General features: G+C 39.1%; 3 protein-coding genes across 5 annotated transcripts; all 3 read left to right on the forward strand.

Moving 5' to 3' along the window:
- Window positions 1-3,651: 3,651 nt before the first annotated feature.
- On the forward strand, window positions 3,652-21,711 carry chmp7 (charged multivesicular body protein 7). Of its 2 annotated transcripts, none has more exons than XM_067413021.1 (11): window positions 3,652-3,858; window positions 5,581-5,856; window positions 7,284-7,455; window positions 7,640-7,825; window positions 8,706-8,839; window positions 13,408-13,456; window positions 13,557-13,676; window positions 16,550-16,648; window positions 16,754-16,811; window positions 17,058-17,288; window positions 21,412-21,711. In XM_067413021.1, the coding sequence occupies exons 2-11, from the start codon at window positions 5,585-5,587 to the stop codon at window positions 21,462-21,464; spliced, it is 1,374 nt and encodes a 457-aa protein (XP_067269122.1). In that variant the 5' UTR covers window positions 3,652-3,858; window positions 5,581-5,584; the 3' UTR covers window positions 21,465-21,711. The 2 variants fall into 2 exon arrangements, with proteins under 2 accessions (XP_067269122.1, XP_067269121.1); XM_067413020.1 differs by having other exon boundaries at window positions 3,653-3,863.
- A 978-nt stretch (window positions 21,712-22,689) lies between these two features.
- Window positions 22,690-48,880, forward strand: entpd4 (ectonucleoside triphosphate diphosphohydrolase 4). 2 transcript variants are annotated; one of them, XM_067413023.1, is made up of 13 exons: window positions 22,690-22,923; window positions 23,312-23,491; window positions 28,783-28,980; window positions 29,567-29,772; window positions 32,640-32,790; window positions 32,870-32,973; window positions 34,756-34,815; window positions 34,932-35,086; window positions 36,738-36,904; window positions 37,696-38,020; window positions 41,748-41,833; window positions 41,959-42,120; window positions 46,067-48,880. In XM_067413023.1, the coding sequence occupies exons 2-13, from the start codon at window positions 23,484-23,486 to the stop codon at window positions 46,302-46,304; spliced, it is 1,860 nt and encodes a 619-aa protein (XP_067269124.1). In that variant the 5' UTR covers window positions 22,690-22,923; window positions 23,312-23,483; the 3' UTR covers window positions 46,305-48,880. The 2 variants fall into 2 exon arrangements, with proteins under 2 accessions (XP_067269124.1, XP_067269125.1); XM_067413024.1 differs by having other exon boundaries at window positions 34,932-35,062.
- Window positions 48,881-59,519: 10,639 nt separating this feature from the next.
- Window positions 59,520-87,065, forward strand: slc25a37 (solute carrier family 25 member 37). Its single transcript, XM_067413025.1, has 4 exons — window positions 59,520-59,831; window positions 82,984-83,212; window positions 83,433-83,489; window positions 84,282-87,065. The coding sequence occupies exons 1-4, from the start codon at window positions 59,643-59,645 to the stop codon at window positions 84,827-84,829; spliced, it is 1,023 nt and encodes a 340-aa protein (XP_067269126.1). The 5' UTR covers window positions 59,520-59,642; the 3' UTR covers window positions 84,830-87,065.
- The last annotated feature ends 22,935 nt before the right edge of the window (window positions 87,066-110,000 follow it).

A 110,000-nucleotide genomic window follows, 5' to 3' on the forward strand; every position in this document is an offset into this window, starting at 1 on the left:
CGATGTAGCCTATTGTGAAAAGCGCAAATTGAGTTAAATTGAATAACGTGCGTTCAGAAGTGTCGTAAACCAAACGTGACATGTTTACTTTTAAAGATAAGCTCGAGTTCGCGCAGATGCTTTGACTAAAGCATTTCCAACAAGCGTCTGCCCGCTCCGCGATGATAAACGTGACAGGAACACACGCTCCTCCTCGTCGACACAACTGCCGAAAATGAAGAGAAATAGCTCCGACGTCAGAAAGCAGTGGACGCATCTGAACACGATGTTCTCTTATTCTTTCTGCGGTCCGGCTGAGGTCAGGGGTGTTGCGTCCAGTCTCTGGTCCAGCGAATCCTGCGCCAACAGGGGTGCCCGAGTTAAAGAAGACGGTAAGAATGAGCTTGCCAAAAGGGGAACAAATGTAAGAGCCCACCTGCGAGCACATCTAGGTGTGTCCCAGAACCAGCCAACACAGAAGTTCCTTCACAAGAATGCTTCTTCTGTAAAAGCGCTCCATAAGAACAACACAGGGAGGAGTGTGCCTTCAGAGGAGCTTGCGTGTGAACTTAAAAGAAAGGAACATGGCGAGAAAGCCTTGCTTCCAAGAAACATGCCCCAGAGACAGAAAAATGCCTTTTCCACAGAGAAGGCAAAGGGGAACCCACTGACCGATGACTGGTCTCTGTCTCCATGGGTGGAGAACGCCAGCGAAGACGAGTGGTTTGAGGAGTGGTTCCAGGACTTCACATGTCAAGTAGAACAACAGAAAGATAACAACTTTCAAGGCTGTACAAGACAAAATGCAGCCGAGTCTTCCCAAACCGTAGCGCATGCACTGCCAAAGACCGAGTCCTCCGTGAAGCAGTTCAGCTCATCTGTGCTGCCGTTTCCTCTGCCGTGTGACCCGAGGCCTGGTCCGGATAAAGCATCAGCAGAATCACTGTCTCAGAGAGCTCCCGAAAACACCAACCTGACAGCTGTAAAGCTAGCGTGCGCAGCTCAAGAATGATTAAAGAAACTAAATTCACCTGCACGAGGAAGATATTTATTTTAGCAGACACTATTAGGCCTATTTTTAAATTTCTGCCATAACAATTTTTTAACTTGTGCAACCCATCATCATTACAATCATTACATTTACATTACATCACACATATCATTACATTTTTTTCATCACAGCTGTTTACTGCATGCTCAGAGAATTATGAAAGCTTTTTTCCGCCACAGAATAAAACAATTTAAAAGATAATTGCAACTCTTTATCTCACAGTTGTGAGTTTATATCGCACAGTTCTGAGAATAAGTCTGAATTACGAGACAAAAGGTAGCAATTACATTTTAAAATTATTTTTTAAAATTAACTTAAGTTTTTGCACTCATTTTTAAGTAGTATTTTATTTTTTATTTTATTTTTTGAGTATCAATGTGTCACTTTGAGTAGAAAATTAACTCCAAATGTCACAAAATGGCAAATTAATAAACCCAATATTAAAAACAATGATAAAACATTGTAAATACGGGCTGGAAAACCGCAAAAAAAAAACAAAAAAACTCAACCGTATTAATTATTGAAGGCCCAGCGCATAATGGGAACACCAGTATCAGAAAACATTGCTGATATATACTCTTTAATTTCTGCAAGCTTGAAGTATGAAATTTACTTAACTCTGGCCTAATGATTTTTATACTTCACCATAGGATAATTCCATAGAGAATTGTGGTAAAAATGCATTAAATAAGGCTAAATAGGCTACTTGATGTTGTGCCTTTCTCATAAAACTGCTGAACAATGAGGAATAACATAATCACGATGCATATGGTAATTGTTAATTTAGCCTTTATTGGACTGGGCTATTGAAACCGGAGCCCATCATCAAACTAAATATTATTAGACCAACACCTGAGAGATGAAGCAGGGCCATGCAGACATTTTAAAGGGGCAGTAGCCCAAACCAAGATATTTTGTATTTACTTAAATGGATAGTTCAATCTAAATGAACATTAAATCATTATTTACTTGCCCTGTTGTTCTAATGCATTATGTCTTTCTTTATTTTTGGGTCATAAAAGAGGATTTTTTTTTTTTTAAAGTCCCACTTGCGTTTCATATGACAGTGTATAGCAACAAGCATCAAGCTTTAAAAAAAAGATGCAAAAGTATCACAGAATGATCCCATGTGACATGTGGTGTATATTACAAGTGTTCTGAGGTGTGTAAGGTTTGGTGAAAAAAAACAACACCACCACCAAAAGTAGGCCTAAACTAGATCAATATTAGGCATGGTAAAACATGGTGCTCGTGGTAAATCAAGACAACCAGATTCAAACAATAAGACTGTGGTAAGCTGGAGAACAATGATTGGTTTTCTGTCGATGAATCCTCCAAACAATCGCTCACCGCTCTAATAAAACACATCAGATATTAAAGTATTAGTTCACCCAAAAATGAAAATGATCCCCCTATTTACTCTCCCTAAAGTCATAGGTGTATGACATTCTTCTTTTAGATGAATACAATCAGAGTTATAGAAGTCCATAAAAGTGCATATATCCAATATATAACTCCACATGGATCCGGGAGGTTAACAAGGCCTTCTGAAGCAACACGATGCATTTGTGTAAGAAAAATATTCATATTTAAAACTTTACAAACTGTAATCTCTAACTTCCGCTAACTGTTGCACCCGTGTTCACGAGAGACTGCCGTTCCAGAACGCTCTGGGGAGAATATGCTTATTCTTGTGAGAAGCAAGTTTGTTGACATGAAAGGACATCCATTTGAAGATTTGAATCATTTGATACATATACTTTTTATTTTAATTAATTATCTCAAAATTTTTGTTTAAACACCCTCGTTTTAGACTTCTAATTCACAAACAGTGTTTTGTTTTACTCTATCCTCTGCACTTCTGCGTTCGTCACACTGGTTCTCTAATAAAGGCCTTCTGAAGCAAAGCGATGTGTTTATAAAGTTTTAAATGTGGATGTTTTTCTAACACAAAATAACGTTAAAGTTCAAAATGCTTACGCTATGTCTGACGAAATTGCACACCAGTTGCTCACCATGATGAAGCTTAAGCATTTCGAGTTTTAAATATAAAAATATTTTTGGATATTTTTCTAACACAAACGCGCTTTGCTTCAGAAGGCCTTTATTAACCTAATGTGTGGAGCAGTTTTATGATGGAAAGATGCACTTTTATGGATTTCAAAAAGGACCCAACAGTCACATTATAAAGCTGGGAACTCACAGAGATAGTATTCGTCTGAAAGAAGAATGTCATATACAGATAGGATGACAAGTTGAGGGTGAGTAGCCTAAATCATAGGCTAAGTTTCATTTTTGGGTGAACTATCCCTTTAAAGCGTCTTTGGTGTTTCCCTGGTTTCTACAAAATAAAACCAACAGAAAGACAACGCACAGTGACAGACGGTCTGTGTCCTGGTTAAAATTGCTTATTTTTCTTGATTTAAACATTCTTGGACACATTTGAGATAGTACACAAGTTAATAAAATATATAATAGCAGCATAATAGTGTTTTGTGAAGATTTTGCCTTCAAACTCTCGATGTCCTTGCAGTGACACATGTTTTCTGTTAGCCGGTTTCGACCGCGAGGTGGCAGTAAGTTTCCATCGGCGGTGTTACGATGACAGAGAGAGAGAGAGCGAGAAGAGAAGAGTTGTTGTCTTCCGGGTGAGGTGTTGTTGTTGGTTGTTGTCATCTCATCATTAGTGAAACGGTGAAGACGAAGCCTTTCGTGTCTCTCTCTCTCTTCCCCGCCGGTAATTTCAGCAGTATGTGGACTCCCGCCGATGGATGTCACGACAAACACTGAGGAGATTTTAGCTGAGAGCTTTATCCAGCTGCTTGAACGTGAGGTCTGAGATTGAATCTTAAATCACAGAATCAGTGTCTTATATTACATCACAGGGCATTATATATGACCGACAAAACGCTGTCAGTCATTTGGTTTGGATGTTTGGACTTTGCCAGCAAACCTGACCGCGAGAATGTGCTGAGCGCCTGGAAATACAAGCATATTTACGAGATAAACTGCTACAAGCTTGCTGACAACAATGCCTTACTTGCTATTATTCATCCAAAACGATTCTTGTATTTTAAAATTATTTAAAAGTAGAATATGCGTGATATTTTATATGTTTATATTATCTGGGATAAATTGAATAGTTGTACTGTTAAAGGAATAGTTCACCCAAAAATAAAAATTGTCCCATGATTTAAAGTTAACGTTACTCACCCTCAAGTCATCTTAGGTGTATATGACATTCTTCTTTCAGACGAATACAAGTTATATTAAAAACCGACCTGGCTCTTCCAAGTCTATAAAAGTGCATCTTTCCATCATATACTCCGGGAGGTTAATAAACTCCCAAAATGTCAGGTGGTGCAACTGTCCGAAACACAAACAGACTAAGAACACTATTTGAAAGTGTCTTAAAGGCACACTATGTAAGTTTTTTGTGTAATAAAATACCCCAAAACCATTAGGACAATGTTATATATTTCGTTGACTTGTGTACGTTATCCCAAATGTTTCCAAGAACTTTTAAATCCAGAGAAATCAGAGATTTTAACCGGGACACGGACAGTGTCACCTTTCAGTGACATATACTCGTGATTACCCTCGATGGACAGATGCACTTTTTTGGACTTCAAAAATGACCCAACAGTCACTGGCATTATAAAGCTCGGAAGAGCCAGGACATTTTTAATATAACTCTTGATTGTGTTCGTCTGAAAGAAGAATGTCATATACACCTGGGAGGACTTTAGGGTGAGTAAATACATTTTTGGGTGATCTATCCCTTTAATATCTGATGTGTTTTATTAGACAGGTGAGCGAATGTTTGGATCATTGATAGAGAGAAACTAATCACTGTTCTCCAGCTCAACACAGTTAGTCTTATTGTTTAAATCTGGTGTTCTTGATTTACCACACAGAGTACCATGTTTTACCATGCCTGATATGATCTCGCTTACTGCAGTGTGAACAAGTGCCACAGAGTAGCATTATTTCATCACTTTAACACACTCAAGTGTATCTAATATGATAAAACAGTGCTGCGTTACCACACACACATGAGTGGAAGAAGCGGAAGCGCTCGTCTGTGAGACCTTTCATATAAACACATTTTCATAAATATCAGTAGTTTTAAAGCTGTTAAGATCATTGGAAAAGTTTTGTCCAGCAATTTGTATATTCTCAAATGTCAGGGTGGCACAACTGCAAACATGGCTCTTTATGAATTGACAAGGTATTAACAGTAAAAATGATCATTTGGCAGTACACTTCAACCATATTTCAAAGACAATAGAAATAATCAGTAAATAAAAAAAAGATGTTCTTTAGTCTTTAATGTTAAAAAACACTATAAATTGAATTATAAATTGCATTTTCATTCAATTGTAAATAACATGCAGTTAAGTGTCTGAAAACATTACATGTATTTCACTCCGAAGTATATTATTTTAAAAGCCATTATTCACACTATAAGTACTGTTTTTAAAAGTATGCTAAAGTGTACTTCTTTTTCACATGGTGGTCAGTGATTATTTAAACTCTTTCATTTGCAGCACAATGTCAGTTTCAGTGCAGAAGAGGGAGGCGTGGTTTCCTCCAGACTGGGAGGATGACGAGCGGATGTCTTTCCTGTTCTCTGCCTTTAAAGAGAACCGGGATGTTGACTGTTCAGACTGGGATGGGAAGATAGACTTCTGGAGCCCTCTGATCGTTGATCACTGCCGGCGCCGCGGGTCGGTGTGTGTGAGTCTGCAGGACTTGAATGAGAGTTTCAGAAGGAAGGGCACTGTTCCTCTGGGCTTGAGTACTGTAATTCAGAGCATGATTCGGTAAGTCACTGTCACCTCAAGAACACGGGCTGCGTCCGAAAGCTTAGGCTGCTGACTTTTTGCCTCACTTTTTGCATCCTTATCAGGCAATGACTTCACAGGCAGTGTATGTACACAAAGACGCCTCCATTTTTTTCCTTCTGAGACATCGTAACATTGAACTACAGCAAAATAGACTGTGCTTTGGGGATAAATAAGTGAATTATTATTTAATTACTAAAATTTCTTCCTTGAAATTACATCAAAAGTGTAAAACGTTAAAGAAAAACATACATTTACACACAAAATTACCACCAATCGCAACGTTCAGATGCTGTCTTTATGTTTTAGCTCAGCTGTCACAAAATGGAAAGCACAGGATTGTGGGATATCAAAGGAAGTAAAGGGTACAAAACTGCTGCTTTGAAAAATCGATCAAATGAAGGTATTTCAGCAGACAGGAAGTGATGCTAACATGGGACATGCCTTGATGCCTTCCAACCTTGGAATGCCCCCTCTGAAGGCAACATTTTTAAGCTTTTGGACACTGCCAGTGTATCATAGATCATTACATGCAGGGTCTGACATTAACTTTTTTGCTCAGCAGTCAGCAGCCACTGTTAGATAGTGGTTTTCCAAAGTTACTAGCCACTGAGCATTTTCACTGATATCAATACCATGGGGAAAAACTGGCATTTAGATATTTTTTAGTCATCACATATTTTGTCAGCAGGTTTATTAGGCTGCTGTCACTTAAAGAGCTGATGCATGGATCCGTTATACTGTTACACATGGGTGTTCTTTCTCAAATGTTTATGTTCACTCAAAAAAACATGAATACCCACCAAAACCAGCATTTTGCCATTATTTGGTGTGTATTTAAGTGCAATAAGCAGCGGAAAATAACTCAATTTAGTACTGAGAGGTAGCTTTGTGCACACACTTTTTTTGAGTACAAAATTTGTGGGAATGAGTAAAATTATGCCCAATATGTGCAATCCCACGGCAAAATTCAAGACCTTTAACACCAACAATATTCACCCGGTGCAAATAAAGCGAGTGAGTGAGAGGAGGGGGGGGTGTGTGTCACTCGCTGTAGGAGAGATGAGAGAGAGAAAGAGACGTTGGTATCTTGACGTGTCTATTCTGACGAAAATGAGTATTGGAGGCATTTAAAATATTACAGTATCGATATATATCCAAAAAACTATATTTCTGACAACAGATTGCACTTAGTTTATTATTTGAGATGCCTTTGTAAAAGACTGCAATTGAAAAATGTATATATTACATATAGAATTCAGCCTGCCAAAGTGGCTAGTAGGAGTGACTGCGTTAAACGCCACTGCTGAAATACACACATTTGGTGAGTTGGCGGATGTTCATTTCAAGCCCTGGTTACATGTATTTACGGCAAGTAATTCAGATTGGTTTTATTGTCCTTCTAGGGGTGGGAAGGTGCAGAAAGAATCAGATTTTGCTGCAAACGTAGACTCCGGCTGGTTGTCGTGGGGTGTTGGGCTCCTGTTAGTCCGGCCTCTGAAATGGACTCTGTCGGCTCTGCTGGGAAGCGGGAGGGTCCCGCTGGAGGAGATGTTCGTTGTGATAGAACTGGTTAAGGTAAGAGTCTTGAGTCGAAATGTGAATTGAATATTCACATTCAATTCAATTAAAATAAGAAATGGTGTTATTTAACAGAAAAAATGATTTACCCATTAATACCATTTACATTTATACACCTCAAAAGTTTGGGGTGACTAAGATTAATTTTTTTTTTTTACGACATTAACGTTTTCTCTTGCAGGAAAAGGCTGCAGCACTTTTGGCAGCGTATCGAGGTTCCCCTTTAGCGATGCGGACTCTGCTGTCTTTCCAAGAGCTGCGTGCTCTGTCCTCTCACATCTGTGCGGATGAAAGCACGCTCTGCTTGGCTCTGCTTCAGCTTCAGAGAGAAAAACATGTCACCGTCTCACTCCATGAAGGCGAGAAGGTGAGTTTGTGTACAAGAGGGACACGTGATGTGAACTTTAGGATAGAAAGTTTATGTATTTTGGACATTCTGTAGATGCACAATGCAGATTAACCATTTTCAGTGAGTCCTCAATATAGAATCCTAGAATAAATGCTATAATCAATATAGAATAAGTCGTTCAAATGTCTGGGCTCAGTAAGATTTTTTTCTTTTTTTAAGAAATTAATACTTTTATTCAGCAAAAACACATTAAATGAATCAGAAGTGACAGTAAAGACAATTACAATGCTGTTCTTTTAAAATGTCTATTCATTAACCCTTGTGCGTCAATTAAAAAGTTACACATAGTAGGTCCATAGTCATACAAATTTAAATCTTGGGAGCACAGATTTAAGTTTTGCCATGTGTATGCCCATAAGTACCTTGCCCATAAGGTCACACAAGGGTTTAAACAAATCCTGGAAAAATAATATATTATGTTTTCCACAAAAAACAGTTTTTAACATATTATTCTGATAATAATCAAAAATGTTTCTTGAGCATCAAATCCTCATATCAGAATTTGTGAAGGATCACGTGACACTGAAGACCGGAGTAATGATGATAAATTCAGCTTTGATCACTGGAATAAATTACATTTTACAACATATTCACATAGAAAACAGTTATTATATATTATAATAATATATATCACAATATTACTGTTTTGATTAAATAAATGCATTCTTGGTTAGAAGACTTATTTTTAAAAAACGTAAAAAAAGTGTGTATGGTGTGTATGTATCCAACATTTCTTTCAAATTTAAAGTGCTCTTATTATTTGTCTCGGTCCTTTTAGCACATGTTTGGGTTCTGTTTGCTCTGCTCTGATGAAACTTTTGATCTCGTCTGTGTATAGCTGGTGAAATTTAGTCAGGCTGGACAGGGCCGTGTGTCTCCTGTCAGCGAGGTGGACCTGGGCATCTATCAGCTCCAGCGCAGCGAGAAGCTTCTGGAAGAGAGGGTGGAGGTGCTGGGACAGGAAGCAGAAAAGTGAGCCAGTTCATCCACAAAATGTATTAACATTGGCTACGTCCGAAAGCTAAAGAATGCAGCATGTCCGAATCCTACATCTACACCTATCACCTATCTACTGAGATGCCATCATCTGGTCGATCTTTGAAGGCAGTACCCAGTACACGCTGTATGATTTTGGGCTGTCTCAGACGAAAGATGACCAGTCATGGCGATTTCTGTGGTTGTGGCTCCTAAACACTGGTCCACCGCGTAGAGTACCGTGAGAGAGGTTCAAAGACCAAAGATAGCCTGCGATAATTTAGCATGATCATCTCACAGTGTGTTTGCTGCTAGCTATTCCCTAGCTATTACTGCATCCATATTCTCTTCTTTCTCTTCCTCAAGAGAAAAAAAAGCCACAATCGACAGTGCGATTCATCTTGCTCTATTTGTTCACCACTAACACATGCTGATGTCGTTTAATTCTTCTATACTAACTTGCGTTGTAGACTACGATTCAATAGGTGTCATCATCATACAGTTTACACACGTCGCACCCAGGTTTGTTAGATCCAGATTTATTAGATTTATAATGATCTTATTGGTTTTCCAAAATCGCATATTGTCTGTAGCAGGCATAAGTCCACTTTTGATTTAATTTCTAGCAAGAAATTGGTATTGCAGACGTAGTAATGAAAGTAGGAATGAAATGCACACTTAGTTTCTCATCCATCCATCCATCCATCCATCCATCCATCCATCCATCCATCCATCCATCCATCCAATTTCGAAATCATCCAACATTTTTCTTTAAAAATCCTTGTTTTAAACTTCTAATTTGTGGCCTACATTTTGTTTTGCTCCCTCCTCTGCACCTCCATGTTCCACAAAAACACATTGTTTTGCTTCAGAAGGCATTTACTAACCCATTTGAGTCGTATTGATTATAATAATAATAATAATAATAAATTTTATTTATAATGCACTTTATATTAAACAAAATCTCAAAGTGCTACAGAATTTAAAAACAAAAACAAAACAATCAACAACAATAAATAAATAAAACCGAAAAATAAAATAAAATAAATTAAACAAGTAGCAAGTCAATTAAAAGTCAATTAAAAGCTCTGCTAAAAAGGTGGGTTTTAAGACCACGCTTAAAAGTATCTATAGTCTGTGGAGTCCGCAGGTGGTCAGGGAGAGCATTCCACAGACTGGGGGCTGAAGAGCAGAATGCCCGATCCCCCATAGTACGGAGATTGGCTGTGGGAGTTTTGAGGCGATACAGGGAAACAGAGCGGAGGTTACGAGTGGCTGTTTGTGTGGTGAGGAGTTCCTTGAGATAGGAGGGAGCATCACCATGGATGCACTGGTGGGTAAGGAGAGAGATCTTGTACTCGATCCTGAACGACACAGGAAGCCAGTGGAGTGATTTTAGAATGGGGGTGATATGGTCGTATTTGCGCACCCTCATGAGGATCCTAGCAGCGCTGTTCTGAATACACTGCAGCCTCTGGAGATTTTTGCTAGGGATGCCAATAAGGAGCGCATTGCAGTAGTCCAGCCTGGAGGAGATAAAGGCATGGACAAGCTTCTCCGCATCAGCCAGTGATAGAATGGGACGAAGTTTGGCAATGTTTCTGAGGTGGAAGAAGGAGGTCTTACACAGGTGTTTGATGTGCGCTTCAAAAGTAAGCTGTGATTCCATTCTGACCCCCAGATTCGTGACTGAAGTGGAAAGAGGAATGACCTGATCAGAGAAAGCAATGCTGGTGATAACGGACTTCTGGACCTGAAGTGGAGTGCCGACTAGGATAGCTTCAGTTTTGGAGCTGTTTAGCTGCAGAAAGTTTTGCTTCATCCACGCCTTTATCTCATCCAGGCAAGTGATCAAAGTGGATGGTGTGAGGTCAGCAGAGGGAGATGAACTTGTCCTAAAGTAAAGTTGAGTGTCATCAGCATAGCAGTGAAAAGAAATCCCATGCCGGTTGATGAGACGGCCAAGGGGGAGCATGTAGAGTATGAACAGGGTGGGTCCGAGCACAGAGCCTTGAGGGACACCGCAGGTGACATTGTGTGACAGGGATGTAGCTTCTCCTAACGCAACATATTCAGTTCTCCCAGTGAGATAAGAAGAAAACCAGTTGTGGACCGAGTCAGAGAGACCAATGGTGGAATGTAAACGGTGAAGGAGGATGTTATGGTCAACTGTATCGAAAGCTGCAGTTAAGTCCAGGAGGATGAGAAGGGATGGGGAACCAGCATCTGCCGCCATCAAAAGATCGTTTGTGACCCTGACCAAAGCTGTTTCTGTGCTGTGTCCTGAGCGGAAACCAGACTGAAATTTCTCATAAAGATGGTTATGCTCCAAATGGACCTGAAGCTGTGCAGCAACAACTTTTTCCAGCACCTTAGAGAGGTATGGGAGGTTGGAGATGGGCCTGTAGTTGTCATTAACATCTGGGTCTAAAGTAGGTTTTTTCAGAAGTGGTCTGATGATAGCAGTTTTAAGAGATGAAGGAACATGGCCAGCCTGGAGGGAATTATTAATAATCTTGGTAATGAATGGACTTAAGACACTGAGGTTAGATTTTACCAAGGCTGTAGGAAAAGGATCCAGTGCACAGGTGGATGGTTTCATTTTTCTGATGATGTCCTCAACCTCGAGCTGTGTGATGATGGAGAAGCAGCAGAGATGTTGGAAGGTCCCTGGCTGTGGATCAACAGACGGGACAGGCAGAGCGGAGGTGCTAGATAGGAGCAAGTGGATGTTGTCTACTTTGTTCCTAAAAAAGGTCATGAACTTATTGCACCTCTCTTCTGTGGCTTCTGAAAAAGAGTGAGTTTGCGGTTTGAGGATGTGATTAATAGTGGAGAAAAGCTTCTTGGAGTTTCCAGGGTTATTGTTGATGATGCTAGAGTAGAACTGTGACTGAGCATCTCTTAAACACCTTGCGTAGGCCTTCTGATGATCTCTATAGGCTTGCCTATGAACAGTGAGTCCTGAGAGCTTGAGACGCCTCTCAAGTACGCGCCCAACCGTCTTCATCTTCCGCAGTTCGCTGGTGTACCAGGGTGCTGAGCGCGAGAAGGTGACCATTCTAGTTATGACAGGTGCGTGAAGATCTAGAAGGCTGCTCAGAGACTTGTTGTAGAAGTCAACCGACTCAGAGACTGAGGAGAGATCAACAGAGGAGAATAGCTGAAGGACTGTAGTTAAAGAGTCTTGGTTAATCTTTTTCAGGTTCCTGAAGCAAATTTGACGGGAATCTTTGGTAAGGGAAGAGGGGCGTGGCAGCTCCAATGAGATGGCCTGGTGGTCAGACACACCCAGATCATACACCAAGAGGTTTCTAATATGAGGAGAGTTGGAAATGACCAAGTCCAGAGTGTGCCCCCTAGAATGAGTTAGAATGATTATATGATGGATGGATCCTTTTTGTTTTTTTGGAGCGTCGGAAACTATTCACTGCCATTTCTAAAGCTGGGAAGAACCTGGATATTTTTGAAATATAACTCTGATTGTGTTCACCTGAAGTCATAAGCGCTATTTGCACGGGACAAGTATTATCTGGGGACCTCTGGTGATTTGTTATTATTGTAGAGGATGTCGGTGATCTTAATCCCCGTGCAAATTGGCCATGTCTGTAATTTGTAAAGTAAAATTTTCCCACAAATTACCTATCATATTTCGCTGAACACGAGGTCCTGTGAGTATAGTAGTCCCGTGTGAATCGTCATCTCTGTGATTTGTCCAGGATTAGGCAGATCGTATATAAAATTTTAACAAGGTTTTTATTTCCTGTGCGCGTTTCTACTTTTATCTTCCACGAAGAATGGAGGCTGCATTCATAATGAGCACCATTATGAATTCTCGTGTGGATTACTTTCACTTTAGAATAAGTACCAATTTGGGAGCAAACGTATTGAATGGTGTGTTTAATATTAATATTAATACTATTCTTAATGAATAACATAACAACAAAACAGTAAAATGACAAGCTCGCTTAAATGGCCGCTTTTACATTTAGCTTTGAAACTGCCGCTGGTCTGAGCTCAGTTCAGTTTTTTTAACTAAACTAAATAATTGTTATTACTATAAAACAATCAAAACCATATTGATGCATATCACTGTTTATAATTTCAAACAGCTATATCTACAACGAAAAAACATTTGCAAGTCTTGATATCATATCCGGGAGATAAGTCAGTAAATTTCAGTAAAATCACAAGCTTTGCTTGTCCCGTGCAAATGTGCCACGCAAAATTCAGATGTGGGGGAGTAATATCTAAATCACAGAGGTCTCCAGATAAGACTAATCCCATGCAAATAGTGCTATATACACTTAAGATGGCTTGAGGGTGGGTATTTTATGGGATAATTTGTATTTTTTGGGTGAGCTATCCCTTTAAACCATTATGCTGCCTCAGAGGTCTGTGTTTCGTGAAGTGCCTGTTTTCTGCAGAGTCATTCGCTGATAGACATAAAGTCAGCTGCCTAAGCTTTCGGACGCAGCTGTTATTCCGGTCAGGTGTCGCTTCTGTGCCATGATGGGTAATTTTCAATGGCCCTGCAAATAAATGATGTGTTGTCTAACGTGCAGGTGTAAGCAGCAGGCAAAATCACTGCTCAAAGAGGGGAAGAAATCACAGGTAAAAGCACGCTTTGTATTATACTTTTTGTGTTTCACGCCCTCTTATTGTAATAGGCAGGAAAAGTGATTTAACAAATTCCCACTTTGTCCTGCCACAGGCCCTGAGGTGTTTACGTGGTAGCAAGCGGGTGGAGAAGAAAGCGGATCGTCTGTTTGCTCAGCTCGAGACAGTGAAGGGGATCCTGGACAGGATAGCAAACTCCCAAACCGACCGCCTGGTGAGAAACACACATACACACGCACACACGCACACAGATGCATGGACAACTCGGTGTGAGTGACAGCACATGCTGTTGGCCGACACCAGTGAACACACACTCCTACCAGCCAGCACTGTATTGTACTTTTTTGCGAATACCATATTTTCCAGAATATATATACAGTCTTGTTCAAAATAATAGCAGTACAATGTGACTAACCAGAATAATCAAGGTTTTTAGTATATTTTTTATTGCTACGTGGCAAACAAGTTACCAGTAGGTTCAGTAGATTCTCAGAAAACAAACAAGACCCAGCATTCATGATATGCACGCTCTTAAGGCTGTGCAATTGGGCAATTAGTTGAAAGGGGTGTGTTCAAAAAAATAGCAGTGTCTACCTTTGACTGTACAAACTCAAAACTATTTGTACAAACATTTTTTTTTTCTGGGATTTAGCAATCCTGTGAATCACTAAACTAATATTTAGTTGTATGACCACAGAAACTGCTTGACATCTGTGTGGCATGGAGTCAACCAACTTGTGGCACCTCTCAGCTGTTATTCCACTCCATGATTCTTTAACAACATTCCACAATTCATTCACATTTCTTGGTTTTGCTTCAGAAACAGCATTTTTGATATCACCCCACAAGTTCTCAATTGGATTAAGGTCTGGAGATTGGGCTGGCCACTCCATAACATTAATTTTGTTGGTTTGGAACCAAGACTTTGCCCGTTTACTAGTGTGTTTTGGGTCATTGTCTTGTTGAAACAACCGTTTCAAGGGCATGTCCTCTTCAGCATAGGGCAACATGACCTCTTCAAGTATTTTAACATATGCAAACTGATCCATGATCCCTGGTATGCGATAAATAGGCCCAACACCATAGTAGGAGAAACATGCCCATATCATGATGCTTGCACCTCCATGCTTCACTGTCTTCACTGTGTACTGTGGCTTGAATTCAGAGTTTGGGGGTCGTCTCACAAACTGCCTGTGGCCCTTGGACCCAAAAAGAACAATTTTACTCTCATCAGTCCACAAAATGTTCCTCCATTTCTCTTTAGGCCAGTTGATGTGTTCTTTGGCAAATTGTAACCTCTTCTGCACATGCCTTTTTTTTAACAGAGGGACTTTGCGGGGGATTCTTGAAAATAGATTAGCTTCACACAGACGTCTTCTAACTGTCACAGTACTTACAGGTAACTCCAGACTGTCTTTGATCATCCTGGAGGTGATCATTGGCTGAGCCTTTGCCATTCTGGTTATTCTTCTATCCATTTTGATGGTTGTCTTCCGTTTTCTTCCACGTCTCTCTGGTTTTGCTCTCCATTTTAAGGCATTGGAGATCATTTTAGCTGAACAGCCTATCATTTTTTGCACCTCTTTATAGGTTTTCCCCTCTCTAATCAACTTTTTAATCAAAGTACGCTGTTCTTCTGAACAATGTCTTGAACGACCCATTTTCCTCAGCTTTCAAATGCATGTTCAACAAGTGTTGGCTTCATCCTTAAATAGGGGCCACCTGATTCACACCTGTTTCTTCACAAAATTGATGACCTCAGTGATTGAATGCCACACTGCTATTTTTTTGAACACACCCCTTTCAACTAATTCAACTAATTGCCCAATTGCACAGCCTTAAGAGCGTGCATATCATGAATGCTGGGTCTTGTTTGTTTTCTGAGAATCTACTGAACCTACTGGTAACTTGTTTGCCACGTAGCAATAAAAAATATACTAAAACCCTTGATTATTCTGGTTAGTCACATTGTACTGCTATTATTTTGAACAAGACTGTATATCCGATGCAGTTGACGCTAAGCACACAAAACACATACAAAGCTCAAACATTTCGATTTATGTCGAATAAGTGTGTTGCAGTTTATTTGTATAACGTATTTTTCACACACTGGTGGTATCAGTTTCGAACAAACTAAATGTGTTTAGGCCTGGTGTTTAGAATAAATGCCATTATAATGTATGTTTTATGCTTACCGGTAGATTTGTTCAATCGTTAAATGTCAAGGGTTTGTTGTGGAGTGAGGGGAACTAAACTTTTTTATAGTGTTTATAATGTTTGCAAAAGCTTATTGTTATTTACTGGTATTTAAAGTGCCCCTATTATGCTTTTTCAATGATATCTTCTACTGTGTTCAACAGAAGAAAGAATCTAATGCAGGTTTGGAACAACTTGAGGGCAAATAAATGATGACAGAATGTTAATTTTTGGGTGAACTATCCCTTTAAGGAAAATATAACTAGTTTTGTTGTTGATGCACACCACACATGTCAGAAGCATATTGATTATGCTAGTCTTAAAGGGGTGGTTCTGTGTTTTTTTTCTAGGCTTGGTTGTGTTTATGGAGCACAGTATAACATGTCTTAATACTTTTTTTTTTTTTAAACGCTTTATTTTTCTTATATTTGACCTTTATTCCCCACCGCTGTCTCCACTGTCCTTTGAACGACTCGTTTGCTTCCTGCTTCTGTGAAGCCCATCCCTCTGAAAAATGTAATGGTCTTAGATTGGTTAGATGGCCAAATGTAGTTTCCTGTATTTTTATTGGCTGAAGTGCCAAGCACAGGTTATCCGGATACGCCACGCCCCTTCCGATTACAGGCAGAAGTCACATCTGCGGAGACTAACAAGGGTTTATGATGTCACCAACCCAGGAAGAAGCTCGTTGTAGTCCAAACCGGCCGTTTTTGTAGGCAATAAACTGCCATAACTTTTAAAGACAATATCTCTGTTTGCATTGAACTTTCAGCGCTGTAACTTTGCAGATACTGTTTATGCTCAAGCAGCGACATTACACTTAGACTACAGTTAAAAAAGTCAAATCGCATGCAACCACCCCTTTAATGAAGTGTTTTTGTGTGTGTGCAGGTGATGCAGGCATACCAGGCAGGTGTTGCGGCTCTGAGAATCTCCCTGAAGGGTGTGACTGTGGAGCGAGCAGAGAACCTGGTGGATCAGATACAGGAGGTGATGTGTGGAAATGTTTGCGCTATGCGTGGCTGTAATAGTTTGAATATAGTTGTACGTCTATTGAATGAAGTTCTTTATTTTGCGTTTATGCTTTTTGCACAGTTATGCGACACTCAGGATGAAGTCAACCAGACTCTTGCCGGTGGGGTGCTGGATTCTGGTATGCAAGATTCACTTCGTGCATTTCACTGTGTTAATAGATACATTTACAGCTTAAAGGGCATTTCTGTATATCAGCCATCTCCAGAACGTGAGAACATTTCATGGGTGTGGAGTGTGTTTTGCTCTGATGGACATTTCTGCCTTGAAGGCTTCTACTATTCATTCATCAATGACAATACCAACAACTGAGCGTCTTCAGCATGAAGTTGGCTAAACAAGTAAATAACGCTTCATGTTTTCATAGGTGATGATTCAGAGGAGTTGGAGGAGGAGTTGAAGTCATTATTAGAGAACACGATCCTAGATAACAACGTGCTCCCAGTGGCCCCCACGCACCCCCTCTCTCCTCCCAGGAAAACGGGTCTCCCGGATGCTGATTTTCTCCAGTCTCTGCCCTCCGTGCCTGATTCCAGCCTGGGAATCACAGATGAAGAGTTGGACAGAGAACTAAGTCGACTCACAGTCTCTGACACAGGTTTTACTCTCTTCTTTTAGCTCTATATAGTTTCTATTTTTGAAATGTCACTAATTTGTGGTGTGTGGGTACATGATCCATTCCACCTGCACGATCCGTTTCACGCATGCGCGTAATTACGTAGTAGAAAACGTCACAGTTTTCCTACACTATCGGTACCTAATGAAACACTTGACGGCAAGGCGGCACAACTTGTGTCAACTAAAAACAAGTGTGTGGAAAACGTTATAGAGTATTTCAAACTGACAATGGAAATGACTTGAAAGAAGCATGTGTCCACACAGAAGTTTTATTTATGAGTAAAAATTCACACACACACACACACACACACACACTCCTTCCCTCACACACATACACAATCTCTCTCTCACACACACACACACAATCTCTCTCTCACACACACACACTCACACACACACACACACACACACACACACACACACACACACACACACACACACACACACACACACACACACACACACACACACACACACAATCTCTCTCTCTCTCTCCCTCACAAACACACCAGACACCATACACCCGGACTCTTATTCATGCATATGCTTTTAAACCATTAATGTGCAACTAGACACATAAGAGAACGCAGTGCACTACTGGCGCGCGTCTGTCAATCTCCTGTTTGTGTGTGACACGCACACTAGTTCACGAAGAGAGGCGCCTCAGACAGCACTTGAATGGACAAAATACAAAGTTGTTGAGTATCCTTGCAAGCACAGTTAAATGAGTTAAATGAACATAAAGAGTTGTGAGAAAATGGAATGCATGTCAGATCTCTGTCATGTGCGTCAGCTCTTAAATAGGGCTGGGACAACGCGTCGATGTCATCGATGACGTCGACGCAAAATATGCGCGTCCATTCGTCAGACTCAAAATAAAGATGGTGGCGCCGGAGAGTAGTAGCAACCATAGATATACATAATAAAGTATATTATGTAATTAAGTATATTATTTATTATGTATATCTATGGTAGCAACACGAGTGGCTCCTCAGACTTTCAGAAGTGCAAGGCTTGCGGGTTGGCACGCGGCGCGCACGGAGCAAGCGCTCTTATACACAGGTGCGCATGCACGCGTTTTGTTGTCACTGCTACATAAACAAATTTCTGCACACAGGAAGACAGATGTTTAAATTAAGTTACGGTACCGACATCCAGTTATGGTGTCCCGCCTTTGTTTTACTGTCTATTAAAGTCTGCCGCGTTTAAGTTACGGTGTAGCCTGTGCACTGTCATACATGTTTTCATAATGCAGAATATTCACTCAGCGCGCTGTCAGGCAGTTTGGGGCTGCCCACTGCACGAGTGTGTGCACTCGAATGCCGTGACAGCGTGAGCTCACGCATACAATCAGTAGTAACAGTTCGCAATTATATCCATATATCCTACCTTTTCTAGTAAACCCGATAAAATCCATGGCAATGAACGTCATCGGGGATGTTTAATCCACAAGCATTCTGAGAATTATTCCTACTTGTCGTTCACATCAATCTAAAAGTTGTCCTTTTAGGCTAGGCGATTTTCATTCAAAGATTTAAAAGTAATTAAGCTATGTAGCCTATTGTATCATTTTTTTTACTAGATAAAAACATTAAAAACATATTGCAATAAATAATTACTCTGTTTAGCGTATGAATGGGCAATCCGATCCAGTCAGTGCTGTCATTAGAGTGTGATAGCCAAACTTAACCCTTGATTAACCAGCGGCACTATTTGCTATTTATCTTATTCCAATCACATGCATTTTTACATGATTTGTTATTTGTTCTATTTTTTATATCTTTGCATTATATATGCAAATGTTTACTCATTAGAAATAATCTTATCTTGTTCATATAATTCAGTGTCAACTATCAACCTGTAAGTTTTGCTGCACAGCAATGAAGATACTCTTTACAAGACGTATTGTGTCCTTAATAATGGCATCAGAATGCAACCAAAGCACATGATGGTAATAAGAAGATGGCTATAATTAATTGTAAATCATCCAAAAATAAATGCCATGATCATTAGATTTTATACAGGTGTTACTATATTGATTTTGTAAAAGGTGATCAGCAACCAAATATTGATAATATGGAAGTTACTGCCTTTTGCCTTGGCATGACTCCACATTTTTTGCAGACAATACAAAGGCAGAGTGCAGTAACTTTAAAATAGGGTGTGTGTGTGTGTGTGTGTGTGTGTGTGTGTGTGTGTGCGTGTGTGTGTGTGTGCGTGTGTGTGTGTGTGTGTGTGTGTGTGTGTGTGTGTGTGTGTATTTTGTTATGATTTTATTGAATGCATTGTTCTTGTATAGTCTTTTACTTTGGAAATTTAAGAGCAATAAACATATATTGCAATGGTAAGGAATTAGTTTTTTTCATTCAGATAATTAAATCAACATATATAAATTGCTATTAGGCAATTAATGGGGAGATAATCGATAATCGAATCCGAATCGGACAGGAAAAATTAATCGTTAGATTAATCGATGCATCGAAAAAATAATCGCTAGATTAATCGTTTAAAAAATAATCGTTTATCCCAGCCCTACTCTTAAAGTGACAGCAGCCTAATAAACCTGCTGATTGATGTTTGTCATTAATGATAATCAAACAATAACAGACAAAGAGAAAATCACTCATTGCTCTTGAATGAATAACTTTTGTTCAGAACTAAAAATGTATACATGTAAATGTACGATAATTTATGTTTTAAATCAATTGACAGCACTAATATATATATATATATATATATATATATATATATATATATATATATATATATATTAGTGCTGTCAATTGATTTAAAATATAATATAAGGGATGGGTAACAGTGGCCGAGTACTCGAACGTGACAGTGACGATCAATCATGAAAACGATGATCGCCCTGACTTAAAAAAATATATTTGTATATTTCTCGGATTGGTTATTGCGGCATTTTGGACGGTAACTGAGGTCTGATTGGTTAGCGTTAGACAGCACACCTTCCAGACCGCAAAATAAAGTGAAACGGAAGCGCTGATGCCTGGAAGCACTGTGAATGATCATGAAATGTGCAAGATGTGCAGCGTTATGTCGTTGGACACCCGTAAGACCTCCGTTGAAATCCGATGGCTCAGAAAGGCCTTCATTGACACCAATGTCATTTCCTCTCTCAAGGCCCATAAAGGCACTAAAGATGTCGATACAAAGCCCATCTCACTACAGCGGCTCTACAATCATTTTATGAAGCGATGAGAATAGATTTTGTGTGCAAAAAAACTAAATAGCGACTTTTATAGTGATGGCCGATTTCAAAACACCGCCTCCTGAAGCTTCGGAGCGTTATGAATCAGCGTATCAATTTATGATTCAGATCGCATGTCTAACCGCCAAACTGTTGAAATCATGTGACTTTGGTGATGAATTGATTCACTGATTCATAACGCTCCGACGCATCAGAAAGCGGTGTTTTGAAATCGGCCATCACTATACAAGTCGTTATTTAGGGGTTTTTTTGCGCAAAAAAACTCTCGTATTCATAAAATGATTGTAGTGAGATGGGCTTTGTAACGACGTCTTTAGTGCCTTTATGGGTCTTGAGAGAGGAAATGACATTGGTGTCAATGAAGGCCTTTCTGAACCATCGGATTTCAACACTAATAAATTCCTTTGTGTTCTGAAGATGAACGGAGGTCTGACGGGAGTCGAACGACATGAGGGTGAGTAATTAATGACAGAATGTTTATTTTTGGGTGAACTAACCCTTTAATAAAATATTAATGCACCACCATAAATACATGCGGTTTATTATGATGGTGTTGATGTAAAACAATCTGAATCTGGTACGTCAAGTGTTCAGTTTGGTTTGACATCTTCAAAGTCAAGCTTGTGAGAAAATCCATCCATTGATTGAGTCAATCAGGTTAATTTTTGATTAAAGTGCATATTTATAGTTTCAGTTTAGTTTTTGGTCTTGTTTTTTATTACCTAAAAATAAGAGAAAATCATCAAAAAGAAAATATTTTCACTGCTCTTTTCCTCGTAATGTTAAGTGATTTATAAGGAAGAACACAAACGGTAAAATTCTCTTTCTTGCGAGTTGTTTTTCGTACTGTTTTCTTCTCTCTGCTTCGCAGCTGTGGCGAGAGGAAGCGTTTCCGCTCCGAGGAGGCTGGAGTCGGCACAGTGAGCGCCTCGGCACAAGCACAAGATAAAATGGGTTCATCGCTGTCTGCTAAAGAAAGCCATCAGATACAGTACATGTGTGTCCTTGCATTGTAAAAGCCCCACAGCGTGTTTATGCGAAGCCCTTATTCATGTTTGTAATAGCACGTTTATTTTTTAAAGAGAGTTTTAAGAGTGGCCTTCTTGAGTTTGTAAAGTCTGTACAATGTATTATTCTAATAAAACTACAAATTATGATGCCAAATAAACAATATTCTGTGTGCATGTTTTTTTGAGAAGCAAGATGCTCACTCAAATGTGTCTACATTATTTATTTTTGAAGAATATAGTGTGTTTTTTTAGGAACATATTATTATGTGAATATTAATATACAGTATACCTCTGTATAAAAGTTCTTCTGGGTCAAGTCTCTTATTTTAACCAAGGCTGCATTCTTTAGTAATATTGTGAATATTATTAATATTACAATTTAAGATAACGCATTTGTTTGATGGCGAATGTGAATCTGATCCTTCAAAAATCAGTAATATGCTGCTCAAGAAACATTTATTATCAATGTTGAAAACAAGTGCTTCATATTTTTTTTTGTGGAAATCAATATACTTTTTTTAAAGAATTAATTTATGAATAGTGTTTAAAAAGATATATATTTGTAATATTAATCCTTTGTAACATTTACTGTGCCTCAATTTAATGCACAATACAAGTTTTATGTTTTGTTTTAAATGTCATAGCTTTTGAACATTTGTGTACATCAGTCCAATTTAACGATATGTTTTTACATTTCTAAAACAATAAGATTGGACTTCATTTAAAATTATAAATGTGAGTGAGGTATCTATGATGGTTACATTATACTAAATAATAATACAAAATAGATTAGATCAATTTGATGGACTGTAATATTGGCTCTGATATAGTTGATAACACATTAAAGGTAATCAATTTTGGGAATTGTAAATAATGTATATAACTATATTTTATGATTCCTTGAATTAAATTACAAGGGGGGGGGAAATAAGCATCTCGTACTAAAAGTAATTTGTTGAATTTAATGGTTTAACGTGTACTATGGATGAATCGTGTATCCTGCAATATCTGTTTTGGCTTTCGTTTGATGTTTATGTATTTCTGAAAGTTGAATAAAAAAATGCGAGTGACGAATTGGAAACGCAAAATGACGTCAGAGTAGCGCTGTACACGCAAACGCAAGTTTCCGGCGTCGACGCGGACGCGCATGCGCACCAACCGTCTATACTACTGAGCTGAACTGTTGATCGGTTACTGCCGGGAATTAGAGCCTTTTCTCGGCCAAATTTGAACTATCATCGCTCACCACCACAGGAATTAAACTGCCATTTTTATGCGCTCCTCGAGAGGATTTCAAGTCTTGGACTCTTGAATTCATAAATCTCAGAGGATGGCTGTGCTATTGACGCATCCGTCCCAGATGTAGCCGAACGGTGAGAACATTTTGCTGCGTTCATACAGATATTTAAACACATCTGACAGCTTTTAATCCCTCCAGTCTGTCTCCACAACCGTACAGCCCTACTTTTAAGTATCAGACATCATTATATCATTAAAGCTGTTCTCGGCCTGGGAAACGCGCAGCTTGTGATTAGACGTTATCTGTGGTTGTGTTCAAAATCTAGTTGGCTCCCTACCTAGTTAGCATTAAGGTTGTGCTCGAATATGGGGTTCATAGGCCCATTTGAACGATCTTCTGCTGTCTGTCTATGTAGGGACAAATTAAATTACCTAGATCATAAGCCAAAGATAATAATTGTGATCTCGAGCCAGACTACAAGTGAACTTGAAGCGGTTATTTTACTTCCTGCTGTCTGTCAGGGCATGCCACGTCTCCTCTCCTCAGCACACCTGCACACGTGTGAAAGCCCCTGATGGTGATGATGATGATGATGATGATGACGACGACGACTTGAAGTATGACGTCATGGAGGAATACACCTGTATAGAGAGAGTTTGATTCGTCCATCTCACCTGTTCATTCACTCCAGCAATGGGAAGGCAAGTACAAAACAAGTCATTTGGGTTAAGGGGTTGATATCTGATGTATGTTGTCAAGTGGGTTGTTTAAGTTACGTGATATGGGATTTTCACTGTCACGAGATTAAAATAATATTACAAAGTAATTTTATCAGTATTGTCGTCATTTAAAATGCAGTAAATTATATGTCTGTCTTACATGGACCTGTTGTTATAAAAACTGCTTTGCCTTTAGAATTTAAAATCTCAAAGTTGTCTTATAGTGCGACTGTCTCAATCATGGTTCAATAAATGGCAACTTTTTTTAAATTAAAAAGAAAAGCATTCATGTTAATACATACCACAGGGATACTTTTGCTAGTGTCTATTTTAGTAAACATTTATTTTTTTTCATCCGTATATTTCTATAAGTGTAGGAACTTTATACATTTTGTCGTCCTCCGGTGTGACACCGTATCCTGATATTAAATCGGGCAATTCTTCTGTCAACTTTATTTAGTTGAAGGACCCCATTTTCAGGGTCATGTTACTGAGCCTATGACACGTCCTCATGCTTAGTTTTTGCCTCAGAATTGTTCAAATATTTTACCTTTTTTTGGATCTGGTGATTTCTGTTGTTCTGTTCAGTTCTGTTGTTGCGACACTCCTGTATTCTTCATTCTTTCTGTCACACCACAGGACACATTTCAGTAAAAATGTTCAATAAAAACAGTGAAAGAATTGATTTTTTTGAATTGAAGTTAGTGACACCTTATATTTTGTCAAACATCAGGCTTCACACTACACAAAACAACATGCAGTTTTTCTTCAAAAGGGATGTTCTGTTTGACCAAAATATGTTTTACTGCTTATTTTTCAACTACCCAAAAACATGATTGCCTTATTGTTATTAATGAAGTTTCTCCTGCTTGGAAAAAAACAACAACTTTAAATTGACTTGAAATAAGAATAGATGCTTTTTACTTTCTAAGTGCTCTATCCAGGAAGGGTCTTATATGATTCGTCAGTGCACCCTGTAGAAAACTCAATGAATCTCTTAATTTTAAACAAACATTTTTAGTTTGTCACAGCAATGATATTGGCATAAATAATGAATAAATGAAACAAAAAAACACCACCACCGTAGTCATGTGTATGTAACCATTATACATACTAACCACAAGCTGTAATCTTCAGTACAATGGTAACCAAAAAAAAAACCTCGGAAACCCGCCATGCAGATTTCACAACGGGTTCAAGTTGTTTACTCAAATTCGCTGCCTTGACCAACAGAAAGCTGCTTGGTTTGAAAGCTCTGTGAGCTGATCTTCACTCGTTGTTATACTGTTGACAATAGACAATGGACATTTTTTGCCTGTGAAGTTGTCCTCGCATCTTAAAGTCGGCATGAAACAGAAGTTGCGATTGTCTTTTCGTCCCAATTGTGACGTACAGCTTGTAGAGCGGGACTTGATTTTGATCCATTAGGAATTGATTGGATGGTTTTGGTTTGCTACTGGTTGATCCCATGTGAGTGACAGGTTGCCCCGCCCTCATCATCAGAGAAAATGTGATGTCTATCTGCTTACCCCCAGTGTATCCCAGATTGAGATTAGTTTGTTTCTTCAGTAGAACACAAATGAAGATTTTTAACTCAACGGTTGCCGTATAATGCACGTCAATGGGGTGTATTTCTATGAGAGTGAAAAACACAGACATACGAATCCATATTAAACCCTGCGGCTCGTGGAGACACATTGAGACACAATATTTATTTTTTTACCTCATATCAGACGAATCTCATCAAGTATTCCCAATGCCATTACTTCTGTCCAATAAGGTCAAAATCCCGGCGTGATGTGCCACTTTTTAGTGCCTACACGGATGAGTCGAATGGGGCATCTACGTAAATATATAATTGCGCCGCCCGGTACTTTGACCTTACTTGATGGAAGTAATGGCACTGGGGAACACTAGATGAGATTCGTATGATATGAGGTAAAAAAATAACAAATACTGTTCTCCGAAGTAGTAGGTCAGTGGTATGGACTTTTTGCAAACTGTTTTTCAAATCATATTTATTTGGATGTAGTACTCCATTGATTTTGGACAGCATCAAGGCCTGTACACACGGGGACGATTATTATCGGCAGCGTTTTTCGGCACGTCCGTGTGTTCACACCCAAGCGATTTTCACTGGCAATGCAGCGAGTGAGCGTGCAAATTCAGTAGATGGCGCTCCCGGTGCACAACACTATGCACCCACAGTGACAGGCGTTAGCAGCTCATCTTCTTCTTTGTCTACTTAGTTCCTCTTCATCGTATCAGTGTGTGCTTGGCAAGACCGTTTTGTACTTGAGCGCCACCAAATTGTGTTTTACTGTAACTTCAGCAGCTCCAGGCATGTGAACAAAAGCACCAATCTCATTGGTTAGACACCATGTCAAATCAAAACAAAAACTAAGCCAAGGCTTTTTAAAAATTATGCTTTTACGCCTGCCATTTTTCACGTTTGTGTGTGCGCACTCACATTGGCGCCCTTTTAGTCATGAGGCGTTAAACATTCCCAATTCAGTCCTAATGCAAAGCACGCTGAGTGAGGATTAAAAATAAATTTATGCGGTTTTAGTTAATGCAACAATGATTCATATCCTGTAACTTTAATTAAACACATTACAGTGGACTGGACACACTGTTTTAGCTTGTTTTAATTTAAAGCAGCACTAGGTAACTTTTCAACCTTCATAATATATTTTCAAGACTCTTGTGATAATACATCGACTTACAATAGGTTGAATGACACGTCTGCCATAGCTTGATGGGGTCTGTATCGTTTTTAATCGTACTTTTAAACTTCGGGTTTCGGGTAGTAACCCGAGAACAAAAAGAACTACAAAATTCGACTGCTTTACGGCATATACGTCACTTCCACCAACACACACACTTCCTTACATTCGGACGTGCGAGCCCAACTTTGTTCGTCGGATAATATAGTCATGTCCGAAGCAGCACAGACTAGGGATGCGCGATATACCGGTACTGGAAAAATACCGGTATATGTTTTATTTAAAACGGTACGATATTATGATTTGGCACATTTCGGTATATGCTGCTTTTCCGAAGTTCACCGCTAGATGGCAGCGCGCTACCCAAACTCACCCGAAACAACCGGCAAATGTGACAACAACAGATGAACAAAATGGATAAAGCAGTCGAATCTCACTCAAGATGCCCAAAACGAATGAATAAAGAGAGGAGTAGAAGTGACATTTGTAATGACTTTGCTTATAAAACTGATGAAGAACCATCAAACCTAGCCAAGAAGCATCTGTCACTATCCTGACTTTAGGACTTCTTAAGAGATCGACAGGTCAGTGGATCATTCAAACCTTCTCATTTAGACATTTTTGTTTTTTTAACACTGATCAACGCACACACAGCCTAACATAAGATCAAATATCACAATCTCCAATCTTCGTTTCAACCAATGACATTTAGATCTCATTATATTTGCACGCATACTATTGCACTATTTACATCCGCGTTAGACACAACCGACTGTGTTTAGGTGAATACTCACTAAAGACGGACATTTGTACATAATTCTGTGCATTTGACTGTTCAAGGAAACTTAATGTGTAATGTGCGAGCGTGACTAAGTGACAGGCGTGTGTGTGTGTGTGTGTGTGTGTGTGTGTGTGTGTCGTTGTTATAAGCTCATGTCTCCTGTAACTGTTATTACGAAATGCTATAAAATCTCTTGCGTGTTCAAATGATTTCCGTTCTCCATCCCGAGACGAGCGTGAAATGTTGAATCGGATTATGCAGATTGCTTAAGTGTAGTGCGATGTCTTTTGAAACCAGAAGCAATTAGCTAATTTTGAGAGATTTTTGCTGAAATTATTTCTCACAAGAAAGTTTTCAAATGACTGATTTGATGTGATAAGCTTCGCTGATTAATTTACTAATAAACATTTGTGGTAATTTCCCACTTTATAAACTCAAAACTTGCATAATTGTTCTCATTCGCGTGCAATATACCCGCGCTAATATCAGACCTTGTGGTATCGATTTAATATCGGTACTTCGGTATTAGATTGTGGTACCGTACCGAAGCCAAAATTGTGGTATCGAGCCATCCCTAGCACAGACAAATAAGAAAGAAAAGGTTTTGTTGGAGGAAGCAATAAGAGGAAACGAAAAAGTGATGTGATTAAAGGCAGGACGAGGATCAACATGTGACCAGCGTTTGCTCGTCGGCGTGAGCTGAAGGAGGCGTGCCCGACCGATGCTGTCCTGCTTGTTATGGTGATTACCTACCACTCAAACATTGAACTGAAGTATCATATAGATTCTGTAAAACAGTAACCAATAGACTACTATAATGACGCTGGCTTGTAAACGTGAGCATCGCGATTATTTGGCGTTTGAAAAAAATAAAACCCATGAAATTATATTCATATGACATGCTGAAACATAAGCCACTGACTGTACCTGGGATGAAGACATTTCACACGCGCCGCCAGAAGAACACCTGCATGTGAACTCCTCCTGCAGTGTTCAGGGGAACTGTTAGTGCTGCACCAACCCGCGGGGCGCTTTTATGAAGTTATCTGGCCCGCCCCGCACCACTGTATACGGGGTCCAACACTAGTTCAGGGTTATCAGGGTAGTCATGTCAACAAATGCAAGCGATGGCATCCCCTGTTGTAGGATGACAGAGCTTACGACAGTAGTTGAGGACATTATTTTTTCCCCAACTGTAGGGGGACCCCGAGAGCAAAAGTTACCAAGTGCTGCTTTAAGGGTTAGTTCATCAAAAAAATGAAAATTCTGTCATTAATTACTCACACTCATGTATTTCCAAACCTGAAATCAGAGCGAGATTTCTGTCAGTCCATTGAATGTCTATTTACCCAAAACTCTTGATGGTTCAAAACGTTCATAAAGAGATTGTAAAAGAAATCCGCATGAATTGAGCGGGGTTATTTGAAGTCTTATAAATGAAATCTGTTCATCATATAAAGTGAGTGTGTCTCTTGAGAAGATTTGGATTAACTGCTCAATTAATATGGATCTATTTTTACAATGTCTGATGAACTGTCAGAGTTTTGGGTGAATATACTTTCAATGGAAAGACAGAAACATCTCAGGTTTGTTCAAAAAATATCCTGATGAATGAGAGTATAATGGGTTTGGAACGACTTGAGAGTGAGTTATTATTGACCACATTTTTATGTGTGGGTGAACTATCCTTTAAGTAAATAGAGCAAGCTAAGAGGATCCAGTAACCATAGTGATACATTGCTCATCATGATTTCTTTCCCCTGCAGGATTAGTATTTCCTGCCTGTTTCCAGCATCCTGGCACTTCAGCCTGTCTCCGGTGGTGCTGCCCCGGTTCCTGCTGCCTTCATTCAGGCAGTTGCTGCTGCTGGGTCTGTTGGCCGGAGTGACGGGCCTGCTGTACCTGCTGCTGGTCACGGAGAAGGGCCAGTACAGCTGGCTAAGAGAGGACAGGCACATCCACACGTAAAGCGCCTATCAGTTCTGATCCCTTCTCTTTAGTGTTGTCAAGAGTACCGGCAGCGATACCAAATTAGTACTGAAGTTTTTAAAATGTGCGGATTTGAGCGCTGTTGAGCTGTAATCGTAAACACCTCTGACTGGCCATTGGGCTCACGCGCTCATCGTACGTGCCTGTGATTGGCTACAAGGATTAGCAGCGTTTTGAAAGAACACTGAAGTGTTTGAAAGCCAGAGCGTTTGAAGGCACAAGCAGAAGTCAACCAGTGGACCGGTAGGCTGATAGACACCTGCATTTAAACGTTCCTATCTGTGAAAGCGCTCTGTGAAAAGCGTCACTGATGTATTTTTTACAACATGCTTGTGCAGCGGTGATCGTAGTAGCCAATCACAGCCGTATTTGATGAGCGCGTGAGCACAATGGCCAGTCAGTGCTGTTTACGATTCCGCTCAACAGCGCTCAGTGCCTCATTTTTAAAATTTCAGTGCCTATTTGGTATCACGGTCGGTACTTTTGACAACACTACTCCTCTTACTTCTGTTACGGATCTCTCAGCAAAGCTAATCGTTGTGACCAATGTGTCTCCTTTAGACGTTTGGGTCGGGTGCCGGACATGGAGGCCACGGACACTAATAACCCCAATCTGAACTACGGGCTGGTGGTGGACTGTGGAAGTAGTGGCTCCCGCGTGTTCGTGTACACATGGCCCCGGCACAACGGCAACCTGCACGAACTCCTAGACATCAAGCAGATGCGAGACAAGCACAGGAAGCCTGTAGTGATGAAGATCAAGCCAGGTCAGTAAGGGAATGAATAGCTGCTTTTCCACTCTCTGGACAGTGCGAGCCAGGGCTTTCAACGGTCAGGGCTGGGCTAATAGCCTTGGGCCTGTAGCACTGAGCCCAAAACCACACTGTGTTTCACTAAAGTCCACCCATAACACCCCTCTCGAGCAATGTCACACAAACCCAACATCTCACCAACAAATGGAAGATTTATTTTTCTCTCTCTCTCTGCCTTAAGACACCAATGTTTTGCTGACCTTTTAAAGATGGTGCGGAAAGCAAAAGCTTGTATTATCATTTTGTCTGCGTCCCTGGCAAATCATGCCATTTATTATTTCTGGGTCTGTGCATCTACCTTGGGTAGTTTTGCCAAGTGCATAGTGTAAATGCAGGTATTGGATATTGTCAACAAATTGGAATTGGGCATCAAGACCTGCAGTGTAAATGCGGCCAGGGAGCAGGCGCCTTAATTGCTTTCAGATTGCAAAATAAAGTTAAAATCAAAGTTAATCTTTGTCATATCGGTAAAACAGAAAACCGTGTCAGCCTATGCCAATGATTGAATCGTTTTTTGTTTTTGTTTTCTTCTTGATTTTAATGTATTCTTCGTTTTAATTTGATAAACAGATATTAATTCTTAAATCCTATGATTTCGTCAGTTTAGTCTGCTGACTGTTTTCTGTTTTCTGTTTACTGTTTTCTCTTTAATATGGCCAGACAGATCATATCAGCCTCAGTTTAAGTGGCATGTGAAGTTGTAAACTGATCATCTCTTCCTCTTTACTGCTGTTTATTAAACATGAATGGACATCAGACTGACGGTAATACACCGTATGTTAAATGACAACTTCATAAAATGTGTCATGTCTCATGTAATTGCTGTGATTCAAACAGAAAGGCATCAATATAACAGCTTGTAAACAATAAGTCTGGCATGCACTATATTATTCATTATATCTTTTTAAACGTTTTTAAAGTAGAAACATAATTATATCATAAAGGTATTATAAAAAATATAAGTGTTAATTTTTTAATTAAAATAGCAATTGTCTCCTGCCAATTTTTACCTTTAATATTATTGTACTGACTGACAGGATTCCATGTGTGGATTACAGCTTTAGTTAAGAGATTTTATTTCCTTTGAGAAAAAATTGACATGTACTTTACCTGAAATACAGCTCTGGAAAAAATTGAGACCACTGTAATTTTTTCTTAAATCAGCATCTCTACAAGTACGGAAGCCCTTCCATTCCAATGTCTGTTGAATTCCAACACAGGCACAGGTGAATGAGGTGCTGATTAGGTGATCACCTGAACCAAATCTTATTTAAAAGGAAAAGTATAAAAAAAAACACTTCTTGTGGTCATCACTATCCTCTTGCAGTAGGACCAACTGGATGGCAAAAACAGTGATAGTAGTACCTCAAAAGTAATTGGAATCAGAAAATAACTATTGACCATGCCAAAAAAGTTGAAAAGGAAAGTTTTGAGTGAGGAAAAGAAGGGTTCAATTCTGGCTTTACTGGCAGAGGGCTACAGTGAGCATCAGGTTGAATCCATGCTTAAAATTTCAAAGACGACGGTTCATAAGAACAAGGTCAAGCAGCAGACATTGGGGACAATAAAGATACAGACCGGCAGAGGGCGAAACCAACTCCCTACTGACCAGAATGACCACCAAACCATTCGAATGTCACTCAACAACCATAGGATGACATCAAGTGACCGACAAAAAGAATGGCAAAAGGCAGCTAGGGTGAAGTGCACGGCGAGGACAGGTCGAAACAAGCACCTAGGGGCAGGGCTGAAGTCATGCTAGAAAAAAGCCCTTCATCAATGAGAAGCAAAGAAGATCCAGGCTGAGGTTTGCAAGAGACCATAAGGATTGGACTGTAGAGGACTGGAGTAAGGTCATCTTCTCTGTTTAGTCCAATTTTCAGCTTTGTCCAACACCTGATCATCTAATGGTTAGGCGGAGGCCTGGAGAGGCCTACAAGCAACAGTGTCTCGCACCCACTGTGAAATTTGGTGAAGGATCGGTGACGATCTGGGGGTGCTTCAGCAAGGCTGGAATCGGGCAGATTTGTCTTGTGAAGGACACATGAATCAAGCCACGCACAAGGTTGTCCTCAAAGAAAACTGCTTCCTTCTGCTTTGGCAATGTTCCCCAACTCTGAGGACTGTTTTTACCTGCAGGACAATGCTCCATGCCACACAGCCAGGTCAATCAAGCTGTGGATGGAGGACCACCAGATAAAGACCCTGTCATGGCCAGCCCAATCTCCAGACCTGAACCCCATTGAAAACCTCTGGAATGTGATAAAGAGGAAGATGGATGGTCACAAGCCAAAAAACAAATCCGAGCTGCGTGAATTTTTCCACCAGGAGTGGCATAAAGTCACCCAACATCAAAGTGAAAGACTGGGGATTCAAAATCAGGATTATTAGACACCAAATATTTATTTCTGAACTCTTCCTAAGTTAAAACATTAGTATTGTGTTGTTTTTAAAAATTAATGTGAACTTAATTTCTTTCCATTATTTGAGGTCGGACTTTATTGTTATTTTGACCAGTTGTTGCTTTCCGCAAATAAATGCTCTAAATTGCAGTATTTTTATTTGGAATTTGGGAAAAATGTTGTCAATAGTTTATAGAATAAAACAAAAATGTTAATTTTACCCAAACAAATACCTATAAATAGCAAAACCAGAGAAACTGATAATTTTGCAGTGGTCTCTTAATTTTTTTCAGAGATTTATATCCAAATGAATCTGTATTATATCGAAACGAAACTAAGAGCTTGTGAATTGAAAGGTGAAGTTATATATTGTTTGTAATATATTAGTATACAGTAATATATTATTTGCTGTCTTTTCAGGTATCTCCGAGTATGCATCCACACCAGACAAGGCCAGCGACTACATCAGCCCTCTGCTGAGCTTTGCTGCTCAGCACATCCCTAAAAACAAGCACCAGGAAACGCCTCTCTACATCCTGTGCACTGCAGGAATGAGAGTCCTGCCTGAAAGGTGTCTAATCACACACTCACTTCAGATGCGTGCTGTGGGAAAGCCGCCACCTGTGCTAAGAGATTGTGTTTGTTTGCAGTCAGCAGGAGGCCCTGCTGGAGGATTTGAGGACTGACATTCCTGTGAATTTCAACTTCCTGTTCTCCGACTCGCATGTGGAAGTTATCTCAGGCAAACAGGAAGGTAAGACCCACCTATGGAGTCATCAGTTCATAAATGCAAGGAATAAAAAAGATGTTGCACAAATCTCAACTACTGTGTAAAAGTTTGGGGTCGGGAAGATTTGTTAAAAAATGCAGTACAAATGCTGTGAAATGTTATTAAAATGTAAAATAACTTTTCTATTTTAACATATTAGAATAGTTTTTTTTCTGTGATCAAAGCTGAATTTTCAACATCATCCCTCCAGTCTTCATTTGCTGCTTAATTTCTGATTATCAATGTTGAAAACAGTTGTGCTGCTTAATATTTTCATGAAATCTTTGGTAGTTGTTTTTAGATTTCTTTAAAGCTACACTGTATAACTTTTTTAGTTTATTCTTAGCTAAAATCACTTAGTTCTTTCAAAAATATATGTGCTCATTAATGTATATTTACTTCTTTCAAGTAATAATGCATTCTCGTAATTTTATAATATACCATTGAAAATACATACGGGTGAGGGGTTCGGATGGCGGTCGCCATGTTGCCCCTCCATCTTGAAAGTACATTTGCCAAAGAGGGACATACCCGTAAATTCAAGCTTCGCTTTTCGCGTTTTAACACTCGATGGCACTGTGTCGAATGTGAAGAGGAGGATTGCTTGAGGCTCCTATATGATGATGGAGGATCACTCTTAAGCCCCTTTCACACTGCACGTCGGACCCGCAATATTCCCGGAACATTGCCGGGTCGCCTTCTGTGTGAAAGCAACCACGTCCCGGAATTGATTACCGAATTCGACCCGGGGCGGGGACCTAGTAACATTGCGGGATATGTATCAGAGTCGCCAAGGAAGCGGAAAAGAGAATTAAGACGGCAACGCGACAGGCAAATCAACAAGACAAAAGTAAATATTGGAGTGGCCTTTCCAAGATGGAAAGAGCTCATGAGGAGCAACGATTTTAAAAAGAACGCCGACATTTCCTGCTTTCTTCTCGACAGGTAATATTAATTCAGCCTATTTGTGTATATTGGAAGTTTTATTGTTGCTTGGCTAATTATATCATGGTGTGCTGTGCATAACGTTAACACTAGAACGACGTCTAGGATAGTTTTCCTCGCGTCAATGATGAAAAAGTATTGCTTACCTTATAACATAAATCCGTGTTCTATGACGGATAACATGAGATTAATATTTTAATTGCATTATAATTTGTTTGCCTTACGCTAGTGGTGTTGTACAATATACAGAATAACGATAGCACTGATAAAAGTTACTTTACTAAGAGCTTGCATTCGTCTGGGAACCTGATAGCTGATGTTAGCAATGAACTGGTTAAAAATAACGAAAACGTAAAACTATTATTCATTTTACATAGATTAATTTGATCATAGATCATTTGGTAAATTAAATAACTGCAAATTATAATAGTTTTCAAAAATTACCTCATCACTTGAGTTGACGCAACACTCACCGAAGAGGTCGAACTGGAAGCCATGACTAAATCGGCCACCGTAGGAGTTGAAACGAAATCGAAATTGAGAGGAGCAGAAACTATTATTCACTGGATGGTCATATACCTTTTCACCACTAGATGGGGAAAATATCACACAGTGTAGCTTTAAAGAATAGAACAGATTTAATTTGAAATGGGAATCTTTTGTAACATTATAAATGTATTTTAATGTCACTTTTGATTCATTTAATTTAAATTCCTTGCTGAATATATGAATTTATTGAAGAAAAAATCTCACTGGTGGCATTTTTTGTGCTGAATGAAAATCTGAATTCTCTGGAATTGAATGTATTTTCTATTTCTGCAGGGGTATATGCATGGATAGGTATCAACTTTGTTCTGGGACGATTCAATCATGTTGAGGATGGTAAGAGATATTGTGCCACTTTCTTCCCTTATAACATTAGCGTCCTACAAAATATTTTTTTCAGCTATACTTGTCTCCTTTCTCTTGTTTTTATATGTTCTTCTCTTGTTTCCCAGAACATGAGGCAGTGGTGGAGGTGCAGGTTCCTGGCAGTGACCAGCAGGAGACGCTGGTGCGCAAACGTACGGCTGGCGTATTGGACATGGGCGGCGTCTCCACTCAGATCGCATACGAAGTGCCCAAAACTGTAAGCTTTGCTTCTCCACAACAGGTTATTATCTGACAATTTCCCATATATTTGAAAGCTAAGTTTGGCTTTGTCATTCTCATTCTCTCATTCTTGTTCTCTTGTTACTCTGTGGTCCTTGACCCAGTCAGTGAAATACAAGGCCATGGTGAATTTTGCCGAACTGCCTTGGACTGAGATGAGCCTGCTGCATGCTCATATAGCAGCATGGTGCTTAAGCTCTGAGACGATACTAACCACTCCTCAGCATATTCATCACTTCAATACATTTGACCCCCCTCCCCCTCCTTAAGTTTTTTGTTTAATAAATAATTTTTAAAAAATTGTTCAGGACACGTGTGGAAATTTGCAACTTTTTAAATTCTAGCAAATAATTCATACGAATTTGTAGAATCTCATTCAGAGTAATGAATAGGATCCTGTTCGGAGTATCGCATTCTGAGTAATTCCGTTTAGAGAGATTTATAGGATCCTGTTCAGAGTAATTTGTAGGATCGCATTTGGAGTAATCCGTATGATCGCGTTCGGAGTAATTCATAGGATCCCATTCAAAATAGTTTGCATGACCGCATTTGGTGTAATTCGTAGGATCGTGTTCTGAGTAATTTGTACTTTCGGTCCAATGAACGTTAGCTTTAGGGGTGGACTTTCATGCCTAGTGTTTGTGTTAAACAACAAAAAAAATGTTCAGGTGACTATTTCTTACCTCTCTCTGACTCATAATTAATCAGGCTGTATTTCCTGCTGTACCTTTAAAGGCTTCTATATGTAAATTATATACGGTAACCCTGTTTATCCACTTTGGTTTATGATATGACCCCTTTAAACAATATTGGAACATCCATTTGACTTCAGATTGAGTGTGTGTGTGTGTGTGGGCATGTTTTTGCGACATATAAGGACACAATTGTGTATAATGACATAGGTATGACAGGTATTACAAGGAGAGGGTTATTTATAAGGACATTGGCCATGTCCTCACTTTTCAAAAGGCTTATAAATCATACAGGATGAGGTTTTTGAGAAAGTAAAAATGCAGAATGTTTCCTGTGATGGGTAGGTTTAGGGGCAGGGGCAGTGTAAGAGGATAGAAAATACGGTTTGTACAGTATAAAAACCATTACGCCTATGGAATGTCCCCATATGTCACAAAAACAAGTGTGTGTGTGCCATTTGGGTTTTTCTTTTAATATAATATTTGAACTAATTCTGTTTAATAGTTTAAGAGGAAATCTTTTCAGCACAAATCCTGATCTAATCTGATATAACAGGGTGCCTGCCATTGAAATCAAATGCAACCAGAGTGAAGTGTTCTTCAGTATTTTTCTGCATCTGATTTAGAGCTTGTGAGCTATTAAAGGGATGTTCTCAGATCTTTCAGCACCCTTGAAGCTCTATGTACGTCTGTCGATGTGCTGTCGAATGCCACTCAGTATTTCATATTTGAAACACGCCACAGATGCTTTTGATAGAGCTCCACTGGTTCTGAACCCTGGACATTCTTTTAAATGTACAAATATGACGCTGCTGCTTCTCGCTTTACTTGCTTTGCTGCCTCTGTGTTTAAAGAATCGTGCACTCCAGCCGCTCTTCAGAGCAGATCTGTATGCCCAGATGAAACCTCTGTTAACATCAGTTTTCCACAGCTGTCTTATATTTCTCTCTGTGCTACCAGGAAGAAATAGCCAAGAATTTGCTGGCGGAGTTTAACCTGGGCTGTGACGCTCACAGAACAGAACACGTGTACCGCGTATACGTCTCAACGTTTTTGGGTTTCGGAGGAAATGCGGCCCGCCAGAGATATGAGGAAAACCTCATCAGCACCACACAAATACAAAACAAGTACGATCAATATTTTTATTTTTATTTGAGCTAGACGATATACACTAGCAGAGCTTGACATTAACACCGCCAACGCACCAAATGCGGGTTGATTTCAGCAGTGGCATATAATATATACATTCTTCAGTTGCAGTCCTTTATAAAGGCATCTGAAATGTTGTCAGAAATATAGTTTTTTTTATACAGTTCGATATGGAAATATCTGAAATGCTTTCAATACTAATTTTCTGCAAAATAGACACGCAATACCAGCATATCTCTCTCTCTCTCCCCCCCTCTTGAAAAGCAAGTCACACACAAACCCTCCTCATTTGCTTTCTTTGTTTTATTTGCCCTGGATGAATCACTCAAACTAATGTCAAAATGCCAGTCTTGGCAAGTATTCACTTAAACACAGTCAGTTCTTTTTTAAGTGAATGTAAACACCTGAGAAAGAAAACGCATGTGTAACAGTATAATGGATCCGTACGTCAGCTCTTAAAGTGACAGCAGCCTAATAAACCTGCTGCATATATATATATATATATATATATATATAATATAAAATACCCAATGCCAACAAACCTCAGTTTGAAATCAGTTAATTGAAATCGACTGTTTGAATTGATTCACAGTAATTAATCAAACTTATGATCCTGAAGTTTAAATGACAACCAATAACACAACAGGTTAACTAGTCATTGGAAAATCAACAGTATTCATGATGTTAGATCATTTTGTGCAAATATATTGTGAACATTAGATCTGTCACCTAACATTTCTTGGCATTTTTGCATTGCTCTTAACTCTAGGCTCCTGGGTCAGCATCAAGGAGAGGGTGCAGACTCGCCCATCCTCGACCCCTGCCTGCCAGCCGACCTCCAGGACGAGGTGGGACCCCAGGACCAGAGGGTGCACCTGCGCGGCACCGGAGACTTCGACCGCTGCCGTCTGCTGCTCCAGCCGTTCCTCAACCGCACCAACGACACCAGCACATCACTTAATGGAGTCTACCAGCCACCCATCGACTTCCCCAACAGCCAGTTCTACGGCTTCTCCGAGTTTTACTACTGTACTGAAGATGTGCTGCGCATGGGAGGAGACTACAACTCCACCAAATACTCCAATGCTGCTAAGGTACACTGATGCCCTGGAACGCTAAATGAGGAATATTGACATATTAATGTTGACAAAAATTATTATACCTCAATATTTTGTCGATTATAGCCCTGTTCGGACGGTAATTGTTTCTTGTGGGGTCGTACGGTATTTTCATCATTTACAGGGTCTTTGATTTTATGCCGTCTGAATCCAGAATGTCAGTGTTTTTCTCCCACCACCTGCGTAAAAATCCCCGGCCAAATTACCTAAAGTTTTTTTACAAACACAAGGTTGTGTGGTGATTTAATTGCCGTCCGAATCCACATCTCCGAGTTTTCAAGAAGAGATAGCTTCAAAATTACCTGTTTATCCTTTTTGACCCCAGCGGAGCACCGTATCATTGCGCCTCGCTGTAATTCAGATGCATTTTAAAGATCTATAGCCTACTCTTTGTATTACTAAAAAGCTGAAAATATTCACACGAATAATCATTCATCACCGGTAGGTGGGACAACGCGTCGATGTCATCGATGACGTCGACGCAAAAAATACGTCGACGCAAAATATGCGCGTCGATTCGTCGGACCCAAAATAAAGATGGTGGCGCCGGAGAGTAGTAGCAACCATAGATATACATAATAAAGTATATTATGTAATTAAGTCTATTATTTATTATGTATATCTATGGTAGCAACACAAGTGGCTCCTCAGACTTTCAGAAGGCTTGCGGGTTGGCGCGCGGCGCGCACGGAGCAAGCGCTCTTATACACAGGTGCGCATGCACGCGTTTTGTTGTCACGGCTACATAAACAAATTTCTGCACACAGGAAGACAGATGTTTAAATTAAGTTACGGTACCGACATCCAGTTATGGTGTCCCGCCTTTGTTTTACTATCTATTAAAGTCTGCCGCGTTTAAGTTACGGTGTAGCCTGTGTACTGTCATAGCCTACATGTTTTCATAATGCAGAATATTCACTCAGCGCGCTGTCAGACAGTTTGGGGCTGCCCACTGCACGAGTGTGTGCACTCGAATGCCGTGACAGCGTGAGCTCACGCATACAATCAGTAGTAACAGTTCGCAATTATATATCCTTGCTTTTCTTGTAAACCCGATAAAATCCATGGCAATGAATGTCATCGGGGATGTTTAATCCACAAGCATTCTGAGAATTATTCCTACTTGTCGTTCACATCAATCTAAAAGTTGTCCTTTTAGGCTATAGGCGATTTTCATTCAAAGATGTAAAAGTAATTGCTATGTAGCCTATTGTATCATTTTTTTGCTAGATAAAAACATTAAAAACATATTGCAATAAATAATTTCTCTGTTTAGCGTATGAATGGGCAATCCGATCCAGTCAGTGCTGTCATTAGAGTGTGATAGCCAAACTTAACCCTTGATTAACCAGCGGCACTATTTGCTATTTATCTTATTACAATCACATGCATTTTTACATGATTTGTTATTTGTTCTATTTTTTATATCTTTGCATTATATATGCAAATGTTTACTCATTAGAAATAATCTTATCTTGTTCATATAATTCAGTGTCACCTATCAACCTGTAAGTTTTGCTGCACAGCAATGAAGATACTCTTTACAAGACGTATTGTGTCCTTAATAATGGCATCAGAATGCAGCCAAAGCACATGATGGTAATAAGAAGATGGCTATAATTAATTGTAAATCATCCAAAATAAATGCCATGATCATTACATTTTATACAGGTGTTACTATATTGATTTTGTAAATGGTGATCAGCAACCAAATATTGATAATATGGAAGTTACTGCCTTTTGCCTTGGCATGACTCCACATTTTTTGCAGACAATACAAAGGCAGAGTGCAGTAACTTCAAAATAGTGTGTGTGTGTGTGTGTGTGTGTGTGTGTGTGTGTGTGTGTGTGTGTGTGTGTGTGTGTGTGTGTGTGTGTGTGTATTTTGTTATGATTTTATTGAATGCATTGTTCTTGTATAGTCTTTTACTTTGGAATTTTAAGAGCAATAAACATATATTGCAATGTTAAGGAATTAGTTTTTTTCATTCAGATAATTAAATCAACATGTATAAATTGCTATTAGGCAATTAATGGGGAGATAATCGGTAATCGAATCGAATCGTAACCGAATCGGACAGGAAAAATTAATCGTTAGATTAATCGATGCATCGAAAAAATAATCGCTAGATTAATCGTTTAAAAAATAATCGTTTATCCCAGCCCTAATCACCGGTCAAAAGAGAAGAAAAACACGTACACATTTGAGACGAGTCGTTATTACGGCAGTAATTATCGTAGGTTCAATTTGCAACATTGTATTAACTTTTTATTTTAACAGGAGATTTAAATAATTAATAATTTCTTCTTATTAAATTAAATATGATTTTATTCTTATTATTCTAAGCATATGACATTTTTGCAGCAGATGATCATTCGACTGAGCACGTGAGCAGCGTTCCCAGGTGCGGCTCACATAACTCGCTCCTCCACCGGGAATAAATCATCATCCGAATGCACATGTTTTATCACTGAGGTGACATGCAAACGTATTTTTACGGACGTCCACATGAGAAACAATTACCGTCCGAATAGGGCTAATGATGAGGAGACAATATTTTGCTAAGTGTGTCATTGTGGCAGGTTAAGGACTGCTGTTGCAGCAGTGACAATGTAAAATTTCACATAAGTTTACATTTATTTTTACCTTTTTATTGGGACAATTTTTGTTCTTAGTTAATTAAATATAGCCTATGTATCAATTATGTCAAATTATTACATTTAATCAATAATTTCAATTAGAATAAAAAGACTCTATAGGGCTGTTACCAGTCAAATTAAATCAGTATCAATTAAATCCCTTTTTGCAGTACAGAGGAAACACAAAAGCTGTGTCTGAAGTGGCATTTAGGTGTATTTACACAGACTGTTTAATGCAGCTCAGACGAGACAAATGCATTTAACCTGCAGTTACAATTGCAAAAATAATGGTTTGATGTTTTAAACATAACACATTGATTAATTTAAAGTCGAAAAGATCCTTAAAATATGAAACTAAAACCACTAGTATGTGGCGGCAAGTCACTTTTAATTAATCATTCATTCACCAAAAACAGCGACATTTTGTCTAGTATGATAGTCACTTCATTTTGAGTTCTTGTTTGTTAAACTGTTGGATAAAATCAATACCGTATGATATTTGGAGGGGAAACAGCACACTTTGTGTAACTGCTTAACTATATCATGATATAAATACAGCTTAAAAGACGATACTCAATACAGGGGTTATTTTTTACAGCATTTTAATCTAAATGTGCTCTCGCAGTAGTCACACCTAAACTAAAAGGCTACGTCACGCAGTGTTAACTCTGTCTAGGCATGTATTGTTTGCACGTTTTTTGTAAAGCGAGAAACACTCGATAATGTTAGATTGCACATTATTAAAACCACAATTACTTTATTATCATAGACGATATACTGTATATCACACACCCCTAGAGGAAAGACAACCTTTTTTTTTACAGCAAGCGTTTTGAGGATCCCAAATGGTTAAAATTAAGTCTCTCCCAAGAATATAATTTTTTAAGTCGACATGAAGCAGAAGTTGCAGTAGTCTTTTCTTCCCTATTGCGATGTATATCTGAGTAAAAAGTCGTGTGGGACTTGATTTTGTGCATCACGAGTTTTAAGCTCAGGGAGTAAAACTAATTGGATATGCTGTTTGTTTTTAAAGTTATTATTGACCTGATCCGTTTAATTTCAGAGCTACTGTGCCACCCAGTGGAAAACCTTGAAAGAACGGTTTGATCGAGGTCTTTACGCTTCACATGCTGACCAGCATAGATTGAAGTAAGTTTAAAATACAACGTACGCCTTTATACTGCAGAGAAAATAACACATTAGTACTTTATACATAATTTAATCAATCAGTCTAGGAAAAGGCATAAATGAGCCTCCTCTCCCTCTTCCTGCAGGTATCAGTGCTTCAAGTCTGCGTGGATGTACGAGGTGCTCCACTCAGGTTTCACGTTTCCAGCGGCGTACGAGAACCTCAGGACGGCCCTGCTGGTGTATGATAAAGAAGTGCAGTGGACACTAGGAGCCATTTTGTACCGCACACGCTTTCTACCTCTAAGGTACAATATTTTTGCCTAGTTGACTTTAGCTGTACCTTTTACATAGTGCACACCATAAATGAGTACATCCCCTCTGAAACTTAACACATTCAGAAATTACTCTTTACTTAGAAGACATGTTAGTGTTCTGTAGAGCTCCAGGAAGTCTGCTTGATCATTTACCAAGGAAGCTTGGCAAAAGTATTCAGGAAAATAAGATTTTCTCATCAAAGTGATAAAATGGTGTGTTGCAAAAATGAGTAAACCCTCCTGAATGCGACTAAATAAAACTAAACTTTTGTCAACTTTTGATCAACAGGTAAGTGTGTTGAACCAAAACATTTAAAGAGAAGTCATTTATTGACAATTAAAAGTGTCATAGCCCACTGAATCATTCTCAGGCTTAATGCTGAAAACAATGGAACCACTCAGGAGACTTGTTTCTTAGCACAAAAGAGGACAGTGTTGCAAGAGGATTACCAAACCATTGTTTAAAGTGCGAAAATATAGCAAAAGTACGACAGAAATTCAAAAACAATGGACTTTATTTTGAGCTAAGTGATTTATTTATTTATTTATTTGCTAGACAAAGAGCAGGAGAAATACCTAGCAAGCGTCTGAGCCAGCAAAAGCTATGACAAGAGCGAGTGTTTATTATCTCAGAGTAAGATTCAGCCTGCAAAAGTGACATGCAAGGATTTTGTCCAGGCTGGAACTACCACCTGTAGCCAAAGCACAATAAAGTTAAATATAGCTGCAATTATCGGGGCCAAGTGCAGAAAGGACCAATGAGACATGCAAGCATGGTGACAATGGGTGCGTTTACATGCAAACCAGTAATCTGACAATGCAAGTAAACCGCGTTTACATGACTTTGTTAATAAACCGGATTATTTCCTTGTAGTGACGTCAAAAATAAAAATGTCCGTATATCTGACTCTGAGTTTTTCAAATGTTACCCCAGTTGTGATGTTAAATAAAGCGTGCGCCTTGTCAGCGGGAGATTTACGGCTCATATTATCCCTCATGCAGTTCCAGATGCAACCTTTTGACTGCACCTCTTCTACTTCTGCTACATGAGATGATGATAACAATACATCTTTATAATTTTCTGGGTCTTAAAAGAGTCTGCGTTTGTGTTATATTTGTCCTTATTTCATGCAAAACACAAGCTTGCTCTGTCTGGATGCATTTAAAGCTGTTCGATGTTCGCGTTTTTGTCGTCTATCACACATGCACACTTCAATAAGCCGACAGAAAGCAGGTTAATAAGTTTACATGCAGCGCGAAATCGAGGTAAGAGGCAAAAAACGACCTGTGTCAGCCGGTTTATGTTCACGCCGTTTATGACATTACTCCTATAAAAGAAAACGGGTTACCGCGTTTACATGACCATGTTCATTGTCAGCTTATTGGGCATAATCGGCTTAAGAACCTGCATGTAAACGCACCCATTGACAGATAAAAAGTTTGGCGTCTTTACACCAAAGCATTGCAGAGTTACAGCCTAAGGGTCAGCTTGGCATCATGCCAACAAATGTGTTGATGCATTACTCAAGAAAGGTTTGGTCAGTCAAAAAGCCTTTGAAAACTTTTTGTCAGCGTTGTCTGAGGATGATCTGAGCCAATTTTGGTGAAAATCAAACCATGAAAAAGTATGTTTTCAAAGAAAGTCAAAATGGCGGATAGGAAGTTCGAGCAAATATGCCATAATTGGTATCACTGTTCTCAGCATGACATTTAATTCTAATAAAATTCATTAAAATGTTTGTAAATGTCATTATAACTGTTTTCTCATAACTTTTTGAGTCCCTTCAGGACATGGTCCTATAACACATACCGAGTTTCGTAATGATATGCTAAAGCGTTCTTAAAAATACAGCATTTTAGGACAAAATTCAAAATGGCCAATATGGGAAAAGTGGGTATCATTGAAATGTCATATCTTTTGACCAATAGGTGGCACTGTAGTCTTCTTTTCTTTTAAACCCAAAAAATAGCAATTTGTGTTTTTCTCCCTCATAAATGCACAGTACATTAGCTACTAAACTTTCAGAGAACTACTGTTAAAAACGGCAGTTTTTTTCTTTTATTCAGCAAGGATGCATTAAAAGAAACACTAAAGAATATTTCAAATAAATAAATAATATAATAATATATATTTACATAATATATGAATGTTCTTTTGAACTTAACTCATCCAAATAAAAACTAAATTATAAAGCAGCATTTCTGATAATAATCTGATTTCTGATCATTCTCAAACATCAAATCATCATATGAGAAGGATTTCTGAAGGATCATGTGTCACTGAAGACTGGAGTGATAATGCTAAACATTCACATATTAACATAGAAAACAGTTCTTTTAAATTGTAATACAATTATACTGTTTTTACTGTATTATTTATCAAAAAATGCAGCCTTAATGTGTTAGTTCTCCCAGAAATGAAACTGTGATGTTTATCTGCTGACCCCCAGTGTATCCCAGATTGAGGTGTGTTTGTTTCTACAGTAGAACACAAATGAAGATTTTTAACTCAACCGTTGCTCCTATAATGCATGTCAATGGGGTGTATTTCTATGAGAGTAAAAAACACAGAAATACGAATCCATATTAAACCCTGTGGCTCGTGGAGACACATTGATGTCTTCAGACACGAAATGATCTGTTTCTGCGCAGTATTCCCAATGCAATTACTTCCGCCGAAGAAGGTCAAAATACCGGCACGATCATAGACATATTTACATCTATAGATATACTGTTGATATATGTATGTGTACATATTAACGTAGATGCCTCATTCGACCGCACAGGCACTAATGAAGAATGAATATATATATATATACACATACACACACACACACACACACACATTGATGTCTTAAGACACAACGATCAGTTTGTTTGTGTGAGAAACACAACAGTATTTATTCTTTACCTTATATCAGACGAATGTCAAAATACATGGATATATATATATATATATATATATATATATATATATATATATATATATATATATATATATATATATATATAAAAATGTTAAATGTCATTTAACATTTATATATATATATATATATATGCACACATACATATATCAACAGTATATCTATAGATGTAAATATGTCTATGATCGTGCCGGTATTTTGACCTTCTTCGGCGGAAGTAATTGCATTGGGAATACTGCGCAGAAACAGATCATTTCGTGTCTGAAGACATCAATGTGTCTCCACGAGCCACAGGGTTTAATATGGATTCGTATTTCTGTGTTTTTTACTCTCATAGAAATACACCCCATTGACACGCATTATACGGCAACAGTTGAGTTAAAAATCTTCATTTGTGTTCTACTGTAGAAACAAACACACCTCAATCTGGGATACACTGGGGGTAAGCAGATAGACATCACAATTTCATTTTTGGGTGAACTATCCCTTTAATGGATTTTTTAAACGGTAGTTTACACAGACTTGTCTTGAATCTAATATATGAAGTTCAAAAAAAAAAGTAAACGTGTACTTTTTTTTAACTTTCTGAGTTCACAACCCCTTTGCCCTGTAATTTAGCCTGAAGTGTCATTTTGCTAATATGAGTTCAGTGTCTCAGAGACAGACATGTAATGCTAGGTTTTTGCCACTTAATGATATTGCATGAAGCATGTTTAAAATCCTTGTTTGTGATTTTATTCCACATTTTATATCGCTATAAAGAGTATTTGAACTTTTTTTTTTTTTTTCACACAAGTGTTGTATCTCACAATTGTGAGAAGAAAAGGTTACTGTTATCTTTTTAAATGTTTCAACAAGCTTCTATATATACACAGAAAAAAAATCACATGATTAACAAAAAGTATACATTTTCATTCTGTGTACATTTCCTTAAACAATGCATATATTTTGAAAAAATGTCAAATTGTGTACATGGCAAAGTGTTGATCATTTCTTGTCTTTGGGTTGGTCAGGGACATCCAGCAGGAGAGTCTGAAAGCCTCTCACTCGCGCTGGCATCACAGCTTCTCCTTCATGAATAACCACTATCTCTTCCTGGCCTGTTTTCTGGTGGTGGTTTTGTCCATCCTCCTGTACCTGCTCCGCCTGAGACGCATACACAACCGCTCCACACTCCACCGGGGTGCCTCCGCTTCCGTCCAATGGCTGGAAGAGGGCCTGGGCTCACCAGACCTCCCTGTTACCCTATAGGGCCTGAAGCCTGTCAGTCAAACAACTGGCCAATCATGGGAGGAGGAGGAGAGCCTTCATGACACACCTCTCCGATGAAGGCAAAAAAACGAGTCCCTCTCCTACAGTCACGTCGGCCCCGCACTGGCCAGTTTTGCATTTTCCCAGAATGATTCGCAAGGGATTCTATATGACATTTTCAGCCAAGACCAGTGAACGTTTACTGTAATGTGAAGATTGCAGCTCCGAGAGGATCGCACGACAGCCTCTGATCAGCTGTGATGTCTAGTTGTTATTTATTGTGCGAGAAACGATGAGGCTGCCTTTTGGATTTTCAAAGTCACTTATCAGTGTGAAGCATTGACTATGCTTTATATACTGAACATGTCCCCAATTTAGATTCATACACATCCCAGTTTAGACGAGGTACTGCCGGCTGCTGCCTCAACTCAAGACTACGCATAATTGAACATTTATTAAATGATTTGGTTGTGCCAAAGAGAAACGGATCGAGGTTCATTTTAAAGGATGAATTTTAGACACTGAAGTCGGACTGCTCGGATATCATGAGAGAAAGCTAAACCGTTTTGGAAAATCCCTTTACATTTAGCACATTTAGAAAGTAATACGATTCAAAAGTTTGTCACTTTTTCTACCTAAACACTTTTCCATGTAATGTAAAGAGCAACATCGGTCTTGTTTTAAAAAGCACTAAGTTCATCCTGAAGGAATGTTGAGACTTTATCATTCATGTTAAAGGTCGAGTGGTAAATATTACAGTGTTACAGTGTCAGAATTACCGCTTTCTCATGGGTACTGCTTATTGCTCGTCTGTGAGTGTATATGATTGTGAGCATGTGTGTGTATGCGCACCTTGATTAAGTTTTTTTTTAAAGCCGTCACCCCTCAGACTTCACATGTATGTGAAGCTGTAAATGTCATTTAAACATGCAGAGCTCTATGATGAGAATCAGTGCAATATATTTCATGTTTTCTTGTCTTAGGGTTTAGATCACATCTTCCAGCTTCAATTTATAGAAAGGGTTCACCCTAAAATAAATTCTGGCATGTCCTCATTCACACACTCCTCCAAAACCATGTGACCACCTTCTGGTGGCTACACAAATAAAGTCTGAGGAATGTATTGATCACACTAAAGAGTAAGTTCACCCCAAATTTTTTTTTTATAAAAGTTTTTATTTACTCATTCTCATGCCGTTCCAAACCAGTAAGACTTTTGTTCATCTTCAGAACACAAATGAAGATATTTTTGATGAAAGCTGAGTTATCTGTTCCTCCATTGACAGCTACACAACTAGCGCACAGAGCATTTTAGTCCAAATTGATCGTTTTATATGATGAACAGATTTCATTTAGGCTTTTATTCACATATTAACATAGATCAGCAAACATAAGCTCAACCAAACCTGCTTGATGTGCGAGATGAAACATCATTGGTTCTTGCTAAAGCTCAAATTTGATGCGTAACACAAGAATGAACCTCATTGGTTCTCACACGTTTCAGTTTACCACAGCTGTGAGAGTTGATCAATGTTTATGTGTATAAAAGCCTAAATTAAATCTGTTCATCATATAAACCGATAGTGTCTTCAGAAAATTTGGTCTAAACCGCTCAATTCAGATGGATTAGTTTTATGATCTCTTTGTGAACGTTTTAAAGCATCAGATTGCTAGATGTGAAGCTGTCAAAGAAAGCTCTCAGATTTCATCAAAAAGATCTTCATTTGTGTTCGGAAGAGGAACGAAGGTCTTACGGGTTTGGAACGACATGAGGCTGAGGAATAAATAGGGTTGCAAAGTCTCCAGAAAATTTTTTGGGAATTTTTCAGAAACTGCAACCATATGACATAATTTCCATTTTTGGGTGAACTGTTTCTTTAAGATTTAAATTGGATAAAATAAGCACCATTAAAAAATAGTAGCACATATGACCATTAGACTATATTCAAACTATGAAGTGTTCTTTAAGTCAAACAATAGTTTTGAACACCAAAAATGAAGTCATTTCGGACTGTTTATCACACGAGCTATCATATGACTTCAAGCATGGCCACTTTAAAGACACTTCTCGTTCGACAGACACACTTCTCTTTTTTTTCTAATGAAAAATAATGACCGACGTGTTCTTTCAAAATTCACCCTTGTGAAGGTCTTGCATGTTTGGTGCAACACAAGAATGAGACTTTTCCTCGGGTGAACTTTTTTTTATGTTGTATGATTTTACATGGTACCATTACAATGCTTTTGTGGTTTAGTTAGGATGTATTATGACAGGATTCGGATGAAAAAAAGCTCCATCTAAAAGCCATTTGGGAATTGTCTGAATGGTAATCAGTGCCCTCAATGAATGTGTCGGTCCATGCATTTCAGTGCAAACTTGAAACTGTTTTTTTTTCTCAAAGAAATCCTCTGACGTGGAGGAAGCCTCTCTTTGGATGGTCAGTCACTGCTGTATATTGTTGGTATTTGTGAAAACACAAGTACCATATTCACACAAGCTGTTAAAGAAACATCAGTTCCTTCAATATTGCTGTTGTCAAAGATAAAGAGATTAAGAATTATAAGGGTGTTGTGTTTTTTCCTCTTAATGGTGCTTACTGAAGTGAAAAACTGAAAGCGGGACCCTTGCCTAGAAGACAAGTGAGTTCTTTACTGTGTGCCGGTGGTTTATTTACGATGTCCTCTGGACGGAGAGGTTAACCCCTTCTCGTTTTCACTTCTCTCAGAGTTGTAAAGAGTGACCGACCTCTGTTTTCTCATTCTTATGTTACTGAACAAACCTGAGCACATGTTAAATGACCGAACATGTGGTCCTCAGCTGTCCGAAGCGACTCCACTTACCAAGACGTCAGCTTTATTAGTCCCTGGAGATAAAAACAAGACCATCTCATAACTATTTTGTGTGAATTCGGATGATCTGCTTCCATCCCGGTGATGGATATGTTTAGGGGAGGATTTTCATAATTGCATTTTTCTAAAAAATCTTTCAAATTGTACAAACACAATCATGCACAAGCAGGAAAAAGAGACATGAGATCAGGAGAAGTTCAAATCAGCGTTTCCTTCAAATGGAGTCAGATGCTGAATTTCTGGCCCTGAGTCATTTGCATTTGACTTCAATCAATATTTAGTTGTTTTTCTGTCCAATATGCTGTCTCATATAACACATTTGTCTGCTCTATCTGGCCTGTCTTTGTGATTGAAGGTCATCGGCCTAAGGTGACAGAATGAGTTGTCTGGTCGTGTCAAGCTAGCTGTTAATCTAAACTGACTGAGTGTAAATGTGTCAAACGGAGACGACGGCTGTCTTCTGTATGAATAAGCAGTGTACTGAGCAGCACAATAATCAGTACAGTAATCATATTTCTCCAACTCAACAGGGCTGCTGCTGCATGTAAAAAAAAAAAAAGAGGAAATTCTGTCTTTAATTCCTCACCCTCATGTCGTTCCAAACCTGTCAGTCCTTTGTTCATCTTCAGAACACACAGATATTTTTGATTTAATCTGAGAGCTCTCTGACCCCTCCATAGACAACAATCAAGGTCCAGAAAGGAAGTAAAGACATCGTTAAAATAGTCCATGTGACTCTAGTAGTTCAACCTTAAAGGAACTGTATGTAAGAAATGTATTTAAATTAATCATAAAATGGCCCTGACATGTCACTAGACATTAAGAAATCATGTTAATTTCAAATAATTCACTGACAACAGTAGTCCGGCCATGATATTGTCATTTTAAAGTTGTTGTTGCAGCCCTCAACTGATGCTGATGTTGACATGTTGTGTTTTGGTCTGAAACTCCGCCCTCCACCTATCGACCAATCAAGTCAGTAGTGTTTCGGCATCCAGCTGCCAAATCTGCTCTCTAGGGATGCAAATAAAATTCTTGGCCGAAGCCGAAACCGAATAATAATGAAATTCTTGGCCGAAGCCGAAGCTGAATAATAATGAAATGCTTGGCCGAAGGCCGAATACCGAAAGCGGTGTTTCGCATTTTTTCCATTTATTTGGCAATTTTTTTACCATTACAATAATTAAATAGTAAAAATTTGCTTTTTACTATTTTGTGTTGCTTTTCAGAGAAATAAATCAAATAAAAAAAATACAATTTCAAAATATTTATTTAACACTGAACATTTTTTTAACATTCCAGCAGATATTATACAAACTAAGCAGAACATAACTTAAAATAAATAATTAGTAAAATAAAAAATATATTTTTATTTGGCCATCTTTGAAGCCCCCCTTCTTGAATAGCCTATGTTAGGCCTATAACTGACTGCTGAAAGAATGCAACTCTGTATGTCTACAACAACAAATGTGCATTGAATAGTGCAAAAAATGTGGATGAACCCACAACAAATAAATAACTGTCCTAGACATAAGCCTACTTAGCCTACTTCTTCAGGAAAAGTGGCATGTTCTTCTTTATGAAAAGTAGCTTCTCTGCTTTCTTACATGAAAGTCAGTTCCTCTTCTCATCGATGACATGAGATGCAGCACTAAACAGTGCTTCCACACTGCTGACATGTTTGCTGCATAAAGCGCGCGCCTCTCACTCTACGTGGGCTACTATTTGATTGCATCATTAAAAACGTCATTGTTTGGCAAAAATTATTCGGCCTTTTTACTTATTCGGCCAAATTAATAATTTCGGTTGCCGAACATTCGGTGCATACTGCTCTAGTTAACACAGCTGCAGATACAAAACGTCCCTGTAGATCCTGCAGCCAATCTGGCAACCTCGAGTCAGGGGGAGGGGGGTACACCGCTCTACAGTCTTTTGATAGTGATTGCAGTACCAGTTTTGGCCACAATCTTACATACACTTCCTATAATGTTATGAAGTGACAGGAATACTTTTTGTGTCCAAAAAACAAACAAAAATAACGACTTTATTCAGCAATGTCTTCTTGTCTGTGTCATCTGCAACGCTGCTGACGTAGTAAATACAATGCAGCGTTCGAAGCGCTACATCAGAACGCCGGCTTACTATTGGCAGACACTGTTCATGTGAGCACCACAATGCAGGAACTGGCCAATGGGGAGCCACAGAGCTCGGAAGCGATGCACTATTTCCATGAACATTTGTTGACAGATTAAACTTTCGCCGTATCCGGTCGGCTAAACTCCGAACACATCTTCCCTTTTTAAGAATGACTTCAGTGCCGTTCTTTGTTCTTTTCTCAGAGAAAAGCTTAACTCCAAGTCTTCCAGAGTCGCGGCCAAAGCCGATTCAAAAGACCGCCATTCGCCAGTTTCTGTGTTTACTAGAAGCACACAAGTGCAACTCTGCCGTCATCATGTTAAGCCCCGCCCACGGACTCTATACACGATGTGATTGGCCCGACCAGAGTTTGGTTTTTACAGCTCAGAACTGTATTGAGAGTTGCTAGACGACACTCGCGGCAGATTAGATTTGCCACTAGGGTGCGTCTAGATTTCTAGGCTATTAATATACCATAATTTAAATTATGTGTAAAATAACAAACTATAAAGTCACTATGCCTGTTATCTCTTTCTAAAGTGAGCTACAGTAGGATCATTGTGAAAAAGTTTCTGCGACAGCTCTCTGGCGCGGTGAAGGCCTACTATGCCATGTCCGAATTTCTCCCTTCATTTCCTGCTCTCCTTGCTTTAGTGCACTCAACTGCCATAGGGATTAGAGAATCAACAAATAAGTGAGGGATTTCAGACACAGCAACAGAGTCGACAAAGAGAATCGAGGAATGGACTCTTTTGGAGTCGACTCCTTTTAAACAGCAAAGACACAGACGAGAAGAGGTTGTTGACTCTCATTATGAAAGTAATTATTTTGTTGCTTCATAACATTACAGGATTAGGTATTTTCAAAATTAACATTTACTGATATTTTACTCACCCCCATCTCATCCAAGATATTCGTGTCTTTCTTCACAAAATGGACTTCAATGGCAACCAACGGTTGAAGGCCTAAATCTATGCAGTTTCAGAGGAATGGCTTTAGAGGCTCTGCACTGGGTCTTGTCTAGACAAACCATCGGTCACTTTCAAGTAAAAAGAAACATTTATACATTTTCTAACCAAAATTGCTCATCTTGCGCTGCTCTGCGACATCTGAAAGGTCACACGAGACGTAGGCGGAAGTACTGCCCCAAGCGAACATGCGAGGACTAATACAAACGCCCTGCAAAAACACTCCCATCTTCAACTTCAAAATCATCCGACATTGTTGTTTAACCTTTTTTTTGCTAAAGGACATTTATATTAGTCTTCACACGAGCACTTTATAAACACGGGAGCGGTGCTTCCGCCTACATCTAGCGTAATTGCGCAATCCGTGGTGTGTCGCAGAGCAGCGCAAGATGAGCAAGGTTGATGAGTTAGGTTAGAAAGTATATGAATGTTTATTTATTAGAAAATGACAGATGGTTTGTCTAGATAAGACTCTATTTCTTGTGTGGAGCCCTTCCTTTTGAAACTGTATTGATTTAGACCTTCAATGGTTGCCATTGGAGAAAAATCCTGGTATGTTTTCCTCAAAAAAAATTATTTATTTTCGACGGAAGAAAGAAAGACATGAATATCTTGGATGAGATGGGGGTGAGTAATATATCAGGACAGCACAATCATTTGAATATACTCCAGGGTTTCTACAAAGCCATATAATCGCTGAAGTAACCCTTTAACACACTTAAGTACACTTTAAAAAAAAAAAAAAATTAATCTCCAATAATGTCATATCATGATGTTTTAACAATCTTGCATGCTTAAAAAAATACACTGTTGACTATCATACTAAAGAACATGTATTTGACTGTAATTTTAATATTGGATTTAAAATGTATGTTTTTAAATGTACTAAAATGCAAATTCATCAACACATGTGTAATTACAAATGTATTTTAATACATGCAGGCACAAGTGTAGAAAAAACATAAGTATATTTTAACTGACCATAAACTGTCAGTACATTCTGAATGTTACAAAGACAAAAGATGTAATTTTGAAATTATTAAGATGTAAATACTTAAGTCCTATAGTGTGCCATAAACTCTACCCTTATGTACATGTAGTTATTCAATATTACTCAGTACTTAAATGTATAATTACACTGTAACAATGACACCTTAAAATAAAGTTTAACCATATTTTATTTCCATAATTATTACTGTTGTTAAAAGTATGTCTGTTTGTTTGTTTTGTTTTTTAACACATGCACACGTGTTTGTGTACATTTTGTGAATGGTGGTAGAGTTGTGAAATTAACCCTTTAAAACGTAATAATCCCTAGATCTCTTTTAACATAAGTGAGTCTTGATGTAAAACATTTCTGTTCCTTTACTAGGAATTTCCATCCTCAACAATGGTCATCATCAGAAATAATTTTCAAAAATAAAGGAACTTTGCACTTCCTTAATATTCCTTAAAAAAAGCATTTTCAATGGTAATGATGACTCTTCAAAAGTGAACAAAGAGAGTGTGTCTGAAACGAACGTTATTATAATCATATGAAAGCATATGTCCGACGCAGGCGTTTCTTGCTGCCGCCCTCATTCCTCATTAGACAGATGTTCTAATCTACAGGGTCATTAAGCTTGGCACCAAAATACATCTTGACCCCTTTAAACATCTTAGGCTACACAGTGAATGCTACAGCCTGATACAAATATTACAACGAGTCTATTCAAGAACAGAAGAGTTGGACTGTGCATAAGAAACACTCAGTCACTAGTTTGTTCTCAGTTTGAGGAGTGTGTGCACGTGCGTGCGTGCGTGCCGTGTGTGTGTGTGTGTGTGTGTGTGTGTGTGTGTGTGTGTGTGTGAAACTGGTTGGATTCGCTGTGTACCAGCGTTTAAAAGCTCTGCTTGTTTGCTTCATGTTTTCTCTCTCAGGCGGATCCTATGATCTGCTCACATGGGCTGTGATAGGATCTGATGAGGCGTGGTAGAAGTTAACTTATGACTGCTCAAAAGCTAAGTTGTTGACTACCAAGTTTTCTGTCTAGGCCTACCCTTGTGGAAAAGAAGTGCGCTTAATAGTACACTCTAAAAAATGCGGGGCTGTTTCAACACAAATTTGGGTCAAAAATGGACAAAACCAATCATTGGGTTAAACATTTATTTAAAAAAAAATATGACTGGGTTTGTCCATATTTGACTCAAATTGGGGTTGAAACAATCAGCATTTTTTAAGTGTATTTATTGTGCACTTGTAGTTAATTTTGTAGTTTTTTTTTTTTAACTGTAGCTACTTGGGTAGTTGAAAAATAAGCAGCAAAACATGCTTTTGTGTGTGTGTAAAGCACCACGTCTGATGTCTGAAGTTTGAGAAAATATAAGGGGTCAATTCGGTCACTGTTTTTTTTTTTTTTTTTCTCTTCACATTTGTACTGAAATGTGTCCTGTGGTGTGACAGAAAGAATGAAGAATACAGGAGCATCGCACCAAAAGACAACAGAAATCAACACCTTTAAAGCGGATGGAATAAAGTGAAATATTTGAACAATTCTGAGGCATGAGCTTTAGTAACATGACACTGAATGGGGTCCTTCAGCTAATTAAAGCTGTCTGTGGAATTGCCTGATTTAATAGGATACGGTGTCACACCGGAGGAGGACAAAATGTGTCAAGTTCCTTCCTATGCTTTTAGAAGTATATGGATGAAAAAAAACGTATTGTCATTTACTAAAATAGACACACTACTGACATTTGCTTTTCTTTTTAATTTATAAACGTTGTATTTTATCAAATCATGCTTGAGACAGTCACACCATAGGACAATTTTGCGAAGCTCAAAAATGTAAAACATCTAAAGTTTTTATATCAATGTAAGACAAACACGTTTAACCTACACACTAATAATAACACTAATAATAGTCATGTTTCTCTTGTGTGACAGTGAAAATGTGCGTCACGTCAACAACCCACTTATACAATATTAATGAAATAACACGTACTTAAACGTAACTTTCATGACTGTCAGCACAGTTAAGTACTCAATTTGTAATAATGTCAAATTAAAAGTTTTCCTTTTTAAATCATGTTTTAATCTTTTGTTGTGCTTTAAAAAAGTACCACTCATTTTGATGTGTTTACCGACATACTTGTCAGTATATGATTAATTTATTTTAAATTACAATTAAAGTATTTTAAATGCATGACATACAAGTTTCAATAGAAATTATATTAAAGTATATTTTAATTTACCATAAATGCAGTACACTTCAACCACATTAAAAATACAATCAAATTAATTATGACATTACATATAAATATAAGTCCTACTTAAGTGGTTCAAAAACACTCGATTCAACAAATTGATTTTAATACACATTTAAAGGTACACTATGTAGTATTTATCCACAAACCACTATTACCAGTGTTATATATTTTGTTCAGTTGAGTACTTAGAATATCCCAAATGTTTCCAAATATTTGTAAATTGTGAGAAAATTGCTATTTTAACTAAGGACCGGGACGTGTCAGCATAGCGTTTGAGGGAGTCGCCTGTCAATCGGGTCATATCTGCGTTACCCTCGGTTTTATTCTGCAGAAGTGCTTTTCTCTTAGCAGTGTGAACATGTCACAGCAGCGCCGAGCGAACGCACAGAAGAACGTCATAACATAATTTTAAACACACTTAAATGTATCTAATATGATAAACAGAGCTGCTTTACCTTATAATCATAACCGGAAGAGCGGATCAGTGCAGGCGCCCGGCGACTGTCTCCCTTCCCGTCATAATAAAAGTCCCGGTGCTCGCGAGCCGTGTGTTTGTTTAACAATCGCTCCAGCGGCCGTGCTCAGGTCCACAACACTCGGTCCTGCTCTGCTTTAGACTACAGTAACGTTAATAACCGCATCCATGAACATGATTTCTGCCCGAGTCCTATTTTCCACCGGCTGTGAGGTGAAGACCACATCTCCCAAGATACTGCGCTCACACTTGGGTTGCGTCCGAAATCGCATACTTCCATACTATATAGTATGCGAAAAACAGTACGCGAGCAGAGTAGTATGTCCGAATTCATAGAATTCGAAAAACAGTATGCGAAAAGTACCCGGATGGCATACTACTTCCGGCGAGATTATGAAGTGCGCATACGATGGACACTTTACTATCCCATGATGCCACGGGAGAGAGGAGCTGGCGTTATATTTGAAAATGGCGGAAAACGGAGATTCAGCTGTTTTCAAGTGTAAGTACTTTATAAACATTTTTATGTTTATTTGTGGTTAAATTGTATTTTTTTAACATCATATAAGTAAACGACTGTCTTGTTAGAAGTTTATATGATGTTGTCGTTGTTTAGCAGTTTAATGAGATAATTACACAACTTCAGTAAATTAAAACGATGTATTTCTCCTTTACCAGTGTTGATATTATCAAAATGTTGTTGGTTACACAGCAAACTACTGTTAACAAGTTTAAATTACCTCAGCTTGTCCATGTACGTTACCGTTAGCATTAATAAACTGACCATGGTTCATCACATGTTAATCTCTGTGTTGATTTTGCAGGGGCTGATGAACACCCACCCGTGTTTTAACCAAGAAGTGAGAGAAAGAAAATATTCCTTCGGCTACTAGAAATAATTGCTAAACAATGATGTTAATAAAGAAATCAAATGATACAGTGTCTCCTTTCATTTGTTTGTAAATTCACCGTCATGCTGTTTAGCAAGTTATATTACAAAACACTTAATTCCTAGGGCTTTATAGTAGCTATATTGTCAGTGGTAAATTGCTAATATATGGCCTTGAGTATTTTTTTAAAGCGTTCTGTATGTGTTGCTGGTTTTTGAAACAAGCTAATTGCACATGTATCTGACAAATATGCTGTCTAACTCTGAATACGAGTGCTGCACTATAGAGAAAAACACACTCCAGACACCATTAAAATGTATTTGCTTTATTTTTGTGTATTTAACTTTCAAATGGATACGTAGGATACAAAGCTTAAAATAAAATCACATAATTTTGCCGTACATAGCGTAAAACACCACCAAAAGGAAAGGTATTAAAATGTTTTTTATTATAGTGTCATCACGAGGAAAGAAGTTTAACTTAAGCAGCTTCGGTAAGTAACTTTCACAGGTTTCAAAAAGATCTAAAAGGACTTTGATAACTAGTAATCTCATTTATAGGGCATCACTTTAAAATAGTTCGATAACGTTAAAGTTATATGTTTCTTTTAAAGCGTGTACAAGATGAAGACTTTACGATCTCGGTAATTTTTGGATTTACTCGAAGTAAATAATTTGTAAAACATGAAGCTCAAATATGTGATATGTAACTATAATTTCAAATGTTTGGCACACAAATTCACACTCAGCTTAAGCCGTTGTGCCAGTGGTTGGTGGGTGTCGCCTCTAGGGACCACTTTAATCTTGTCCTTGTGGGGACATTTTCAGGTCCCCATGAGGAAAACATCTTATAAATCATACAGAAGGAGTTTTTTTGAGAAAGTAAAAATGCAGAATATTTCCTGTGATGGGTAGGTTTAGGGGCAGGGGCAGTGTAGGGGGATAGAAAATACGGTTTGTACAGTATAAAAACCATTACGCCTATGGAGAGTCCCTGTAAACCACATAGACCAACATGTGTGTGTGTGTGTGTGTGTGTGTGTGTGTGTGTGTGTGTGTGTGTGTGTGTGTGTGTGTGTGTGTGTGTGTGTGTGTGAGAGAGAGTTAGGAGGACATCTGGTGAAACCCAGATTCCCTGTATCATATGTGGTCACAAAGTGAGCAGATCAAGTGATAAAGTGAACACGGTGAACTGGACTAAGACCCTTTCTGAGAAAAGACACGCCTAAACTATCACTCTCTCACAGATGGAGCCATCGGGCAAAATATCTACATATCGTGTGGAATGACAATCATAAGAGTTCAATACACATCTGCGAAATGCTGAATAATTACAGACGTAATTACAATCTTTCATTTCAGCTTTGTTTAGGAACGAGCTGATTTGGTTCTTCCGAATGGTTCTCTCAAGATGATTCACAAATGCTTTTTAAACCACTCAAAATATATACGGAGTGATATGTTGGAACCACAACAGAATAACTGCTGTCAAATGTCACACACACACACACACACACACACACACACACACACACACACACACACACACACACACACACACACACACACACACACACACACACACACACACACACACACACACACACACACACACACACACACACACCTATAAAAAATATAGGCTATTTGACAGAATCTTTTATAAACCACATTTAACTGAAACATTCAATAACAAAAACTTAATAAACAAAATCATGTTAAAACCAGGAGTATTTCATTAACATTTATTTCATAACAAATGCTGCGTGATTGCTTATGAATTATTAACACACGATTAATGACTTAAATTAATAATGAATCATCAGCATTATCATTATCATATATCTAAATTAATTCAAACTTGAAATTTAGGCTATATTTATTGATAGTTCACCCAAAAATAAAAATGATGTCATCATTTACTCACCTTGACCTTCTGTTGAACACATAAGAAGATATTTTGAAGAAGGTCAGTAACCAAACAGTTGATGTTCCCCATTGACTTCAATGGTATTTTTCACACTACGGAAGTCAATGGGGACCAACATCTTTTTGATAACCAACATTCTTCAAAATATCTTCTTTTGTGTTCAACACAACGAAGAAACTACTAATACACATTTAGAGCAATTTGAAGGTGAGTAAATGACAGAATTTTCTTGAATGTATTTCATGTTTAATTCATACACCTAATCTATGCCGACCAATTACAAACATGATGTGTACTAGTAGAAAACACTCCTGAAAAGAAGAGTGTGTACTTTTTATTGGTAAACATCAGCTCTGAGCCCAACCTTCACTTCACCCTTTACCGCTCTCATCTTCTGGCGTGAGTTAAGCAGTGTTGCCAAGTCCGCGGATTTCCCACGAATAGGGCTACTTTTTACCTCCTGCCGCGGGCTGTTTTTCATGTCCGTTGTTTGAAGCAAAACCAATTAGCCTATGTGATATTTAGATATTCGGAGTTTGCGAATTTTACCAGGCGACCCTGCCAAAAACATAGATTTTACCCCCTGCAATGCGTTTTATACCGGGGAACCCACCCAAAACGCGACTGGGCTTGTTTTTGGCTAGTTTTGAGTAGCAATTGGGCGGGTTTTGCTGTGAAAACCTGGCAACCCTGCGCGCTACCGCTGCGTCACTGTGACGTCACGGCGTCGCCGGGATGACGATGTCGGTAGTGGTGGTAGTAATGTGCGCGCTCGTGTTGCCGTTTCACATCTCCGCGTCTCAGGCGCGGGTTTAACCCTTCCCAGGCCCGCTCTTCACGCATGGATTTGCGCACCGACACGGTCCTGGCGAGTCTGGAGATGTCGGAGGTGAAAAGCGACGGAGGAACGTCGGAGGGCGACGATTACGAGAGTTTGCCCGCTCACGCGTCCCTGGGCACGCACATGACAGCGGGCGCCGTGGCCGGAGTGCTGGAGCACACAGTCATGTACCCCGTGGACTCAGTCAAGGTAACTCAACTCAACACAACACAGCACAGCAGAGCAAGAGCAAGAGCATGCACATTCACCAACATGTGTCAGATGTGTTATTAGCAGCCCTGTCCGTAATCTCCAAGCTTACTTTTCAAAAAAAGTTAGGCTAGATCACCATGGCAAATCACTTGATGACTCAAACCTTCTCAAATTGGCCAAAAACAACAAACCAAGTTAGACCAACACAGTCGGCCACGCGTTTTGCTGTTGAAACACGTGAGCACAGCACTTTTCTACATTACAGCATGTTTCACGCATGCTTCAGTCACTGACAGCTGCTCAAATGACCTTCACTGCTGTAAAAGCCTGATATTTCTCTAGAGTCGGTCATTTCAAGTGTCAGGTAATTCACACATACAGTGCTTAGTGAGTCTATGTGCTACAATAGTGTCATAACTCCCACTGTAATAGATGCAAGTCATGCTTTGTGTACAAAAATGCATTCATTCATTCATGCATAACGTTACGTCATCTTGGTTGTGTGTTTATCAGCCTAGTAGAGACATACCTCTGTAAAGTAAGTGTGTTTAACTGCATTGACAGTGTACTTGTAGCTTACTTAAAAAGATAAAAGTATGTTTTAAAAAAATGGCACTAATAAAAAGTTCCTGCCTTAAAGCTACACTGTGTAACTTTTTTAGTTTATTCTTAGCTAAAATCACTTAGTTCTTTCAAAAATATATGTGCTCATTAATGTATATTTACTTCTTTCAAGTAATAATGCATTCTCATAATTTTATAATATACCATTGAAAATACATAAGTGTTGAGGGTTCGGATGGCGGTCGCCATGTTGCTCCTCCATCTTGAAAGTACATTTGCCAAAGAGGGACATACCCGTAAATTCAAGCTTCGCTTTTCGCGTTTAACACTCGATGGCACCGTGTCGAATGTGAAGAGGGGGATTGCTTGAGGCTGCTATATGAGGATGGAGGATCACTCTTAAGCCCCTTTCTAAATGCACGTCGGACCCGCAATATTCCCGGAACATTGCCGGGTCGCCTTCTGTGTAAAAGCAACCACGTCCCGGAATTGATTACCGAATTCGACCCCCGGTCGGGACCTATAGTAACATTGCGGGATATGTATTAGAGTCGCCAAGGAAGCGGAAAAGAGAATTAAGACGGCAACGCAACGGGCAAATCAACAAGACAAAAGTAAATATTGGAGTGGCCTTTCCAAGATGGAAAGAGCTCATGAGGAGCAACGATTTTAAAAAGAACGCCGACATTGCCTGCTTTCTTCTCGACAGGTAATATTAATTCAGCCTATTCGTGTATATTGGAAGTTTTATTGTTGCTTGGCTAATTATATCATGGTGTGCTGTGCATAACACTAGAACGACGTCTAGGATAGTTTTCCTCGCGTCAATGATGAAAAAGTATTGTTTACCTTATAACATAAATCCGTGTTCTATGACGGATAACATGAGATTAATATTGTAATTGCATTATAATTTGTTTGCCTTACGCTAGTGGTGTTGTACAATATACAGAATAACGATAGCACTGATAAAAGATACTTTACTAAGATTAGCTTATATTCCTCTGGGAACCTGATAGCTGATGTTAGCAATGAACTGGTTATTATTCAGTTCTATTATTCATTTTACATAGATTAACTTGATCATAGATCATTTGGTAAATTAAATAACTGCAAATTATAATAGTTTTCAAAAATTACCTCATCACTTGAGCTGAAGCAACATTCACCGAAGAGGTCGAACTGAAAGCCATGACTAAATCGGCCACCGTAGGAGTTGAAACGAAATCGAAATTGAGAGGAGCAGAAACAATTATTCACTGGATGGTCATATACCTTTTCACCACTAGATGGGAGAAAATATCACACAGTGTAGCTTTAAATTGAAGTACAATCAACTTGAATGTGTAAGTCATTTCGACTTAAATTTAAACTGACTTATAAATAGTTGAATCTTGGATAACTTAAGAAATTTGAAAATGGCTTTACTTGATTGTTAAAGCAATTTGATATCATATGTAAACAGTTAATAGACTGTAAAAAAGTTATAATAAAATTGTTGGTTTAACTTAAAAAAAGTTACCTGGTTGCCTTAAAATTGAGTTTATTGAAATTAAAAAAATTAGTTCATTGAAATTAAAATAGTCAATACATCAGAGGAGATTGTTTTAATAAATGGAAACTCAGGAAAATATTTGAATCACATTAATTATCTAAGGTGATTTGACAAAAGATGAAAAGTTGTGATGACATGACTTCTTTTTTACAGTGTATACATTGGCAATTCATCATTGCAAATTTGTTTAAAAAAAATATATATTTTAGTTTATTATAAATGCTGGTCGGTACATTCAGCAGCACACTTTAACTATATTAACAATAGAAGAAATGTTTTATTTAATTGCAAATATAGAGCATTTAGGTGTCTGAAAACATTACATTCAGTTGCACTTAAGTATTTTATTTCCGTACTACAACCCTCTACAATGCGAGTAAATCACTCGCATATGTGAACAAATTTCATGCTGGGTGACTAGAAAATGTCTTTAATTAGCCAATGACTGCTATATTATATGATTTCAGTCGCCTGTGATTTAAGTCGGAGGCAAAAAATGAGTTTAGCGCAGATATTGAGCACACTAAAAATTGATCAGTTAACTTTACTTTACTTTGCCAAGTGAGGAAATGGTTGCCTTAAAAATAAGTTCTTATAACTTATTTTTTTCATTTATGGAAGTTTATTACTTAATTTTAAGGGTTTTGTCACTTTCAACTAATCACTTTTTACTGTGTGCCTTCTGAGCTTTACACACCATCGCTTGACTGAGAGCTTCAAAGTCGATCATTTGCACGTTTTTAAGCCTTGCCAAATTAAACATTCAAGCGCAAGAACTTTGTGTGTTTTAATGTTAATCAAACATCAAAAGACTGACTGCAAAAAAATCACTCAGTGCTCTCGACTTAATAATAGGGTTGTGTACCGGGACCCGGTGCCAGTATGGCATCGCGACCTATATAACTGGTATGTAACCGGACCGAATCAGAACACAGATTTCACTGCCTCGTTTCGGTGTCACTTAAATTCAAACGTGCTTTCGCTATTGTTTGTAGTTTAATTATTTGTTCCTATTTTATTATAGACTGTTTAGTGGTTACTTAATTTATATTTGATATTATATTTATGTAAAATGTTTTACTTTGAATTGTACTTGCATTCATATAAATAATTTATTAGCCAATGGTGACTCGAGCTTCAGTGTGTCTGTAGGGTAGGAAGTTCTTAAAGTATGTTAAGTACTTTTGTACTTCACAAAAGCTTTTCCCAGTACACTTGTTACTGAGACCTAGAATAATCTGGGTGTAAGTGGGTCAAGACCATAATGGTGGTAGTTTATGCATCTCCCCTAGCCGGGGTGTGAACTTACAACCTTCTAGTTAGTAGCCTAGATCTTTGACCACTAGGCCACGGCATCCTTCAAAAGAGGACATTTATGAGTTTTAACTTAAAGGGATAGTTCACCCAAACATAAAACTGGTAATTTACTCATCCTCAAGTTGTTTCAAACCTTTACACTGTAAACAAAAAAAAAGTTGCCTGGTTGCCTTAAAATTGAGTTCATTGAAATAAAAAATTTGAGTTAATACAATGTACATTTTGGAGACTCAACAACCTTTATTCAAATATTATTAAAAGATTTTATTTTTTAAAAGAAGCATATTGGGTAATTGTGTGTGTTTTATTTGTGATGACGCAGTGAAACATGTCAAATTGTGCTATTTACTAGCCTGGATGCCAGGTAAACTTAGCCCCGCCCACAACATTTTTAGGTCTTGCAGTTCGGTCTGGCCTCGCTTCATAGAGGAGTAATTATACCCGAATAGAAACTGTTCGGACCAATGAAATCATCAGGGCGGGCTTTAGACGATGACGGACAGATGATCAACAGTAACGTAATCATCACGTCATCAAAGGGGCTTGGGTTATATTTGTTCAAATCTTAAACGGAGAGCTTGTTCGTATATGCATTCACCTTCACAATTTCTCTCTGAAATGATGATCATGTTGGGTAAGTGCTCTGTGTATCATTAAATTCTTTTATTTTTTTACAGCACCGGCAAAGATCGTTTATTCCAGCGCGTGCAGACAGGGTTGCCAAGTTTTTACAACAAAACCCGCCAACTGCTAGCCCTAAACAATAGCTTCTCGAGGGGTTCTCCGAAAGAAAAAAAAAAAGTGTTTGGGGGGTAAAATGTGTTATTTTGGCAAGGTTGCCTGCTAAAATTCGCACTCATGGGTCTATACATCACATAATAGTCGCTTCAACCTGCGGACATAGAAAACAACTCGCGGAAAAAAATGTGGACTTGGCAACACAGTGCAGTTGAGCTCTGTTGACATTTGACAACTAGCATAATGCGTCGCTTCGTTGCTCTGATTGGTTGTTGGTCTGTCCAATTGATGTCTTTCCTGGTTCGGTTGAAACGCCCCTATAATCACAGCCCAATGGAGCAGTTTCAGACTCATATTCTGACTAGAATTGAGTATGACCACGTCAGGCTAGCTATTTTCATGATTTATCTAATTTTTTATGTGGTTCAGATACAATAATATTTTGAGTTTCTATTTATTAAACCATTTTCCTTCATTGCATCAACTCAATTTTTTTATTTTAATAAACTCAAAATTTTAAGGCAAACAGGTTACTTACTAGGGCTGTAACGATATGCTATAAGAAACCGAAATCGCAATACGCAGGTCCACGAACCTGTATCGCGATGTGAGAAGGCAGAATCGCGACACACCCCTTCCAATTCCCAGAATTATCCTTCCTGTCCAGGTCCAACTTTTAAGTCAGCAGTATGGCAACATTTCAGCTACCCGGTGGAGAACAAGGATGGCAATCGTGTAGTTGACAAGACCCACACAATTTGCCGTAAGTGTTTCAAGAAGCTTCCCCAACCGGCTGGCAAAGTGGTGTGAGCGTGGCGTTTCTGTTGCGTGTCATCCGCGGGGCAGCTGTGTGGCGTTTTCTCTTTCTTTGCACACCAGAAGCGTGTCTGACGCGGCGCTTCTGTTGGTATTGATGTACAGGAGGCCCTATACTTCATGTTAAATATATATTGCCTATTGGTACCGCAAATAAAACGTCGGCAGTAGCCTATTGACCATGCAGATATATGGTATTGACGGCAAAATAGGCTACAGAATACTGTACGGAATAAAACTGTTTTGTCCCCCCCATATCGAGGTTTGTATCGTACCGTGGGTCAAAAATCGTGATACGAACCGAATCGTGGGTTTGGTGTATCGTTACAGCCCTATTACTTACTTATTTAAGTTAAAACAACAATAGTGTTTGGGTGTATGAAACTGTTTGTTTAGACATTCTTCAAAATATCATCTTTTGTGTTCAACACAACAAAGAAACTCATACAGGTTTGGAACAACATGACGGTGAGTAAATGATGACAGAACTTTATTTTTGTGGTAGCTATCTATGCAAGACAGCATGTCGGTCTTGTCAGATTAATTCATCTTTTTTTTTTTGAGGAACAAAAGATTATCTCAGTTTCCCCCTTGTTGTGCATGGGTGAAAACGTCGTCTCATGATGTTGAGTGGAAATGCCAGGGTGTTTTTGTGTGTGAGTGCACAGTGCAGCGCTAATCTTCGGACTAGCCTCGGTCCGGCTTTAAAACAACAGTTCATTCAAACGCAAGCCTGCCAAGCCAGCTAGGTCACCGAACAAAACAGTCCTTTGCTTCCAGTTCCTTATTGTAGATATTCTAGCTCTATCTCTTCACAGACTGGTACTCGGGACAAAAGTGTCCTCCTAACTTTGCCTTTTGGGAAACTTGCGAGTGAAAGTGATCTGTCACTGTGCCAGATTGCTCTCTGGATCTATTCTGTGGGACTGGTGTAGGCCATTGTCATTGTTTCCTTAGTGGCTGCCAGATTTCACTCGCGTTTGAGAGCCGCACACTACGTGTCTGGAGAGCACATAGCCACAGAGGCGCTCTAATGCCTAATGAACCAGACGCCCTGGACTTTACCTGGAAGGAACTGGGTTGTAATTGGTTTGTCGTTCATGGGTGTGTGTTAGCTGACTGCAGACACTAAGAAAGAAACTTGGTCAGAGATCACATTGGATGGCCCACTACGCCATTAGTAGGACAAAGGGCGAATCTCTCTCAGTCATGATGATGCTTATGAAGAAATCATTATTTGTGTCGTAAAGGAAGTGGGAATATTTTAACTTGTAATTTGAGATCATTACCAAATGTGTCCTTGTTGTCATTGCAAATAATCATTGCATGCTATAAGAAAAAAAGAATACAATGCGTATTTTTTTAAATAATGCAAGTCCCTGCATCTGAAAAAACAACAACAACCTTTCTTCATTTGATGACCTCCTCTACCACGTGGGCAAAAAAAGTGCTGTGTTTAAAAATAGTAAACAAATTACCATTTTTTATTTTTATGAATGTATCCAAACTACTTCACTATTATAATATAAGTAATTATCAAGACATTTTTTGGCTGAAGTATTTAAATATGTATATTCCATAAATGCCATAATGCACCTTTTCAATAATTAGCATGTTCTAAATGCAAAATTATTTTTGATATTTATATATATTTGTATATAGTTAATTAAGGTTGTAAAATGTCATGTGGTGCTACTCTCCCAAAACCTTACATTTATAATTTGAAAATTAATGACTTTGAAAGCTATATTTAAAACACTTTGTAAATAATGATAATGATGTGTATTTTCACAGGTATTTGCGGTCATAGCTATATGACTTTCTTCTTTCAGATGAACACAGTTATTTTAAACAATATCCTGGCTCTTCCAGCTTTATAATGGCAGTGAATGGTTACCGAGATTTTAAAAATTGCATCCATCCATCATAATCCATACGGCTTCGGGGGTTAATAAAGGCCTTCTGAAGTGAATCGATGCATTTTATTTTTCAGACACCGTATATTTGCCTAAATTATTCGCGATTGTTGCGTCGGTTATGTATGCTTTACTGACTGAGCATATGCTGTGAAATCTACAAATGCCTGTATTAGAGGAGGGCAATATGACCAAAATGTTATTTCACGGTACGATGCATGTTATTTCACAAAAATGATATACATTTAATCAGCATATCTGCAATGTATTGGGGTCCTAGCTCACTGAGAGATTTATAAACAAGTAGTAGTACTTTAAATCGATCCTAGATATAACTGGAAGCCAGTGTAAAGACCTGATAAACATATTACAAAAAAATAAACATATTACAACATATTACAAAAAAAGCACAAATAAATACAATTAGATAAAAGATATAAATGAAATAGACTGCTTTATTTTTTCAGGTAGGTCTAACATTCAGGTAAGAAACTGAATTAAAAAAACACAAAGTGGCTAATTAAATTTAAAATAACACTGGATAATGTTTTTTGCAAAAAATTGAATAGTTTCATAGAAAACCATTAAAGTTACACAAGTTGATCAGTCAAGAGCAGTGTGATCGTTTTTCTTTTTGTAGTTTGACTTTGAATGACTGCTGTCCCTTTAAGAGCTGCCGCACTCATGGATCCTGAACACTGTTCCTGTTACTCTTTCTTCATTTCTTCTTGAATTGTTTACAACTCTGTTTACATTAATACTCTTCAAAATGTGCACTGAGAATTAGTTTGAGTGTATTTGACCAATAATAAGCTGGAAAAAGAAGCAAATATTTGCACTTGTATGTCAGAGGGGGCTTTATTACGGTATGTGTGTGTGGGCTTCAGATGTGAGCATGAAATCTGCGGGGATTCGTAGAATTATGTGCAATCCCGCACGAAACACTAACACGCTGTCGTAAGGAAAAGTCCAGCAGAACGAGCGTTCGCCGTGTTCAGAGGGTTAACCGGGCTGAGTGAGAATATGCAGCTGCGCGTCAACTCGCTGTCGGTCGGAGAGGAGAGGAGAGCGCAACTGGGATCGATACTGTAGAAACTGAGCAGGCTATCGTATCTTTTCAGATATTTCAGTATCAATATTTTTGACAACACTAGTTGCACTGTGCCGACCCAGGCTTTTTAAAAGTGAAATAAATCTATACTTCAGAGCGCAACTAACCGGGCTTCCATGGCTAAAAGAACAAGCGGGCGCGTAAGCACCGGAAATCAGGTGACCATGGGAACCAAAACGTGCGTGTTTGGAACCGATGATCGGAACCGAAAACAAATTTTCTAAACGATTCCAATGGAATCGTTATTTTTTTAAACGGTTCCAAGTTAGAACCGGTTCTCGCTGCCCAACCCTACTGGTGGCAAGTGCTAGTCGCACCAGCTCTGCCTAAAGAGTGCTTTTCTGGGAAATTGGCATGTTTTAAAATGAATCTTTCCTTCCTTATCTTTACTATACACTTTATTGTGTCATTGACCCAAATACTATCATATCACAGTCTTATTGAGTCAATCAAATCCTGCCTTACGTTATGTGCTGCTTAACATTTACTTTTGCTTAAAAGGGCAGCACACGAGTTACATGTTGCAAAAGCCAATCGGTGTCTTCATTTTTAAAAGATTAATTCAATTAATTGAGATCAGAATGGTAAAAGTAAGTTGTTATTCCTCTAACAACAGAAGATAAGCTGTAAGTCTTGTAATGATTCATGTGACAGGCCTGTGGATCATTTGTCAAACATCCAGAAAGAGATTAAGCAAGTGCCTCCTCTAAGCTTTTGTCTGTTGAAAAAAAAGATTTATGTTGATCGTTAATCTTTGAAAAAAAAGATTAACGATGAATATGTTGATAAGTTACTGCTTATTATTTACTAGCTATTAAAGCTGGCAAGTATGCTTTGAACACAAAATCGAATGTAGTGATGAAACATCTACCTAAACTTGATGTTGCAAGCGAAGCCAGTTTCCGGAGCACATGTGTTTGTAGTAACTCCGGCTGTAGTGTTGTAATGATTCAGGCTTTGTAGTGAAACTGGAGTTTCCAGTGTGTGAGAGATTCTGGGGGACTTGCCAGCTGTACGGCACTTCCTAAAAGCATCTCTGAGGAGCGACTCAGGACACAGTCATGCTTTTCAATAAATGACCTTTATACACACACACACACACACAGTGTCTATCTGATCGTTCACGCTGGTGCTTCTTTTTCACAGTTTGAGAAATGAGGCGTCTCTCTCCATTTAAAGGCTGGCCCACACTAAGAGATTTTTAAAATTGTATCAGATTTACAAAAATTTGATAGACTGCAAACATGAGTTGACCAATAGTGGATTTTACTGATCGATAATTCGAAAATCGATAATTTTACTTTATCGATAACTAGATATTACAGGATCAGTTCACGTCAGAATGAAATTTTCTTGATATTTTACTCACCCCCATCTCATCCAAGATATTCATGTGAGAAAAGAAATTAGGTTTTTTGAGGTAAATCTTCCAGGATTTTTCTCCATATAATGGACTTCAATGGGAACCAAAATGTTGAAGGTCTGAATCAATGCAGTTTCAGAGGAAGAGCTTCAGAGGCTCTGCACGATCCCAGATGAGGAATAGGGTCTCATCTAGACAAACCATCGGCCATTTAAAAAAACAAACAAACACATTTATATACTTTATAGCCTCAAATGCACAACTTCGGTGTTGTTGTTCTTCATGGCATTGATATCATCACGTCGGAAAGGTCATTGTAATCCTTGACCATCAAAACATAGGTCATTTTCTCTGTTATAATGTTTGATTCAGGAGATATGATACAAAATACATAAGTTGTTAGGGTGGAAAGTAAAATGCTGCCATTTCGGAAAAAAATGTTCAGGACCCCAAAATGTACATGTGTACCAAGTTTTATGCTTTTGTGAAAAACTGAACATATCACCACAGAATATTTAGTTTTAGTCTAAATTAAAATGTCGCATTATGTAAGATTGTGAAGACCATTTAATGTTGTCTGTAGCACCACCCACTTAAATGTGTACCGTAGTTTTCCCACATTTAATCATTGAAAGAAACAATTTAGCAAGACTGATATTTCCCTTACGGCAGCGTTTGCTAATATTGTGAATATGATTAATGTACAGTAGAGGAAGAGGGTGATTCAGAGAGATTTAGCAATACCAGAGGAACCAGAATAGAGAAATAAGAGGCACGACAGAGCTTTTCCTCTCCAGAAACCAAAATAAACACAGCAATGCAAATGAACCACTTCTTTGTCCATCTTACACACAACACAAGCGTTGTGCTCTTTGTGCATTGCGTAAAGTGAAGATTGAAACGGTTAATGTTTAAATCAGTCTGGAGGCTGATAGTTAAACTCAATGTTTAATAGCAATGGCCACACACTTTTATAGATATTAAAGGGTTTTTTCAGCGCTGGGAAGATGAATCTGTATTTAAACTGGTCATTAATGTAGTAGAAATGTGAAATTATTTTTGAATTTGGTGATTGGACTGAGAAGAGACAGAAAATGTTTTTTTGTCTCATGGGGATGAAAGACAACAATTCCCAGAATGCTTCGCTGCCCTTGAGGCCACTCCCACAATGATTTGAATATACCCCAGTGTTTCTACTGATACAAAGCCAAATGCTAATCGCTGAAGTAACCCTTTAATATTGACTAGTGGTCGACCGATATATCACCAAGGCCGATTTTTGGCATTTTTAAATCTCAGCGTCAGCGTTTTTCTGATTGGCTGGAGTGTTAGAAGCGGGACTTTAATTTTGACGGGAGGCACTGAAAACGTGAGAACAGCAGCGCTCACACCGCTCTGTCTTCATTAGTTTACTGCCTCTGTTAAGCAGTCATATCTACAGGTCCTTCTCAAAAAATGTGCATATTGTGATAAAGTTAATTATTTTCCATAATGTAATGATAAAAATTAAACTTTCATATATTTTAGATTCATTGCACACCAACTGAAATATTTCAGGTCTTTTATTGTTTTAATACTGATGATTTTGGCATACAGCTCATGAAAACCCAAAAATCTCAAAAAATTAGCATATTTCATCCGACCAATAAAAGAAAAGTGTTTTTAATTCAAAAAAAGTCAACCTTCAAATAATTATGTTCAGTTATGCACTCAATCCTTGGTGGGGAATCCTTTTGCAGAACTGACTGCTTCAGTGCGGCGTGGCATGGAGGCGATCAGCCTGTGGCACTGCTGAGGTGTTCTGGAGGCCCAGGATGCTTCGATAGCGGCCTTAAGCTCATCCAGAGTGTTGGCTCTTGCGTCTCTCAACTTTCGCTTCACAATATCCCACAGATTCTCTATCAATCAACTTTATTTATATAGCGCTTTTACAATCACGATTGTGTCAAAGCAGCTTCACAGTGTCAAACAGGATAATATTGCGACAAAATTAGATTTGGCTGTACAGTCGTACTGGAGAAAACAGTGATGTTATCAGCTTATTTTAATTTATCATATAGCAACAATGTTGGCAGATCAGTATTATAGTTTATAGAATTAAATAAGACCTAATTCATATATTTTATTTGTATAATAAGTTGAATAACTTTAATCATAATTTTAGTGTCCCCAACTGAGCAAGCCAAGCCAAAGTCGACAGTGGCAAGGAACCAAAACTCCATCAGGGCGTGATGGAGAAAAATAAACCTTGGGAGAAACCAGACTCAGTCGGGGTGCCAGTTCTCCTCTGGCCTATTAACACACCGTGTAAGATTATTATTCTGGCAACCTTACAGGTCGGAAATCATATTAGATCGGATTATTCAAAATAATCCGACCCCCTCTATGGGGTTCAGGTCAGGAGAGTTGGCAGGCCAATTGAGCACAGTAATACCATGGTCAGTAAACCATTTACCAGTGGTTTTGGTACTGTGAGCAGGTGCCAGGTTGTGCTGAAAAATCTCCATAAAGCTGTTCAGCAGATGGAAGCATGAAGTGCTCCAAAATCTCCTGATAGAGAGCTGCATTGACCCTGCCCTTGATAAAACACAGTGGACCAACACCAGCAGCTGACATGGCACCCCAGACCATCACTGACTGTGGGGACTTGACACTGGACTTCAGGCATTTTGGCATTTCCTTCTCCCCAGTCTTCTAAAGTTTTTCAGCACCTGTAGCCCATTTCCTGCACACGCCTGTGCACGGTGGCTCTGGATGTTTCTACTCCAGACTCAGTCCACTGCTTCCGCCGGTCCCCCAAGGTCTGGAATCGGTCCTTCTCCACAATCTTCCTCAGGGTCCGCTCACCTCTTCTCGTTGTGCAGCGTTTTTTGGCACACTTTTTCCTTCCCACAGACTTCCCACTGAGGTGCCTTGATACAGCACTCTGGGAACAGCCTATTCGTTCAGAAATGTCTTTCTGTGTCTTACCCTCTCGCTTGAGGGTGTCAATGATGGCCTTCTGGACAGCAGTCAGGTCGGCAGTCTTACCCATGATTGCGGTTTTGAGTAATGAACCAGGCTGGGAGTTTTTAAAAGCCTCAGGAATCTTTTGCAGGTGTTTAGAGTTAATTAGTTGATTCAGATGATTAGGTTAATAGCTCGTTTAGAGAACCGTTTCATGGTATGCTATTTTTTTGAGACAGGAATTTTGGGTTTTCATGAGCTGTATGCCAAAATCATCAGTATTAAAACAATAAAAGACCTGAAATATTTCAGTTGGTGTGCAATGAATCTAAAATATATGAAAGTTTAATTTTTTATCATTACATTATGGAAAATAATGAACTTTATCACAATATGCTAATTTTTTGAGAAGGACCTGTAATACCTTATATAGACCTGGGGCCCGTTCTTCGTACCTCACTTAATATATCTGAGATGATTTGACAGATCCCAGATCTTCTAATCCTCATAACTGGTCTCTGGCTAATTCTCTGGCTAATTTGATTCTTCAAACAAATTTGCAGATTGGATTAAAATATCCGGATTAAGTTATCTGAGATTACTGCTCGTGCCTGTGTTCCCTGAAGAGGGCAGATGATCGATACTCGAAACAACGATCAGCAATGCAGCGATTGGCTGGAGTCAAGACAGCGTAATGACATCATATAATTAAAAAAGCCACCTGGCAAAAAAACTTGTCAAAGAAAAAAAGAAGAAAAAAGGAATTTCTGGACCTTTATAAGGAAACAGACAAACAACCAAACCAGCATAAAAGTTAGATAAATTAAATGTGCAATGCTTTGATGAACATGATTCCCAATTATTTATATTCACGATTTTATAATATTTGTACACACTTTTACGTTTTTATTTTAATGTTGTAATTTCATTTTTGATTCAATTTGAAGCAGATTTGTTATGTTGAAAATATTAAAATTTCTTAACAGTCAAGATCAAATGATCTGCATCTCTCGCGCCGCATCAGCCATACCATAATATCCGTCATCACTCACATTAATGCACGACGGAGATTAACTGCAACACGTGTGGAAACCTCCAATACAAATATAAAGTAATTATTCCATCACAATTCACAAATAAATCTCTCAACCGAGTGAGTATGTAATATGATTGTCGAATCAAGAAGTTGCCATCTAAAGTATAAGCATGTTTGTTTTAAAGATGTAATTTTTTATTTATTTTCATATTTCTAATTTATTAAATATTAATAAAAATAAATGTTATGTATATTATATATCAGCATTATATCGGCCATTGGTCACCATGCTCTCTAAGATATCGGCATCGGTCACCAAAAAAAAAAAAAAAAAAAAATATATATATATTAGTCTACATTTTATGCTTGTACTGACATGTAATATTTTGATTTATAATTCACAATCAGAATTTAGGGATATGTTGAAATGCTTTAAGGCAAATGAAAACAGCATTATTAATATAGTTAACTTTTTATTTTTACAATCAAATATTAGAAGAACCAGATTTTGTACATGGGTGACTATTAGCTCGGCCCATAACTCGGATTAAAGCTTTCGATTCTTCTTAGTGTCTGCTCTTTTGAACATTTTACAGTGTTCTGACATATTATCCATAGTTTAATATTTTTAGCATTTTGTTTTGAAAAGTTGTATTCAGGGTTCGGACTTAAAGGTGCTTAAAGTGCTTGAAGTATAGTTTTTGAAATTGAAGTCTATTAAAACTATTAAAAATAGCTTATGTTTATGAAGAGATACTTGAAAAGTGCTCAAATTATTGAAAAACTATTTATATATGAAATTATGGTTGATTTTTTTTTTTTTCCTGACAAAAGCGATTATAGTGTGTAAACTTCTTGTTCTTTTCAATGGTTCAATGGTTTTCAATGGTTAAGGGGATTAGTACGCTAACATTATTAAATAAAATATTATTTGACTAACAAAATTAGCCATTGCAAACTGTATTTAATTTATATTATTAAATAAGTTGTAGAAGTAAGTAGTATTTTTTTATATCTGTAGTTTGAGTTAAAAATCAAACAATATTTTAGTGCATTTTATGTGCTCTATTCAGGGTTCGGACTTAAAGGTGCTTAAAATGCTTGAAGTTTACACATTGTAGAAATTAAGCAATATTTTAGTGCAAACGAGCCATTAGAATTAGAGTATTATAAACATGATACAAATGTATATATTTTTGTAATAAATGTATTCCCTTTGCTCCAGATGCATATTATATATCATGCAATATATTATACAGCTGCTATCTATCTATCTATCTATCTATCTATCTATCTATCTATCTATCTATCTATCTATCTATCTATCTATCTATCTATCTATCTATCTATCTATCTATCTATCTATCTGTCTAGCTGATAGACAGGTGTTCAAATACTTATTTGCAGCTGTATCATACAAATAAATAGTTTAAAAAAATCATATATTATGATTTCTGGATTTTTTTTTTTAGATTATGCCTCTCTCAGTGGACATGCACCTACGATGACAATTTCAGACCCCTCCATGATTTCTAAGTGGGAGAACTTGCAAAATAGCAGGGTGTTCAAATACTTATTTTCCTCACTGTATATTTTCTGTATTTGAAAGTACAATGAGTACAAAAAACATGATTCATTAATAATTATAATCTCTTGATGTAAGCTATAAGCTATAGTTTTTATTGACGAGTGAAGTTTAAACCTGACAGTGGTAATCAGTTTAGAGCCGACAGACTGTGTGTGTGTGTGTGTGTGTGTGTGTGTGTGTGTGTGTGTGTGTGTGTGTGTGTGTGTGTGTGTGTGTGTGTGTGTGTGTGTGTGTGTGTGTGTGTGTGTGTGTGTGTGTGTGTGTGTGTGTGTGTGTGTGTGTGTGTGTGTGTGTGTGTGTGTGTGTGTGTGTGTGTGTGTGTGTGTGTGTGTGTGTGTGTGTCTAACTCTGTTAAATCAACCTGGCCCAAATGCAAGAGACACTCTCCACATTCACACCCTTCTGTATGTGTGAGATTACGACCTCTGCCCCGGCCCACCCATGAGCCACACACACACACATGTTGGTTTATGTGGTTTACAGGGACTCTCCATAGGCGTAATTGATTTTATATCATACAAACCGTATTTTCTATCCCCCTACACTGCCCCTGCCCCTAAACCTACCCATCACAGGAAACATTCTGCATTTTTACTTTCTCAAAAAAACATAATTCAGTATGTTTTTAAAGCTATTTGAATTATGAGGACATTTGAAACTACATACCCATGTGGTTATACAAATTTGTGTCCTCATAAACCACATAAATACACACACACACACACACACACACACACACACACACACACACACACACACACACACACACACACACACACACACACGGGCGGCAGTGGCTCAGTGGTTCATGTAGGTTGTCTACAAACCAGAAGGCTGGTGGTTCAATCCCCGTTTCCACCTGACCAAGTGTCGAAGTGTCCTTGAGCAAGACACCTAACCCCAGCTGCTCCCGACGAGCTGGATGGCGCCTTACATGGCTGACATCGCCGTCGGTGTATGAATGGGTGAATGTGAGGCAAAAATGTAAAGCGCTTTGGATAAAAGCGCTATATAAATGCAGTCCATTTACCATTTACACACACACACACACACACACACACACACACACACACACACACACACACACACACACACACACACACACACACACACTCTCATATAGCACATACTCACATTCCAATCAGGACTGTCACCTCTCTGTTTGGACAGACGTTTGATAGTAACCGGTTCAGTTTAAGCATTCATATAATGTCCCCTTATCACAGCTGCATAAAGCCAGTACACACTAAACAAACCTTGAATGATGCAAGAAAAATTATGAGAGGGGTTTCTAGCATATTTACTTCAGCTGCTCTTGAAACATCAATAATAATTAAAAAATCTAATACAAGTTATAGTGATATAACTTATAACCGGTCCTCCAACACCCAATTAGAGGGATAGTTCACCCAAAAATGAAATTATCCCATGATAATTTTCATTTTTGGGTGAACTATGACATCACTATGAACCTTTTAAGTGCTAATGTGTTCTTTAACTTTGCTGCCTCGCCCCTATCTGAACTGGACGTTTTGATGTGCTTGTGTGTTACTGCCTGAAGTGCTGGGTAACGCTCCAGTAGTTTGTAAAGTGTTGGGTCAAATGCCAGGAAAGGAAAGGTTTGCCAGCTCTCCCCCCGTTGATCCGGCCGCCCTGCCCCGTTTAGTCCTGGAGATTCCAGTAAAGTTGATTACAACAGGGGCAGTTTTCCCAGCTAATCTGAATCTTCCTATCTTGCCAAGACAGTGCAGAACATAGCTATCTGCTCAGCGGACATCCTACATATCTGTACTAGTACATCTAGTACATGTAAACTGTACATCTGTGTTTTGTTTCTCATATCAGTCTGCATCTGTCATGTTAATGTGTAATAATTAGTGGGAAAATCAGTCATTATTTGTTTTGTGGACTCCACTGTCATGTTTCGAGCTCGTCGTGTTCTAGTGCTCTGTTGATGGAAAGAACAGGAAAATGGAGGACACCAGATTTATGTATTGAATATATAAAATTTTAATAAAATGTAGCATCCCATGACAACCATGCAAGCATTCATCACACTTGAGAGCTTGCGGATTATTCTGGAGTTTTGGTCAAATACAGGCTATTTTTGCTATTCTATGTACACTTCAAATGGGTATTCATATTAGGGGTGCACCGATCCGACTTTTTCAGTCCCGATACCGATACCGATGCCTGGGCTTTATGTATCTGTCGATACCCGATACCGATCCGATACTATTGTTAAATTAATAATAAACTGTACACCTTCCTTGAAGAGACTAAAGGCACCAGACTTTACTAAATAAAGATAATAAGACAAAATAACAGATGTATGCAAAGTGTTGAATTCTTTTTTATTTAAAAAACAATTGTGCATTCAAATCTAAAATATAATTTAGGGCTTGACATTAAGCATGCTCATGTCTCTCCTTTCGAATAAGTAAAATGATCATTCACTTGTCCGAGTAAGTGTGTTTGTGTGTTTGTGTGTGTGTGTGTTTGTGTTTGTGTGTGTGTGTGTGTGTGTGTGTGTGTGTGTGTGTGTGTGTGTGTGTGTGTGTGTGTGTGTGTGTGTGTGTGTGTTGTAAATATAACTTATTCTGAAGCAATATTCACTCACAGTTAGTGTTCAATCAGCTTTGACATATTTCAAATCTGCATATTTGTGATATTTTACCTTTATAAAGGGCATTTTCCCCTAATCTTATTAAATATAAGCTATGCTTCAGGTTTTATATTATATTCTTAAATTTGATCTATACATTAAATTAAAATAAGACACTATAAGGATGTTACCAATCAAATTAAATGATTTACCCAGAAAAATTACTACTGCATTAAATAATGTTATGTGATTTGTATTTTTGAATAAACAAAATAAATGTTGAAAAATATAGGAAACTAAACCATCAGTAGGTGGCAGTAGGTGAGTCTTAATGAGTGAGTCATTGAGTCATTAATTCAAACGATTCATTCAAACGACTGATTCCTTTAAGAATGAGACAGTCGTTTACGAACAGGTTATTGAGTCTTTGATTCAACCACTGAATCATTCCGAACACGGGAGATGTGTTATGGTTCTGCTGTTTGGGACTTTGTTGCTTGGAATCTTTGTTTGGAACTATTTTCGCAGCTGAAATAGAACAAAAAGACTCAATATTGCATCTAAAATGCAAGTAACTAATGTTAATGATTGTTTATGGAGCTGTCATAGGAAATCAGTGACATTTTCAATCGTGATGGTATTCAGGAAAACAGCCCATTTGGTTGTGTGATGTTGTTGATGATGTTGTAACTTTTCATATGTTATAAAGATAAAACGTAACATTTTGAATGTTTGCCGAAATTACTGTGTGAGCGGCGCTTTTTTGATTTCTCCTCAAGATGTGCGAGCGTCAACAGCATGTCGTTACCGTCAGTTCATTACATTAGCCTTTATCCATATCCACTATCAGTCACTTACACTAAATTCATCCTTTGCATAGTGCAAAGTCAGTTGCTGAGCTATATTGTCCACTCCTTTAGTGTTTGCTGAGCTGCAGGAATGCAGCGTGCTTTTTAACATGGTGTTTCTGGATTAAATTGGTAGTATTGCCGACAGACGAACTAGTTGGCGTGGTAAGCATAAAATATCTCTACACATCCGTCTCTCTGGCTCGCTCCATGTTGCTTCGAGCATGCGACACACGTGAAACTGACGAATGACGTAGTTCTGCTGTGAAAAAACAAAAAAACAAACACCTGGATCGGCCTGTGGATCTGTTCATTTTTCCGATCCCCGATCCAGCTTTGTCGTCAGTATCGCGGCCGATATATCCGATCCTAATATCGGATCGGTGCACCCCTAATTCATATATCTAAATAACATTTAACATTCATCCTTCTCTCGGGTCATTTTGACCTTGAACTCATTTAAAAATATAAAATAAAATAACAATAATTAAAATCAGAGTTGGTGGCAGTTCAATTAAATCTATAAAAACTTGTCTACATGTGTGTTTGAATGCATGCTGAAGAGATAAACTCGAAAAATGACTCAGAAAAGGACCCAGCGGAACAGCTCCTTTGCTCCATAGATAGCTATAAGGCCTTCTAGTGGCAAGAGTCATGAAATATGTTAAATTATTACAAGAAGTTTGGCAACGACACCCAAATTAACCCAATGTGAGATATTGAGCTGGTTATTGTATGTAATGGAGTTATTTTGAATTGAACTGATCAGGGATAATATTATGAGCACCTTCCTAATATTGTGTTAGTCCCCCTTTTGCTGCCAACAGTTTCGAGGTGAGGCCTACGTGGATCTGACTTTTTTTGTTCAGCACATCCCACAAATGCTCGATTGGATTGAAATCTGGAAATTTTGCATTGCTCCATGGTCCAGTTCTAATGCTCACGTACCCACTGTTAACACTTTGGTCAGGGGTCAGCATGGGCATCCTGAATGGACTGCGGCTATGCCGCCCCATACGCAACAAACTGAGATGCTCTGTGTATTCTGACACCTTTCTATCAGAACCAGCATTAACTTCTTGAGCTGTTTGAGCTCCAGTAGCTCGTCTGTTTGATCGGACCACACGGGCCAGCCTTCGCTCCCCACGTGCATCAATGAGCCTTGGCCGCCCATGACCCTGTGGCCGGTTCTCCACTGTTCCTCTTGGAGCACTTTTGATAGATACTGTCCACTGCAGACCGGGAACAGCCCACAAGAGCTGCAGTTTTGGAGATACTCTGACCCAGTCGTCTAGCCATCACAATTTGGCCCTTGTCAAACTCGCTCAAATCCTTACGCTTGTCCATTTTCCCTGCTTCTAACACATCAACTTTGAGGACAAAATGTTCACTTGCTGCCTAATATATCCCACCCACTAACAGGTGCCGTGATGAAGAGATAATCAGTGTTATTCACTTCACCTGTCAGTGGTCATAATGTTATGACCTGATTGGTGTATATTGTATATAAAAGTATAATTCTAGGGATTTGGGTCATTTTGACCTGCAAGGGAGGGATGAAAGTGATGATGTTGTGAAAAAAAATACAGTACAGAGAAATCGTTCTCCGCTCCGCCATGTTTAAAGTTTATGGCTCATCCAACTCAGAAACTCTGGAATCAATTTCCCAGTTGTAAAATGTTTTGAGAGGGCATCCCAACTAGGAAAGTGGTATTTACGGTAATTCCAATAGCCTGTGAAGGCAGCATTTGAGTCTCCTTTTTCAACGAAGGAAGTTTGTTTAATCTCAGAGGAAGTGTAACCCATCGAGGTTTGGAGTTTCAAACTATATTTTCATGGCATTGTGTGTCTTTCTTGACTTATTTTGAGGAAACTACACTGGCTCAGTGTTTTCTGTGGCATATTCAGCCGCTCTTCTGCTTTTCATTCGCTAAAGCCCTTCAGAATGCACTCCTGTTCCTGAAATTGATTTGTTTTTAACAGCATTTCCGTTATAATAAAGCATATGCTCAGATTTCTTTTACAAAACTCTTTGAAATGGATCAGTTTTCCACACTACTCCTTGATGTTAATGTTTTCTGTGAGATCTCTGTTATCCATCTGGCTATTGAGGTTTGATGACGGGGGTTTATATTGAATAGTTTTGGGCTAATTAACTTTTCTGGGTGTTTGTCTAGTTCTCTTGTTGAAGAAGAGGTAATGAAACCCCTTTGATTAGCTGTAATCACACCTTGTTCAAAGTAAGCCGTAACCGGTCACACCAGTGTGTCTAGGGTTTAGGTTTAAGAGGTAGAATAAGATGGATAATGAGGAAAAAATGGGTGAAAAAGATTTACAAGCTTAAACTTGATTCACTTGGACTTTATGGACCTACATAAATGTCTCTTTCACTTCATCATCATATGCGTGTTGCAGCCTATTTCTCTTTTTTATGACATGGTCTAAAATAGTCTATATGTCTAAGTTGTATAGAGAATATATATAGTATATTAGCGGTGTAGCTGTTTAAATTACGCACAGTTTTGTTTTGATCACTGTTTTATGGTCACAGTCTAGTTCAGGGGAAAAAGAACTACTGTCAAATAAAAATTAAAAAATATAAGAATAAATAATCAAACAACAAGCAACACAAATACATACAAAAGAACAAATAAAATAAAAAGTGCTTTTCAAGTTTTTTAGGTATCTGCCAGTAATTTCAGGTACAAAAAGTAATGAAATGTAAAACAACATTGCATAAAATCTGTACTGCGAATAAAATGACAAAAGTTATTCATTCAAGAGCAGTGAGGGGTTTCCTTGATTAACATTAACACAGAGCTCAGGTATATTTGGCTGCTGTCACTTTAAGACATAATGCACGGCTCCAGTATACTGATACACATGCGTTGTCTTTTTTGACAAGTGTTTGGGTTCACTTAAGACATACCTGCTGTGTTTGATTGGATGCTTGCCAAGACGGGCATGTTGACAATTTTGCGTGAATTTGTGCATTCAAGCACAAGACTTAAATGCACAATGTCATTTTCACCGCGAGGGGTCACTCATTCACTTTCACCTCCACAGCTGGAAATGAATCCGACACGACTGACATTGTTCGAGTGGTTTTTGGATATCTTGTGCCTTTTAGGGTGCGTTCACACTTGTCATGTTTGGTTGGATTAAAACGAACCCTGGTGCGCACCAAACAAGCGGACCGAGACCGCTAAAAAGACAGGTCTCGGTCCGCTTCGAAACCAACTCTGGTGCGGTTCGATTGATATAAGAACACAACACGGTTCAAAGACATGTAAACGGACCAAAAACAGGACGTAATATCACAAGATGCGACGCATAGTCAGCCGATTTGACGATGCGGAAAGATCAGTGTATCCAAAATGAGTAACGTTAACGTTAGAGGGCAGGCGTAGAGCAACGAGGAAGTGCCTCATCAATATTTGGTCTGACGAGCATGTTTCGAAAATGCTAGAAGAAACGCTCAAAAAGCACACCTGGTTCTTCTCATGAAAGGACCCATGTTGTCCATTAGCCGGTACAGGCGACAGAACTGCGCCGTCTCTTTTGCATAAGAGACGCCCGTCTCTTTTCATCTTAAAACGGAGGAAATCCTGCTGCTGTTTTGAATGTTTTGAACATTTTATGAGCTCTTCATGAGTTTCTCAGCGGGTAAAAATAATGCCATATGTACGCGCATAAAATGATGGCGTTTAATCCGGCACACAGCATTGTTTTGAATGTTCGGTAAGCGAGCTCCTATGTCATATAGGCCGACCAATCAGGTTGTGACCGTCTCCCTATGCCTTTGGTTCGGTAACTTTAGGTTCGCTGTTAAAAATGCCAGTGTGAACGCTAAGCAGACCAGGACTATATGTTTTGTTTTCGTTTTTTGGTCCGGACCAAACTAACCAAACTACAAGTGTGAACGCCCCCTTAAAATAACTCAATATTTGTGCTTCGGACACTGATCATACTTACACACTCGTCTGCACACGTGCGCTATCAACATCCGGGTAATGACGGCGGACTGGTCATATTAGCTCATATGTTATTTTCAACAAGTATTATTAAAGTTTTTAGTTATCAGATTTAAGATTAAAGCGTGTTGCGAACCACAAGTTAAGCAAGCTCTATTTTATTAATTAATTAAAATGGTTCACAAATGATATTCAAAATGATATTCAAAGAATCAAAATGATTTTTAAAATACTTAGCCTACTTAAAAGTGTGGCATTCTCTCCAGAAGTATTGGTGGCAAAAAAAAAATATTTGTCTGAGCGGGTGTTTTTTGGACACAATAAGCTGCAGTGTGTGGATCAGGCTTTATTCTGATAAACCACAGCCTGTGCCCGTCAGACTGTGTGTGTTTTGATGATTTGTGCCAATTCATTCACATTAAACAAAGCATGTTTTTATAACCGAACTGAATGTTGGGATGGACGGCTTCTATCTCTGGCTACATATTGTTGGTATTTCCTTCCGTTTTTTGTTAATAATTGAACTCTCCTTTTTGTTTCGGTCACAAAATATCTATTTTTAGGGGTCTGGACATTATCAAAAAAAAACAAACAAAAAAAATATTTTGATTTCCGATTAATATCAGAAGTCAGAAAACAAAAAAAACGAGAATGGATCTTCATGATTTGGTCTTGTTCCTGTTTGTAAATATATATTTTGTTTCTTTGCATATCAAATGTTATTCTTTTTATGGGTGATGTTCCTCATAAGCTGCTCTGTTTCTGTTCTTAGACACGTATGCAGAGTTTACAGCCGGACCCAAAGGCTCAGTACCGCAGCGTGTATGGAGCGCTGAAGAGGATCATCCAGACTGAGGGTGTCCTTCGGCCTTTGAGGGGCCTCAATATCACAGTACTGGGGGCCGGCCCCGCACACGCACTCTATTTCGCCTGCTACGAGCGAATCAAACGCAGCCTTAGTGACGTCATACAGAACGGCGGCAACAGCCACATTGCTAACGGTAGGAGAAGGAGAAGTCTTAATGAGTGTCCATTGATTTCTGATTTTAGAAGGGATTGGGGCAAGGGATTGAGGGTTTATAGTTCGAAAGGTTCAGAGTGGCTTTTAAGAAGCGGAAAGGAAAGTGAAGTGCCCTCTTGTCTGGGAAATAGGACATTGTAAAAGTTTTTTTTTTCCACATTGTCACCTTTAGTCAATTTTTCTTCTTTTTTCCACTTCAGGTGTGGCAGGAAGTGTTGCTACTGTCCTCCATGATGCAATCATGAACCCAGCAGAAGGTATTCTTCTTCTACTGTCAATACTGTCAATAATAAATCATATATTTTAACGCTGTTATGAGCAGGGCTTGACATTACATTTTTTGCTCAGCAGTCACTGTGGCTATTGGTTTATCAAAGTTACTAGCCACTCATCATTTTCACTGCCATCGATACTATGAGGAAAAACTGCCATATCGATATTTTTAAGATTATCTCATAATCTCACGTTTATTAGACTGCTGACGCACGGATCCATTATACTGTTACACATGCGTTTTATTTCTCAACTGTTAAACAGCACTTACTGTGTTTACGTGAACAGCAACAAAATTCATCTGGAGCAAATGAAGCGAGTGAGTGAGAGGAGGAGGGTGTGTGTGTCACTCGCTCTCAGAGAGAGAGAGAGAGAGAGAGAGAGAGAGAGAGAGAGAGAGAGAGAGAGAGAGAGAGAGAGAGACAGACGCTGGTATCGTGTGTCTTTTCTGAGGAAAATTAGTATTGGAAGTGTTTTAGATATTTGAGTATCCATATGTATTTAAAAAATCTATATTTTTGACAACACTACATATGCATTTTTCAATTGAAGTCTGTCAAAAAAGTGTCGTTATATAGGCCTGTAAAATTCACCGCACCAAAATGTGGCTAGTAGGAGTGACTGAGTTACACAATGGCACTGCTGAATGCATTGTGTGTCATTAATCTTGATTACAGTCAGCATAGACTCGCCCATTTGCATTCTTCAGAGAGTTATCTATATGCTGAGTGTTTTGAGTTATAACATTTATATATGGTCTTTTTCTTTTCTGTTAGTGGTGAAGCAGAGGATGCAGATGTATAACTCTCCATACCGCAGCCTGTATGACTGTGTACTGACGATCAGTCGCAAGGAAGGACTGGCGGCCTTCTACCGCAGCTACAGCACTCAGCTGACCATGAACATCCCCTTCCAGGCCGTTCACTTCATCACTTACGAATTCATGCAGGAACATTTTAACCCAGAGCGCCAGTACCGGCCTGAAACGCACATCGTGTCCGGAGCGGCGGCCGGAGCCGTGTCGGCTGCCATAACCACTCCGTTAGACGTGTGTAAGACGTTGCTAAACACACAGGAGAACGTGGCGCTCAGCTCCGCGCACGTCAGCGGGCATCTCTCGGGCATGGTCAACGCGCTCAGGACGGTTTACCGGCTGGGCGGCGTGCCGGCGTTCTTTAAAGGCATCCGCGCTCGGGTCATTTACCAGATGCCGTCTACGGCCATCGCCTGGTCCGTCTACGAGTTCTTCAAGTACTTTCTGACCCAACACGAGCCGCACATCCAGGAACTGGGCAGGGACGCTCACAAGGCCAGTCCCACATGAGGCTCAATCAGCGGCCCATCCGATCCAAAGAGCCAGTGTGAAGATCAGCAGATGTCGGGAGAGGCCTTTGGCTCATAGGGGAATGTAGATACTCCTTTCATATGCAGTAGACACTCCAGTCGCCAACTTATTATTAATTTATTGGAAGAGTTTAATGTTGTGACGGGACTGTATGGACGCTGCACACTACAGAACGTTTCTTGTTAAACATGACGGAAAGGTAAAGATGTGTAGTTTTGTTTGTATTCTCACCCATAGATTTATGATGGGGATCTATATTTATATATGCATCGATTAAGACATAAACCACATTTCTATTTTATTTGCTCTTCTGGACTTTCCCATTTTTCAGGGGCTCAGGAGAGTTAGCTTTTTATTAGAATTATTTTTAATAATTGAAGGCATTGCTGAGTGATTTCTGTTGCGCAATAATCAGACCAATATCTACGGTTGTTCTGATTATTCCCTAATCACCTATGAAAGCTGCCTGGGTTTCAAACTATTTGGAATGGGACACACTGCTTTTTAAAACCTTGATGTGTTTTATCAAGAACAAATGATATATGGCATCTTCCCTGATTAATACATGTATTAGTCCGGGAAGACGACAGATTTAACTCGACTCAAATAATTAGAGGATGAAGCTACAGTAGATGATAATTCAGAGGTGTTGGCAATTGAACAATATCATTTTAATTAGACAGTTAAATGTCATAATGTACCCTGAAAAAGTCAGTTTTCATGCATTTAGCTTGTCCTAATATGATTTATACTCTCTACATTGTTTTTAAGATATTGAAATTTGATTTCCAAAGAATGAATTGGATACTAATTGAATCAAATCTCACTAAGCACTTCTTGAAACATGCTGTATGGATTCCTCTGCTTAAATGCATTCTAAAGGACTTTTACTTTAGCAATTTGTTAGACACAATTGCCATCGATATATTTATATAGGATATATATTTACATATAATTACAGGACACGATCTATGCAGTGGGTTTTGCGTCTTTAGAAGTTTTATTGCTCTGAAGCCGCAGTGGAAATCGCAAACCCAAATTGGAATCATTATTCCTTAATGAATTACATAGGAGGTTTCATCGCCGTTTTTCCTCCCCCTGGCAATCTCTTTCAGTCTGGGACCAGTTTATTCTGTTTCTTTTGTGTTCAGCCTCCGTGAATCTCCAGATTCAGTCGGCCATTCAGAATAGAGCTCGCCTTGTTTGCCAGAAATAGACCTTACTCAGAGTAGATGGCGTGTTTAACTTCTAATGAACAAAAGCAAGGCTGATATTAAGACACTGAAGGTGTGGGTTCTGCCATGAAATGTAAAGGGGAAGTTCATCCGAAAAATGTCCTCATTTACTCACCTTCACGTCGTTACAAACCCATAAGACTTCCGTTCACCTTTCGAAACTCAGATTAAGATATTTGTATTAATATTCTTCTTGTCCATCCATTGAAAGTCCAACCACCATTTTAAGGCTTCAAAACGTCATACAGACATCCTCGAAGTAATCCATATGAATCACCAGGTTTTATCAAAGTCTTCTGAAGAGATGCAAATGCTTTATATGTTGAACACATTTAATTTAGGCCTTTTTATGATATCTAAACACTGATCAACGCACATACACAGAGCACGTCAAATATGGTTAATGGACGCTGTGATTGCTTGACATGCAAGAACCAAGGAGGAACTTTTACAATGTTCTTGTTGAAGCTTGAAAATTTGGGTTTGATTTTCAATGGATGGTACAAAAAGCAAAGTTACCAGGGGTTTAGAATGTGGGTGAATAAATGACAGAATTATATTTTGGGGGTAAACGAACCGTTTAAATGGACGTTTAAAAGGTTTTACACAAAAAATGTCTTGAATGAGGACAAATATGTCACTTTTGTTTTTGTTCCTGGCAAATGACACATGGCACATGCTCTTAAAGGGATAGTTCACACGAAAATGAAAACTGCCATCGTTCACCCACCCTCTGGTTGTTCCGAATTTCTTTCTTCTGTTGAACAAAAGATGATATTTTGAATTTGAATTTCGCTTACCAGACGGTTGACGATAGCCATTGATAGTCCACACACACACACACACACACACACACACACACACACACACACACACACACACACACACACACACACACACACACACACACTGTGGAAGTCAATGGCTACCGTTACAGACATTCTTTAAAATATCTTCTTTTGTGTTCAACACAACTAAAACTCATACAGGAGTAAATGATGACCATTATTATTTTTGTGTGGACTATCCCTTTAAGACAGGGGTGTCCAAACTCGGTCCTGGAGGGCCACTCTCCTGCAGAGTTTAGCTCCAACTTTCCTCAACACACCTGCCTAGAAGTTTCTAGTATCCCTAAAAAGACCTTGATTAGCTGGTGTAAGAGTGTTTAATTGGGGTTGGAGCTAAACTTTACAGGACATTGGCCCTCCAGGATCAGGATTGGACACCCCTGCTTTAAGGTCTGTGAGGGATTTGCACTGGAATCACGCACAATAATCACGCAAGTGGAGGAATAGATTTGTAAATAGTGTATAGTATTTGTTAGAGTGTTTCGTTTTGACAACTTTGAATTTTAGCTCTTGATTGAGATGATGCCCATATGCAGGACGTCCTGTTATTGGAGGCACAGGTGAAACGCACACCAAAAGCATCCTGCAGCCTTAGCTCTCACAGCGCCGGTGGTTTATTTGCCCCTTCAGTGTTCTCTGTAACCTGTGCAGTGGACGGGACTGTGTGTGTGTGTGTGTGTGTGTGTGTGTGTGTGTGTGTGTGTGTGTGTGTGTGTGTGTGTGTGTGTGTGTGTGTGAGGGTTCCTGGTCTTGCCGTGAGCTGACTGGTTCAGCTGGCCGTGTTCTGTGTGGCCTGTGCCTTTCCTGTGTCCTCTCTCACTTCCTGTTCTCTTGGACTTTTGTCCTCAGAAGGGTTGGACATTCCTTAATGTTGGTCTGATGAGATTTATGTTTGTTTGCCTTTGATTAAATGCTTATTGGTTTAGTGCTTTATTTGCTTGTGTGTTTCCAGACCACTTTTTCAACTAGCATCTAGGAACCAAAGAAATCGACTCGTTCACTCACTACGTTACCGCTACAATATAGCTTTATATGCAACTAACTGAGGCGTTTCATTAGTCAGTCTTTTAATGTGTCAAATTGGGGAACAATGATGTCAGCGTTTGAGGTGTTGAGATGTGTGTATATATAGGCTAGTGGTGTGTTTTAGGGATTACTTTTTTTAGGATGCATAGGCAGTTCATTGTGACTGAGTTGGATGTGGTGATGTTAGTCATGATGGGGATGTTTGGCCTTTTTATTTGATTGACCAAGGATGAATTTCCGTTACCCTTTGGCTCCATGTACGGTGGAAACCCCATGGGTTTGTTTCCTCTGGGACCAGCATTTTTGAATGCGTTGTATCTGTAATTGCTCTGCAAAACGAGCTGTTTTAAAATACACATTGTATTTGACTCAGTATTTCATTTTTGTCATGTTTAAGGTTTTGCATTTGGGTCGAATATTAACAACATTCCGTTCGTTCTGTGTGTTGTTGATGCCTGTCTTACTGACGATCATCATTACGTAGGCCTATACCATGCATTGAGAAAACGGATGTATCGCTGTCTAATCCTAAATATTTGCCACATTAATTACAGTAAAGAAGTGCTGCAGTATTGCTCCTCTCAATATGCACCATGAACACATTCAGAAGTTGGCCGCTTTGAACGCACATTGTAGAAGTGGGAGGATTTTGATAAAGATAGTGCCATCTAGTGTACGCAAGTTTTTTTTTGTTTTTTGTTCTTGAAACAATGAAGAAATGTAAACTCAAAAACTGGTGGAAATGCTGCTACAGTTTTGAACACTGGAGCTGAAATAAAATGCTAAATTATCAAATGACTTTGTGTCTTATTCAGTAAAACGAAGTTTCTACCACTGTGTGACTGTATTGGTATGAAAACATTCTGCAGAGCTCACTGTATGGCCTGTTAATAAATAAACAAGAATAGGCTAATTTAATTCAGAAACACACACAAAAATGTAATGTTAAAAATATATATATATATATATATATTTTTTTTTTTTACATTTTAGTAAACATTTCTTTGGCTGAAGTTCAATTTCTATATTTAAAAAATATACATTTAAACAATTAACTTGGGGGGCCTTATGATATGATTTTATAGTAGGCTAGGTGCCGTCATATTTTGGGTAATTTAAGCGTAGGCTAGGCTAGGCTATAGGGAACTTATTTTGGAATGTAAAATATGAAACTGTAGTAGCTATGTTTCAGTTTATTTTGAAACTAAATATGTATAATATACACTTTTTGTTCAAAATTAAAACAATTTAAATAGTCAGCATACCACCACTCCTTTGATTCACAATGGTAAGCCACTTATCTTAGATCTGACGGTATGGTTTTGGGGGAAAATTGGGTATACACATCACTCTTGTCGTCATATCCATAAAAAGAGAAAAGTTTGGTGTGTAAGTGGCATCGGTTATTTCTTATTTGTCACAACGCGAGAAAGCTTGAGGTAAATCTCAGGAGAATCAACCGTTTTAAACAAACTCCGAGTCTGCTGGCAGAATGATAATGCGACAGAACTTGTAGCCTAATAAAACCAGAACTTGAAATGTTGTAAAAGCGGAGATGATGGTGTTTTTATTACTCAACAGGTGAGTAAGGTGTTTTATTGAAGATACATTTTTATAGCTCTCAAACAGAGTTGTTAGCATTATCTAAATGTGTGTGAAGTGAAGGGGGCATCCATCCGCACAGTAGGCAGATCCGAAGCACATCCAAAACAATGCTCTTCCGCGAAGAAGAAAGCCATGCAGTTTTGTTTTTTAACTGCTAAAGTTACACAGTGTACCTTTAATAAAAATAAATGCAAATAAATATAAATGAACAATTATTGCAAACCAATCATCAGCAATTAGGCTACTAGCCTATAAAGTTCCTCAAACAAAAAGTATAAACCTACATTATAAAATAAAGTAGGCTATGTGACAATCTGACATTTATGAAAAATGATATTCTGAGAACTCAGTTAAAGCGCAGTTATTCTGTTGACTCTTGTCTGAATGTTTGTTTGTGTGGATTTATTGCGTTCACGTCATCCCGAACCTGTTGTAGGCTATTACTTTTTTGTTGTTGTTTTTTTGGAGACATTAATCCTACGAAAATTATTCTAGTTTAAATTTCCAAACGAAAATTCTTATTTAAAATGGCTTGATTAGAAATAAATGTTCGAAAACATCCAATTTGCTGCTATAGAAAGCACACGTTTGTGTAATAGTGTGTAATTTCTCTATGATGTCAAAAGAGGGCGCTGTTGTCCAGAGTATAACTGGATGTTCACCAAGTCTTATATTGGAATTTGTCTTGTTGTATCTGTTATGTTAGAACAAGTAGAAGGAACTGGTTTTTGTGAGAATCAATGGGAGTGAAATTGGATTTATCAAACATAAATTAATAAACATTAATAAAACCTCAGTCATGTCACACATTAGGTATATAATGATTCATGGGTCAATTCAAATCATTCAAAATAAAATATAAATATTGTTCTGGCATCTTCAGGCTGCAATATTATAACTGCATGATAAATAAATAAATATTGAAATTAAGCACATGGATTTGGGTCTGAAAAGTCCCTTCTTTTATAACTTTTCCATCAGGAAATATCTCATGCCTTGTCTCATGCGAAGTTAAATCATTACTCAAACCATTATTACAATTACAATTATTACAAATATTTTGAATTCAGTTTCATTTTTTTAATTTAAAAAATGTTGGTTTGTAATTTTTCTTTGTTTTAGCAAACGCTTTACAATAAGAGATTAGTTAACATTAATGAATACATTAACTAACAATGAGCAACACATTTTATTAAATGTAATTTTTTTACATGAATTACAATTTAATGAAATATGTCTACTATATAGTCATTAATTAAGGTGTCATTTTTATTTGTATTTTTATTTTAGTACTTCATATTTAAATATTTTTGGCAGCTATTGAACTTTTGTAAATATTATTTTATTTAACTAACTTATTTAATGTTAATAATCATGCTATTACTCTATTAAATGTGTTGGATTGTGCCAAAAAAACAAACAAAATAAACGTTTCAATGAGAAACAAAAACACGTAATGCAAGTAAAATCAAATAAAAACATAAATGCGACTTTATGTCTCATAATCTAACTTGAAAAAATGTGTTTTACTCTGAGGTGGAAACAGGCCTCCATAAAATGAGGTTAGACAGCTTAAAACTTTGGCATAAGGTCATGCATCTTCCCCACCAAAGGTCTTCTAAGGTCTAAAACTCGCACTTGGCCAATGAATAAACGGCCATTTGTTAGTCCCATAATCAAATCAGCCAGAGAGACCCTGATGGAATAATCCTCTCAGGTATCCTCTGGATGACTCTCGAGTCGGGAAACAACATCAAACTGTGACACAACATGTCTGAGGACACGTACACACTCCCCACACACGGCTCTGTCCCTGTTTATCCTTTTTTGTTTTCTCTTGTCTGAGATGGGGGTTTATCCCGGAGGTATAAAAAGATAGTCCTCCATCATCCTGTGCTGAAATGTCCTCATAACCGTCCCCAATCTCTCCATCTGCACTCATCACAGATAACGCTGCGGTCAAGGGTCCAGGTCTTAAGTGTGTACTACATGCACACACAAAACTAAGACGTGCAGGAGACACACATTTCCCTCTCGTCTTCTGTACTGTTACATCCTTTCCTGAGCTTTACTACACCGACGATATGGGAGGAAATCTAAAGTTAAGATCTGACTACCATGATACTTAGAGGAATCATTATGGTTACTAAACTGAGATAGGACAGTTGGGATGCTTGTGTAAGGGTTTTTCAGTGGCAGAATAACTTTGAGCATTGTCTTATCAGTTTGGGCAAATTTGTCACGGCATATTGGTCCGCTGACAATGGCTGTCTTTGTGGAGGAGTCGAACACCGCCGCTGCAGCGGAGGAGGAGAGTCTGTTTGTTTTGCCAAGCCTCAATGGAGGTCATAATGGTCTTCCGACCACACTCTGCGCTCAATCTTGAGCCAATCAGAGCACCAAATTATACAGAGAGACTTGAGGGTTCCTGCAGACAAAATTAACTTTAGTCGCTCACATTCGATTTATTTTTGAAACAAAGCTTTAGAAAGGAAGTTAAATACGGGCGGTCAAAGATCACACACCTATCTGGCATACCATTATGACCACCTTCCTAATATTGTGTCGGTCCCCCTTTTGCTGCCCTGCTCATCCCTGACCCATCGTGGCATGGACTCCACTAGACCCCTGAAGGTGTGCTGTGGTATCTGGCACCAAGATTTTAGCAGCAGATCCTTTAAGTCCTGTAAGTTACAAGGTGGGTCCTCCATGGATCAGACTTGTTTGTTTAGCAAATCCTACAGATGCTCGACTGGATTGAGATCTGGGGAATTTGGAGGCCAAGTCAACACCTCAAACTTGTTGTTGTGCTCCTCAAATCATTCTTGAACCATTTGTGCTTTGTGGCAGGAGCGTTATCCTGCTGGAAGAGCCACAGACACCAGGGAATACCGTTTCCATGAAAGGCTGAACATGGTCTGCAACAATGCTTAGGTAGGTGGTACGTGTCAAAGCAGCATCCACATGGTTGGAGGACCCAAGGTTTCCCAGCAGAACATTGCCCAAAGCATCACACTGTCTCCGCCGGCTTGCCTTCTTCCCATAGTGCATCCTGGTGCCATGTGTTCCCCAGGTAAGTGACACACACACACCCGGCCATCCACGTGATGGAAAAGAAAACATGATTCATCAGACCAGGTCACCTTCTTCCATTGCTCCGTGGTCCAGTTCTGATGTGTATTCTGACACCTTTCTATCAGAACCAGCATTTACTTCTTGAGCATTTTGAGCTCCAGCAGCTCGTCTGTTTGATCGGACCACACGATCCCACCCACTAACCGGTGCCGTGATGAAGAAATAATCAGCTGAATTAGAATCTGTATACTGTAACGTTGCAGTTATTATTTTATACATGTAGAATTACATTTTATTTAAAGCAACTTACAAATGATGAGTATGAAAGCAGCAATAAGTGCAGTCGCAATTTCTTGTTAGTCTTTATTTTAATGTGTTTTAGTTAAACACTTCATTTTGGTGGTACAAATTAGAAATCCTTCTAAGCAGTCTATAAGTAACTTTTCAGCATGCCAACTATCTCTCATTAAAGTATTAGTGGAGTAGTAGACTGGTATGGTTAGGGTTAGTAGAATAAGTTGTAATGTAGTTGCAAAGTTACTTTTAGTCAGCAGAATGTCTAAAGTTATATTTTTATATACAGTATTTTTTCATATTTTACATCTAAAATGAATTTATCACAATATTTTTTTTAAATAATCAGTATATAAGTGTATAAGTGGTAACATTTAAAACTTTTGGAATAAATACAAGCCATGGATTTCTAAAATATTTTTTAAACTTTAAATAGCTAAAAAAACAAACAAAAAAACAATGTGTCTAAACGCTTCAGGGTAAGCTGTGCCAGTAGCTCTGCTGATTATGAACTTTGACTGAAAATTAATTTAAACCTTTTCCTATGAACACGTGAATTAAGCAGGGGAGAAAAAGACCTTAGAATGGGAGTAAGTGCTAAGAAACAAAATAATTTTCATTTGAAAAAATCAAACCATTCACATATTCACCAATTATTAAACATATATTGAATATATATATTGGACACAACTAGGTGCAATTTAAAGTATGCATTATTTCTATGGCCCTGTGTTACAGATACTTTCTTGTAAATTTGCATTTGACACCACACCAGACATCCTTATAAATAATATTGTGATCCTTTCTCTTATTCACTAACTAGTTGCTTATTAGAATGCATATTTCTAGGATATTGGCTGTTTATTAGTATTTATAAAGCATATATTAATGCATATTCTTTTTGAACATATTCTACATCCCTTAATCTCCCCAAACACATTCACTACCTTACTTATATTAATGAGCAGTAATTAAAGTTTAAGGCAAAAGCTATAATAGTCAATAGTTAGTTAATAGTGAGAATTTGACCCTAAACTAAAGGCTGACTGAAACTTTAAGTTAAAAGTGCCAGAGCTTACCCCACGCTATTTAAAACAGAAAGAATTTGCATTGCATTCTCATATTTTTTTGACTCGTATCCACTTCTGACTACTGTCTAATAAATCACTGATCCGACTCTGTATTTTGAAGAGCCAGTTTGACGACGTGTTTGAGGATGACGCTCCTACAGTCAGTTTACAAGACAATGAGTGATCTCATGTCACTTCAGCTTCTGTTAGTATTGTGTGCTTGTTGGGCAATATCAGTGTCTAAGTGTGCTCACCAATAAAGCATTTATTATTACGTACAAACATACAGAGAAAAGGGTGGAGTGAAATACATTCAGGGTGTTGAATGAGTGCTCATTATAGTTTCAAAAGCACTCTGAACAACAAGTGTCAGAAGAGTTTGATGGGTTATGACAGATTGTCTGATCTGATGACATCAGTCATCCACATGCAAAATACAATTTTTCTATAGAAAATAGTTTTTGTTTGGCAACAGCTGTGCTGAAAGGCCTACATCTGAATGCCACTACAATGCATAGCTCATACAGTATTGCTTAAATGTTTTGTAATGGCTCCTTTGTAACACGAGAGTGATCCTCATTGGATCTCGCTGAAGCTCAAATGTGCTGCGTATGAACTTCATTCATTCTTGCAGTTCAAGCGAACATACTTGAGCTTCCGTTTAGCCCAACTGATGTGAGTTGATGAATGTTTTATATGTGAATAAAAGCCTAAATTCAATCTGTTCATCAAAGTGATTGTCTCTTTAGAAAATTTGGACTAAACCGCTCAAATCATATGGATTAGTTTTACAATCTCTGAATTGTATGACGAATGTTTTGAAGTGGAAGTTGCGTAGCTGTCAAAAGGATCTTATTTTGTGTTCTGAAGATGAACGAAGGTCTTACGGGTTTGGAATGACATGAGGGTGAGGAATTAATGACAGAAATTTCATTTTTGTGTGAACTAACCCTGTAACAATTAAGGTAAAATATCCAAAAAAATGACCCACACGCATCAAAAGAATGAGAAGAAATAAGGGCGATGATGTCATTAAAAAAATGTCAAGTTATAGTGCTGCAGAGATATCAACCATAGACAGTAAAAGAAATGGACAGAGCGATCCCATTGACTTCTACGGCGTTAAGTGATGTCAGTAAAGGGGCACTCACTTCCTGATGGCTGAGCGAACTGCGCAGGCTCAGACTGAGCTTGAGGACGTAGATGTGACGTGAGCCTCCTGTCTGACAGCTGTAGGTCTTCTAGTAGTTGTGGAAAGTGAAATCTGAATCCCGTTGTTTAAATATTTTCTCCCGTTGCTTTTGGCTCACTACGGGCTTCTCCCCATTCTTCCCCCTTGACTTTATCAGACTTTATGTCTCCACGTCCCCCCGACTGCCTCATAGACAGTAAAAGATTGTTTCTGAGCGTCTCCTCCTGTCTATACGGTAATTTCTCAACTGTGCGACAGAGTCGCGTTGGTTATGACGCAATCGTTAGCCTATTTTTACAAAAACAGCTTCTGCGGGGCGATAGTGTAAGATACAAGGTAATGGAGCCTTTTATACATTGTCGTGTTTCTTTAGAAATAAACAATGGACAAATGGAGTCTTTAAACGCCTCTGATGTAAAGTTATTCACTGTCAAAGTGACTCAAAAATGAATGGGAGTCAATGGGATGCTAACAGCAGGTGATGGCTTGGTTAGCAATGGCCGCCCCTAGGGGTGGAACGCTTTCCGAGCGCTAGATTACTCTCTTGATATCAACCTTAATTAGCAGTAGCATTACTAGCCCCGGCCCGACAGGTATCGTAATACCAGTCTCGGCCATGGGAGGCGGTATGCGGGCAACATAAACACCAGCCAACCTGGAGTACTTGAACCTGATGTCAATCGTGTGGAAAGTACAGCCCACTACACTGTAAAAAAAATATTGTTGTTTTTTGTTGGTTTAACTTAAAAGAGTAAGTAACCTGGTTGCCTTAAAATTTTGAGTTTATTGAAATAAAAAAATTGAGTTGATACAATGAAGGAAATTTGTTTAATAAATAGAAACTCAAAATATTTTTTTATCTGAACCACATAAAAAATTTGATAAATCATGAAAATAGGACTATTTGGCATGCTTCACTGCGTCATCAGGTATAAAACACACACAATTACCCAATATGCTTACACAATCTTTTAATAATCTTTTAATAAAGGTTGTCGAATCTCAAAAAAAATTTCATTGTATTAACTCAAAATTTTAATTTCAATGAACTCAAAATTTTAAGGCAACCAGGTAACTTTTTTTCTAAATAATTTTTTACAGTGTACTTAATTTCAGTTCAGAGAAGAGAGTGGACGGATGGCCGAAGCCCTTGGCCCCTTTAATGTTTCTGATATGATAAAAATAGACGTTTTTACCTGACCGGAAAAAACGGAAGTGCGGGCGCCTGGCGACTGTGTCACGTCCCGTCATAATAAAAGTCCCGGTACTTGCGAGCCGTTTAGAATAGGCGCCCTCCAGTGGACGAAAAGCTGCATAGTTCACCTTTAAAAGCACTTCTTTTTCACAAGGAAATGTTACAAGACTATGGGGACCAGATTCCAAAGAGGACTAAATTGATCATAAAACCAAAATAAATGTAGTGCATATTAAATCAATAAGCCCCATAAATGCTGGTTAGTCCATAAAAAATATTTATTTTACTATTTGAATGCAGTGGCACAGTAATACTGATGTGATGAGGTCACAGGTTTTGTAGAGTAATTTATAACAGCTCAACTAATCAGAATCAAGGACCAGAACTATCTATTTCTGGGGTGGGACTTTGGCGTTGAACATGCTGATTGGTTGAGCTCACGCAGCATTGTATTTCAACCTAAAAGTCTGCTTCGGTGCGTGCAGTAAGGCCGGCTACACACTTGGCGTTTTATGTCTTTGCACACCAGAAACGTGTCTGACACAGCGCTGCTGCTATGTTAAACATAAATATACAGCCTACTGATTTACTATTCAAATCAACAATGGAGTTTAAAAAATACGACCAATGGACCGGCGACGAGGTTCAGGCTTTATTACGTTTATTTGCGGAGGACGAAATCCAGTGGGAACTGTAAAGTTGACGTATCTTTGACTAATCTGAATGGTACTTTAGACGACAGTGAAACGCAGACAGTAGCTGGTTTGGGCTGGGAAAAGTTCCTGGTACAAATAGTTTTGGGTAATTTCGGTGGAAACGGGGCTTAACTGTTACTGACGTGGTCATACTCAATTCTAGTCAGAATATGAGTCTTATGCTCCATTGGGCTGTGATTATGGGGCGTGTTTCAACCGAACCAGGAAAGACATCAAATGGATAGACCTACAACCAATCAGAGCAACGAAGCGACGTCAACAGAGCTCAACTGCACTGTGCTGCCAAGTCCGCGTTTTTCCCCCACGGATTATTTTCTATGTCCGCGGGTTGAAGCGACTATTATGTGATATATAGACCCATGAGTGTGAATTTTAGCATGCAACCTTGTCAAAATAACACACATTTTACCCCACAAACACCATTTTTTTCCGGAGAACCCCCCGAGAAGCTATTGTTTAGGGCTAGTAGTTGGCGGGTTTTGTTGAAAAAACTTGGCAACCCTGACTGAACACTTGCTGAAATAAATAATCTTTGCCGGTGTTGTAAAAAAATACAAGAATTTAATGATACACAGAGCACTTACCCAACATGATCATCATTTCAGAGAGAAATTGTGAAGGTGAATGCAGATACGAACAAGCTCTCCGTTTAGGATTTGAACAAATATAACCCAAGCCCCTTTGATGACGTGATGATTACGTTACTGTTGATCATCTGTCCGCATCGTCTAAAGCCCGCCCTGATGATTTCATTGGTCTGAACAGTTTCTGTTCGGGGATAATTACTCCTCTACGGAGCTAGGCCAGACCGAACTGCCCGACCTAAAAAATTTGTCGGCGGGGCTAAATTCGGTTGGCATCCAGGCTAGCTTAACTGCAATTTGAGGTTTTTGAACAAGATTTTTAGAAAAAAGTAATCGAGACGGCCCAATGAACCTCACCTGTAAACCTAACCGGCAGAAACAGGATTGCATTGCGAGTGTGTTAACGTCACCATTGCGTATTTTGGTGGCTCCTAATTCCTTTATAAATGAAATCTCTCCTACTTCAACTTCCTGGTGAGCATCCATATCGGTCATGCGTCTGATTGATACCCGTGTCTGTTCCACGCTGCTAAATGGCCTGTAACAGGGTTGCTGGTTGGAGCAATATGTGAATCAGTCATGATAAAGCCGACAGTCAGAGACCCAAGTCTGTGTTCCCCTAGCTCTCTGACCCTGCCTCAGCATGATTGGTCACTCTTGATGGGGTCAGAGGTCAGGGCTGGTGTGATCCTGTGACTGCTCTTGCCTGAGAGGGTCAGTCAGGGCACATACAATCACACACCAACACAGAGTCTCATACTCAGACATTTAAACATAAAGACACAGACACATGAGTCTGCTATGTTTGAAATAGGAAGGCTGTAAACAATCTTTTATCAGTATTAAGCTGGAATTCGACCCTTTTTCTCTGCCTTGAGTTGAAGAATGAAACAAACATGTGCTCTTCACGCTTGGTTGTACTCTAATCCATCCATTGTACACAAGCTCTCTTCGTGAACAAAGATTTTTTAACAGTATAACTGTCATAGCTTAGGGTTCATGAAGCATGTGTTACAAAAGGGAAATCTTCCATGTAGGCTATGAAGGTCTCACCTGATAGCGTCTTTGTTGAGATAAACATCATCGTGTCAATTACCAACCGCTTGCTCAATGAATATGATAAAAAAAATAATCAAAATTGCAACTGAAAGCAGAGGCTAATGGGATGTTATTTTGGTATTTGCTTAGGTAAGCAACACTACTATTATAGTTCATGCTGTTTGAAGTCCGAAATTTAAACAAACACTTAAAGGCCCACTGAAATCAAAATGAAGTTGAATGACAAAATGACAAAATTTGCATTTAGGAGATTGAAAACTTACAGTATCTCACTTCAGTTAAAACGAATCTCAGATTTTGGTGACATCATCGCAGACTTCACCTTCTCGTCAAATCTTCTGTCCAATCAAAATGCTCTCTAGAATCTAAAGCCCGCCCCCTAAATCGGTCAGTTGTTAACACACATTTACTAATTTCTACATAAAGGCACACAGCACACTATATATGTGATAGGAAACCATTCAGTGTAAATATGCTTTCATTTGAGGCGAATAAAGTCTGTTTTACGTTAGTTTCACACACCAACGGCTCTGGTCTAAAGTTAGACTACAGACACGAGAGCGTTCCAAAGCACTTCAGTGGGCCTTTAAGTATAGTGAGGTTTTAATCTTGCCCAAACTGTTTTGCTGGGTGGTATTAGAGGGCTTTTGGAAATTGTTCAATAGGCTGAGAGACCAGCATAATCTATCATATAACACCTTAGGAAACCCACTACCATCAACCTAGAATACCATAGGAACCACCCTAACAATGGTGCAGCAACCACCCAAAAATCCCTAGGAACCCCCTAGCAACCACCCATAACACCCTTGAAGGTACCAATAAGCAACCTTCTATAGCAAACCCCATAACACCCTAGAAACCCAGCAAACCTTCAAATTGTCATTTGAATTGAATTGACTCCGCCCTACAGGAAGTTGAATTGGAATTGGAATGACAGGAAGTGGAATTAAATTCCTGACAATTCAAAGAAATTCCACACAGTCACACACAACAGAAAGAATGTGTTGAATATCACACACATTCAACACTGCAAATAATTATATGTTCAAAAAGTTATGACAACGTATGTTTTTACATTGTTTTAACTCATCAAAATAAGTTAAGAAATGTTAAACTTGTTTTTATTAGTTATACAAGATGTAACTTAATTTTTTTAAGTTAGTTTAACATAATTTAAGTTGAAATGACTTAAACATCCAAGTCGATTGTACTGCAAAAGTTCAAAAATTGCCTTTTTTTTTTTACAGTGAATGTTAGGAAGGTTACTTTAGAAATGTAATCGCTTACTGTTATAAGTTACCCATTATAAATGTGGTTTGGATTACTTTATCAATGCAAAGTCATTTCCTTTTAATATGATTAACTGAATTACACATTTTACCTCAGTAATACAACAATAACACTTTAATAATTTATATATACATACATATATATATATATATATATATATATATATATATATATATATATATATATATATATATATATATATATATATATATATATATATATATATATATATATATATATAAAACCAATAAGTAAAAAACACTTCCTGGTAAAAAAAAAACCTACTTAATTCCACTTCCTGTCATTCCAATTCCAATTTAACTTCCTGTGGGGCGGAGTCAATTTAATTCAAATTACAATTGGGAGGTTTGCTGGGTTTCTAGGGTGTTATGGGGTTTGCTAGGAGGTTGCTAACTGGTAATATATATATATTACAACACTAAACCACAATTTTGGTAAGAAAATATACACACTATTTTAATTATCACCTTAATTTTATTATATTATTTTTTGGTGAAAATGTCAAGGCCCATGATTAATTTTTTACACTGTCACTCCTCAACCCTGCATACATTTTGTTCTAAAATAAAGATAATGATCAATTGAAATAAATTACTCCCTCATCATTGTTTAATTAGTTTTGTACCAATGTTATTTTAATTTCAAAGTAATAAAATAACACAAAGTTGTTGTAAATGCAGTTATCATTAATTCCAATGCAAAACTCACTGATCAACACTGATGATCTAATTCTCAATCGCTCCTCAAAGGTTTTATCATCGAGTCTGCAGCGTTCTGCTCTGAAGTGTCTTTCCTGAAACACTAAAGATTCTCTCAACAGGTGCAGATGAAGCTGCTATGGCAAGATGGACATGTATATTAATTTATTTAAAAAATTCTTGAATTTCTTCCTTTAATTCAAATTCGAATTGTAATTCTAGATCCTGTTTTTGACATCAATTCAAATTCAAGAATTGAATTGGAATTTAGGAGTCATTCTCAATTCAGTTCTGAATTGTGCACAAGCCTGCCCAATACCCCCTAGCAACCACCCATAACACCCTAGAAACCCCCTAGTAACCAACCGTAACATCCTAGAAGGTGCCAGTAATCAATCCTCCAACAACCACCCAATACCCCATAGCAACCACCCAGAGTACAATAGAGGGCCCCTAGCAATCACCCATAACACCCTAGAATGGTGCCAGTAATCAGTCCCCTAACAACCACCAAAAACCCCATAGCAACCACCCAGAGTATAATAGAAGCCCCCTAGCAATCACCCATAACACCATAGAAACCCCATAGCAACCAGCCATAACACCCTAGACGATGCCTGTAAGCAATCTCCTAACAACCACCCACAAAACCATAGACACCCCCCAGCAACCAACCATAACACTAGAATTTGCCAGCAATCAATCCCTTGACAACCACCCAATGCCCCCTAGCAATGACAAAAAAGGCAGGTCCAAGGCACTCAGTCAGATGTAAACGAAGGATAAGGAAAGAATTAAAAAGCCTTTATTAGGTATGGCTTAAGTCATTTTAAAATACAAGAGCCAACATGTTTCGACCAACAATGGTCTTCATCAGGGCAAAGCAACTCAAAGAATGAGAATGATACCAACTTATAAGTTAAACCCTACCCATAAACCGACAACATTCAATTAGCCTAATAAGGTCTAATACAATAAATTAACCCAATGAGGCAATTAGGTCTACAGGATTGGGGATACCAACGTAATGGGCAAAAAACTAAACAAAAACCCTTTATCATAGGCTACCTGGAGAGGAAAACAAAGGAAGAATCACAAATTAGAAAGAAACAAAACCCAAAGAGAGAAAAGCTAAAGTAAGAAATACAAAGCAAGACCATCATAAAGACAGAAAATACATCATAAAAATACTTGAACTCTATGTCCTCGTTCAGACCTGGATAACAAAGCGCATCCAGCTGATGGATCCAAAACAACTGGCGCTGGTTAAGTTTGCCGATCCTATCACCTCCTCTATCCAAAGGTCTCACATGCTCCAAAACCTCTATTTTTAGTAGGGATTCATTCTTACTGTGCATATATAAAAAATGTTGAGCCATCTGATAATCAGGATTACTGGTACGAATAGCATACTTATGCTCCGCCAATCGATCACGCAGACGTCTTTTAGTATGACTAACATAAAACACATCCTTACATGGGCAAGATAAGTGATAAATGACAAATGTGGTGGTACAGTTTATGAAAAAACTGTATATATACCCTCTAGCAACCACCCAGAGCACAATAGAACCCCCCTGGCAACCACCCATAACACCCTAAAAAAAACCTAGCAACCAACTAACCATAACACCCTAGAAGGTACCAGTAATCAGTCCCCTAACAACCACCCAATACCCCCTAGCAACCACCCAGAGCACAACAGAAACCACCTGGCAATCACCCACAACACCCTAGAAAACCCCTAGCAACCAACCAACCATAACACCCTAGAAGGTGCCAGTAATCATTCCCCTAACAACCACCCAATACCCCTAGCAACCACCCAGAGCACAATAGAACCCCCCTGGCAACCACCCATAACACCCTAAAAAAAACCTAGCAACCAACCAACCATAACACCCTAGAAGGTGCCAGTAATCAGTCCCCTAACAACCACCCAATACCCCCTAGCAATCACTCAGAGTACAATAGAAGTCCCCTAGCAACCACCCATAACACCATTGATCCCCCTAGAAACCACCAAGAGCACAATAGAACCCCCTAGCAACCACCCATAACACCATATATACCCCCTAGCAACCACCCATAACACCCTAGAAACCCCCCAGCAACCAACCATAACACTAGAATTTGCCAGTAATCAGTCCCCTAAAAACCACCCAATACCCCCTAGCAACCACCCAGAGCACAATAGATACCCCTAGCAACCACCCATAATACCCTAAAAAAAACCTAGAAACCAACCAACCATAACACCATAGAAGGTGCCAGTAATCAGTCCCCTAACAACCACCCAATACCCCCTAGCAACCACCCAGAGTACAAAAGAAGCCCCCTAACAATCACCCATAACACCCTAGAAACCCATAGCAACCAGCCATAACACCCTAGCCTAAATGCCAGGAAGTAGTCACCTAACAACCACCCAATACCCCTTAGCAACCACCCAGAGCACAATAGGAACCCCCTAGCAATCACTCATAATGCCCTAGAAGGTGCCAGTAAGCAATCCCCTAACAACCACCCAATCCCCCTAGCAACCACCCCAGAGCACAACAGAAACCACCTGGCAATCACCCATAACACTCTAGATACCCCTCAGCAATCGGCTATAATGCCCTAGAACAGGCATTATCAATTCACAGAAATTCAATTTGGCCAACTGAAAAATGTTGATGTGATCCGTCACTAGAAAAATTTCAATTGGGGCCTGAATTATTATAACGTTTTTTTTACAGCGTAATCAAACACACCTGAGCCAGCTAATTAACCTCTTCAGGATTAATAGAAAGCTCCAGGCAGGTGAGTTTAATCAGGGTTGGAGCTAAACTCTGCAGGACAGTGGCCCTCGAGGACCAGGGCTGAGAACCCATGCCTTAGAAGGTGCCAGTAAGCAACCCCCTAGCAACCACACAGAACACCATAGAAACCCCCTAGCAACCACACAGAACACCATAGAAACCCCCTAGCAACCACCCAGAACACAATACAAACCCTCAACAACCGCTCACAACACCCTAGAACCCCCTAGCATTCTGGTGCTGGGCTGTACATGTGCAAGCACCACTTTCATGTAGCAGAGATAGCCAAGATGCGATCAGTGGTCATGGTCATCGATCAGTTCTGTCAAGCGTCTGCTTAAAGCAAACCTGACTTTCTAGTGTACAAATCTAAGCACAAGCTCCATTACGACAGGTGATGTTGCGTACACAATGTTGTCAGGTCAGGTGTGGTTACTTGGAACGATATCTAATAATCATCATTGGAAAGAATGATGCCTCACCCCATGAATAGAGCTTCATGAGAGGTGAGGATGCCCTGCTGCTTGTTTTCACAGAGGGCGTGTGCTAAAAGCAAAATATAACAACAACAAGGCTCATCAAATTGTTGTGGTCATATGACGTGTTTCTTGAATGTCTTTGGAGGTGTTTTTAAAGAACACACCATAACAAAGAACTCTCCAAAATCAGAAATTTCCATCTGCTATGTTTTGTTCATTGATTGATTTCCTGACACCCTCTCACAAACCTGAATTTACCATCCTCTCCTCTCATAACCAGACCCAACGCCTAACACTGTTGTTGACTCTTGTTTGTTTGGTTTCTGTCTTCATCTTTCAGACTCAACATACAGGCTCTGTCACAAAACACAAAAAATGTCACTGGGTGTGAATCGTCACTGGTCTCACGATTCAATTCGATTACGATTATCATGCCAATGATTTAATTCGATATTATAATGCATCACGATTTGTTGCGTCCTCAATTTTCACTATTACTGCACATTGGTTTGAAGTGTAGTTCAGTGAATACAAGCAGTCAGATATACGGTATATGAACTCTCTTTTTAAGTGTTCTGCTCCAAGAAAGTAGCCTGGCTCTGCCCTCCTAAGTACTTCCGCTCAATTTTCATTTTCCTTCAGTACTACGTCTGGGACTGCTGTGTAGTCTTAGGTTTTCTCCGAACAAATTTTTACCGGTCCAATCAGCGAACAGAGGGAGTGGCTGAGAACGATGATGTTGATGTTGAGCGCTGGTTTGAGATGTAGTTCAGTAACGGCGCGGAGAAAGATGCAAACTAAACCATTCATTGCATTGTGGCACCGCTGCCGAACATCCAGAAGTTAAAGCCTGAGCTATAACAGTCTTTGCTGGGGTTTGTTGGTGGCCATGATGTTGTGGCCCTCCAACGGTAAATTCGGGAAAAGTTTGATTTTCCAGATCGCTTCGTTTGTGATGAAGGAGTTGGCTGAAGCTATTCGGACGGGAACTGTTTCTCGTGGGGTCGGAAGGTATTGCCATCATTTAAGTTACAGGGACTGGTCAGTTATTTTATTGCCGTTCGTCTCTCACCACCCGCGTAAAAATCCCCGGCCGAGTTACCGACTGCTTTTGACAAACGCAAGGTTGTGTTGATGTAACAGCTGTCCGAATCCACATCTCTGAGTTTTCAACAATATATCACTTCAAAATTCACTGTTTGTAATCATTTTTGACCACTGCAGAACACCATACGGTTGCTTTGCTGTTATTTGGATGCATTTATAGACTTGTATTTCCTTAAAATGCTGGCAAGTATTTAGAAGAGCAATATATTTCATCGCCGCTCAAACTAATTAAAATAAAAGCACTTAAACATTTGAATTGGTCTGTTATTTATAGCAGCATTTATTATCATACCAAGCATATGACATTTTATTTACAGCATACAATGATGTTACGGACCACGTGAGCGCCGCGTTTCCGATCACAAAACTCTCCTGTCCACCGTGGCGTGAATAAATCACAATCCGAATGCACAAGTTTTAGGTTTTATCTTATAGTTTTATTACTGAGGTGGCATGCACATGTGCACTTTTATTTTGTCGGATTTCCATGAGTGAAACAGGCGAAGGGCGCATGACATACGTCACGACCAAACGTTAGCGATTGGTTATGGCAGATCCAGAGTGGCTTAGGGCAGATCCAATAGTTTTAAACCTCAACAGGGTGCCCGCCTTCGCGGAAATAAACCCTTGTCAATGGAGAGGGGCCAGACTCTATGTACAAATGAAATGTACACTTTCTGAACATAGCAAACATTAAACACAACTTAAAGGGTTAGTTCACCCAAAAATGAGCATTCTGTTATTAATTACTCACCCTAATGTCGTTCGACACCCGTTAGACCTCCGTTCGTCTTCAGACAGAGATGAACATATTAGTGTTGAAATCCGATGGCTCAGAAGTCATTGTCATTTCCTCTCTCAAGACCCATAAAGGCACTAAAGATGTCGTTACAAAGCCCATCTCACTACAGTGGATCTACAATCATTTATGAAGCCATGAGAATTATTATTATTTTTTGTGCAAAAAAACAACAACTAAATAACGACTTGTATAGTGATGGGCGATTTCAAAACGCTACTTCGTGAAGCCTTGGAGCATTATGAATCAGTGTATTGATTCATGATTCGGATTTGAAAGAAGAAAGTCATATACACCTAAATCATGGGCTATTTTCGTTTTTGGGTGAACTAACCCTTTAAGGCAGCCTAAATCCGTGGAAGAACTGTGGAAAGTGGAAAACTGTTCTGTGGTCAGACGCATCAAAATAAAAAGTTTCATTTTTGGACTCCTTATCATCCTGACTAAATAGGAAAAGGACAACCTAATTTGTTATCAGCGTTCAGTTCAGAAGCCTCCATCACTGATGGTATGGGGTTGCATGAGTGTGTGTGGCATGGGCAGCTTACACACCTGGAAAGGCACCATCAATGCTGAAAGATATCCAAGTTCTAGAACAACATATGCTCCCATCCAGACATCGCCTCTTTCAGGAAAGACTTTGTCACGGTTCATGGATTCCCTGTCTCACTCTTGGGTGCGTGTTGAATGTAGGTGAGGGCGGAGCCTGGGATTGGCTCATCACGCACCTGTGGCTGGTCACCTTCACCCTATTTAGTCTCTCTGTTTCTCTCTTGTCTTTGTCAGAGCGTTGTTGGATGTTTCCCCTTGTGTCTCTGTGTTGGTTGTCGTTTCCCCCTTCCGTGAAACGCTGGATCCCTTCCCGGATTACCTCTACCGATCTCCCGAGTCACAGCTGCTCACAGCCTGCCCGTGTCGCCAACAGAGCCTCTCTCACTGCTCCGTCTTACCCGGACTTCTTCAGTGTTCTGAGTTTTGACTTCTGTGACACTATCTGTCAAATTAAACTGAGTTACTTGCAATTGAATCCTGCCTCTGTGAATCCGTTACAGAACGCTCTGACCAACCATGGATTCAGCGAGTATCAACGCCCTACTGACCAGCAGCAACGAGAGACTGGACCAGCAGGAGGCGAACTTAACTGCCACAGGACAGGCAGTACACACCTTGGTGGCACGGGTGGCCGAGCTGACCCAACAGATGCAACAACTCGTCGGTCCCACTGTGCCCGACCCACCGCCGATCCCCCACACACCATCTGCATCGCGGCAACCGGAACCACGTCTGCCTACCCCTGAGAGTTATGCCGGTGAGAGCAATTATTGCAGAGCCTTCCTTACCAAGTGTTCCTTGTTTTTCGCTCTTCAACCGCAGACTTTCAACACGGAGAGATCCAAGGTGGCATTCGTCCTCACCCTGCTCTCCGGACGAGCCGCACTTTGGGGAACGGCGGTGTGGGAAAATCAACATCCTTGCAGCTCTTCGTTCCAGACGCTGGCGGCGGAGATGAGAAGGGTGTTTGACCGAGCGGTAACCGGAAGAGAAGCGGCACGTCAACTCGCAGAGCTCCGTCAAGGTAACCGCTCGGTCTCGGATTATTCCATCGAGTTCCGCACCCTGGCCGCCGAGTGCAAGTGGAACGAGGAGGCACAGTGGGACATGTTCCTGCATGGGCTGGCTGACCGCATCCAGAAAGAGATTTTCATGATCGACCTTCCGGAGAAGATTGACGGACTGATCGAACTTGCGTTGAGGGTGGACACTCGTCTGAGTCGGCTGAGATCCAGGATGGAGTTTCAGCACAAGAGTGTCGAATGCCCTCAGGCCAACGCTGCGGAGGCGGTCAGCTACACCTTCGACCCGGAGCCCATGCAGGTGGGTCGAGCTCGGCTCTCCCGGGAGGAGAGAGCGAGACGGAGATCCCGTGGTCTTTGCCTCTACTGCGGCGGGACCGGACACCTGCTAGACTCCTGCCCGGTAAGAGGACCACGCCCGGCGGTAAGGAGAAGGCTACTGTCGGGCGGGATCTCCGTGGAAAAGACCTCATCCTCCACTCTCCTTCCGGTGAGATTGCTGTGGGCAGCCCAGGAATTTTCCAGCCCAGCACTCCTCGACTCGGGAGCGGAGGGTAACTTTCTTGACTCTGCCCTTGCACACAAACTCAAAATACCCACCATTGCACTTAAGAACACCATCTCTGTCAACGCACTCAACGGACAAGTTCTCCCTGACATTTCATTCACCACAGAACCACTTACACTGATCACGTCTGGCAACCACACTGAACTCATTTCATTTTTTATCCTGGACTCCCCTTTGGCTCCCATTGTCCTCGGTCACCCTTGGCTGGAGTTACATAACCCAAGGGTTGACTGGGGACAAAACTCTGTGTCTGCGTGGAGTGATAAGTGTTATGAGTCTTGTTTGGTGTCTGCTTGTTCGTCTGTGTCTCGTTCTGTTTTTCAGAGTGAGACGGTGAATCTGTCTAACGTGCCTCCGGAGTACCTCGACCTGAAGGAAGTGTTCAGTAAGTCCCGAGCTGCTTCTCTTCCTCCGCATCGTCCCTATGACTGTGCTATAGATTTACTCCCAGGTAAGTCTCCGCCTAAGGGCAAACTATACTCTCTTTCTATTCCAGAGAGGGAGGCCATGGAGAAATATATTTCTGATTCTCTAGCCTCCAAATTCATCCGCCCTTCCTCTTCTCCAGCGGGGGCGGGGTTCTTCTTCGTGGGGAAGAAGGATGGTTCTCTGCGACCTTGCATTGATTACCGAGGGCTGAATAACATCACGGTAAAGAATACCTATCCTTTGCCGTTGATGTCTTCAGCTTTCGAGAGGTTACAGGGAGCATCCGTCTTCACGAAGTTGGACTTACGTAACGCTTATCATTTGGTTCGCATCAGGGAGGGGGATGAATGGAAAACCGCATTTAACACCCCCAGGGGGCATTTTGAATATTTGGTCATGCCTTTCGGCCTTTCCAACTCCCCAGCGGTTTTCCAGGCACTCGTCAATGATGTGTTGAGAGACATGGTCGACCAATTCATATATGTCTACCTGGATGACATTTTGATTTTTTCTTCGTCTCTCCAGGAACATGTTCGACACGTCAGACGAGTGCTTCAGAGGTTGCTAGAGAATGGGCTTTTTGTCAAGGCGGAGAAATGCGCTTTTCATGCACAGTCTGTTCCTTTTTTAGGGTACATCGTGTCATCGGAGGGAATGCGCATGGATCCCGACAAGGTTAAGGCTGTGATGGATTGGCCAAGTCCAGATTCCCGTAAGGCCCTACAGAGGTTTCTGGGGTTCGCCAATTTCTATCGGCGTTTTATTCGCAATTTCAGCCAACTAGCCGCACCTCTGACTGCCTTGACCTCTCCCCGAACGACGTTCAGGTGGTCCGATACAGCCGAGGCTGTATTCGCCAAACTCAAAAGCCGCTTTGTTTCGGCTCCCATCTTAGTCGCCCCTGATTCCACACGTCAGTTCGTGGTAGAGGTCGACGCGTCAGAGGTGGGGGTAGGAGCGGTTCTTTCACAGCGCTCTCCCTCAGATGACAAGATGCACCCGTGCGCGTTTTTCTCCCATCGTCTTTCTCCTGCCGAACGCAATTATGACATTGGTAACAGAGAGTTGTTGGCCGTCAAGTTAGCGTTGGAGGAGTGGCGTCATTGGCTTGAAGGGTCGGGGGTACCTTTTATTGTATGGACGGATCATAAGAACCTTGAATATATTAGATCTGCTAAAAGACTCAACTCCAGGCAGGCTCGGTGGGCACTTTTTTTCGGACGTTTTGACTTTGTTCTCTCGTACCGCCCCGGGTCTAAAAACATCAAACCCGACTCTTTATCTCGTATTTTTGATGCTTCCGAACGCCCGGTTACTCCCGAGTGTATTTTGCCAGAGAAGATAGTTATCTCTACACTCACATGGGAGATCGAATCGAAGGTCAAAGTGGCCTTAGAAGGGGTAACGCCCCCGCCCGGCGGCCCACCGAGTTGTTTGTTCGTTCCGGAGGGGTTAAGATCCGAGGTCCTAAAATGGGGT

Source organism: Pseudorasbora parva, chromosome 13, assembly GCF_024679245.1.
Source record: "Pseudorasbora parva isolate DD20220531a chromosome 13, ASM2467924v1, whole genome shotgun sequence".
Taxonomy (NCBI): Eukaryota; Metazoa; Chordata; class Actinopteri; order Cypriniformes; family Gobionidae; genus Pseudorasbora; species Pseudorasbora parva.

Bases quoted from the DNA above. Each gene is read 5' to 3' on its own strand.
- entpd4 (XM_067413023.1), top strand. The intron at 34,816-34,931 runs GTAAGAGATATT...CTTGTTTCCCAG, and splicing joins ATTCAATCATGTTGAGGATG to AACATGAGGCAGTGGTGGAG. The intron at 41,834-41,958 runs GTAAGTTTAAAA...CTCTTCCTGCAG, and splicing joins GCTGACCAGCATAGATTGAA to GTATCAGTGCTTCAAGTCTG.
- slc25a37 (XM_067413025.1), top strand. From the start codon at position 59,643: ATGGATTTGCGCACCGACACGGTCCTGGCGAGTCTGGAGATGTCGGAG. The intron at 59,832-82,983 runs GTAACTCAACTC...TTCTGTTCTTAG, and splicing joins ACCCCGTGGACTCAGTCAAG to ACACGTATGCAGAGTTTACA. The intron at 83,490-84,281 runs GTATTCTTCTTC...CTTTTCTGTTAG, and splicing joins AATCATGAACCCAGCAGAAG to TGGTGAAGCAGAGGATGCAG.
- chmp7 (XM_067413021.1), top strand. From the start codon at position 5,585: ATGTCAGTTTCAGTGCAGAAGAGGGAGGCGTGGTTTCCTCCAGACTGG. The intron at 7,456-7,639 runs GTAAGAGTCTTG...TTTCTCTTGCAG, and splicing joins TTGTGATAGAACTGGTTAAG to GAAAAGGCTGCAGCACTTTT. The intron at 16,812-17,057 runs GTATGCAAGATT...ATGTTTTCATAG, and splicing joins CGGTGGGGTGCTGGATTCTG to GTGATGATTCAGAGGAGTTG.